Below are 119,947 nucleotides of genomic sequence, written 5' to 3'. Positions count from 1 at the left end.
ATCATTGAATGCAAATTGCCACCGCGAAAGAGAGCGACAGCATGAAGCCCAAAGACACTGAGAAGAACCGTTTCCATTCCTCATCCTGATGTTGGCACAATGGAGTCCAACCCACATATATTCTTTTTTCTGGCTCTGAATGCTCAACTTTGTCTTAAAACCAATATAGATTTTTATTCATCGCTGTTGATTGATGGCTTTTGCACCTTTGTGAGAAAAGTCAGTTTTTAAATGGCGCTATCATCGATTTACCTAGAAGGGAACTTCTGATGCATTCCTGCCAAAGAGAGCAAAGTGCAAATATTCTCTTCACATTCCTCCACGTTAGAGCAAATAGACAGAAAAGGTGGTAGGGTGGTAGGGTGAGAGGTGATGGAGTTGTGAGAAACGGAGATGAGTCAACAGTTCATGACAGAGCAGCTGCGAAACTGGGGTGTGGTTTTTTTTTTGGGGGGGGGGGGTTCTCAGTTGAATAAGATCCGCCTTCATGCACCGGCGCTGATGAAATCAAAGCTCTTGTGCTAATCCTGTCCAGAGGTGATGTTTGAGGCTAGGACGGAATCACATTTACGTTTCTATCCTGGCCGGTATTCCCAGCTTCCAGACACGTGAACCAGATGACTGTTTGTTTCTTATCTTTCCTATAGTCAGAAAAAAATTACTTTCTGAGGCCTGAGAGCTGTTTGGATGGATTTGAGCATCGCCCATGAAGTGTACCTGTTTGCCTCTGTGAGACACGAAATGACACAACCGGGTTTATTATTGATTTATAACAGGCTGTGACTCAGCTTTAAAGGTCAAGTCAGGAAACGCAATCCCTTTCCCTGGGGACTGGATAAATCTTGGCCCATCAATCTGTGAGGGAACTGGCATTTTTTCTGATTGGACCAACTTCCTGTTGGATTGTCAAGAACTCCCAATTTAATGCTATTCATCACGTCAGCTGCGCCATTCAGAATAATCTCACATGGAAGCTTAATTGTAGCTGTGTATGTGAAAGGTTTATTGTTTCCTAAAGCTTCTGGGTGTGTGAAAGATCCTTGAATATCAGTGTCTTGTGATGCAATCTATATGCCAGTGGTGTATCACTGGTCTAAATTTGGAATGGGGTGTTTAAGACTCATTTAACCTGAAAGCTGATCAACTTCTCAGCGGCTGGCATCCTCCTTATCTGCACTCTATAATACCAACGTGGACAAACCCTGTTGAAGCAATCGAGGATTAAGTGTCTCGCCGAAGGGCACTTTAACAAAAACTTTCTGTGCGAACAGAGAGCTCTGACTCACACCTATTTTATTGCTTCAATCCCCTAAAAACAACAAACAAACCTGTTTCTTCAGCTGCTCGGTGTCATGCGTTGGGAGTTTTCTTTCTGCCCTCGTGGCAAATGAAATCAACCCTAATTTTTTAAGCTCTGTTTTTGTCTCGATGCGGGAAATGAATTCGCGCCAGCTACTTCGTCGCCCTGTTAGCCGTTGGTTTGCGCGGCCGTAGGTCAATGGAGATAAATGGGTAGAGACGATGCTTAGATGATTTAATGAAGATTGACAGCGGCTCAAATGGATCAGAGAAAGACAAGAAGCTCAACAAAACAACAAAAACATGTAATTGCAAATGCTAAAGCAAAGTGTCGTCAGCGTAGCGGGTGCGGTCGTGCAACGATGCAAAAAAGATGCAAACAAATCATATTAAAGGCAAGTTGCCAAAATTGAGTATGCCACTGCTTGCGTTGCATGCTGTACATATTTATGCTCATGTCAATAATTAAAATCTTGTAAATCACGTGTTGTGATGTCAATAGCTCCGCCCTCCAAGTCGTTATTATTCCACTTGGTGAATCGCAGCAGTTTCAGCTCAGATTTTGAGTCAGATTTCCTTCAGGACCCCAGCCCGACTGTTGGATGGATGGATGTCTAGCTGCTGTTGGGATTCCCAGCCTTCCCTCTCTCATCTGTCGTCCCATGTTTACGCGAACCGACCTGGGCTTTCAGCGTTAACTCCATGCTTTTTTTCAGGTTGAAGCAGGTTCCCCCCATTGACCTGGATGCCAGCCAGTCATTCACTCTCAAGCCATTATGTCAATGTCTATTGGCTACAGCTCAGAGATCTTATCCCAAATGACAGATAGTTTTTGTGTGGGGAGGGGGGGGGGCAGCTAAAGGTTCATCATCTGTGACTTATTGATTGTAGGTGTGTGTGTGCTGTGTGTAGGTTAGCTTTGTGATAGACACATACACAATAAGTGCTGTAGCTACAACAGCTTAACACTGATGTTTCTTGGTTTAGTCCTGCTGCAAACAAATGCAACCAAGAAGTGACTGACGGGAGAGTTGAAAGAGAAAGGAAATATCTGTCATTCTGATTTACACAGAGAGTGGAACAGAACAATTTGACATAGGAACACGGCAGGTTGTAGCAGGCTGAGCTGCTTTGTCTTTCAATATTTCCTTCCCTGACATCTTTATGCTCTGGTGCATCTCAAACATGTGCTCAGAGCTGCTGAGTTTTCACTGTGAGTCTGTCGGTGTGTGTGTGTGTGTGTGCGCAAGCGAGGTGTAAAGGCTGGCGAACGGGGAATGAGTTAAACTACGGTAAGGATTAAAGGATTAAAATGTTCTACTCTGAAGTGTGAGGACTGCATTAAAGGCAGGAACTTCAAATGAGGGAAAAAAAACTGAAGAGGAGGAGGGTAAATTGGTTAAATCCTGTGGTTGAATCAAATGTTTGACCCGCCTCATGTTAAGAGCTTCATAGTCCAGTGTTTGGAGGAAACTCTACAGGTCAATTTATGCTGTTGACTCTGATAGTTTTTTGTTTTTTTTTGCAAACGAGAATAATTACCCAACAGGCATGTTCCACATCATTGTGTTCTGCATGCAAACTGATTAAAAGCAGATTCTAATGAAATATCTGATTGCATCTCCACGGGATGATATAAATCTCCCACTAGATCTGAAGACAGGTACAGCATGAAAAGTAAAAGCCAGTATTCAACATGATAATCCTCTCTGTGTCTGTGTGTGTGTGTGTTAACTCCTATAATATCTGTCTCCCCGAGGGTAAACTGTCAGCTATGTGCCAATCTCTTAACACATTAATCCTAACGACACTTAATTTGCCAAAGCTGGATTAACACTTTACTCACTTTACAATAAGTGTTCATGTGTGGGTGTGGGTGTGCCGTTAGTTTGACCTGGAAGTCCTCAAATGACAAACAAAGTGTAAATAAAGGTTGCTCATGTGGGTAGATTAACATGATAACAGATTTTTATTTTATCTTTATCAGGTGTTGTTAACCACCTGAACCAAAACCCACAAACCTGAAGGTTCAGTTTGCTTTTGTTAGTGTAAAAATTAAAAAGTAAAAATTACATCTGGTCAAACAAATTTTTGGATCCAACTTTATCGAGATAAAAGGAATAAATCAATTGAACCAGTGTCCTCATCCCTGGGGTCACTTGTAGATGTTGGACACGCCTGTATGTTGAAGCGAGTGTCGTCAGCATGGGTGTTACAATCCTGCCGTAAGAACCTTTAATGCCGGGACAAAGCGCTCTGTAGGTGGGATCTGGCTGCAGGTGCTGGCTGACATTCAGCCAAGAGAGCACAGAGTCTGGCTCGTACTTGTCTTCCCATACACGCTCAATAGGGTTGAGGTCGTGACCCTGCACGCTAGTAGTGATCTACCTCACCAAACTGGGTACATATTTCTCTTTGGGTCCGGATTGGTTGAAACATAAAAGGAAATTCCACAATTATAACAAAATTCTGTTACATTTAATCTTCCTTTTGTTAGCCGTTAACTAGTTTTATTTTGCAGACTGAAATTCATATTCAGAATTTAAAAAAAACAACATTTTTTATTACAGATTAAACCTCCCAGAAAAAAAGAATATTTTTTAATGAGTTTCACCATTGCAGCCACAAGGATTATGTGATGATGAATGCATAAATTCATCAAAAATAGCTAATTAAGAGCAAAATATATATGATAATGAGATTCTATGACATTTTACTACTTAATGTGGAGGCTGAAGGGCGGAAATACATTCTTGTGTGCGTCCTGATACTTTTGGCAAAAGATAAAGTTTCAGGTTTGAGCCTCAACTTCCTACCAATTTCCTTTTCGTATCTAATAATATTTTCTGTGACAAAGAGGTATGGTGCATTATGTACAGAATCCACCAGCAGCACTCCCGCTCCTCTGCTACATCCAATTTAAAAGTAATCAGAGCATTAAAAACATTTGCTGCTTGTACTTCACCCACAATTGGATTTCCTCTCAGCCGCTGAGGTGTCAGTCAGACATCAGGGCAGCAGCTGACCTTTTCTGGTCAGCCTTTGTGCTCCTGTTGGGGATGATGTAAGACATGAAGACTGCAGGGCGTCTGACAGCTCATGGGTCACGTCCGCCGACGCTGCCAAACCCCATCCAGAGGACGGTTCTGAATTCACCAGCCGCTGACCTCACTGCAGGGAAACTAGCATCTTTGTCCTTGTTTGTGTGTGTCAGGTGTTGTTTCAGAAATGCTCATTTCTTTCATTTGCATTACATGTATTTACTTGCAGAAGAAAAAATCCTTGAGCTTCAGATGCGTCTGCGGATAAAGAATTGACTGATGTTGCAACGCTGCGGGCCAGTCGAATGCTGCGCGGTAGGAAACAGTTCAGTCAGCAGCCCTTAACTTTGAAACTCCCTGGTTGACCATGTGCAGCTTACAGGATGACTAACATCATTTAAATAACTTTTCAAAACACTTTTATTATGGTTCCCTGCTGAAAAATATATTCTTCTGGTTTGCATGCATACTTATAATTTATTCTCTTATTTATTCCAGCATATTTCACCTTCTGTACTTGTAATACCCTGGTTTTATCACCTACATGTTTAGTTAGTTAATTAGTTACTTTGTTAGTTAGTTAGTTTGGTAGTTAGTTCGGTAATTTGGTTGTTTGTTTGGTTGTTATTTTGGGAGGTAATTATACAATTTTGGGACAGATTCAGACAACAGAACAAATCCTCAACTTTCTATCTCTGCCTTAATAACTCCAAAACAGCTCATTTTTAATACCATTTTTAATTGGTTCTCTATAATTCAACGGATTTTCTTGAAACAAGGTGGAAGAGCAGAAAAAATGGGAGCTGGGAATTTTGGAGAAGATGAAGATTTTTTTATTCACTCTAGCAGAAACATCAGTGCAGCCATCTGTTGTTGGAATTTAGATTAGAGTTTAATTTGACTAAAAATGATAGTCGAGCCTTGAATGGCAGTCGAGCCTTGAATTCTATTTTATCCAAATAGATATAACGGATTTCATTTAAAATAGAACAAAACAGACCCGTGACTTTACTTTTTCTACAACAACACAACATGCTGTATTGTCAAGCTAATTTAATGCAGTTTACATAAAGCAACCTCAAGCTTTCATTTTCATTAATTTTATAGCACACAGTTTTGGCTGAAGACACGTTGTTGGCATTGCCGTGTGACATTTTGACATTTTAACCATTAAATCATACTGGGGTATTTGCTGATATTGACTTCAGTGAACAGAGCCAGCTCTATAAGACTAATAAATGTAGGAATGACGTTAATTTCACCCTATGCAGTCTGTCTTTGCATGGTTGCAGATTTTTAATAGAATCAAACAACATTATCTTGATGGGGCATCCCTGGAGGATGGTTCGCCTGCGCTTCTCCGTCCGACCTGCAGGCGCCGCTGTTTAGCAGCCGCTCCCTGACCAACGCAAGACAAACGCGTTCACACAAAGAGAGAAAAAGAGGCTTCAACACTGGAAACACTCCCGCAAACACACTTTTCACGCCCTCAAAGCCTGGAAAAAGCGATTTGGCGGATGGTTGTTCTGCTGTTTGAATTCTGGTTTAAAGTAACGGATCTTGCTCTTTTGTTACCGGCTTTAAACCGGATAATTTCCATAATCATGACCTGCATCTGCACCGGCTTTGACTGAATGACACCTGCTCTCTCTCTTTCTCTCTCTCTTTCTCTCTCTTTTGTGTCTGACATCTCTGCAGTTCGTTCGCAGCACGAAGCCCTGAGGAAGAGGAGGAGGAGGAGGAGGAGGAGGAGGTGGAGAGGGGTGTACCTGACACCTACAGCCGATCGCAGCAGCTCTCTTCTCCCGCAGACAGTCACCGACCGGTGCCTTCTCCTGCTGCGCGGTTCTCCTGTTTATACCGAGAGGAGAGGATCAGAGCTCCTTCTGACAGACTGAAAACTAAAAAGAACACACACAAAAAAAAAAAGGGATCTTCTTAGAACTTCTTTTCCATTCAAGACATCTTCAGGATTTTTCTGACTTGACTGTGAGAAATAAGGGACTCGACGAGATGCGTCTCCCGGTGCTGCTCTCTGCGCTGGTGTGTCTGTCTGCGGCGGCGGGCCTGGTGGCCGGGGCGGACCGGAGCTGCGCTGACCTGCGGCAGTTCTACACCGGGAAAGGATTCACGTTAGCCGGGGTACCTCAAGCAGAAATCTCCGGTAAGTTCAAGAGGAAAATTAAGAGCAATAAAAAAAATTAAAAAAAACTAAAAAAACAAACTCACACTTCCTTGCACTTTAAAATCAGTTTTCATTATTTATTTTTGAATAAAAAATAACTGTTAAGCTTTGATTGTTGTGTTAAAGCTTTCTACAGATGAAAAAACAAATCCTCTATACCCTCAGAAGGCCTATTTAAGGATTGTCTCTATTGTTTCTAAATATTGCAATAGTCCTTTCAGATGAGATTAAATGTGACTAAACCACATGGAGCAAGTTATAAGTTCTAATAACTTGAATTGTTCTGAAAGCCGGTCGTGGTTAATCGGATGCTTCTATCTTAATGTGCAATTATTCATCCTCTCACACTGATCACCCATCCTAACTGGAATGTTTCTAGATCCATGCACTCCCCCATTACAGACCTTTCTGGGACATTTCCATTGTCTGCACATGGTAGAATTGCAGGTGGTTGTTGGCAGAGCTATTACGGTCGATTCGGGACATTAGCTGAGGTTTGCACTGCAGGTGTGAATGTCTTTTATTCTAAACTACAGATGGGAATATAGATTTACTTTCTGGTCCTAGCTGCTGAAACTCTAAATTGTGTAGCAGCAGTGTTCTAATATGTTATGTGTTGTTTTTTTTTTAATTGTCTGCTCCACTGTGGAGTGCAGATGGGATGGGTTTGTGTGTCTGTGTGATGCTGAAATGGCCTGTTTTGTCATTTGCATCAACTACTACGTAATGAGTAGCCTGGGGCAATATCCAATATCAAGTAGAGCTCAACTCACTTCACAAGCTGCTGTAATGAAATGGAGTTGAATAAGACAGGAAAGGCAGATTAGTATTATTATTATTTTTTTGTATTCTGTTCTTTTTGTTTCTGCTGGTACTTTCTCCTGTCGGTCAACCAAACCACCCAACCATTAATGCAGTAATCATGCAGATAATCAATCACTCAATTACACGGCCTGTCAACCGATCAATCAGCTCAAGTCTCGGACTGTTGAGCAGTAACCAGGCATAAAAAGTCATCTCATATTTGGTGATTCCCATTCTTCAACCCAGTGCTGGGTTAAAGTGCCTCAGCCTTGAGGAAAGTGTTGAAGCAGGAAAGCTGGAAGAATTTTGTTTTGAATGTTCACCTTTAAGCTCGTCACCTGTCTCTCCTGCGTTTTCACCTGGAAGTCTAAAAAGCGAGATGAAAAGGGAGGTGAGAGCCAGACGTGCGAATCTGAAGACCATCTCGTGGAGTGTCTGCAGAAATAGTCTGGTGTGGTTAGGAGAGTTATTAATACTGGGTATGTGTCTGTTTGTGTGGGTGCGTGACTGAGACGGGAGACAAACAGGCGTGCAAAGAAGCAGGCAGAGAAAGTGGACGGGAAACACGGTGGCAGGTTGACAGACAACGTCAAGTGAGTCACTCAAGGTTTCTGTCAGCGCTTCACGGACAACTGAGGAAGAAGCCAGGCGCGTCAGCGTCCCTCCCATTCCATTAAAAACTCATCTTTTATTGACAGATGAAAAACACAATGCCTCAGTCGCTCGGACCTTGATCTGCTCTAGTTATTTGAGCAAGACTGCTTCCTTCCCAGAATCCATTAAAACTGACAACCACATATAAGAGAAAGATGGTGAGCGGCGGCCGAATTCCCCACAACAGTGGGTTCTTCAATCTGTCTACCAAGGTTGGTAAATTTAGCCTCTTTCACTGAGGGGGAGAAACACATTGCACTGGAACCCTTTGTCAGAATTCATCTGGAGCGAGTTTGTAGTGCCAAAAACAAAAGTTTGGTGCTCGTTTTCATCGTGTCTGCACCTGGAAAAGAGGAAATTGTTGTCTTTTCTGCACCTTTATGGTCTGTTTACCTCAGTTTCTTCATTTCCAGTCTTTTTCTGGAGGAGAACAAAAGCTTGATCATCCCCCTGTTCATCACATGGACATTCAACCATTCACACTCATGTTTATGCCTACGGGCAAAGCAGAGTCTCCTATTCATCTGACTACCATGACTTTGGACTATTAGAGGAAACTGGAGCACATACTGGGAACCTTAGAAGATACTGGGAGAGCATGCAAGAAGCACAAAGACAAGCCCGAGGTCTGGATTCAAACCCTTAACCTTCCACTATGCGTTGATCCTCACCCATTGGATCCATCTCCCTTCAAAACAAGGAGGACTTCACGTCATTATAAAGTTCCCGTCTAATATTTCTGACTGCTATTTTTGCTGGTGCTGCAAGCAGATGGCTAATGCTCAGAGCCTGAGCAGCCATATGTGTTTTTGATCTCCTGTTTCTGGTTTCTTTCAGTTCCTGGTTTGTCTTCTGGTTGTTAGCATTAGCTGATTCTAGCCGCTGCGTATTTCTTGCCCCTGATAGTCCATTTCTAGCTCAGATCCATCTCCTAGATGTTCAAAAAAAAAATCAAAAAATCAAAATCCAGTCCTTGTAGGCTAATGCTGTGATTAACTCATTGATTCTAAAACGGGTTTGTAGCCCATACTGTCAAAAGCTGGATCCATCAGTTAGAAGTGCATTTCTAACTGATCTCAGTGCTGCAATAAAGGCGAGTTAAACACCTGTATGTGAAAAACAGGTGTCACTACTGATCCAGCAGAACAAAGAATAAATCATTGTCACTTTGGTGATCGGGAAACACATATTGATGTGGTGACAGACTTTGACACATTACTGTATCCCTCTCCATCGAACGCAGTCTATCGCAGTCTATTCGCTCTCGTTGTACCCAGCTTTCACTCCTTCTGCTTTGTCTTCTTCATCTTCGCCACCTCCTCCGCCACCAGCGTTCTCTGTCTTTTTTTGCAGGATTGAGTTTCCACAGATTGTTCCACAGATTGGCCGTTCCACCGTTACCTGGGGATAGTGACAGCGGGAAACAAATCCCATTTCTGATTTGATTGTTCAACGGCAGACGCGCTTCCTTTAGTTGAAAAATCCTTCCAGATAGCAGGCAGAATAAAATGAACGAGAAAGAGCTTTATTGGGAATAAATATAAAGGTGTTTGATTTAATTTTGGTTTGGTTGTAAAACCGTGATACATTTAAGCAAAAGCAAAGGTTTCCATATTAGTACAATGAAAGTTAACCTGGGTGGAACATTGTGTGCAGGAACTTTGTACCAGTATTACTGCATTACAACAACTGAAAAGCATTTCTCTTCTCTTCTTTCCAAAACAACAAGGTCAGCGCTTTCCTTTCATTTTTAATGGAATGCACCTTGGAACATTTGCATGCACATTCCAAGGAGGGTATGATCTGAAAATACCCCAAACCAGCCTCTGCGCCTGGTGAATATTAGCTCCACATGCCAAACCGGACACGAAATGTTATTGCAGGTATCAACGAGGGTGTGACAATTTGTAAACTGATATGATAAATATCAAAATTTCAAAGTAAATCATGTCTAATCTGACAGGTAGGAGCTTTCAGCTCCCGCTCGGCTCCTATTCTTCTTTCTCTCGCTCGCACTGATTGTCCTGCAGGTTTAAGTCCATGTGAATGGAAGTTGTCTTTCCTGCCGCTTTGTGCCTGGGAGTGTTTTTAACACGCACATTGTGCCCTATCCACGGTCTTTAGTTCCTGCAGTGTGTATATGTGCGTGTGTGTGTGTGCATGTGTGTGTGAGAGTGTTTAAAAGTCAGTGAAAGCTAACACCTCCAGCTAAAATGCTTAGTTTCATTCACACATGCATTGTCCGTGCAGAGCAGCACACACCCATGTCATCAAATGACACACAGAAACAGAGACGCTATCGTGCACGCTTCACAGTCTGTGTTAGGAAGTATAGGGTTTGGATGCCTCTGTGTGTGTTTGTGTTGTGTAGCCTACATGTTGAGTATTTATGCTGTTTCCTTTTAAAAAGGAACATGCAGGGAGGGTGTAGGTGAACGACACCCGGATACGATACGCTGCGTTTTAGGTCAGATTACCTGCAGATTAAGGGTCATCACAGGTTTGGTTACAAGAGTCAGTTATTCTTAAGTCAAGGGAGCCTCCATTTAGACAATGTCAGTGTCATGTCATCAGAGGCACAGTAGCTCCAAATTGATAAAAATCTGCAGTGTTGGTTGAGCGCAACTGAAAAGAATGTAAGTCAAAACCAAAGCAAAAAAAAAAAAAGAAGACACAAATTAATGACACTTCCATTAAACCTCAATGGGATGAGAGAGCAAATGTATCACCAACTTTGTTGATCATCGACTTTTTTGATGATAAATTTGCCATTTATCATCAAAAAAAGAAGACATCTCATTCCAGATTTTTACAAAACTACAGCTTTAATATGTTCCGGTTTGGAATTGAAGGCCCTGGTGAAAACCCTGCGAGACCATGACTATCTGCGTTTCAAGCTGGGTGGGGGCGGCGGCGGCGGGGGGGGGGTCTTTCACATTACCTGTGAGAATACTGCCATGCAACAAATCAGAAAATAGAAATGTATGTGTGGACTGAAGCCAACATCAATATTTTACAATTTACCTGCTGCACATGTGGTGACGTTGGCTCATATCTGCCTTCGGTGTCTGATAAACCCTCGGTGTGTGAGCTTTTACACGTGTGAGGGAGGAAATTGATACTGTCCATCATCTGTCACGTATCACATGCTCACTGAGGCGCTCACGGCTGGACACGGCCAAGCGTGATGCCGAACATCCACCGACGCCGAGTCTCTCCTCCCTGGTTTACCTCTGCATTGTTTCATTTCGAGCAGAGCAGGTTTTGTGTCTTTGTGTCTGCGTCTGGGGTTTTTTTTTTTTTTGGCGAGCAGGAACTGTTAAAAGCAGAGCTGTGAATCTTTCATGACGTTTGATGCAGTGACATGAGAAACAGAGAGGCAGAGATAAAAGTGTGGAGTTGCAAAGGGGAGAGGATGTGAGGAAAGCAGACCAGAAGGAAGGAGGGAGGAGGCATTCTTTCTTGTCATCTCCCTTCAATCCTCTGTCCGTGGATGTTGCTAAAAATGATGTGGTTGCTGATTCTGGCTGCTGTACTTCATATTTGATCGTGATGCTTTTTGTGAAGTGTTTTAAAATGTGGGGTTGGGCAGTGACTTACAGTTATAGCTGTCAAGCTTTGGGTTTAGCGGCAGCAATACGCTGCATATGAAATGTGGATGGAGTCTGTCCTTTTTATCCTTACCTAAGCCCAAAACTACAAAACCCTAAAGCATGGGGAGTGTCTAGAAGGTATTTATCTGCTGCAAATATTAGCTTGTTTGGGTCACAAGCTGAGCATTAATTCCAAGGTCATTGGAGCATATCATCAGCTAATGTTAGTTCTGTCAGAAGAGACCAGTGGATGAAATGGAAATGATTTTTTTAATTACGTTTTTATTGGTCTGTCACAAATCTTTGGCGTCTGCATCCTGCAAGGAAATTGAGATCAAAGAGTGTCTGTCCTGAGTGGCGGCATGATACACCCCTCCCCTTTTTGGAGACACTGGCGGCGGCGGTGGTGGTGGTGGTGGTGGTGGCCGATGATGACGACTGGTAATGAAGGTGCGTCGATGTGTTACTGGATAAATGGCTGATTAGAACAACCCCAGAATGAGAAGCAGGAAATTAAGATGAAATGTGCTTGAGAGGTTTGAATAGCAGAACGGCAAAAAGAAATAAACTCTGGCTAAAGTAGGCAAAGGTTTTAGTCTTTATGACTGAACTTTTGCCAGAGCTTTATTTTATGGGGTGACAAGTCGAGTTAAAAAAAAAAAAAGGCACAGCTAGCACTTTTAATGTCTAAAGTTTTATTGTATGGTCCTGGATGCTATCAGAGTTTTAACTGTGAACAACCACTCTTTATTGGATTTGGGGACAAATGCATTCATTCCTCATCCTAAAAAGCCTTTTCTGGTAGCCTCAAATGTTAAAAGTAAAACCATGCTGTTGGAAGGAATAGAAAAGCTAACATCAAGCAGCTAAATGAAATTAACAAACAACCTGATTGTTTTCTTGTCATGTTCATTGTATTCACACACACTGTCATGTAGAGTACTATTTTTCATTTCTGTTTTGTATAAAGTTAATTGACTTTTTGATGAAAGCAAGGATCTTGAGAATAAAAGGAACATCTTTTCAAGTGTTGGCAGCGTGGATGAGTTGTTGAAGTGCTGCCGTCACCCTGGTAAACTGAATATGTGTCAAGGATGAAAAGCTTCAAACTCGTTTTTTGACAGCAATTTGTCTTAACAAGAAGCCTTTTCTTTTTTCTTTCTTCTTTTGTCGCCAAACTGGCAATTTGCATTCCACATACATGAATCTGCACCATCATGAACAGCTACAGATATGAAACATGGGCAACATGTAGTATAATCAAGTGAAACTGATGCAAGGTTAAGAGACTTATTACGATCATGAAAAATGCAGGTGGTAGGTGAGAGAAGAAAGAGAACCGAGGAGCAAAAGTGCAAACCGGTTTGAAGGCTTAACCTCAATCTTTGCACCTACAATCAATACGGTACAAACCAGTGTCGTCTCTCAATAACCTCTTTCTTTCCCTCTGATTTCCATCATCTCTGCCCCCTTTCTCTATTTCACACCTCTTCATTTCCTGTGCTGTTTACTTCCTTTGTTTTATCACACACTATTTTTACTTCCCTCCTCCTTGCAGGTTTTTTTCTGTCTTTTTTTTCCATCTTTATCCCCATCTCTGGGAAATCACGGAGCATCCATCTGTTTTCCAAATGAAAAGAAGAGCTGCTTGTGTGATGTGGTGGACTGTGGCAGTGGTTCGCTTGCTTTATGAGTCAGTGCTCCTCATACATATGCTCCTTTGGGCCCTGTGCACCGTTTGTGTATGCATGTGCTATGTCTGGATTGAAGGGATGAAGATTTATTGGTAGACCAGAGATTTACATGCTGAAATGAAGCGGTGCAGGGCTGGATGTATGATCTGATCAAATTCTCCGGTCACAGAGATGAATTACACGACTTGTTTGTTCAGTTAGATAATTACCGGATAAAATGATCGTTCTTTTAGTGGGAAATTACCAAACGATGTTGACATGTAATAATTCATTCCAGCTCAAACTGTGATTTGTTTTGCGCTATTTCTTCATTTAAGATGTTACGACGCTGCAGTGCTTTGGTTTTGGACAGTTCATTTGAATAATGTAAGTTATCATGGATTTGGGAGATTACAATTTATTCACTTCCTAACATTCTCTAAAGTTAATATGAATTAATGAGAAAAAAATATGCAGAAATGAATGCCCCTGATTATAAATATTACATTGCAGCACATTTGTTCATTGCTTTTTATTTAATGTTCAGCAAAGGCTTGAATCAAAGATGTATTAGAAATTCCCTACCACATTTTAATTTATGCATGCATTTCTCAAAATTATATCAATGGTGATGTGAGTATGCTGAAGTCATATATAACAACATCACATATAGATGTTTGGTATCTTCCCATTGCAGCCGTAAGCCATCCCTCGTGGTTCAGCTGAATTACATTTGTAATAACTTCCTCTTACATCGAAAAGACATGACAGGAATGGACGAGAAGTGTCGGCTTTGTGCTTTTCTGCACAGATCTCACAGCTCTGAGTGGTAACTGTTATCAGTTGCAGTTTGTAATTCAAGTAAAGGAGGTGCGTGCATTTTCTTAAGACAGGCAGATCGCAGTAAACACATAGAGGTATTGATTGGTAATTAATTAAAAAGGTCAGTCTTTACAGCAAAATGTGATTCAGGTGAACAGTTTTTGAAAGCAGCAGGTTTCAGGTTTTCAAAGGGCTTTATAAACAATTTGGATTTATTATAGTGTCACAAAGAAATGATTATATATTGTATTATCTATATAATGGCTGCTAATCCAGCTGTAGTCTATACAGCATCCCCGAGTCCTGAATTACATTCAGTTTTCATTCAGAACTGGATGAAAAATGATAACAAAAGCAATAACATCGTCTTTTAAAATGAACTCCATGTTGAAGCATCAGCTTTTCAACAATAGAGACAGAACATTAGCCCGTAACCTTCATGAACGAAGGATTAGTTGCTGTTGAAAGCAGAAAGCGCTCAGGCAGAGCACATACCTGCAACAAAGCCACTGTCTCAGCGGGTGTGTCACCATGACGACACGACGTAACCCTGATCGTCCTCCTGCCAAATTAAGTATCACCACCTGAGTCAATGACCCTGAAAACCTCCTCCAAGCGTCTGTAAGCAGCTATTAATCATCCAAACGTAATTATTTTTATTATTGTTATAATAATTATTAATGGCAGATCTGGATTTATTCATCAGCATTTATCATACTTTGACTCACTAAATGATCCTGATTATTTTCTGGATCTGGATCCATTTCCGTAGTGGTTGTCGTACTGACCTACATCACGTGTCAAACTCAAGGCCCGGGGGCCAAATGTGGCCCTCGACATCATTTTACGTGGCCCGCAAGAGCATAAAAGGTTAGAGTGTCTAAAAATAAATGGGGTCAAGTGTGCTTTGACCAAAAACTACATTTCCCACAATCCAGTAATTCAGCCCATTTTAACTGACAAAAACATTGTGAGCAAAGTTAATGTTCTAACTTGTGTTTGATGTTATTTGTCTTCATTCACTTGGAAAGTTTGATCCCTGATTGATGGAGTTCCGTGGGTTTTATAACAAGCAAACATATTTTTTTCTGTGCAACTGAAATGTTTGTAACTTGAATAAGAAATAAATTATTGAACATTAAGGATTAGTTACATTTAGTTACATCTATTAGTTACATCTGGCCCTAATATTTGAGGATACTTACATGTGTGAAGGTCGGATCTCGCTGAGGGAGACCGCAAAAGAAAAAGAGCGCGATCACGAGGCGAGATCGGTGAGGAGGCGTCGCTTTCACCTCGATCCAAGTGTCACGGAAAGAACACGCTGGTGATGTGGTGAGGTATAACACCTTCACACTCGCTCACTACATCTTGATGCTCCCGTGGGATATCATGAGAGGTGTTGTTCATTGCCTGAGACTAACTGCATCACAAGCATTGCGTGTTCATCCGCTTCTATAGGCTCAAAGAGGCTTCTATGAGCTTCTCCACGTTCCACGCAAACAGGCTTTGTCTTACTTGTTATCATTTTAACCTCCTGAGTGTCAGCACATTTCAGGTTGTTTTATTTTCTTATTTTATGGCATCTCTGCTTTATTAGATAGTTTGCCACCGGGAGCGGGAGAGGATTTTATTTGATAGAGGTGGCGAACTGCATAAAAACCGATATTCGGCTCATAAAATTTGAAGGCCCAGCATGCATCACATCCTCACGACACACCAGGGTATCCATACGACTTTTTCAAAATGTTCCACAATTTGTGCAGCGGTTCCTGCGCACTACTTATAGGTCATTGCCCAAAGGCACCATGGGAGACATAATAATGACTTTTCTTGGAATAGGCCTCCAAGCTATGAAATTTAAATAAGTGCTTTCCATTTTCCTTATCTTTATTTGAATTTGGTCAGACAATGTCACGACTAAAGGTTTTACAGCAGTCGAGTGAATTTATATTCTTTCTTCACTTTTTACACAACAGTGGTGACATTTTACCAGAAGAAGCTGAAGTAGGCAAATTTGGGAAACTGAGTTCTTTGTTGTCCCAAACTGACAGAGAGCAGTTCAGTCCAATTTGTCAAATTTCGGGTAACTGAAAACCTGAAAAGAAATTTACTGGATTGCTGTGTTGTTGTTGTTTTACTTGACCTTGTGGCCATTTTTTTTTTTTTTTAAATTGAGGAATGGACATTTTTTCCTGGTTGCGCCGATGGAAGACAACTCATTTTGAATTCCACCCACAAAGTCAGAGGTGAGCGCACCAACCAGCACCGCCCATCTGATCTGCTGGGTGGGGTGGGGGGGTGTACATGTGTTGGTGCAGAAGTCCCAAACCAGACGGCTGCTCTTCCTGCATCTCCGATGAGGAACTTGTTGCCACATTCATTTAGCTTCTCCAATGATTATTTGACCTGGAACTGAACTGAATATTTGACCTGGAAACCGCCGACCTCAGGCTGTGACCTAATGCCCCCCCCATCCAAAGGATTGGACGTTCCCTGCTGAGAAAGAGCATTGATGGAGAATCTGTGCCTCATATTCCCACCCTTCAAACCCCACCACCACCACACACACACACACACACACACACACACACACACACACACACACACACACACACACACACACACACACACACACACACACACACACACACACACACACACACACACACACACACACAAACACAAACACTCACACTCACACACACACACGAACAGTCACCTACATTCATTTCCACCTCTTGTTTTGCCCCTTCCTCATCCTCACACCAGCAACTCTTTGCTGTTGGATTAAGGGTTAATGTCTAATCCCATGCTAACCCTAGCCTGTTAATCTACACACTAGCTCCTCTCAGTTCACAGCTGATGCACTACCCTCATTTTTTACTGAAACCCCCCCCCACGTTTTTACTGATATTCTCTAATTTGTGTCTTCTGGTTTAACCTTTACTCCAATTCGGCGAGTCGAGGCTCCTGATTGTCCATCAGGAAACTTAAATCTCGTTTTGTTTCGGCAACACGGTCTCCTGTTTACAGTCAGCCGTAATCAGGGCTAATCCCGACAGTCAGATATAGCCGTCGTGACCTTTGCCTTCACCAGAATTATCCACATACTTGCACAAATGTGCACAGTCAGACTGGGACCGGCCTCAACGTGGCACACCATGTGGCACGTGTTTCCAGACTGAGTGTAAGGGAGTAAAAGTAGTATTTAGTTTAAAAGCCTTTAATTGCTCCCAGAAATGACATAGAATTAAGGAATTATACTGCAAAGTCGGTGCCATGAGTGTGTACACACACACACACTCACATATTCAGGCTGGCTGGGCAGCAGACAGGGCTGGACCGGGGGGCGGTGGGGTATTTTTGGTCCGGTAATAGTATGAAATAAGGAAATGTTCGCCTAAATGACTGGTTGGCCCACGTCTCCTTCTCTCAATGGACACTTTATCTCAGTTCCCACACTTCATCAGCATTGTGCATATTGAGACCAGTAACTATGGTATTTCATAAGCTGTTATTATTGCTGATACGTCATATAAAGAATAAGATAAATTTGAGGCAGTACTTAATACCAATACTAAGTGTCACATGGTGCCTTTTGATTGGTTCTGTTGCTATTGGCATCCCCTATTACCAGTGAGGTCAGGAAGTGAAGACGGACAGGAATGGATCCAAAATGTTTTGAAGTTGTGCATTCAGCTATTTAGAGATTTTAATCCCTTTTGTTTGTTTGTTTGTTTTTCTGTTTCCATGGTTACTAATTGGACTTAAGATCATTTTGGTGCTAGATTTAATTGCTTGAACGTAAATCGAAAAACCATTTTGGTGGGATTTTTTTCTCACAAAACTTTTTACACACAACGGCCAAGTAGTGAAGTTGTACTATCGAGGAACTTTTGTCAGTACTTTTGGTTTTGGATCATTAATTTTTTAAGGTGGAGGAGAGCGTCTTAGAAGTAAACAGCAAAAATACTTAAAGCGTCATTGATTTGCGTGTTGGAAAAATTTTGATGACCTGTCATAGAATCCCAGCGTAAATCGTTTTTGTGTCATTCAGGTTTGCGATCAATCGTTAATACCCCAGCAAAAAAAGAATAGCGTGACTTAAAATCACCAAACTCCAAATGAAAGAGCCAAACATTGATTAGACACTTAGAAGTAGATTATCTTCGCTCTATTGTCACTCTATTTCTCTCCTAGTTTCTGTCGATCTTTTCCCTTCTCTGCTTCTCCCGCCTCTCCCTGATCTTTCATCTTCATTTTATGACTTTCTCATCCCTTCATCCCTTTCCTGTTTCAATGTTACAGCTTTGACGCTGACCCTGCCACCACCCCCTACCTTCACTTTTCAGTTGATAGTAAAAAGGTAAAAGTGTACGCTACTTTAGGAGGAAGGCCATGTGGAAAGCTAAATCACATGCAGGTGCCCTTAAATGGCGAAAAGCATGTTAGACGGTAACACACACTCTCACAGACATGCATGCACACGGACACACAACCGGTCCCTCATTTAGCTTGCAGTAATTTGCCACAGTAAGTGACAGGATTATTGTAAGACGCTCATTAAGAAAGGGAAGCAGCGAATAAACGTCTGACTGAAGGGAATAAATTCAAACCGCTGCGCCACTTTTACTGCTCAGCAACGGGGCCGCTTTGATGTGGTGTGTGATGGCAGACTCGGGGCATGTCAGAGTGGTGCTTACTTCCTCTGTAACACTGATTTTTCATTTTATTTAGAAAGCGGCCACTGCGTAAGGCAATGAAATGCGCGATACGGACGTCAGCGCTGCGTGTCTGTCCTATAAAACATCAAGGGGCAGAGGTCAGATCAGCGGCTGCGAGGCAGACTCACAAAACAGTGGAAGGTCACTTCCTGCAAACAGACTTTTATCTCTGCAGGAGAGGAAGGAAGAAACAAGAAAGAGAATGTACACGGGAAAGATGAAGAAAGTGATGGAGATGAGAGTGGATTGAGAATGAAATGAATGTGTAAAGGTTGTTTTCTAGTTCTACGCCATAATGCATACAGAAATACCTAAATAAAATAATCCAAAGGTTTATTGGCAAAATATATTTTTTATAAGTTGTTGATTCAAAAATCACATTAAAAGACTGTATTTTAAACCCCTCCAGCACCAATCATAAGGAGAGAACACATTTGCGAAGATCTTTTTCTGTTAAGGTCTAAATTTAAGTGCTGTAAAGGCTCCACACCCAAACTCCAAGGCGTTCACCACTGCTGATCCAAAAGCTCAATAAGATTTGGCTCCTGTACCTCAGAAGCAAGTTAAAAAAAAAGAAGACTGAGAAGCTTTTGAGATGCTGTTCTCTGGAGCGATGAAAGAAAACTGTCTTTGGATCAGCGTTGTATCTGGAGGAGGAAGAATGAAACTGGTGCTGAAAAGAACACCCTACCTTCAGCGGAGCGGCGATGCTCTGGTTCCGCTTTGCTACCTCAGCCACAGAGAAACCTGCGGCGTGTGGAGAGGAAGATGGTTTGAGGTAACAGGAAGTACAAGAGGAAAATGTCTCATGTATTGTCGAGGAGGATGAGGCTTGAGCATCACTGGATGTTCCAAAATGACAGTGATCTCAAGCACGAGTCAACCCAGCTTGATTTCGGGAGTGTTCGATCATTCTAGAGTGATAGGATCTCATGCAAAATCTCCAGAGGGATGTGCAGAGGATAGTTGAAGCACATGAACCCAAGAATTTTCCAAAACTGTAGAGCTTTGTCTACTTGGACTGGGCTGATATTCGTCAGGAACGCTGTCGGAATCTTGGATACCAAAGTTCTAATAACATTATTAGATCTACACTAACTCAATAACCATTTGTGTACAACTTTGTGACTGATTCCTGAGTAGGGACTTCATTCTAAAAAAATCAAGATGGACAACAGATACAAATAAACAAATAAAAACACATATCTTCCAAATCGCTTGGTCCAAAATGAAAATTTGCTTCAACTTAATTCAGAAAAGCTTGGCTTTTTGTGCCCTGATGCACTTATTTTTGGCAATGTCGTCAGTTTCCACCGCACTGCAATAAAACTTAGAGAACTGTAATTATCTTTTAAGAAGCTGGGAAGTGATCATTAAGTGTAAGAGCTGTAGAGGCTTTGCGATTTAATTGTTTCGCCCTTCTAAACGGACAACAGCGATGTTCCGACCAAACAGGAGAGCTGTTTGTCAAACTCCGGTTTACCTTTGTCAGCAGGTAAAGTTGAGAAATCATTCAGCATCTTGAAGTTAGTCATTTGAGAGACTGTTATGCTTTAGTGTGTGCTGATTCAGCGCCGGCGTACACACTGCCCACCTCTGAGAAAGATTAGTCTGCAAGGCTGGTGCAGGTCCAATATGTGATGGAGCTTCTATTCTTGCCGGGAGTGCAATTGGACTTACACGTCTCATTTAACCAGCGAGACGCCTCAACAAGCTCAGATATTGGAAACATCAATTGGGTTTCCGGAGGAGATGAAAATTCATCTTGTATGTTTTCATGGTACAGAAATTATCTTTAATTATTTTAAGACTAAAATAAGTTCAGACAAACCATCAATTAACCAGATCAGGAAGTCTACCCTGTTCAGATATTTAGTGATGATTTATGTTGTGATTTCAAGGCCTGGCTGTTTCATTATCTGAGATGCTAATGTTGTTTGGTATTTACGCTGCAGCGATCGGAGTTTTGGAACCAACAACACCATGCTACTGCTGCTGATTCTGCTACAGTGTGTGTGTGTGTGTGTGTGTGTGTGTGTGTGTGTGTGTGTGTGTGTGTGTGTGTGTGTGTGTGTGTGTGTGAACTTGATTCCAGTGATGAGTGTGTGGTGTGTGTTGACAAGATAAGACAGTGTGTGCAATTTCCTTTAAATGTAGCCCACAGCCTCAGGCAATTTCGAATGTGTGTGCATGTGTGTGCGTGTGTGTGTGTGTGTGTGTGTGTGTGTGTGTGTGTGTGTGTGTGTTTATGTTTTGAAATACAGTGACCTGATCTTCTTAATTGTATGTCTGGTGACCCCAATTCACCCAAGAAAGGCCAAGTGTGTGTTTGTGTGTGGTATATTTATCACTTTGTTTCAATGCTTATACTTGTTTTATCTGTAGAAACTTTTACTGTATTCATCAAGATAATCGCTATAATTTAAAATGTGCAATACGATACTGCTGCACCAAATAGATGGTGCAGAGTGCTTTTTGATATCGAGCTGCCCGAGGCTCACCTGTGCAGTAATATGCTGTTCAATCAGCTCCTTGTTGAGTCACACCATAGTCCATGCTGAGAATGGAAAGAGCATGGCCTCCTTTACAATATTTGATGTCTGGAACATTGTGTTGTGTCATAAAACTGCCTTTTATTGTGACTTTCCCAGTGTACACCTGCGCAATAATTGTGCTCTTCAATCATCTTCTCGATTATGCTGTATCAGTCTGGTGGGGGGGTTGTCTATAACAAGGGTAAAAGTCTTGGATCTTTTGTTTCATCTCATGAAAAGTGGGAAGAAAATCAAAAATTGAAACATGTGTTTAGTATAGAGGGAATGTTTCAGGCCCGAGAACGGATCCCTGCGCAACAGATAGGATAAACTTTCCAGAAGGAATACATATTTAGGTATGAAACCAGACTGAGGAGGCCTCAAAACTGAATATTCCATCCATCCAGGAATAAATATTGTAAAAATCAGCACAATAACTTAGGAGATAAACAAAAGTTTTCCCATGAACGTTAAGGACACATGTCCCCAGAGGGAAAATACCAATCATACGAGAAAAAAGAAATAAATATCAAACACCTAAGTGTTCCTGTAGCTGACGTGCCAGCGCAGAGCGCAGCACCATATCACTGGAAAAATAGCAGTCGACAGAAAGTAATTAGTAGCGTCAGACAATTACTGTCAAGTGTTTCTGTATCAAAGCCCTATCTTTCATTAAATCTGGGTGTTGCAACAACGTTGGATTTGGATTGATCAATGCACACTTGTCTTAACGGGAGGTTAACTCGAGTTGAGCGACCTGTGACTAAACATAGTTTTAGACATTAGGTGGTGTCTGTCTTCAATGTCTTGCTGTCCGATGCCTGAAACCTGTTCAGCTCGCTGGCACATGTGCCACCGTGGGCTCGTGCGTGTTGAGACAGGCTCAGGTATGTTGAGGCTGCCGCTAGGAATGCAGGGAAAAAAAAAAAAGGAAGGAAGATGGGATCGGGAGGGCGTGGCAGCAAGAGGAAAGTGCGAGCTAAATGCATTGGATGGGGAAAGAAAATGGATGGCTTAGTAATGTTGTCTTGATGTGGTCGCCATGGTGACGAGCGCAGGCTGTTATGCATCTGCAGGCAAAAGCAAAACCGAAGTTTCAAATGAAACGGATTTGCTAATGATTAAGTGGAAAACACCCGGCAGGTTTTATAAAGCAGGAAAGCTGCGGGAATCTCCGCACATATAGAATACCCAACCATCAAATAAATGAGTCCTTATGAATATTACATCAAACAGTTGCACATAATCAATATGAAGGTAAATGAACAACTCCTCACACAGCGCAGTCGAGGTTAGGAAGGTTAGAATTTAAATCGAATTAGCCTCCAGTATATCATGACTCAGGAGTTTAAACAAACCATATTGAGGCTGTGGGACTGACAGGAGGAGGTGAATATCAGTGAGCAAGAGTTTGGCGTGGTTGAAATGTTCTTTATATCCAGAGAGACGTGTTGCATTAACTTCTTCTCGTGGAAAATAAGCATTGCACCACTTCCTAGTGGGAGTTCTTCTTTACATTAATATAAACTACTCCTGCGCGTATATTAAAGTTGGGTTATGGGTAGTTCTGTTCAACAAACTCTTACTAAAATCTTGTCTTGATCATTTTTCTTTCTGGATTTTGACTGAGAGAGCAGTAGTTTCTCTGGTCGTTGCTTCTTTCGGGATAAAAATGAATCAAGGTTGTGTCTTTTCTATGTACGTGCAAATGGAAGGAAAGCTTCTGTTACTGATCAGAAGTCTTCAAAATAAAACATCCAATTTGGTGAATAGTTACTGACATTTATGACTGCAACAAGAAGAGGTTAGTCTTAAGTATCCTTTAACCTTTGGGGTTCAGAATGGAGAAATGCGTTTGGAAGGTCGCATGTGATAAAAAATGAAAGTCTGAAGGAGAGGTAGCACCGACTGTTTGTTAAACCAAGGACTGACAAAAAGTCCTATAAAGCCAATTTATATTCTAGCCGGCTCTGTTTTTATTGCAGTTGGTCACAGTTCCTGCCTGTCTGTCTGTTACCCTCCATCTGCTTCATGTAACTGTCTTTTGGCGTCTTGTTTTTCACATCTGAATGAAGCCCCAGGCACCAGGAATGCATTATGTCAATGAGGGTCCCCACAAGTGAAGAACAAACGTGTGTGTGTGTGTGTGTGTGTGTGTGTGTAGGTGAGTGTCCCTACAGATGCTAAAGCTTGTGGGTAAAAACCACGTGAGCTAGAAAATCACCTATAGCAAGTGTTTTATTTGTCTCCTCTCTCTCTCCTCACCCTTGAGCAAGGCACTTCTGGCCTTTTCCGCCACTGTAATACATCCGTCTGCAGGCCAACCATTAGCATGTTTGCAAGCTTGCCTTTTGCACATGTTATTGCCACTGCAGTGATCACATCTGCATTTTCAAGTAAATTAAGCTTTAATAGCAGGATGCCAGCTGCTTCCATTACCCAGCAGTGGAGGAATGCAGTAAAGCATATGTGTCTGTGGTAAACACCCCACGTCGTCTGGGATGGCTAGCAAACTGAAGAAATCCTCACTAGATTATACGGATTGTTCTCAAACCTATCAGGGTTGTTGGGGGGGGGGCAATAGAATTGTATGTATATATTATAATTGGTGTTATCTTGTGTTAACAACAAAAGCAATAATGCAGTAGTTCTCTGAAAATGAGACTGACAGAGTTGTGGGAGTGTGAAAAATGACAACACAAGTGCGAGAACAAAATTACAAGTAAAGTTTGTCCAACTTTAAGCAATCAGACACAAAAATAATGCTTCTTTTGTACTGAAAATGAATAAATCTGCTTCAGACAGCGTTCACGTACGCCACATGTTCTTTACGTTAGAATCGGTGCGTCCACAAGATGGCAGTGATGAGTCAAAGGCTTCCATAGTGAAAGTAGTGACGGTAGAGGAGTTGCGTTGAAGCGAGAACATACCTGGTAACTGAAAAATAGCAAAAGCAGAGGCAGATATACTCCACAGCGTTCTGGAGACCTTCTGGAGCATTTGTCTGAATTAGGACTACTTCCCTTCATCCATATTTGCTTTCAGAATATGTGCACAAATGAAGACAAAATGAATACAAAGTATACAGAGAAGAATGCGTCCCTATCTGTGTTGGACTTAAACATTGAGAATAATTAACAAAAAACTAAACAACAAAAAAATAAACAACAACTAAATAAACTTGATCTGATAATCACTGAAGGATGCCTTGTCTCCAAATTTGGATTCCCATTTCCCATGTTGAACATTGTACTTGCAATGAAAGCGGCGAGCGCACATGCACGTCCACACACACGTGCGCGTGTGCACGTGCACACACACACACACACACACACACACACACACACACACACACACACACACACACACACACACACACACACATACACACACACACACACACACAGACCCAGAGACTACCAAACAGCAATGAAAGATTCATGCTGCAGTGATGAAGGCGTCTCCTCTTCTGCTCCACTTATCCTCATGGATAAAATCCACCCTCAACAACCACACACACACGCACGCACGCACACACACACACACACACACACACACACACACACGCACACACACACACACACTCACGCACGCACGCACGCACGCACACACACACACACACACAGGACTTGTTAAGAAGAAGGAGAGCAGTGATGCACATAGCTATGGGGTACTTACTCACCCTTAACCCTCTCAGACATGGACACACACACACACACACACACACACACACACACACTCACACACACACAGAGTCAGTGAGTGAGTGATATGGTAGACTGGTTTCTTCACATCGAAGAGTTTGCGCTAATATGTTTACTGTATATATATGTGTGTGTGTGTGTGTGTGTGTGTGTGTGTGTGTGTGTGTGTGTGTGTGTGTGTGTGTGTGTGTGTGTGTGTGTGTGTGTGTGTGTGTGTGTGTGTTTCAAAGCTATATTTATTTTTACTCTCTCCCATGGGAATATCTTCTTAGAAATAGAACCGTGATGGAAAAGTACCAGAGTCTCACTGCATAATTAGTAATCTAGTAAAAGTGAAGACAATTAAAGGAGCTCTCTCTCTGTCTCTGTCTTATTTACTGTATAGGTTTTCATCCCATCCTGTCTCTAGGATACCTAGTAGGAAGTTGAAGCTGAGTCACTATAAAATCTTTCCCAGAACAGGAAAACACTGAATCACATGTTTCCGCAGCATACTGTTACGTTTAAATTTTTAATTTTTGGTTCAACGACCACAAATGGCAGCCATGAAAATTGTCCGGAAAGCTTTAAAAATATGCTTTGAGTGATTTTAAGGCATCCCAAGCCAAAAAAAAAAAAAAGAGACACAAAGGTGAAAATGAATTCTCCAGAGGCTGATATCTAAAACAATTTGACTTGTGTCACAACCACCATGAGGCTTCCATAAAGCGGTTTGATAAAGTCCATATCAGGACACATTCTGGAGACTAGTATCTGAACTCTTCCTAAAAAGGTCGCTGCTTGGCTTCTTTGGGGGAATTCTTCCACTTGTACGTCTTGCAGGCTGAGCAGCACTTTGAGTGTAAAGCTAATGTATTCTGTCTAACACTTTAGGTTGTGTGCTGATATTAATCACAAAGTATGAGGCAGATTGGAAGATAAATACAATATGTATATATGCAGTCTACATATTACTCAAATCAGAATCATATTTTTATTTGTGCTTCTTATCTGGATCAATATTTCCTTCATTTCCACAAGTAATTAAACAGGTGTTGTTTTTCTTAAAATTGTAACTCATCTGTTTTTCAATACTGAAAATCATCTACATTAAAGTATATCTGACATTTCATGGATCCATAGATAAAAGGGAATTCAATGTTGTCTTTCTTGTTTGTTTAAACCACTTCCCTTTCTCTTTTATTTTTCTTTTATAACAACAACCAGATGTAATAAACAGGGGTTGTTTATTCTTGGTAAAATCATGCTCTCTTTTAGTTAAATTATATAACACAAATGTACAAATGAAATGAATTAACTCCTTGTTTTTGCTGCTTTATTCAGGTGAACATTTGAGGATGTGTTCTCAGGGCCCGACCTGCTGCACCAGCACAATGGAGGAGAACCTGGCCACCCTGAGCTCCCGGGAGACGGAGGGCCTGATCAGAGAAGCTGGCAGGTCGCTGCAGGCAGCCTTCAACACTCTCCACAAGCGCTTTGACAGTAAGTAGAGTGTGTATGTGTGTGTGCGTGTGTATTTGTAGTAGGGACACTCATTACAGGCTGAGTTCAATACCAAACGCTTCATGGGGAACCCAGAGGAGTTGCTTTTTATTTGTGAATTTGTGTTGGCTACTTGTTCTGACCGTGCTCAGTGCTTCATCATGCAGCTTCAATACTTCATCAGGCTTGTTTGTGTGTGTGTGTGTGTGTGTGTGTGTGTGTGTGTGTGTGTGTGTGTGTGTGTGTGTGTGTGTGTGTGTGTGTGTGTGTGTGTGTGTGTGTGTGTGTGTGTGTGTGTGTGTGTGTGTGTGTGTGTGTGTGTGACAGGACGTGTTTGTCTCCTGTGCATCAAGGGGACCCCTGACAGGGTGTTATAATGAGAGTGGAGTCAGCCAGACACAATGAAATGTGATAAGCTGATCCCCTGATCTTAAAGGGGCACACGCACACGCGTGCACACACGCACACACACGCAAACACACACACACACACATGCACACACACACACAAACAGAGGGGTGTCCCCCGGGGGCAGCGGCTGGTTCAGCTAATGAGCAGTTGACCCACTGAGGAGCTGAGCCTGCAAATCATTGCACATCAGAGAAAGAGTGGGATGAATGGGCGAAAAGTAGAAAGACTGTGAAGTGACACCGCTAACAATAAGGCAGGAGGACCAAATAAAGAAAGGGAGAAATGTACTAGGTGGGAAATTGAGAATCCAAGTCAAGTATAAGAAGGAGGAGGAAGACGAAGACTCCTCAGAGGAGGAGGAGGAGGAGGAGGAGGTGAGGCGTTCGTTTTAACGTAGCAGGCCACCTCAGTAGCGGTAACGTGGCCGCCCATCTGGATGTGGTTAGAAGTGGTGCCTTTGAAGCTGCAGGGAAAAGCCCAATCCGACTGCAGAGACAGCTACTGTACCGACTCCCCGATTCCTCCTGTTTGAGCTCCTCCATCTGTCGGCAAAACAACCGCGTGAAGAAAGCTTTGCCAATGTTAAACATATGGAAATGAATCCACGTTGAGCTAATCAACCAGATTGTAAGAGAAAAACAAGGACAACGTTAAGCAAATTATTTTTTGTCACGTGACACCACATATGGGTTTAATGAGTGACTACATATTAAAACTTTAATAATCAATTCAGTTATTTATCTTTTTTTTTTGATAATAGGAGCTCTATTGGTTGGATTCCATTCATCTTTTCTCATTTAAGTTGTCTTGAGGTAAACTCAGTTCATCTGTGGTTGCTTTTTTTCCTCTATCTTCCCCCCCATCCTCTGGGGGTCCTGACACGTCGCTTTCACAGCCGGCTGTCAGCTGAAGCCGGCCTGTCGGTTGGGTGAACTATATTTGCTCCAATCACCAAATGTGAGGGGATATATATATATATATATATATATATATATATATATATATATATATAAACAACATTTTCCCCACATCTGAACTGAACTGAAGACCAACTGTAATTGTCTGAGTGTTGAGAGTGATGTGAAAACGATGCATTGTATATCATCAACTTTAGGACTTCTAATCTCCATCTCCTGCCTCTCCTTTACCTTCAGCCTATTTCACAGAGCTGCACGGTCAATCGGAGCGTTTCCTCCAGGAGGCGCTGTCTCCTCTGGGCCCTCTGTACTCCCAGAACACCCGTCTGTTCGGAGGGCTCTACAACGACCTGCGGCAGTACTACCGCGGATCAGCTCTTAACCTGGATGAGACCCTGTCAGAGTTCTGGTCCCGCCTCCTGGAGCGCACCTTTAAAACCTCCACCACCACGGACGTGAGTGAAAACACGCACGGAGGTAGAAAAGTCATTTTGAATAATGAAACCAGAGCACCGACTGAATGACAAGAAGCAAGGTCATATTGGAGATGTCTGATAAAACTCCAATTACAGCATGGAAATAGAACAGTTATTTTAGCTGTGCACAACGTGACGTCTCACGAAGGCAGAAACCAGCCAGAAAACAGTTTGAAAAGCAGCCTTCTTCCTCTAAAAGTGTCACCTGTCACATCCGACACGCAGGCCAACCTGTCAGAGGACTACCTGGAATGTGTTGCTAAGCAACAGGAGACGCTGAGGCCGTTCGGAGACATCCCGCGGGACATGAAGACGAAGGTCATCCGTGCTTTTGTCACCGCAAGGTCGTTTATCCAAGGGCTGATTATCAGCGGAGAGGTGGTCAGGAAGGTCTCACAGGTAGGTGTGTGTGTGTGTGTGTGTGTGTCAGGAAAGATAATATGATGAATGTCTACACCACACCCTGGCTGTCAGAAAAAAATGTGTCCTCCTTTAAATCAAAGAACACAAAGATGCTTCAAACCGAGTTCCAGACTGGAGCATCAGAACAAAGCTCTCATCCGAGGGATGACGACACAGTTGTCAAATTATGGGTGCGATTATCTTCTTTCATCTTTTGCAGTTGCAACACTCACACATGATGTGACTGTGTGATTAGTCCCTGTAATTATTTTCAAAGGCCTCGCGTTGACGTTTGACCACCTCAAATGTCGCGACATCAAACGAAAGAAGTTTTTTTTTTGTTTTACACCCGTCATCCTCCGTTCGTGCCGTATAGTCGAATACGCTTGATTTACTGAGTTGAAGTCGTTCCAAAAATGTAGTTCGAAAGAACGTACAAAGGATTTTTCCTTTTTCAACCGAGCTAATCGATACTTCAAAATATATCTCCCTACGCCGACAATCAAACATATTTTTTGAAAAATAATCCAAGACCTCAGATGATCTCACTTACATCATGTTTACATCAATTGTCTTCGAAGTATTTTCATTTTGAGCCCAGATTTTAAAAATCTGGACAAATACGGCAAATATTGAGCATTGAATATTGTATGGTATATTGAATATTGGGTATTTTTGCTGTTCCTGTTGCAATACCGCCCCCTACTGTAGAGACTTGTTTTTTGTTTTTTTTATTGGTTGCCCTTTGGGTGAATTCTCTTTAATAAAGGAGAGGGTAAGACCTCAACAGCCACATTACAAACAAAACATTGATCTATGACACCCTTGCCTTTCCTACAGCACCGCAGTCAAGGGTGAAATTAAAAAAGAAACAGCATCGTACATCATTGAATTCTCAAATATCATGAAATCAATAAGTTCCTAACTGGCCCGCTGAACTTCTCCCAGATTTCTCTCAGTCCGGAGTGCACAAAGGCCCTGATGAAACTGGTTTACTGCCCCCACTGCCGAGGCCTGGCTGCAGTCAAACCCTGCTCCAGCTACTGTTCCAACGTCATGAAGGGCTGCCTGGCCAACCAGGCCGACCTGGACCCGGAGTGGCAGAACCTCATAGGTGAGATTCAGACTGGATCGGAAGAATTTTGTAGGATAGAACAAGGAATACAATTTGGTCTGCATGCAAAGCATCCTTAAAAACAATCTAATACATTCTCTTTTTTTATGGTTCCACTTTGATTTCCTGTGTGACTTATGGTGTGAACACATTCATCACCTCTGCAACATCATCCAAATACATACAGATATATCTATAATGCATGCAAAGCATAGTGCCTACAAATAGATCAGTCGATTTAAATCAGCATTGTTGTTGTTGTTTTTTAAAAAAAATAGAAGACAGATCAAATAATCTATATTTTCAGTGCTAGAGCAACAAATGAGCAACGTTTATTCAGCGTTCTGGTTGGATGACCTGAGGCATCGGTCAGTGATGTAAGGGGTCAGCAAAGAGGCTTGTAATCAATGCAGCAAGGCTAAAAATGAGGGAAATATGTGCTCTACAATTATTCCCAGTAAAATTCCTAACTGCTGCGTTTTGGAGCAGCTGAAGTCAATTCAGAGACATAATCCCTGGATCTTAACTGGGGGAGTGAGCATACCTTATTATTTCCATTTGGGGCACATTTCTATCAGTTTGATTCTGCGGTTCTTGACGTATTTCTCCGATCTTTCACTCTGTCGTCCATCCAGACACGATGATCCAGGTGGCCTCCAGCTTCAGCATGGAGCCCAGTCTGGACGTGGTGCTCTCCTCCATCCCTGCTCGGATCTACGAGGCCGTTAACTCCCTACGGGAAAACATGGACACCTTCTCAGCAAAAGTACGATGCCTCACTCAGTCCAGTCTTTTACTAACCGTGTGTGTCAGCTGGACGGGTGTCTGCGGTCTTTAATCCTGGAGAAGTGCTGACAGTGTGAAGCTCCACAATGAATTAAAGTGTTAATGGATTCAAGCTCCGACCACTTTTACCAGTTCTACTGATGCATCTTTCTCATAAAGCATAGCAGCATAAAATGTCAATGTCCCATTAATGCACAAGAAGTGTCTGCAGGCAACCAGGAGCTCAAACGCCAAACTACAGCGACACCTAGTGGACGTAATCAGTTCAAACTAATCTGATTCAGACTGATCATTAGGGTGATTCCAGAGTTGTGCATGCTTCTTCTTGTGGTGTGTGCATTTTTTGACTTGTTAGTTTTGTGTTTTCGTGTGTGTGTGTGTGTGTGTGTGTGTGTGTGTGTGTGTGTGTGTATGTGTGTGTGTGTGTGTGTGTTTGTGAAGGTGTACCAGACATGCGGTTCTCCAGGCGAACCAGGAACAGGAAGTCCTGACCTCCACGAGCAGAGGAAGCGGAGCGGTTCTCTGACTGCGTTAGAGTACAAACCCTCCCCGACTGCTGGACTTAGACTGGAGATGCAGGTGTGTGTGCATTATTATGGGATGGAATTGCTAACAAGAAGTTGAACATAGAGACTGATTTCTTTTAATTGCCTCTGTCTTCAGGTGTCGGATCTGTCCAGTAAGCTGAGGGAGATGCGGCAGTACTGGGTCCAACTTCCTGTGGCGCTCTGCAGCAAACTGGCTGCTGGTGGATCAAGTCAGGAGAAATGCTGGAACGGTATCACCAAAGCCAGGTGAGGAAGAAGCATCACCTGTTACTGACACACATGAATCAAGCACAAACTAAAATCCACACTGCCTGTTCTCCAGACATGGAAAATTTTGCCCGGATTGTGTCCACATGCAGTTTAACTTCATTTTATTTCGCCATAAAATTATCATTTATCTTTGTTTTGCATCAAACAAGATCTTCTCTCCTTTCTCACAGAAATATAGGAGTGTTTTGACTTGTTTGTTCAGTTACATTTAAAATGATTTTAGATTTTTCTGATCTGAACACATGTTGATCACTATTCTCCACCCTCCAGTAGAAAACTGGAATGTACACTGTTGTATAAAAAACTTGACAAAAATGTGTTCCGCCCCATTTTTAACCAAGTATTATGAAAACAAGATGCATCACGAAAGGAACCTTTTTAGAATTTGTGTAGAGCGGAGAATAAAGCAAGCAGAGGAGGCGGCACGGTTCCCTTAAAGTTGCTATGATACAGGCCAGTTCTCTCCCACTGAGGGCCATTCACGTCTTTGTGTCATCACAAAAGAAGTAACAAGCTATTTCCTCTCAGGCAAAGTGAAAACAGCAGCATGTGGAAACATTTTATGAGGTCTGAACTGACATACAGTAATTTTTAGAGGTATGCAATGACTAGCAATTTGTGACTCATCGCGCGCACACACACACCCACATATACACACCCACAAAATACAGATTTAGAAAATATGAAATACATGTGTGTTTATGAGGCAGTTTATTAACACTGCGACTCAACAGCGACACCTTGTGGATTTCTTGAGCAGTGAACGGATTAAATGAGTTCAAATTTAACATTCTTAGCAGCTTTGTGAAATAATGTCCCACCACATATTCCACTCCATTCATCATCTATCCTCTTTCCTCCCATCAGGTACCTCCCAGAGGTGATGGGCGACGGCTTGGCCAATCAGATCAACAACCCGGAAGTGGAGCTCGACATCACGAAGCCAGACATGACCATCCGGCAACAGATCATGCAACTAAAAATCATGAGCAACAGGCTGAAAAATGCGCTGGAGGGCAACGACGTGGACTTCCAGGATGCAAGTGGGTTCCTTTTCTCATATTTGCACTATTGCATGTATTAAGTGTCCAAGAAACAATGGAGGCTCCCAACGGGCGCCTCATAAACCTTCATTAAAAGTTTGATTTTATTCCTGAAGGTCAAATGTTTCCACACACTGAATTAAATTGAAGGTCACATCATTTATGAGACAAAAAAAAAAAAAATCATTAAGCTACAAACAATTTCCCATCATCTCCCCAGGTGATGACATCAGCGGCTCTGGAAGCGGGATGTGCGTGGGCGGCCAGTGTTCCCGGAACAGACCCGGATTATACGCCTACTCGCCAGACAAAGGAGTCGGGGATGGAGCCGCGGCTCAAACCGGCTTCTGCAGCCTCCTGCTCCTGCCTCCTTTCGCCCTGGTGCTCCTCCAGCGATGATGGAGCGCCGCTGCCTCCATTGAGACTCTTTAAGGACCACAGGACAAAAAAGTGGTTTGGAGTAGGAGAAGAGTGGAACTTTGCCAAAAACAAAGAGATAGACATTTGGAGGAATGAATGGACATTTTCTTCACCTGAAAGGAACAAAAACTGACGGTGAAAATATTCTTTATTTAGCTTTGCTCGGTTTTTTTTGTTATTTGTCCGAGATTTACTTGTTGAGCAGGTTTCAAAGGATTTTTGGATGAAGAGATAAGGAAGACGAAGAAGACAATGAAGAAGATGATTGATGATGATTTATTGATACTTTATCAGGTCCATTTAGCTCCAGTTTCCAGGTGGCAGAGCTCAAGGAAAAAATATTTATCGCCCCATGTGTGGTGCATTCAACAACTCAAGGTCATGACCCTTAACAGTGTGTTAGCTGTAAATGTTTGTGTACATTAGCTTCAAGACTGGCGCCATATTGAGCCGTGAATGTACAGTATAATACTATATTGGCAATGATTCCCCCCATAATCTGTGATGTAGTCGTCCAGATGTTTTGGTGTCTGTCGGTATAAACAGATTTGTTCGGTAGGATTTGTTTGAAATGATGCAGATAAATTACCCGAACTTGTGAAACACACAAGATGTTGTGATGGCAGGATTTTACCTCTTTTTTTTTCTTTTCTTTTTTTTAGTGTTATTACCTAGGTAACAAAAACTCGTCACATTTTTTAAACAAAGCTGCAATGAACACGCCGGGGAGGATTCCTGCGGCTGAAGGTGACTCCTTGAACGCACTCGCAACGGATTGAAATGAAGTCAAACCAAAGCACTTATTTCACTGTACACACTTTTTTGTATTTTTTTTTACATTTTAGCTGAATTTTGCTTTGAGTTGAAAATTAGCTGCAAAAAAAAAACTATCACCAGGTTTTTGTAATTGCATAATGTTAACAGTTTTTGTACATACAGTACAGGTTATATGCAGAATATTGACGAGTATGCATTTGCCCGGTGATGTGTTCATTACTCCGCATGCCCTCCTTTCAACCCACACTACTGTACTGCTGCAAATGGGACTTTGGCACACACACACACACACACTGACACATACACACACACACAGCTGCTGACACACACACAGCTGATTTTTTTTTACAGTTTCATTCATTAAACTGTTTGATTGTAACAGAGGTTCAGTTCCAACAGTTACACTTTCATTTGATTATTACCGGTTAAAATGTGATGCAGATGGAGGGGGGGGGGGGTTATCCTCATGAATTTAGTGAACACCTCTACCAACACAGGCTCGATTTCACTTGTGGGACAGCAAAATGCTCTGCTGGATGGATTGATGTGAAATTTGAACCCCTACAGTGACTCCTTAACTTTCCATCTGCACCGGCATCAGGTCAAACTTGAATTAGTTTTAAAACAGCAATGCTAAGTTCTATGCTAATTATCAAATTGGCTATTTAACATGTAACATTTGCTGCTAAAATGCTGAATGCCTCTAATGTTGCACCTGCTCACCATTATTCAGTGTATTATTGCCACTGGAGGCATTTTAATATGCTGCCATTAGCATTTAGCTCAAAGCACCCCCCTGCTCAAACACGGCCTTGCATATCCTCCAGCATGCCTTTTAATGCTTTTCATTGAGGTGCAATACTAAATCAGAATCCGAGTCACCTGCTGCAACCTCTCTTATGTGTCTGCATAGCAACACCTGCAGAAATACCATCAAGTAGCGCTTGGCTAACTGTTAAACGGTCCTAACGTGATGCTGTTGTCCAACAGGATTGGCTTCTTTCTCTCTCACATCAGCTTCTGGAATTTAAAAAAAAAAAGAAGAAAAAAAGCCACACCCTTACCAGCTGCACTGTGTCTATGAATAAACATGCCGCCCTTTGGTGCAAGCGTTGACAAGCCTCATGTGGCCCTGCTGGAGAATAATGGGGCCACATGTTGGGGTGACAATCCTGCACCAGTCGGGGGACTTGGGAGTTAATGAATGATTTATTTTCCTGACACATGCAACAGAAGGAATCAGAGCAGCAGGGCCATTCACAGGTATAAAGACTTCACAGCAAGTTTGGCTTTTATAAAGGACAGAAAAGTCTCAAATGTTTGATTGTTTAGGGAATCTCCGAAATGACCGTGTTTCTACTTCTTTCTTTCTCTCTCTCTTTCTATCCGTCCTTCCTAAAATGTATCCTGTCCTGTGATTGTGAATGATGTGTAAAATTTGCACAAGTCTCGAGTCTAGACTTGATTGATCGATGCTCAGGCCTCTTACACGTTTGAGGAGTCCGGTGAAAATCAAACGGTTCTGCTCATGTGGGAGTCAGTCGGTATGCAATCGATCTTTGGGTCTTCATCTCCACCTCTATTGTGTCTGCCTCTCAACCTCTGCACACACACACACACTCACACACACACACACACACACACACACACACACACACACACACACACACACACACACTCACACACACACACACACTCACACACACGTCTTTTAAGATGCCGTTGATGTGTACTGGATTCGGTTGCCGCTGAATAAAGGTGATTGTTGTAGTGGTAGACGATCCAGTGTCATAAAATCTCTTGAGGTGAAATGCCACGTTTGCGGATTGAGAATCGACTGTCTGGGCTGCAAAATTCGGAGTCACGGCTCTGGCGTGCGCTGGGGTTTAGCAGCTTTTTCCCTTTTCCCAGACAGTATGAGAGACAGGAAGCTGCAGGAGATGAACGAGAGGAGCGATAGAACAGGAGCTTCAAAAATGAATTGATCCAACGCCACCGGGGGGGCTAGAATGTATCTGAGTTTTACTGTGCAGTTTTCAGCTTTCAAGTGACGGCTTTTAGGTTTTTCCTGCAGCTCTTGCTGCAGCCTGGGAACTTTTTGGTCATTCCTGCACCTTTATTGCTCCATAATGAAGCCACAAAAGATGCACCAATTAGACTTACTGCTATAAATTAATCAGAAATTTCTGATCATGACCAGCTGTAAAGGAAAGAACTTCATCACCTCCTGCAGCTGTAACTCCTGCTCGTCCACAAGCATCACCTCCTGCTGCTCCCATCTAACTGTTCTAGCAGCTTCTCCTCCTGATGCATTACTGTTCTGCAGCAACATCCCTTGATGCACCTCCACATCCTGCTCCTCCTGTTGCTCCTTTTAAGGATTTCATTTACTCCTCAGTCACACAAATTCATTCACTCACCCTCCTTGTCATCAGTCACGCCTGTTTCTGTCACCTCCTGCCGGACAGGAGGTGACAGACAATTCCTTGAAAAGCTGCACTTCTTGTTGCTTCAAGCTCATCATCCCCAAACGTCCCCTCCCCCTTTACCAATCCCCTCTAAGGATCATCTCTGATGGAAGCATCAAATTTAGCTGTTCTTCAAAATTTTAAAATCCTGCCCTGAATTCGATTTATGTTCCACCTGCGGCTCTTGCTTACACTTTAACGTATGGTCCTTCAACAAAGCTTAATTTTTTGACATGTTTTTGAACTACCGCATCGTTTTCTCTATACTTATCTCTGTATTTTCTCTATATTTACCTTTCTCTATATTTACCTGCTTCAACGCATCATTTTCTCTATATTTACAACCCCTTATAAACATAAAACCAATATCACAAACACTATTTTTATTAAGTTATTTATGAACTAAAAAAACAAGCAAAAACTAAAACTAGAAATTATTATATTAATATTCAATTATTTTATAAATAACAGTTTTTAGTTGTTATACCACACCATGGCCGTTAGATGTCACTGTCTCGCCATGCAGTGACCATGCCGGGGCGGGGAGGACCGGCCTTTGGGCAATCAGCATGGGTCAGGTGGAAATAAACGGGTGATTGGTTTACAATCCGCTATACCTCCTCCTGATTGGACGGAAATGTGTGTTTGAGAGAGGGAAGAAGGTGAGAGGAGAGAGAGAGGGAGGGGGTAGAGAGAGATAGAGAAGGAGGGCGATCCAGCAGTGGTGCGCTCCAGTCCCCGCTGACTCCGACTCCAACGCGCGCACTGGGGGCTGAGATGTGACCAACAACCGGAGGAATACAGCGTGTTTCTGTGGGATTTTCTTTCTGACAGTCTCGTCATGAGGACGGACGACGGACGTGGAGTCATGCCGGCCACTTGGGTCGCGGTGCTCCTCTGGGCGATCACTCCGGTGTGCGCAGTGGAAGGTAGGTGCGCATGAAGGGGGGACAGTTCACAGTGCTCAGATGATGCAGGGTGAAGGCTTGAATAATTAATGCACTAACAGTGGTAAAAGCAAGGCTGTCCTGTCACCTCACCCCATGTAAGGAGTCAGTATCTTTATTTTCCTGCATTGTTGGAGGTTTTTTTTGTGTCTATATGTATTTAAAAGGGCCATATTGTGTTTTTAGGGGATAGTTAATGATTTAAGAAGTTCTCCTACTCACCCACTGGGTGTGTTTGGGGTTTCATTAAAGGGTTTATTTTCTATGTGCAATGAGGACACCTGTCTCAGCAGAGGTTAAAGACACCGTCCATGTGTCCACATATGAAAAGTCACCTTCGTGGGGGTGTGTGTTGCTGCTAATCCGTGTTTTATGCAGACATCCAAACTGCTTTCATTAGACTGGGATCTGGGATGTTCAGATAATACAACACAACAACCACACGAAACACAAAAATATGCATATATATATAAAAAAATGGGGCAATCGAGGCAACCAGTTGAACCCAACCCACAGGCAAATCATTAGGGCACATTCACTGAAGAAAATTGAGAAATACCACAGTCATTTTGGACATTTAAAACCTTATTAAGTCACATTTGCATGAAATAGTTGCGTTTGCATGCAGTCTGTGATCAATCCTGGACTGGAGCTCATTTTCTTTGCATTCAACAAGCTGTATGTCATCGATGACAGCAGGACGGATGGAGAAAAAAACCCTCTGGGATAAGAAACAAATAATGAATAATGAAGTCAGTTTTATTCCAGTAACATTTAGGATTATATTTGTGTAACATTGGACTTCATTAATGTATTATCAGGCATTAAACATGTCTGATGTGCTTCCATACTGTTTCCTCTCACGCTGCCGCTCACCTGGAGCATAATCACAGCTCACAGGTGCTCCTTGTAGCTGCTGCCGCCTCCCCCGCCTTTCCTCCATCTGCCCCTCCCCAACACCTCTTGCTCCTCCTGCTGTCTCCCTGAAAGCTTCACCCCCCCCCATCCCCCTCCTTCCCCGGGCATCGCCCGCCTCTTTTGTTGCACCTCTCCTTATAACCCCCCCCTAAAGCATGCTTCTGCCTTTGATTCTCTCTCCAAACATCACCTCCTGTTTCCCTGGCTCCAATTCACCAAGTATGACCTCCTGCTATACTTCTCCTAATTAATAGTCGATTGATGCTCCTGCTGCTCCATGCACAGACTCAGCAACTGCTTTTCCACCAGCATCACCTCCTGCTGCTCCCTTTCTCAGCGTTGTATAGCTGCTGCTCCTTCCCGAGCATTAGAGCTCTCCGAGCATCACTTGGCGCCGTTGTGCTGCTGTTTCTCCTTCCTTGGCATCACTTCGTGCTCCTCCTGTTGCTCCTCTCCTCACTAGATCCACCCATCTTCAGTCCTCCTCCTCAATCAGAGCATCCTGCTCCTTTATAAACCTTGCTGCCTATACTATCCCTCCTTTCCGAACATATTCCCTCCCAAAGAATCGATCGTTGTCCTTTCACAAATGTACCTCCTGCTGCTCCGGTGAATTCACATGTTCATTCCAAACCATAGCTCATTGTGGCTCCTGCTCATTATCTGCTGGTATCTCCAAGCATCATGACCTCCTTCTCCCCATTCTCCTCCTAATGCATCCCCAACTGTTTGTGCCTTACCCCCCCCCTCCAAAAAGAAGAAGAAATCACTTCTCCTTCTACCACTTAGTGCCTCCCTTCCACTCCGACATCCTTATCTGGCAACCATGCTCCAATCCTTTGAGCAACTCCAGCTTCACTCTTCATGTCCTCCAAACCTCTCTTTTTCTTCTCCTCCTCCTCCTCCTAAACAAGCCTGTCCTGCTCCTCTAACAGCATCCTCCATCATCTTCCACTCCCATGTCCTCCACCGCTTCTCCTCCTCCTGCTCCTGTCCCTCATAGATTAGTGTACCGCTGCGTTTTAATGGCGCGCGTAATGACGGTCTCCATAGTGAGGCTCCCCCATTATGAGACATGTAAATGCGTTGAAGTGAGTGTCTTTTCCGATGAAATGCTATGTGTGTGTGTGTGTGTGTGTGTGTGTGTGTGTGTGTGTGTGTGTGTGTGTGTGTGTGTGTGTGTGTGTGGTGTGGGAGAGCAAGGTAGGTTGTTAAGATAGTGAATAGAGACAAATAGGTAGAGTGTGGGTGGTGGGTTGTTTTGTGGTCATGGTGGCCTTTCATGGTAAGTAGGCACCTAATGAGCTGATCGGGGTCTGCCGGTGTAAAATACACCCACTTACAACACAGTCACTGCTTTTAGCACCGCTCTGTGTACAATTTTACACTCGATAAACTTTTTTTTTTTTAAAGATCTCACCAGATTTTTGCACTTGGTTAATGTTGTTGGCTGACTTTCAGAGAGTTATTGTTTTGCTGTGTTCGTTCAGTTTGGCGGTTTAGTCCTGGTTGCTATCGGCAGACGTTGGTTGCAAGTTTATTATCTATTTATTTAAATGCTCATTACTCCAGAAAGAGATGGAGCAGTAGAACCACTAAAAAGTCCCTCCATTTTTGGATATTTTCTTGTGCTTTTTGTTAGCTGTTAGCTGCTAATTGCCAGTCTATTGATCAGCTATTTCCTTTTTCATACTACAAGCTAAAGATCTTGCATTGCCTTTTTACAAACCATTATAGGTTGATCTTGAAGTAGAGAGATATTGCATTCCATATATTCCAAAGATATACTTTGGAAAGGCACTTTAAATTTTTCTTGTGTTCACGGAATGTTGAAAATCTACAGAATATTTTCTTTATCGATTGTTCAGATAGTTTATGTATGTTCAGACATGTTTATGTGATTACACAGAACATACAGGTCCATTAAGATTTACAAGAATGCAAGTTGTGTGTTCGGAGTTTTTTTTTTTTTTGTCTGTCAAATTTTATTTAAATGAAGACAATCTTTTTTTTTAACCAGTGTCGCCCTCTTCTGGCTGCTTGTGTTTCCCTCAAAAGTGTTGGGTTCAACTGGACGACCCTGTATGACGTTTGTGCTTTGCTAGATGTGAATTTGATCTTGGTCATATGAGATGTTTTCCAAAGTAGTAGCAACTTTGTGAAAGTATAAAGTCGGGCAGTGATTTCCCGATCTTGAATGGAAGTGAGGTTTCAGAAATGCGGGCCAGAGGTTGCTTTTATGAACACCGGTATAAGGTAAACATCAATCTGGTTATATTGGGTTTCTTTTACCTCTGTGGATGTTTCTGTACGAATACAATGACCTTTACGTTCCCCCAGGATTTACTTCTTTCCACGGATGCCCAGAATGCAGCAGAGTAATCCACGGTTTGACCCTGTAATTTTGAAAGTCAATGCAAACCCTGACCCAGCGGATATTGGTGGGGATAAGTGCTAGATATCCCGCAAACAAGCCTTGGGAGGGCTGGCAAAGTCATCTGTGTCTGAACCAAATGCCTCGTCAGCAGCAGGCTTTGTCACTGAAATAGCTGATTTGCGTCAGTGTTAAGTGTCGAGGGGTCGAGGAGTTAATTTCTTTCGACTTTTTCATGCGAGAGCTCCGTAAGAGCCTATTTAGGAGTCGTAAATTTGTGTGGCACTGTTTTTCTTCTCTACTGCAGAGATAGACTACATGTATATGTGATTACACAGCACATACAGGAATGGAGCGTATCTAAGTCTGCACATGAACGATTACCTTTTTCCCCCTGGAGCCTGCATGAGTGTCGCGTCCCATCTGTCACCTTGTGAGAACGCCAAAGGTTAAATATTAGTGTTTGATGCTGTAATTACTGACTTCATTCACGATGAGTGCATGTTTGTGGGTACACGCGTGCAGCAAGTGATGAACAAATGATCTACTGCTGCACATTTCCTGGGAGCATGATATGCAGATGACACGCCGCTCTGCTGCCACGCATGCACACACACATATTGCAACCTGCACCATATTCCATCGGCTCATGTTTTAAAGATGCGGCTTCTGTATTCATGTGGTGACAGGTTATCAATGTGACAGACAGATAGTTGAACTGGGGAGAAGTAGAAGCTTGGGAGGAGATCCTTTTGCACCAGCCATTCGGTTTCTGTTCTGCTTTTCTTATCTTTCTTTATGGCCTCCCCTCGCTATTAAATATTTGTTTCCGGACAGCATTTAAATTGTTTCGGAATAAATTAGGTTTCTTTCTTTCGTCAGGTACTTGGAACCTGTGGGAATATTTACCTCAGAGTCTGGGCCGGTGCTTTATTTCCTACGGCAAACTTGGCATCAAGACTCAATTTCATATCAGGCAGTCTGGTATTAGACACTATGCTTCTCTATACCCATGGGCAATCAGACTTCAATATCACAGTTTTGTATGGTTCGAGAAGTAATTTCTAACAAAACATGGTCAATGATTACTGGGATGTGAATAAAAAAGTTCTCCAAGTGTGAAAAAAATATCCATAACTAGGAATCTTCACACCCCGGCTGTGATTTTATTCACACTATTCAACATTAATTTTTTTTAAGGTATGTTTGAGGCAAAACCTGTTTGTTAACTGGGTGAGTCACATCTGATATTGAGAAATATCATATATATATATCTTATTTTTTTACTTGCCTCCACCAAGGAGGTCATATTCCGACAGGTGTTGGTTTGTCTTTTAACAGACTCAAACGTCATGAACAGATTTTAATCAAACTGTGGGACAGGATGGAGCCTGAGGAACAATCCATCTGTATTAGTGATGATCTGGATCGTGATCTGGATCAAGAAACCAAAATGACACAGTGAAAACCCTCAAAAGATCTATATCACAAACTAAAATCTGATGTGGATTCAAGGAATGTTCCACATCTGAATCCAGAATGCTTAAATTTACAGAGCTTATGGAAAGTCCACCACCGTGACATCACTAATAATGATAATTAGTGAAGCGAAAGTCAAATTATAGCTGAAAACTACTGATTCTTTCGGGTGTCAAATTCGACCTATTAAATGTAGATTCTGTGGGGAACCAATTTATCAAAAATAATTCTTCTCAATTCATTCATTCATCATCTTGAAGACATAATCATCTCATCTTCAGCTGCTTATTCAAAATATAGTTAGAGAATTATGCTGAAGCCTATCTCGGCTGGCTACGGGCAAGAGGCAGGGTACACCCTGGATGAGTCGCCAGCTCATCGCAGACAAGCAAACATTCACTCTCACACTCACACCTATGGACAATAGAGCTGAAGAATCTTGAGAGAACCCACGCAGAAACGGGGAGAACATACAAACTCCTTACAGAAAGACCCCATTTGAAATTGAACCTAGAACCTTCTTGCTGTGAGGAAACAGCGCCACCGTGTGGCCCTACACTTCTGAACTCCATGCACGTAGATCCACACAATTCTTGAGATACAGCACCGACCGTAACACACTTTAGGTAAAACTACCTTTGAAATTCAATAGGGTGTTTGGACACATGTCTGATATTATTTCTAAGCGATACAGAACAGCATAAAATATAATATTCGAAGAGTTTTTTTTCTCCACCAAGGCCAAACAGTTTTACCCTTATCCATTTAGCTTCCATGAATCGTTGCTATTCTAATAGTTGAGGCGTTCTACAATGTTACGCCGGTAATCAAACATCAAACCGGTGACTGAAACATCCCATTCTTTACTGCACTAATGTATATTCTGTCATTGTGTATGCAGGGAACATACTCGTATTTACACATGTCCATCTGATATCAGTTGAAAACAGCCCTGAGTGGGTTAGGAAAGTCAAGGGGAAGGTAATTATAATCTGATGCATTGTTTGTTCTTTTGTAAGCACAAACATTACATGTTTGTGATGCTATTCATAATTATTGCATATACTGTATGTATAATTATCTTCTTTCATCCTGGGCTCCATCATGCTCTTCCTCTCTCTTCTCCTCTTTCCTTTAACTCCATTCTTTTCTCCGTTCACTTACTGAACGCGGTGGGACTTGTGTTGTTGTGTATGTGTGTGTGTGATGACAGACAGAGGTCATAGCATCGGGTTAAAAGCGGGCAGGAGGCTGACAGTCTTACAGTTCTGAAGGACTGGAGCTGCCCTCTCTTGCTGGTTTACCATTTCAAACAGCGGCCTGAGACTGCGGGCCAATCACCAGCTGTCCTTCAGGATCCAAAACCGCCCATCTCCTCCACGGCCACCTTTGCTAACAAATTTAAATGCATGAATTGATTTTACTGCAGGGAGATGCAGAAGTCTTGCACCATCCCCAAAAAACCTCTTCAGATTATTTGCATACCCATCTAAATAGATTACATTTCCCCCCGATATGAAACGGTAACCGATGCTGTTGGAGAACAGAGGAATGGTGGCATAAAAGGAATGAAAGAATCCTTTGTTTTTCCACCTTAAATTCTCCCCCTCTTTTCACTGGGGTCCATTATACTGTCACTTCAACTAATTTGCAGCTCAAAGAGTCACATCAATACGCCGCTATGTTAGACAGATGTCAGTGGCGCGCTCTTTGAGTCGCTCTTGCCTTCTCCTTCTTAACATGCAAGGTAAGCAGCAGAATCAATTACCCTTTCTTTCCGGCGGAGACTAAATAATTTCTCCACGCTCTAGCTGTAGCCCCCCGTCAATAAAAAAACAACACCTTAGTTTATCTGACCTCGGGCTCCTGAATTCTTTTACCTACAGAGAGGGAAAAAAAACAGCAGCGAGAGATTTTTAAATATACAGCCATTGTTTTCATGTTCAGGCGTAACGGGATCAGAGGCCAGATCGCTCTTCAGAAATGCAGTGTTACGTTTGTGTGACGCCAATGTGGGATCCAGTAGACGTATTAAATACTTTTTAAAAAAATTTTTTATAAGAAGTGTGGAATTATATCCATTTGTGTTCTTGATTCAGCGTAAATTCTAATGTTCGGACTATCTATCCATCTCCTTTCTCTGCAGTAACTTCTGAGAAAGAGGAAGCTGCGTAAGATGGACTTTTGCTTTCCTAGTTTGTGTTTGATGGGGGTCTGATGACAAATGTTTTTTTTAGTGTCCGGTGGACAGAATGGTCGTCTCGCCCTTGTTGTGCTGAGACGCGGCGGTTGCCCTGATGAATGGCGCTTCAGTTTGGACGAAGAATCAACTGAGGATGACAGAAAACAGTCGGTGGCGAACTGCACAGCCTTGTAGTCGAACCAATGAAGGGAGCGATCCGATATGTCATTCAGATCTGTAGTTGGACAACCTTTCCTTTCATGACAGGACTTCAGATGGAGGATTTTTACAATTAAGAAGGCTTTTTTTTTTTTTTTTCAAATCTTCTGTTACCATGGAGATGAGGACATATAATGGCAGGTGGCTTGCCTGCTGTTAGGTGTCATTCTCCTTGAATTCCGATTTAACATCTCTACTTCCTTTGCAGTATGTCACAGGAAACTCTTCTTTTTCGTTTTGCGCACACACACACACACACACACACGCACACACACACACACACACACACACACACACACACACACACACACACACACACACACACACACACACACACACACACACCTAGCCCAGATGCAACCTGTAAGAAACTTCAGTATGTAAGTATGTCATGTATGTTCTTGTATTCAGGGCACATATAGAGGACATAGGTATCTAGATTAACTTATGTATACCACTGATTGCTGATGCATGTTTTTTTTTCCCCAATGCCTTCTGGCTTTTTCTACCCCTTCTATTTGATCAGCATCTGAAAACACTCCGTTTGGACAGCCGTCTTACGAACTGACTGACCACGATTTGACATGAGGTGATGTGCGGAGGAAGAAGAATCATTTACGCTGCCAAATTAATTGATAATAACAAAAATGGGAGCAATTATTGTGCAGTTGAGTAAAATACGAGTGGTAAGCAATAAAATCCCATTCGCAGTTAAAGTAGAGCCTTTCGACACATCCACGCCTGCCTACATTTGTTCTGTTCTGTCCACCCTGGATGCTTTATGCTGCAGCTCTGAGCAGTAGACCTTTACAGCTCAGCATATGATTGAACATAATGGCCCATTATTTATTTGCTGGTTGAGAGTGGGCCCTCTGCCAGCCTCTTCAGGGTTCCTGCCGTGGGCATATGGTCTCACAGATAGCCATGCGGGATATTAAGGGCTGTGTCACTGTTGTTTGCGAAAGAAAATTGGGGAAAGGATGTAATGGTTGAGACATGCATTAGTGAATTTTGTTTCACCTTGAAACGGCTGCGAGGAAAAGTGTCTCATCGGGACGTTCAGTCTTCATCACAACAATATAATCCATCTTTGGAAGAATGATGCAGGGATTATGTGTAAACAAATTAGGACCGCAATAACTGTTTTCCTTGTCAGACATGTCTGAGTTGCCTGTTTTGTTTAAGAAACGAATTATAGATTCACAGGCAGTAATCGCTCCTCGCGCTCTGAGCGTCATATTTAAACGATGGGGGGAGGGGGAGGGGGGGTGACATCAATTTGGTTTGTCTAATTTCGACAACTCAAGCCTGCTGTTAGCTTCAGATAAACTTCGACATATATTTCTGCACAGTTTTAGGGCTGAAAAGTAGGAAGAGTACTTTTAATTTGAACCCAGAAACCATCTTGGTGGTAACAGCACCACCCACAGCAACCCCCTACCCTCCAAAAATCTTTTTTTTACATTTTTAAAAATAATTTATACATCAATTAAAACATTGTCATCATGAATATTATGTTCCACTTCATCAGTTCATCGTCAATTGGGTTCATTAGACCTTTCAGAAGCATTTTCCTTCTTGGGTCCTCTGTCTGCACATCCTGCCTCTCTGTGTCAGTTTTCATCGACATTTACACCCAGCTTCATCCACACCATCCTTGTACATTCACAAGCTTCATCTCTGTCGACCTCTGAGTCGCTCCACTGGAGGCATTCACCTGAGGAACACAAGAAAATCGACCACAGGAAGGCGAAAGATCATCATCCTGGTCTAGAATGTGACTCCGCGTGTCGGCTTTTTGTCTGCTTAAATGTTACGTGCTTGAACTGCGCCCGCAGTGGTTGCATTCTCCTCAGTAATGCAATAAAATAAGGGGTGGGGGTGGGGTGGGGTGGCAAAGCAGAGCTAAAACTGGGGCAGGACAGACAGTCAGGTGGGTGAGCCACAGGGGCGATGCCGGTTACCACGCGTGAGGGCGGTTTTGATAGCCGATCTCCAGACAGATAGAGGAGCAAAAGAGGGTCTGAAGGAGAATGGTAAATTAAAGGAAGCAAAAGATATGAAGAGAAAGACAATGAAGCCAGTGGTTAGGCTTCTGGTGCTTGATACATGAAGCGGGAAGCCAATAAGTGTCAGGTTCCCCCCAATGGGGAGCCGTTTTAACAAGCTTTTACTATTTGAATAGCTGTTAGCAGGCTTGTGATCTAGTCTGGCACTTCCTTACTGCCGCGGAATGGCAATGATGAAGCTGTATGGAGGCATACACAAGTAGGTAAAATATTTCCACCTTTCAACAGCCTGTGTGAGGCTTCCGCCTTAAGGTATTGACTCATCCGCAAAAAAAAAAAGCCTCTTATTCTTTAAGACACTGACTTTTTCTAAAAGGACTGCATGGAGATGGGGACCCCCAGGGGCGGAATCCGACACCCTGCTGGTCATGAGCCAGAATCAATAATCCAAACATAGAATCTGCTTTGAGCTACTTGTTCACCTGGACGCTTCACAGTTTCTTCATCCCATATTGACAGATTTTCGGTCCTACCACGAACTCTCTGTGAAACTTTAAGCCCATCGAACTTTTCGGTTTCTTCGGTGTGCCCAAGAAACCGAGCGAAAGCAACAATGCACATTCCTTCACTTCATTATTCTTTTTTATTTTTATTTTTTTTTATTTTTAGACATGACATGCACACAGTAGAAACTGGAAAGGCTGTCGGAGAGTGCAAACCCCCGTCAAGGCTGAGATTCTGTTCTTATAGGATATGTCGACCTGCAAGTGCAACTGCTACGAGCATGAATGTATTTCAGGAGCTATTTTAGAAATACAGTCAGACCTGGTTGGAAAGGATCTCTCCAGGAAATGTGGTCATCTTGGACAGGTGGGGGTTTTTTTTATGCAAAGGAAGCAGACCGACACATGACAGGTGGTACGATCGGTCGTGCGCTTATTGAAAGGTCGTGGTTTTGACGCTGAAGCGTCCTTGAGCCGTCTTTACGAGCGTCGTGCGAAAGGTTTCAGCCCACCGGGGATTGGATATTAAAAACCAGGTTGTGTAAAGCTGCAGCTTCAACAACATCCCACCTCCAACGAATTCCACCAACCGAGATATAGCTGCCAGAGGCTAATGTGTCAAAAAATCCAAAATTTCAAGTAACTGTCAGGTAGAAGCCAAGAATAAAATTACAGTTCAGAGATTTGATGTGGATGCTGCAGCGGTTTCCATGTCCTCATAAACAAGATATAAAGACAGAAAGATAGGAAACAGGCGTTTAAATATCGTCCTGACCTGGGCGGTGACACAGATGAATTATTTAATGACAGAAATATTTTCTCTCCATGGTCAGCTGTAGCTCCGGTTATGAGAGTCCAATATTCCTAACTGAAGCTACACTGCTCCTCTGAGTAAAGTGGGTCTATTGATGGGAGGGGAGGACGCCACAGACAAAGGCTAACAATCAGTTGGGGAGCCATCTTATTTCGTGATGTTACTATAATATAAATATAATTAACACTGACAAACTTGTGCCTCAGAAGATGCAGGAAAAAAAAAAAAAAGCAGTGAAGGGGAGCAGAGGTCAAGGAGAGGAGTAGTAGGAGGAAGAAGAGGAGATTCACAGGGGAAAAGTGGAGTTTGAAGAGAAGGGGAAGAGACTCTGCACATCTCTATGACAGCGGGTCAAACCGTGTGCGCCGGAGCAAAGCCATGTGGTTGACAAGACATTAAGCCTTGACTTTGACGACCCTCGGCGCACACACCCGAAGGAATAAAACTTTCCGCCGACGCAATCAGATCGTCTTCGCGGCGCAAGATGATGAGAGCCTTACAAGTCAGGTAGATAAAACGAGCGAATGAAAAAGCAGAGATGAAAAGATAAACTCTGAGTCACCTGTGAAGCTTCTCGGTTGCAGATTCCTCGTGCCTTTTCATTGACTTCAGGCGAACTCAACCACCTCTGCGATGCTGCAACGTATCTCTCACATTGTTGAAATTGTTTAGGCATGCTTGGTTTACCCTACCTTGCATGCAAAATTTACATAATCATCCTCACTGACTCAGAAAATAGCAGCGGATGGCAGGTCACAGCAGAGTAAACCCCTCGGGAACTCGGTCACTGGAGTTGCACTCCGCTATGCGTTCTCATCTCTTCCTAGATTCAAACCTGATGGGTTTCTGAACAGAGGAATATAGTTTTACTGTGTCTGTTTTCATTCTTGCACTTGATTTTGCATCATTCGGCAACATTAGCATTGAATTCAGCGGTAGGAGAGCTGAAATTGTTCTTGTAAAACTACTTCGTATGTCAATCAGAAAGGCCCGTTTCCTTGTGTCTGTCAGTTAGAAACGTCTGAAACAACATCTGTTTGAAACCAAGAAGTCAAAAGACTTTTTTTTTTTAACCAAAAAACTGCAAATCAGTAATTTTGAAAGTTATTTAATCTAACAGATTAAGAAAAAAGAAGAATCTGACTGTTTTTGGTCTTGGGTCTCAAAGGAAAGTTCCTATCTGATGGGGGCCCTGGTACAAATTCTTATCAAATGATGGATCGTGGTCTAATTTCTTTCAGTTTAGTTGCTGTCGAAGTTAAATGACTGCCCTCGATCTTCACAGATTAGGTACAACAGCTCTTTACAAAGAGGACTGTGTCTGTTCTTCTAGATGTGCTGCAGAAAAGGAATTTAAATGTACCGTATGTTAGAGACCAAAGTCATTTCCATTCAATCCAAGTGAAGTCAGCTATCAAGGAAGCCATCCTCTCAACAATCAGACATCTTTTGATTCCCTATTGAAGCAGCTTGAGTTTCTAAGGTGATGTTCTTTGATTTTTTTTTTCTTCAAACAGCTTAAAGCATACATGAAATGTATGTGCTGATTTCATCTTATATCCTCTGTTCGAACAAAGCCATTTATTTCAGAAAGAGATGCCTGCAGGATTACATCGAATGATTATTTCACAGGTAGATGAATTCTCACTTCACAGAGAGCCATTTGGCTTCTAAAATATTGAAATAATACCCTTAAATGATTAATGGATAGCATTATTTTGTTACTTCTGGCTCTCAAAACTATTCATCTAACCTAGGTGCAGAATCAGAAAATCCAGGTACCATTTTTCCTGCAGGTAAGCATGCAGTGCTACGCTGACACGACTGAGCTCCCTACTGCGCTAGCATGTGTCTCTTAGCCACGATGCACATCCTGACTTGAGCATAAGGTAACTCCCTGAGCTTGTGGATGTCTTCCAGGCTGGAGCATCTGTCGACAGATTGACCCGCTGATAGATGGAGGCTGTCGATGGGGAGATGCAGCGGAGGCTGGGTGGCATGTGGTCAGCTGATATCTCTCCCTCTCTTCTTCTCCTCTCCGTTCATTTCTGTTGTCCTCCATCAGTCTCCGGGCAGAGACACATGCTGGCATGCGATAAACAGATCTGTGACTAATGGTTGGCTTTAATAGAATACAAATGCAATGATTAAATAAGCTCCTTCTCAAAATAATGCCTTAAGCTGGACTTTTTAATTATCTGTATTATTTCAGCGGATGATGTAACGATGGAACTGGTACATTTGGCTCCACATGATTTGGCTCCATGAAGCATTGATTGGCTTCTCTGGAACCATGGAGCACATGGATTCTTTTTATATTTAGCATATATTTATAAGCATATCTCCATATTATATCTGCATCAAATTAATTTAATAACTGGATCTCATTCAGGAAACATCTAACTGTCTGTTTCCTCAGATAAAATGTATGCTGTAATTGCGGGGTTGGAGGATAACGTAGGCTTATTGCCACATATTGGAGTTTCTTGTATGTCTCCACATGACCTTCTCATTGTAAACCTAAGAATATTGAATCCATACAGTAGGTGTATTCTTTGTGAAAAGAATAAGCTTGTTATTGTTGAGATACACTCGGACACACACAACACACACGGGGACCCATTTCCTCTCAGCTGAGTTCCATTCAGCGACTGAGTACTTTTCCATTAAGCTTTTTTTTCTTTTCTTTTTTTCCCCCATTATTTTCTGATCGCAAGTCACATCTAGAATGATTTCGACTCCCCTTACTTTGATGGACTCCTGTGAGTTGCTGTCATGCCAAAAAGCACAAAAAAAAAAAAAAAAAAGGAAATATATTTACTTAAGATTGATTTGATGGAACATGTGGGCGCGTTCATGTCGGGGCTGGGAGATTAAATGTTGGCATTTGCTGCTGTTAATGCTTCGACGTGCAGATCTCAGCCCCGCCTCGTCTGATTCCGTCTCCCACTCGTCTTTGATTCCTGACTGGCGGCTGTGAGGCGAACGCGGCGGAAACATTGGAAATCTCTTGATGCACTGAAAGGCTTTGCTGCACACTTTCTTGAGTGACTTTTATTTAGTATTGAATTGAAAAAGAAGTACGGTATTAAATCTTGAAGTTACCAGTTTCACATTTTATTTGACCCTTAAAGCGTTCAACGCCACTGGACAGCAGCAGAGAGAGGAGGCCATTTATCACCATTACAGTACAACGTGCAGATAAACATCAAATAATTAACTTCAGCGAGGGATACAGCAGTCTATGATTTTTGTTCTTCGTCGATGATACTTCCTGACAATACTGAGCCGCCTATCAATCTTAATCGCAGCTGATTCTGCTTCCAAAGTCCTCATAACTCATAATGTTGGATCCGGAATACAATACAAAGCAGGGTAGTCAGGCAGATCAGGCAGACAAATCAGACAAAGGGGACAGGCAAGCAGGAAGAATCCAGGAAACAAACAAAAATCACAAGGTAAATCAAGAACAAGAATGCTGAAGAATAGCACCAGTTGAGCAGCAGATCGTACGTTGGGTGGAGAAATTGGGAGACGGGCTGCAGGTGTCTGAAGCAGCAGAGGTGACAGGAATGAACCGATTGAGTTGGAGTGAATTCAGTAAACTGAGAACAGAAGGGAAAACTGGAACTGGAGCCGAAGAAAAGATGCTGCAGCTTTGGTAAATAAAGCAGTAATTTATCATTCAAATAAATTATACCTTCAACAGATATAATTTTTGTCAATCTTTTCACAGATTTGGGAAATTTTCTCATTTCTGCTACTTTTTCCTAACACTCACTGAGTAATGTTGTGCAATTTACTTCAATATGTTTATTGAACAACTTTTTTTTTTTTTTTAAATTGCTTAGTTATTATAGTAATGCAAAAATTACATATTCGTATCTTACACCACATGTGTCAAACTTAAGGCCCGGGGGCCAAATGTGGCCCTTCACATCATTTTGTGTGGCCCGCAAAAGCACCAGTTATAACAGAGTTATTTAGCATTGAGGAGTAGTTACATTTATTTTACATTACATTGAGTTACATTTAGTTACATTTATGAGTTACATCTGGCCCTTTGATTACAGCCATTATGCTGATGTGGCCCTCGGTGAAAATGAGTTTGACACCCCTGTCTCTCACCATAATTCCGGTGACTCATAAATAATAATAAATAAATAACAGCTTCATACCAAGGAAAGAAATAAACCCACTGAAAATAGGCCATTGATTACTTTTCCTTTCTAATGGATGAGTTCTTTTCATTTTTATGCCTCTGTGGTTGGGATGGCGGCCTGAGGCGTGAGGTTGTAAGACGTGCATCCATCCATCCATCCATCCATTCAGTTAATGTGACCTTATAAAATTTCTTCTTTTTTTTTTTTTTAATTTTTGGGCATTAGTCAAGAATTCATAAACTTTACGACACAAATTTATAAAATAATAAAATAATAAAGTGATGAGATTGTATATCCAAAAGGTCAAGGCCACCGTCATTCCACAGAGGAAGAAAAAAAATCGGGTTATTTTTCAAGGTATTAATATTCCACACATCTGGAGGTTAACGGTTCGATTCCCTGCAGTCTGAATGTTGAAGTGTCCTGATCTTTGATGAGACTCTGATCTGACTCCTGATCAGATCAGATTTCTACTTATATGTCACAAATGGGTCGGAAACGATGAGACGATTTGCCTCATCAGATTCCACTGAGAAGATGTTAAACTGTCTTTTTTTTAATTACATTTTTTTTCTGGGAGTAGCAGATTAGCAATCGGGTGATGACTCCAGAATGTGAGCATTTCTACCATCTCAGAATCAATGAAACGATCCGCTATTTGTCAGCCCAACATCTGTTTCCTCACCTGGTTTGAACTGAGTCTTCAGACACACTGACGTGTAAAACCAGCTCTGAGTCAGACAAAACCAAGTGCTGTTACTCTCTACGTATTAAAGCGCATGGAGACACCAAACATCCAACCATCTACAGACAGTCATTGTCCATTTTTTAAAATAAAAAGACTCGACTGGCTTCCCATCCCGTTCTCCTCATCCTCCCCAGTCATCAGATAACCTTTTATCGGGGCCTACAGAAGCTACATCATCCCCGCCCATGCTCACTTGTGCAGGCCCCTTTGAATTACCCCCCCACTCCCCATACACACACACACACACACACACACACACACACACGTTAAAGCTCTGGACGAACGATGCACCATCGCTCTTCTTAAAACAGAGCGTGCCACTTAGAGGTTTGTTCTCCTCGTTCTTGTCACGGATGCACAAAGGATTTTTGCCTCGCTGACAGACTGGATGCTTCACACAGTGCTGGTGTCTTTGAGCAAGCTTGTGCATGTATGTGTGTGTGTGTGCGTGTGTGTGTGTGTATGTGTCTTTTTTGTGTTGGTGGCAGTTTCATGTTAAGTTTTCTCCCAGACTGAGAGAAAGAGACAGGCTTGTACCAAAAATAAGAAGCCGGTACGTTCTGGTATTTTTGTTGTTCTGCTCCTTTTCTCTATAGGACAATAAGTTATTTATTTATTTTGCAATGACTAGCACATCCTGCTGTCTAAAGACCTCAACAAGCAGCGGCTATATTTATATGGTGACAAGCACATCTTTTGTGTTTCAAGCACAAACTTGGCCTTCGTGTTCAAAGGCTATGTATTTTCTTGACAGGCTTTTCTGTGTTGTGTTGAATTATCTATCTGAAATGCGCCTCACAGACAAGTCTTCCAACAACATCAGGATTTCTGATTATTCCTTTATCAGCACTGGAGAAATCCGATCAGCCACGGGGACGTGGAAGTGTGTTAAACTTTTCATCAAGCGGAATCGTGACGCCACAGATTTTCTGGGTCGAGGCCGTCGGCGGCAAGACGACGAGACAGCCAAGACGGAGGAGAGTCAGAGTCGGGAGTCAGAGGGCGAGGCAGAAACAGAAAAATCTGAGATTGAAATCGTGCGCTCGCGTTTCGGTCGGAACGTTTTGTTCGCCGAGAAAAAACTGTGACGCGAGCTTCATGTGTGACAGCTTTTTGTTCCTTTTAACCCAGCGGTTCCCGCCACTCCCTTGGCAGGCGCTCTCGACGCCGATGACGATGAAGAGGAGTCAACGATGAGAAAAACAACCTGATTTCTCAAAGCGTCTGATCCTACACATCTTTGTGAGCACACTTGGCCTGAAAACATCTTTGATGGGTGTGTGTGTGTGCTGATCATGAAGGGAAATTAGAGGAAAATATAAATAAATAAACCAGCATCAATCGTAAATGTATTATTTTAAGGACCACAAAGCAAAGAAATCCCCTGATTTGAGCGGCACGATAGTAGGAATAAAGATAATAACAGCAACAGCAGCACAGCGGAGTGGGCCGTGGTAATTGCTCGGTGGATTGCTGCCACTTGAGGGGAGCAACACAGCTGCTTATTTACACATGTAGAAGATGCTGAGCAGCATTAGCGTTCTTTATGTGCCATTGGTTCTGGTTACTGGACTGTAAGTACGACATTCAGGTGGCTCTGGGCTCGGCTCGGCCCTCGTTGGCTCCTGAGGGAAACGTGTGGCTCTTTTAGCCAGTCTGGGAACCTGAACAGCACTGGTGGAAAACATCTGTCTGCTTAGGCTGGAGAAAAAAAAAAGAAAGAAAGAGACCAAATCGGTAAAGCCATTGGATGCATAACCCCCCCACTCCAATCGAATGAGCCAAAAGACGCTCAGATGTTCCACAGAGCTGAGTCGGGGCCAAGGAGGTTATGTTTTTCACCCGTGTTCGTTTGTTTGTGGGTTTGTCGGTGGGATTATGCAAAAAAAAAAGCCGCTGAATGGATTCCATGGAACTCGTGGTGGTGATGGTGGGGGGGATGGGTTTGTCACCAGGAGCCCGTTTTCACACTCGTTTCATATCTGTTGTTGTTGTTGTGTTGAAATGAAACGCTGGATGCAGTTTTAATTCGGTTACGTTCATTCCAATTAAATACATCCGCTTGGCTTTCCTAGAATTAAAAGTTTTTACGATTTCAATGCAGAAGAATAACTTTGAGGTACAGTACACCATTATTTAATGACATTATTCACTGCTTGATATTCATCTAATTATCTTTATTTATAACTTTCAGGTTTCCGTATTCTGCGTGCTGTATCTGTGTCTGTGCACGGATGAATTACTTCTCTCAGCCAAAGGATTAAAATAAGAGAGGAGACAGCAGCTGAAACCAAATGCACTCTAAGAGACATAACGGCTAATTTAACAGCAGAGCAAAACATGAACGCCACTAAGAGCCATCCAGGAAACTAAACTTTGGGCTACTGGAACATTTTTTTTTTTTTCATTGAGGTTGTCTGGACACAAATCCTTAGACACCGTTGTGGAAAAAAAAAAAGCGTCAACTAAGAGAAAAGAAAAAGAACTGCAATAAGGAAGTGTTGAGATTCATCAATAAATACAGGTTTTACTCACATAAAGGTGTAGAAGGAAGTATTGACCAAAGAATGATTTTTTTAATAAGACTCAACAGTTGAATTACCGGAGGAGTTCAAATGGATTTTTTTCTGATTTATTTTAGTCTTATCTCAAAACGGGCTCGTATGGTGGCACACAACCGAAGCCCGTGCGAAATGTGAAGGGAAATAAGTAGAGATTAGCGGTTAATACACTGGGACCAAGAGAATCATGCTAATTAGTTTTTTCTATTTTACTGCACAGGGGAGGATAAGTGATGGATGAAAATCCAACTAGTCTTAAATCTACTAGAGACTGATGAACTGACGTCTGACTGCAGGAGCCATGGATTAGACTTAACAGACTAGTAAGAACCTCAAATTTAAGACTCCACACAACTCTGAAGGAACCAGCCGTCCATCCGTCCGTCCATCCGCATGTCTTGGCTCCTCCTGGGGGGTGTCTCAGGTTCATTCCTGGGCCAGTCTACCTTGGGATCTCCATCCAGCTTGACGGTGCCCAGAAGACCTCCATAGAGAGGCAGATCTTATCCAGATTTGTTTCAACATTAAGGAGCTCTCTCTGGATATCAGACCTCCTCCTCATCCTCTCTTTCAGACTGAACCTAGCCTTCTAATAGGAGAAGATCGCCCCCGCCCCATCTCTCTCCCTCCGTTTCTTTGGTTTAATCAAATAAACAATAAAAACCTCTCAAAGTAAACTCCTTCTTAAATCTAACACATGATAGTGTCGTGCAACTGAGGCGGAATTGCAATTGTCTTCACACCATCCGCGACTCGTTGTGTAAATCTACCGTTGTTGCATAGTTATGTCTTTTTTTTTTTTTTTTTTTGCTGATACGACATGTTTTTGAACTGCTGAGGCGGCTCTTTTGAGACAACAGGGTCAGCCCATTAGCTGGCGCCTCAGATTGATGTCGAATGTTTAAATTATCAGGTGAGACAAAGCAAAGTTTGGCTTTAACAGATAAGAGCAGTTTTTCGGAGATATTAAAGCGTATTACGGAGCCTTCCTGAGCTCCTGTGGGTTTAATAAAAGGAGCTGAAGCTTGATAAGATATATTTGCTTTCATTCAATCTTTGGCTGTTTGTTTAGCTGATCCGCCTTGTGTTTAATTCTATTGACATAGTGTTCGCCAGGGTTATATGTGCGGTGAGTCAGTATCGCCTGTGTGTGTTTGATTTGTGCACATCTGCATCTCAGTTTGCATGCACGTGCCTCGGTCGCTCTTCTGCGATCCTGTCCTTCCACTTTGACGCCTGATTGGTCAACAACTGTCTCTGCAGGCGGTGTGACATCTTTCACCCTGGGAGGCCTTCGAGCATACGTGTGTGTGTATATGTGTGTTGATGTGTTTGCATGTCATTTTAGTGTGGCTTTCTGTCTATAAACCTGAAGCACACACACACAAACACACACACACACACACAATGTCCTGAGGCATATAAATCACGCTATTTGTGCCTCTGAGCTGTGATTCTGGTTAGCATGCACCAGGCTAATTAGGAGAAGATGAACCAACCACACTTGCCGTTTGACCACCTGTACTTATACATCACACGCACACACACACACGCACACACACACACACACACACACACACACACACACACACACACACACACACACAGGGAGAAAAGAGGAGGAGGCAGCAAAACAACAAAATTGCGCCTAATTCAGCATCTGTGATAGAAATACTTTTATTTCTCCCTAGTTGGCCACAACAAAGATTTAACAGCCTCTTTGACAGCTACAATATCGCCCAGATTTACCTGCTGTTTTCTCTGCCATAAAGTGGCTTTGGTTTCATCCGGCGGTGCGGTTGTTGTGTGTTGGTTGGTGAAGGTGCACCACTGTGGGGGAGGTGGGCGCACTGCGATCACAACCTCCAATATGTCAAAAGTAATTAGGCTGATCGGAATGTATACCCCATTGTGCGCAGAGAGGTGTGTGGCGTACGCCATTAATTAGCCGGTTAAGCAGATGCAGTCTAATAAGCATGGATGCGTCTCTGCAACAGAGGGTTCAGGTTATGCTGTTACGATTTGAATATTTTGTGATTTTTTTTTTTTTTTTTTACGTCTGAGGGAATAGTTTGCAAATGAGCAAAGATGCAAAGATTACAGACGCAATTATTTAATAGTTACGAAAGAACATTTTTATTGTTGCTTTATCACAAAAATAGTGGATTCAAATGCAGAGATCTTAAATTAAATCCAGTTCATATTTTCTCCCAGTGTTTGGGTTCCGTGCGGGTTCTCCAGCTCCCACAGTCTCAAAAAATAATGCTATATCAACTAATTAGTGACTTTATATTAACAAAAGGTGTGAATGTAAACCAGATGATAAGCTGGCGACCTGTCCAGGGTGTATCCTCTGCATCTCATACAGCTAGCTGGGATAGGCATCATCCCCCCGTTGACCCTTTAAAAGACGAGCCTTCATAGAAAATACATGGATGGATCAATAAGTTCTGGACTTTCCCAAACATGTATAGTTGGAAAACGTCCTTTGAATTGTTTTGATAAGCGTTTTCTGTCTTTTTGTGCTGGATACTTTTAGTTTTGACGTAAATGAAAGCATCACAACAGACAATTTTTATCACCAGAGAAGTGCTTTTCTGTTACAATAAACAAGGTTCAACAAAAACAATCATCAGGTGAGGGAAAGATTAAAGAAATATTACATTTATGGCAGAATTTCATCTTTTTATCTTGTAATTACAATATTTATATAAGCCGAGAAGTTACATACTAGAAAAGCTTATGCCATATTGCTCTCTGCTTTAATTCAACCTATGAGCTGAAATGATGACATATGAATGTATTGAATCATAAATACTCATAAATTGCCTGAAAACACGCCTGTAACTCCCTGTTTGAAACAGAAATACGGTGCCATGGCAGAGCAGGAGAGTGCATAGCCATTGTTCTATTCCTTAAATAAGCCCTGCATCAAATCCCTTCTTGCGAGGCTTTGCTGGAAGGTAGGGCTTGCAAGATTACATGAGCTATACCAACATCTCTTCTGTCAACATTGTGGATTTCTCTCTATTTTACCATTTTTCTTTTTAAGCCTCATTTTTGCAGCTGCACTTCAAAGACGTCTGAACAGGAGGAAAAGAAAAAAAATGCAGAAGGCAAAAATAACCTGGATCTATATTCCGCTGTGCATCGGTTTATGAAAATCGTTGTTGACAACATGTCACTAAACGCACTGAGGCTACAAATTAGATTGTAACTGTTGTCACCATTTGAGTAAGCTTTGCTTCAAGATTTTGAGAGTCGATTACATCTTTGCATGACAAGCATTTCATTTTTTATTTTATTTTTTTTCCCCCAAACGACCTTCAATCCCAAGGGGAGCTGAAAAACCGGGTTCTGCCATAATTAGACGAGCTCTGACAAAAAAGGAAGCACCCAAGGTAGAGGAGGGAGGTGTGTGGGGGGGGGATAAAAGACTGGGAGGTAGGATGACGGAGAGGATGAAGGTGGGGAGGGTGAGGAGGAGAGGATATAATGAGAGGCAGGGTGACAGAATGAAAGAGTGCAAGAGGAGGAAAGCATGTCAGGAATCACGGATGTGGGGGTTTGGTTGTTTGCTTGCGGCTGCAGCATCGTATGATGTCGTTGGATCTTCTCGCCTTGTTTTATTACAAAGGGTTCCTTGTTAGGGTCCATGGTGGCGGAGTGGCGACTGACCTCTGTCAGCTCCAGTGTCTTGGGTGTGCGTTCGCCGCTCCGTGTTAGTTCAAGTTCAAGAAAATTTTTTTTAAGCGTTCTACAAACCTGAAAACAAAAGTTTTAACCTTTAAACGTAGAATAAATGGGAGGTGATGCATTAGGTAACTATTTTATGTTGAATTTATTTCATCTGAACATATAGAGCACATGTGTCAAACTCAAGGCCCGGGGGCCAAATGTGGCCCTCCACATCATTTTTTTGTGGCCCCGCAAGAGCATCTAAAATAAATAGCTGTCTAAAAATAAATAGGTTAAAAGTGTGCTTTGTCCAAAAACTACATTTCCCACAATGCAGTAATTCAGCCCTTTTTATCATTGACAAAAAATGTTTTGAACAAAGTTAATGTCCTAACTTGTGTTTGATCTTATTTTTCTTTATTCTCTTGTAGAGTTTGATCCTTGATTGATGGGAGTTCTGTGGGGGTTAATAACCTGACAAATTAAAAAGATTTACATTATAACAGAGAAACAAACAAACACATATTTCTGTGTGACTGGAATATTTGTAACTGGAATAAGTAAATTCAGAATTCTTTAAACATTAAGGAGTAGTTATATTTATTTTACATTACATTGAGTTACATGTAGTTACATTTATAATTTATATCTGACCCTTTGAGGACAGCCGTTATGCTAATGTGCCCTCAATGAAAGTGAGTTTGACACCCCTGATATAGAGTGTGTAACAGTGTATAAAACCATGTGTAATAAAGCATATAGCTTAGCTTAGCACAATTTTAAAGATGTCTTCCATCTTCATCTCGCAGTCGAAGCCGCCAACCAGTTGCTCCTGGATATTGTTTGCTGTGTCTGCAGCTGATCTATAGAACAGTTTTACATTTAGATCGATCCAAGGTTGTTGGGTTTTTTTTGGGGGGGGGGGGGGGGGTTCACTCCACAAACACATGAAGCAGCCTCTGCGCTCATGAAAGAAAACATTGACACATAAATCAAACATGCATTTAAATGTTGTTTCGCATCCGCATATTTGCAGATTAAGTCGATGCATGCATCATAAAACACCAGGGTGGTCTGGAATTCAATTTTGTACATTTTGTGATGATTATAGACTTTATTGTGAGCAAAATTGACCAAATAACAATAAAAAACAACATTCCTGGAAACCTGATGCTGTTTCCACAGATGGTGCAACAGTCATGTAATCTGAGATGGATTCAAACTATGCAGGGGGAATGTGCTGCGAACATACGCCGTTATCTGCAGAGTAAATATGGGAAGAAAAAAAAAAAAAGTGGTCAGCAATGACATTGTTGTTACCTTCCTCTCTGCATGAGATCACTCACTGTTAATAATGCATTAGCAAAAAAACAGAGGCCTGGTTTGTTTGTTGCTACTTATCTCTTTAATCATATGGGGGTGGGAAGACGAGCGGAAAAGCTGTAAAGTGGGATTTTATGTATGAATGACACGCATCATTTCGCAGCGCTCAAGTCGGCGTCTGAGCTGACTTTTAATTAAACTCCAACTTGCCCTCTTCCTGCCGCTTCAGCCGTTTCTGCTTCTCTTTTTTTTTTTTGTCCGACAGAGACGGTGATGGATACGAGGACGGCGACGGCTGAGCTCGGTTGGATATCGTTTCCCGCCAATGGGGTAAGAACAACAGGAAAAGGTGAACTGTATGTGTGTGAATGCGCGCGTGTGTGTGTGTGTGTACCCTTGAGGACAGGGAGTTTGAGCACAGTTTGCGCTGCTCTATTAACAAGTCTGTCAAATTCTTAATTACAGTTGCAAGGTGACACCAATTAACTGGTATTGATGCAGAACAGAAGGAATTGTAATAGATGTGGAGGGTAGCAGGAAGTCCGCATTGCACAAATGAATCGAATAAGATGATTTAAAATAGAGGAGGATTCATTAGATTAAGGTCTCGCTTTTCTTAAACTCCTTGGGTTCTATAAGCGGTGGCTTTGGCTACTCGCCGGTCGCAGCGGTCTCCCGTGTGAGCATCTGAGCCGAGCTGCTCTAATTGTGATGAATGGTTGTCCCCTGTGCAGAAAAAAGAACAAGGTGGAGAGGAAAGAGAAAGAGGATGGAGGAAGGGAGGAAGAGAAGGAAAGACAAAATGCGAGGGAGGGAAGGAAAAAGTTTAATTTGTGTCAGGTCTCGGTAAACCCATTAATCATTTTAGCCTCTCATCTCCTCTGTTTTTCCCCCACCCCACCCACCACCACCACCCCATCTCCTTCCAGTGGGAGGAGGTGAGCGGGTACGACGAGAACCTCAACACCATCAGGACGTATCAGGTGTGCAACGTGTTTGAGCCCAGCCAGAACAACTGGCTCCTCACCACTTACATCGACCGGCGGGCGGCACAACGCATCTACGTGGAGATCCGCTTCACCGTCCGCGACTGCGCCTCCATCCCCAGCGTTCTAGGCTCCTGCAAAGAGACCTTCAACCTGTACTACCTGGAGACTGACAGGACCGGGTCGGAGAGCACCAAAGGGGTGGAGTACTGGGCGAACGCGCCTTTTCTTAAGGTAATCCAGAAATAGGGAGAGTGGGGAAGTAGATTCTGACTTAGTTTGAATTCCACCATAAAAAGAACAGCTGAAGGTGTTAATCTTCCTTCTGTCTGCCTACGTCTCTAAGGTGGACACCATTGCAGCAGACGAGAGCTTCTCCCAGGTCGACTTTGGGGGAAGGCTGATGAAGGTGAACACCGAGGTTCGTAGTTTCGGACCGCTGTCCAAAGGAAGAGGGTTCCACTTAGCTTTCCAGGACCTGGGTGCTTGTATGTCCCTACTGGCCGTCAGAGTATTCTACAAAAAGTGTCCCAGCATAGTGCAGAACTTTGCCTTCTTCCCAGAGGTATGGAACTGAACATTATGCTGCTCTTTTCACCCGCCTTTGTTGCAGCTGTTGTCCAACATTCTGATTCTGTGCAGACCCTGACTGGAGCAGAATCCACCTCATTAGTCATTGCAAGGGGAAACTGCATCCCCAACGCTGAGGAAGTAGACGTGCCCATAAAGCTTTACTGTAACGGAGATGGAGAATGGATGGTCCCCATCGGCAGCTGCAGCTGCAAGGCGGGTTATGAACCCGACAACGGCAACGTGTGTCGAGGTAAATCTGGCTACCAAGATACCAGGATAGAACCGGACAAATAAATAGAACCTTAGTTTTTATTCTATTACAATAAAGGTATGGAAAACATATTAATGCATGTACATGAATCCTTTCATTTTCCATTTACTGTATAATGAGAAATGTGAACTCACTAGGTTTTGAACTATGTTTTAAACTAACTAGTTTTTGAAATAACTAACTAGGTCTTAAACTTATTTGTTACTGAAATTACTGACCGATTACATCCTGCTTTACATGCTTTCAGTTGCTCCTTTGGGACTAATAACGTTTTTTGAATTAAATTTGAGCTGAATTGAAATGTGACATAATTCTGTCCTTGTTTGCTCTGGACGACTGTATTCCGGGTCAACGACGTAGAAAACTATGAGAAAAAGTAAATTCTGACTATTTCTGACAAATCAGATGCATATATACTGCACATTTTCTTGTCTATTCGACCCAAGAGTGCTGGTGGCAGTGTTCCACATGCTAATATTAGCAGACATAGATTCGGGTGAACGCAGCCCAGAAATAGTCCCTCTTCCCCAAGTGTTCCATATATCTCCACTTTTTTATGTCTGGCCTCCTTCCCCATTTCCTCACTGAAGTACTACCCATTATTTCTTAATCTCCCTGGAGCGTCTCCACCATTTTTACGTGTATATATGTGTGGGGGCATGTGAGCACGCATGTCAGATCTATATACATATGGTGCAATGATAAGCCGGGGCCTCTTCATCCCGTGCTAATTAGTTTATGGTGTTCCGGCCAGATTAGTCTTCTGAAAATTAGTCTTGGACTGCGAGCGTGTGCCTCCGAGAGATAGCGGGCTACCTGAGAGGAAGGATGGGAAAGAAGGGAGGAAAGACGGAAGAAAGAAAGACAGGAGGGCCCTCTGGAGAGGCCGACTGGCAGGAAACAAAAAATACAGAAGTAAAAGTGAAGGAAGGACAGTCCAAGGACAGAAAGGTAGAAGCTGTGACAGATAAGAGAGAAAAGAAAGCTCTGTCTCCTGTGAAATACATTCAATACAATGATTGAAATCGGACTCGGCTTTGGTGCCGGGTGTCCCTTTAGCACAGAGATGTTTTTACTTGCTTAATATTTGAATGGGTAAAAGGTAATCCTCATGGGAACCAGTATATAATGTTGTGGTGATCTTTATCTTTTATTTTTTTTGACATTCTATGTGACAAACTTAATATTCTGGTTGAGTTTAAGGGTGTGTTTTCTGTTGGTTTTTTTTTGGCCCTTTGGAATTCTCTAGTAGAAGATTCACAAACTGAGGAATCACAGGTCGTAGGAGACTCATGCGAGCTTTAAATAGAAATATATTAGAATACATTAATTATACGTGTTGTCAGCATAAATGAAGTCCCAGAGTGTGAAGTGTTTACAGCCATATCTTTGGGCGCACGACGATCATCAGTAAATCCTTCATTTTTAAATTGCCTTTAAGCCAACTTGTTTAATGCATTAGAGGGGGGAAACATTAGTACAGGTTGTTGTGGGGATGTTTCTGATGACGGCTCTATTATTGGTCACGCCTCAGGTGATTATTTGTGGGTATATATTGTGTCTTCCTCTTTATGAAACACAATGCATCATCCTCGCATTATATGTCAGGCTTTATAAGTGACATTTTCTTCGTTATTTATGAAACCGTTCCCTACGTTTCTAGTAAAGAAAGAAAAGTCCAAGACTCCAATTCTTTTAAGTGTTTCAGTCAGTAAAATGCAAAAACTCTGTGTATGTTGTAGTACTTCTTTCAAATGTGTTGCCGTTGCTTTTAAAGGAGTCTCTCCTTGTCCACGGGATTATTATTATAATGATTTTATAGCCTTTTTTATAGCCTCCCATCTGATTGAGCCTGAAGGGATGGTATTACCATCTATCCATTCCTTTTCTGGAAGTGCTTATCATGTCATGTGTATGGTCGCCGGGGGGGTTTGAGGCCATCCCAGCTGATGTCCCCACCCTTCCACCACCACCACCTCGGATGTGATGCCGGTTTCATCACAAGGACGACAAACAAGTCGTGGCACCTCTGGGAGTCACAGGTCTACATGCACAGAGAAGTCTTCAGCAGAGATGCGAGACGTTAACCTAAATTTTCTTCTAAATTAAGAAATCTTGCGTTCAGCGTTTCCGTCATGCGTCTTTCTGACAGGATTCAAACCAGAGACAGACTCCGTCGAGTTGACCTGACAGCTTTTGTGATGCCGCGCACCTACACGCACCTGCCACTCGTCTTTTAGTCAGAGCTTTAGTTCTTAAGCAGCGACTGGAGATGTCACGGAGCACAGAGCGTGTTCTGCCCATCTCCATCAAGTTGGCGTGTTTTTGGTGTACTCCTCTGCCAATCAGCTGATAACAACTTGGCAGGAAACTGTACTCACTATCAGAACAGATGGTTGTCTTCATGTACGTGTGTGTGTGTGTGTGTGTGTGTGTGTGTGTGTGTGTGTTTGTGTGTATCAGACTGCAGAGAGTCTATTTATTCAGCAAAAAAACAGCATCTTGTGCACAATCCGGTAAAACTGGATCATCACCAAAGCAGAGTGTGTGTGCATGTGTGTGTGTGTGTGTGTGTGTGTGTGTGATTGTCTGTAAATTAAACAAATATTCAAATAGACCCTTACTTCACGTTCAGCAGTCTGCAAATGTAAGCACTAGCGCTGAATACACACAAACTACCCCTGCTGTGAACCACAACATCAACAAGAGTTTCTGCAGGCCTTTTCTGCACATGCACATTCACACAAACACACACACACACACACACACACACATGCAGACTTTTAAATAATTGATCAGTGATCCTGTGAGCCAAATTTTCAAGTGACAATTGTCTTCCATATGGTCGCTGTGTGAGTCCACAGCTGGAGAAAGACACAGGAAGACGTAATTAATTGTTATGTCCATTCGTCCTTCCTTCCTTCCTTTCTTCCTTCGTTCCTTTCTTCCTTCCCACCTTCCTTACTTCCTTCCTTACCTATTTGTCACTCACTTTCCCTTCCTTTTAGCCATCCTTCCTACTATAAATCTTTTTTTAATATAAATTCCAACTATACTTTTTTTCTTTGTTACTCTTTTTTGTACTCTTACTTTTTGTTGTTGGTCCATGTGAGCGATGTGACGCTTCGTAACACTTTATCTCGATGGAACACTTGAGTACTAATAGACTATTTAACTCTCTACAAACAAACATACAAATGAATAATTATCTTTAAAAACCTTCACAAGAGAGAGATGGAGAGTACAGAGAAGAGTGAGACTTGTTGCCATGGTGACATACCTCATGAGTATGAGAAAGGTTGTTGAATAAATGAACTGACAAGCCAGATGTCTATCTGCATACACACCTACACGAACAAAGTGGCGATCCAGGACCACCTCAGATAAAGTCTGGCTCAGGATGATGTCACACCCAACCAGAACCCGGTTCAGGCAGTGTTGGTTTGGACCATCGAACATCTGAACCAAGACCACTGTCGAATTCGTCAGATGTGATTTTAGCAAAACCTCAAACATGACAGTAATAATTCAGTCTGTTAAAATGACCAGGATGCAATCAATTATAATAATAATCAATCTCCCAGTAATCCAATAATCATTGTGCTGGATGACATCATCCAGATGTTGTGCCCGTCCATCAGGAAGAGGATTACTGCTGTAATGAAAGTTGATCGTGGACACACAAGAACGCTGGCTTTTGCAGAATAGAAAGACGGGTTGAAAAGGTCATGTCACATAAACAACTAAACCTTTTTCACACAAGAATTTCAATCATCAAAAAAGAAACTGAAGACATTCTATAAACTGTAAAATAATCTCCTGTTTTTATGGAAATCTACCTGAGCTTTTAACTGTTTTACTTTTAATTTGTGGCCATCTTATTTTGTTAAGACTCCACTAATGAATCTATGCTTATTTGTTGTTACAGCATCTAAATCGACTCGGAGATAAAGTGAGCATTCATTACGGTGTCAGAGGGAAAACAAAGCGCTAACGATAAATCAAACTAGTAAAGAAACGATATTAAAAAAAAAACTCACTTTGTTATTCTTAGCCTTCCCATTCAGTCTAATTTCTCATTTCACACCTCTGTGTCTCCTGATTTGCTTTTTTATTTTTTTTTTAAACCATAATCATAATTCTGAAAGTGTTTATCTTGTGCTGGACTAGATGAGCTGTTCTTCTAGCATCTGATAACTAAATGTTAAAATGGTCACTATTAGTCACTAGAATTAAAGCTGTATTTCTTCTTTTGTCCGTCAAATTATTCTCAGTCATATAAAAAATTAAAAGCAAAAAAACAAAAAACACACCAGATTCATCATGAAAGAGGGAACGTAAATGTTGATGTTTGCTGTTGGACGTTCCAAGAGTGCAGTGGTGGTACAGGTTTAGGTTTTTGTGGAATTCTATTCACATTTCCTGAATAAATTGATCATTTATGCCTGAGTAGTTGGATTTGTTTGTGATATTGTACGTTCGTGAGGCTATGTTTGAAACAGGGGTCGTTCTGCTGTAGTTCTCCAAATTTAAGCCTGCATTGGGGGCATTAAACTGAATGGAATGGGACCTAATGAACACTGTCAATGAGCAAAAAAAAAAAAAAGAAAAAAAAGGAGGACGAAAGCACAAACAAAAGCATCTGACTGACAGCGACTCAAACCCCTCATCAATAGCGTTCTGTTCTCCCAAGCTGGCTGCAGCGTACGATGAATAACAAGCACATCACGTATGTTCAACACAAGCTGTCCCTGAAAGAAAAAAAACAAAAGGTTGAATAAAGGACCACAATATCTTTAAGTGTTCATATTCCGCTTGTATTCGAAGTCACAAAGGATGAATCCATTAGTACATGTGGGTAGAACCGTGTCTGACCCAGATGAAGGAACTAGAAAAATAAAACAAGTGTGTTTGCAGAAATTCACGTGCTAATATGTGGCTATCCTCAGAAGATAGGATGCTGTGCTTTGCCAGACTTATACTCCTAAACCTGGCACAAACATGTGTTGTCATGGCTAGGAAGCAAAGATGTTTCTATGACACCCCCCCCCCATCTCTGTTTTTCTCCACAGCTTGCCCTCAGGGCACCTTTAAATCTTTCCAGGGGGCCGGATTATGTCAGCAATGTCCGCTCAACAGTCGCTCCACCATCGAGGCCGCCACCCTCTGTGTTTGCCGGAACGGTTATTACCGTGGCGACATGGACAAACCGGAGGACGGGTGTACCAGTAAGTCACCATGACGTTACACACACACACACTCAAATCACGCGGCTGCTTACGATCCCAGAATGCTTCAGGGTGACCCAGACGGGGTTTGCAAAGGCGGACTTTTGCACTACACTTACTAATAGCTGAGGAATTACAGCAGATCAGCGGCGGACGCTGGTGACAATCCAATATTTCCTCATCGAATTAAAGGCCAATATCTGCTTTGATTTATTATTCCAGCCTCAATTTCGTGTACCTCATTCAGAGTACGCTGCCGTGCTCCCATCCTTGTTTGGGGATTTGGGGATCAGTAAGTAATAACACTGCCACATTCCTCTGACTTTCCATTGAAGTGAATATGTATTTAGTGTGTTGAAGAGCCGTATTGCTATGCAAGACGAGACACAGTTTGAAAAACGCTGCCTCTCAGTTCCACAGAGAGATGGTGAAAGTAGGTTGAGACATGAATCATTTGGACTGTCTGTGCAGCAAGTCTCAAACTGTGAAACCGTGTGTGTGTGTGTGTGTGTACTAGCGGCCTGAATACTTCATGTTTTTTTGGGTGTGCCAAGAAAGACCAGTTTCAGGACCAGGTCTTTTTTCAAAATTTTTAAGGTTTTTGTATTCATGAATGAGCTTTTGAAATGAAACACATAAGAGGGAAAAAAAAGCCTGTTTTTCCTCTTATGTGTTTTTAACCTCCGTCTATTTATGTTGTCCTTATGTTGATGATATGATGCTATATTGTGCTAATTGTTCCACACTTCCAGGAACAAGGATTTTTTATTTATTAGTTCCTAGCCAAATGGTGTTGGCACAAAGTCAAACGGACTGATTGGATAGCATTACTGATCAATGTTCCTGATTATCACCATGATCCCATGTGGATTTAGACTTTTTCTCATATCTTCATTTATCTTTTATAACTGTCAGAAATAGAGCTGTCACAGTATTTATATAAATTACATGAATGCTGTGCTTGAATGATCCGTAATAGAAATATTTTTGAAATATCTGTGGACAATTTTAAAGCATATGTAATAATTAATTATCCATTAAATTCATTTATAACTTTATTTATGGTGTGTTTAGTCTCCAAATATGAATGGAGGGAGTGAAAATGCAGCTAGATGCAAGGATGAAGATAAAATCCTCAAGACAAGTCCGGAAGCAGATTCCAAAGGTGTTTTAGGATATTATGCTTGTCTTTTAAACATTTTTGTTGGTATGAAGTACCAAACTAGAATCTTTATTTGCTTCATTAGATTGTGTACTAAAGTTTTGTTCAAATAATGAAGACTGACGTAAGCCACGTGGCTGCCCCCTTGAGAAGAAAAGAGATGAAGTTGTACAGAATAGAAATAGATCAATTTGATTGTAAGCTACACAGAAGGAAACAGTTGAACTCACTGACCTTTGTTTAAGGTCTTCCTGGTTGACTTTTAGTGAGACTTTATGTCACCGACGGTTGGTATGTTTGTTTATATTGTTAATGCATTTGTTAGAATTGCCTTTGCATGCTTTTTCGGTTCACTTTTATTGTCTTATAAACACAGCGTGCCCAATGAAGAAGAGATTGGATTGCTTTCATTGGCCCACCCTGCATGGGGTCTGAAACCCCATCCTGTTCCAGAGTTTGATTGATATTTCCCTCAGCTGGACCTCGTAAATCCACCTTAATGGTCAAATGCACCAAAACCTCATTTGAAGTAAACCAAACAACAGTTTAGGTGTGAAAGCTTGGATCTATTAATGATCCATTTAATGGATCAAGAGACTCGGTGGATTTAAAAACGCACCACTACATTTAGATGCTTGGGTGGCTTGTGTCGAAAATGATGCCAATATTTTGCTCCGTTTAAATTTTTCATGATTATTTTTAATTTATTTCAGCAACAGAAGCCAAGAGACATAAGAAAATTAAACACGGAGAACAAAAGAAAAACCTTTGCGCCCGTTCTTTGGAACAGTCTGGGTCGTGTTTTTCTACGTCCTCAGGATGTCAGTTTCTCCACAATAGTTCTGTCTTGAACAAGTTCCTTGAAGACATGGATCTTTTCTTAAAAAAGATATTTTTTAGGACTCATAACTATAGATTTCCTCAACCAAACTTCCTGTGTTGAGATTTCTTATAAACTCTACCCTACATAAAATATCAATTACGAATCGGTTTTAGATTGGACACAAGTCTGATCAATTTAGTTTGGGTTGAACGTATTCTGACAACAGAGAAAGCACCTGAAAAGCCTCACCAACCAACTCTCAAACTGATGCTGACAGAAAATAAAATCTACTTCCCCCAGTGAAAATGTGTCAGGTGTCAACCTCCTCTGCCTACACGGCTTCGTGAATTACCTCTACACCTTCAATTCGAGAGCGAAACCAAAATGGAGATGTGACTTTTTTTTTTTTTTTTTTCAGGAGTAGAGCGAAGCCGCTGAAAAAAGCGTAGGACGGGAGTTCACTGCGGGAACGGTGGTCACTGTTTTTTTTTGGGTTTTTTCATTTGTATAATCACATTTGCATGTAAAATCAGATAGGTGAGATGGAAGAGCGAGTGTACGATGAGAGGATATTCTGCTGACAGGAAATCGCTCCCTCGGAAGGCCTCGCAGGTACGGGGGAGTTGTCTGTGCGCGATGTGTGTGTGTGTCTGGGTCAGACTGTCACTTATAAAACAGACGTACATTGTGATTGCAGAACAAGAAACCATTTGTTCTGAAACGGCTGTTAATGTTGCGGCAAAATGGTCAATTTAAAGCCAATATTTTTCTCTTTATTCCCTTTTTTTTTCATTTGATGAAGTGATTTTTTGTTTGTTTCTTTGTTTGTTCTAGTCAGATCAAAAGCAGAATGGAGTTAATATCTGTGTCTACACGCTGTTCATACATGTGTGTATGACTATGATGGTTCTAATTTTTTTTTTTTTTTGGATGCGTCGTCTCTCCCAGTAGATTTCCAACCCCCTACTGACTGTTAGCGCTTTGATTCCACAGCGTCTGTTTGACAAATAACTCACAAGCTTGTACTCTACAGGGCCGTCTCAAACGCTCTGGTTCGCTGTGATTTAATATCAGCCAAGGTTGAATTTCTGTGCCGCGCTGTTGTGTCATGAGTCGATGTAAAAATGTCTCGATACTGTGTTATAGTATATAATCTAAGCCGACGCATGATTTTTTTTTAGCAATAAATTTATTGTTTGATTCATAAAATGTGTGGAAAATTGAGGAGGGTGTTTGTCACACTACCAAAAGCTTCCCTTTAACCCTTAAATGCTCTTCTTGTTTGAAAAACAGTTAATAAATAGAATATACCAATAAAAGAAGGTCTGTTTTCATCACTTATTTCCTATTGGCTATTTCCTGTTGCATCTTTTATTTCCAATCATAGCTTATTGCATAAGCGCTGCTATGCTAAACAGCTTGCTTTACATTAAAATGCCAGATATGCTTTGATAATAAGACGTTTAGCCATATGTAAGCCGTTAGAAGGAACTGCTAGATTTAAAAAAACAAAACAAAACTGTTTTCCCAAGTGTTAACCATAATGGATTTTGATTGCATCCAGGCGTGGAGGAATGATTTGTTTGACGGAGATATTTATCTGATTGATGTCGTCGGTGTTTCATCTCCTGCTAGGCGTCCCTTCGGCTCCTCGTCACTTGGTCTCCGTCGTCAACCAGACGTCAGTTCTCCTGGAATGGCACTCGCCTCGCGACATCGGGCACCGCGGAGACCTGTCATACAACGTCCTGTGCCGGCGTTGCCACAGCAGCGAGCGTCGGGCGTGTCAGTCGTGCGAGGACAGCGTGGCCTTTCTTCCAGGGAAGCGAGGGCTGACGGAGACGAGAGTGGAGATCAGCAAGCTGCGAGCTCACACGTCCTACACCTTTGAGATACAGGTTTGTCCGTTGAGCAGATGGCTGCCCCGTACTCCTCTTTTGATTTCGTGATTCTACCATCACACAGTCGTCACTGGAATCCGGTTAAACTGCTGTGGATTCAGGACAGTTGTAACTAACGTTAACTGACTTTCTGATGTAACTGTGGCAAGAAGCCTTGAACTCTTGGAACATTTCCGAGGACCTCATGCTGATTGCCCGGCGGCGGAACGGCAGAGGTGTTGGATGCCTCAGGCTAGTTTACAGGGATAGGAATATATCAGGAAGGATAGTCAGGAGAACAATCAGATCGGTGGAACAGTTCAGCAGGACAAGGTGAGAGGTTGGTGTTGAGAGTGGCTGCTCATCAGGTCAGTGTTGGAACTGATGCTTCCTCCATTGGCCGGGCTGGTTGACCCGGAGGCGTAGGCAGGGGTGTTGATAAACCAGGATGGCTCTCAGTGGCTCGGAGAAGCTGAGGCTCCATCGAAGACATGCAGGCTAGAGGGTTTCCGTGAATCCATGACCAATCGACTGGATTGCACGCTGGAGGCTCCCAGGAAGGAATACAGCCTGGATGCTGCAGGCAAGAATCCTGCAGAGGCTTGCAGAGGCAGTGTTAGCACGCAAGCAGCCAAGAGTGATGGATCAAGTCACACGGCTAGCGACAGAGCTGTGACCTTGGACTCACCACTTTCATTTTGCAGTAACTTAGAAAGCATAGAAATGCATTGAATCGCCTCTTCTGCTTTATCCAATATGTCATCAGGGTCTTTATTGAGTTCATACTTTCACTACTCAGCGATTGCACTATTGTGCTTGAATGAACATTTTATTTAAAGAGGTTTAAAGGCACAGACTTGAAGGTAAGCCTTCTGACAGTCTCTGGATAAATAGGTGGCGCAAACTCAAAAGCAAAAAAAAAAAAAAAAAAAGGAAGGCAAAAATAGGTGTTGGTTGAAGTGACACAAAAAGTAAGAAATCAAACTGGTTTGAAAAGGGGTTCAAGTTTTCGACATTTTTCCGGTTCAGTGGATCAATGTTTCACAGGAAAGCAGCATTCCTTTGGAGATGGACTCCGAACATACAAGCAGTCTTTTGTGGGTTTTAGGTATAAGTTACCAAAATACTGAGTCTACAGTGGAACTATTGAACTGATTTGTTTGTCTGTACAGTTATTTAAAAAAAAAAAAATGTGAACGGATTTTGCAGAACTATTGTGTCTGGGTGGATCTTAGTCAGGAAGAGCTGGTCTGCATACATTTACAGCTTTAGTGGTGGTTTGGGTTGACAGTCTTTGAATGATGGCGAGGTCATAAAGTTCACGAGCATATTAAAGTATATAAACTACATAAAATTAGAGCTTGGAGTGAGCCATTAAGCGAGCATTTCTAATTACCGGGCCATAAATGACGGTTATGACTATGAAGACATTGTTTCGACCATCAATGTGATTAACGGAGCCCATGACAAACAATATGTGACAGCTAATTAAGTGGTCTTTAAAAATGCACGGGGATGCTGTTGGTGGTCTTTGTGTTGAGTGAGATGAGAGCGACGGTGAGGCAAACATCGGCGGCGCACATGGAAATGAGAACCGTCTCATTGTTGCTGATAACGGACCCGTTTGTTAATTCTCTCCCTCGAGCAGCAAATTTCCAATCACGCCCCTCTCAGCTTTTAGATTTCTCAATTTGCCTACGACCGTTCCATAAAGAACGGCGGTCACCAGGCAACAATTTGTTTTGAGAGCCGCTCATTTGTTGTAAATCGTACTCTTTTAATACTTGATGTGGATTCCTCTGAACTCCTGTTCCCCCTATTGGAGCCCCCTCAACCAGGACTTTAAACTCTAAATGGGACCAAACTTTTCCTGTAAATCTCAGGTAAATCATTCAGTTCAATCAATTTTGAAGACATACTCATACCAGGGTGTCATTTGCTGGGATTAGACTATTCTATCGTTGTTTATTATAACAGCAGGACATTGGATTGTAGCTCTTAAGCTCCAGCATCATTACTTCCTGCAGATGTTCATATAGAGATATATGAGCAAACATCCTAAGCCCCCCCCCCTCTAATAGAGGCTCATGGGTGGATGCTGTGATGACGGCGGGGCTGACAGAACAGAGAGCGTGTGGGCGGTGGGCAGTGAAGGCATTGACAAGCAGAAGGAGAAATGGGACGCATTTCCAGGCTAAATATTCTGCACAAACTGGGCGTGTTTGGTGACAACGGGGGACGATGAGGCGTGTCGTTACATCAGCATGTTGAAATCAACAACCACCTGCCAGAAACCAGGAGCCGCTTTTTTTGTCTCCTGCTGTCCTGAAATCAAAAGTTTTACAAGTTAATCAGAATCCGGAGTGTCGGATTTGCCATCTTGAACATTTTTGTGCAACAACAGAACAAAATGTCTGGGAGGTGGAGCAGCTGACCGACACTCTTTGTGCTCTGCAGGCGGTCAACGGAGTGTCCAATAAGAGTCCTTATCCCGCCCAGCAACTGTCAATCAACATTACGACCAATCAGGCTGGTGAGTAGGGAGTGTGTGTGTGTGTTTGTGTGAGCATCTGTGTGTGTGTGTGTGTGTGTGCAAGCATACCCTGGGGCACAGTGGATTATGCCGGCTAGGGGGATAAAGGAAATTGAGCTACAGCTTTTTAATTCATAAAACATGTTATAAGCTTGTCATCTCTCCCCTCGTCTCCCTTTTTCTCTCCCCCCCCCTTCTCTGTCTTTCTTGCACATCCATAGCTTTTCGTCCTTTTTTCCACCCCCATGCCAGACTCTCCTTCAGTTCTCTCTTTATCCCCTCTCCTCTGTCCTCCCCCCTTTCTCTCTCTCTCTCTCTCCCTCCCTGTAATTCTCAGAGACTATAAAGTGAGTGGAGTTAAGGCTCCATCAATACTTTATGGAGACAGACACAAGTGATATTTCCACCGCTCCCCAAATTTAGATTTAAAAGGTGCTTCGCTCTGATGGAAAACACATCATTTACCTCATCTACAGAATCTCAGGCCCATTCCTTATCCAGACGTGAGCCGCTGTCACCCCTGCTGCTTTTTATCACCCAAAATCTTTTAGGACTCAGCAAATAAAATAAAAGATTTTTAGGTTGACGTCATCAAAGGGGGGGGGGGGGTTTAAATTATGCAATAGATTTTACAATTTTTCACCAGGATATGAATCACAACATATAGGAAACCCAGTAAAACCCCTGTTGTGGCGATATTAAAAAAAAAAAAAAAATTCTCAGGCTGTCAAGGCAACACATGACTGCAGAAGATACATGTGGCCCATGAGGCATTGCAGCATTTACTGAGAATTACGGCCCGTCCCGTGATATTCCTGTTGAGTCCACTGCGTGGGATTCATACATCCTCTCCTCTCAATATAACTTACATCAATTTGACACTATTTAAAGTTGCAATATCAATCTTCCCTTCCTCTCTCACACTGTACACTTTCATCTGGTACAAATATGATAAAAGCATCTCATAAAAACACCCCTGAGGCAAAACTATGGAATAGATTACAGCCAATACCTTCTAGGTTGTGAAATTATGGGTAGAAATGCATCATAGACATTACTCTTGTTTCTCCATCAGTGACAAGTGCAGTAATTTGTTTTCATGAGGATGGATGAGAAAACATTTTTTTTCTTCTCCTGGGTGTAAATAATCCTCAGTAATATGTCATTACTTTACATGCTAGATTTCCATATTTATAGAGTTTAAGCTCGCTTGCGAATCTTCCGGCTGCTTAATTGATTGTCCGTGTGTGTGTGTGTGTGTGTGTGTGTATGTGTTTTTTAACAGCTCCTTCAGCGGTTCCCATAATGCATCAAGTGAGCTCAACAAGCCGCAGTTTCTCGTTGTCATGGCCACCTCCCGAACAGCCGAACGGAATTATCCTCGACTACGAGATAAGATACTACGACAAGGTAGAGTGCGATGATGAATGTCTGCGAGTGTTTGTGCTGTCTGGCAGTTTGACCACAGCGGCGGATAAAATAAGTGAATCAACATCAACTTGATATAAATCACTGATTACAAGTCGAAGACTATTCTTCCTGTGTTTATGACACATTCAGTTGTACCATCTTTACATGCGTGGATGCGGGGCAGATGAACCAATCAGAGGACACAAAAAAATAAGTTATCATCCTCCTTGCCATAGTTTCTCAAAGCGCCGTTAAAAATAGAAGAATAAAGTTTTGTGCAGAGCTTAAATATATACTGCATAGCATTATTTTGAAAATCACTGCTGAAAGCTATTTTTACTGGAGTTATGGCCCGTGGTTTGAATTTCTACCCTCAGCATGTAATATTGTTAATGAGAAAAGAGCTCAAAAGCTGTAGAAGATTAAACAACTAAATTTGAAGTCATTTATCATCTGTTGCTGTAGATACGATTTTTGGGGAATATTCTCATTTGGAACGAACACCGTTATGTTTGTATTTTCTCCCTTACGGCACCGGTTCTACTCGACTCGGCTTTCGTATCGGATACTTTTCTGGAGATCGCTTTTTCATTACTGATGAAGTGTAGCTGGTTGCCATAGCGATTCCACTCTAAACTGCCTTGGCGTAGTCTTCGATGTGACACACGGCTCTCATCCACAATCCACAAGTTACAACTAAAGTAACTTGGTCGTTGGAGCATGGCGTCCGTTAAACTGTGATGCACGCTTTCCCTCACGGAAAAAAACAAAAAAAATGGAAAGCAGATGTGAGTAAAGTAGAATCCTGTTATGTAGAATTAGTAAAGGAATTAATTCTGGACCGATTCTAGAAAAATAAAATGAATTCGGCACATAGCTCTGCAGTAGAACCAAAGTCTTAAGTGAACTTGAGATGAGAAGGATGTTTTACCAACTGGCTGAGTCTCCAGTCATGATGTGAGTGTCTGCACAGGAAGTGAGCTCCTATTATCTTAAACATCATTGCTGAATCATTTAACAGGACAAAACGTTAACAAGAGTGATGCTAAATGAGACTTCGGATCGTCTGAGGACATATCGATTTCATGAATGCATCGACCCCCCTCCCCCCCCTAAAAAAATCCACCTGTCACCATTCAATGCTTCGATTGCATTTCAGTTCTTTTGCCAAACAACTGAAATTACCGAGTAATAAATAAAGCGGTGTGCGCTGCTGCACCCATGACAGATGCACAATGTGTCCATCCACCATTATGTTATACAAAATAATAACCTATCAATGTCTATAATTCTTAATATTAATCATCACCTGGCACTTAGCATAAGCGCTAATGGTTGATTAAAAAAACATTATTATCCTTTCAGCTGGTGCTGCTCAAACATGCGACATGATGAATAATTAAAACTAGGCAGGAATGTGTCAACGTGTTTCTTAGATTTATAATTTTTCTAATTGATGCATTTTCTCTTTCATTTGTGCTCAATGTCCGTTAAAAAAGTTTGCTTCATGCATCATCCTTTGTGCAATATTAATTTCTAATAAGTCTGGATTGATCTCGGAGCCGTGATACATATTTCATGGGTCTTGTTGTCGAACTAACAGAGTCTTACAGTGATGGAAGAGCCTCTATTTATTCCAGCACACATCAAATAATAATCGTAGTCGTGCTGCAAAACGAGCAGCCATTCATTAACAAGTGGCCACAGTGGGATCTTGTCAAATGCAAGACGCCGTTACTTCAAATGAAGCTTTATTGATTAATTGAATCTCAAAATGCTGCTTATAATTCTTCGATGAGCGAGTGATAAATGAACCCCGACAATATGGATCTGTGGGCTCCGGCGGATCCAACTAAATCAACGGTGTAATCGGTCAAGTCCGCTCTCAAATGAACTCATCACTTTGATAGATAGAAAAGGAAAAGAATAGAAAAGAAGATTTATGAACTCAAAGTTAGTCGAGGTCAAATATTTACCAATGCAGTTAATAGTTGAGCCAATAAATTTGACGATGCACCGCAGAAGAAGAAAATACATATTTTATAGCAATATAATTGTATAATTAGACATTTTTCCAATGATAAGACGCATTTCTGCAGCTTGGATGGAGTTTTTGTCTGTTAAACTCCATATTGATGGTTGTACGCATACCATAATCCTTTGGGAGGAATCCTACAGTGGTTCTGGGTTGCAGCTGCTAGAACTGGCTGTATTGTTGGTTCAGTGAGTTTGTTTCCTGGGTTTGTTGAGCCCTTGGTTGATGTGAGTCTCTCTGTGGACTTCAGTGTGTACCTTTATGTAGGAAGGACAGTCAGTCCTCCTTTACAGATCGACCCTTCAGTTGGACCTGTGCCCCGCGGACCTCAGACGGGGTCGATATCTTTCTAAGCCAGGTGCAGTAAATTTTCTATTCTCTAGTTATTTCTAGCCGAGTGATAAACCTTCAATCCGTGGACAATCTCTCCAAAAGTCTTGTTTCCTAACAAGCGTCTTTATGGAAAATGACATAGGACAGAAGAAACATCCCATTTCTCCACCGCAGATTGTTGTCCCTGTTTTGCAGGAAAGAATATTGTGATGATGAAAATGCCCCTCAACAGCTTTTTTAAATTTTTTTATTCTGGGTTTGTCAACATCTTGAAAGAACTTGAAGGTCTTTTTTATTTTTTTTATGTACCTTGCTGAATCACTTAAACACAGGAAGACTAACACGCCGATTTATCTGCTGGTGGATGCTGTTGAAATCAGAACTCCGACTACTCTCCTGACTGAAGTAATCAAGCCTCCAGCTTTTCTACAGACGACAAGCTCCTAGTCGAAGACACAAAGCACTTTACGAAAAGAAGCCATTGATTAAACTAAGCTGCATAAAGGCTGTCAAACCCGGGGCGCCAATGAGGGCTTCTGATTCCACGGAGACACGTGCAGGACCTGATTGCTTTCCCATCAAACACTGTTGCTCCAGGAAAGAACAAACTCAGAAGGACACAAGCCGTGACTGCGTATCTTTGTCGTCTTTGTAACACAGTGAGTGGGAATTACAATGCATTTGGAACCCGAGAGTTGAATTAAAGGCATATCTATCACCCAAAGCAAAAATATATTTTCCAAACCCGGGCCAACAGCTGCAAAAAAAACAACCAAAAACCAAACACTGCAGATAAATTAAAACCAAAGAACAAAGCACCTACAAGGGATTGTGGGAGATACACCAGAAAAGAAAGCCATGCCTGCTCATCCAGTTCCACTTTAGATTGTCTGCCATCTTCCAATCCTTTCAACAAATCTGGAGAATGTGCTTTTCTTACGCATTTTTGGGCTTTGAGCTTGTTTCTACACTCGTGTCGTGGTCTTAATACACGCTGTCAGAGAGCCGCTGCTTCTGCAGCTCAGTTAAACTGATATACAAGCAGAACTACAAACTTTAAATTCTCAGGATTCGTGTCAACTTTTTTTCTTATCTCTGCTTTTTGATGAAAAACACTGACGCACAATCATTGACTCCGTGACACCGAGGAGCCGGCTTACAGATTCCAATTTCCCAGCACAACATGCTGCGGTATATGGCTATAATATTTTCTGTGCTGCATACAGGATGGAAAAGAGAGAAAGTGTGTTTGTGTTTTATTGTTATTGCTTCTCTTGGTTCATTGTGTGCGATGTGCTAATATCTACGTCGTATAACTAAGCTAGGCTCTGGCATAACTGTTCATCACAATATAGCTTATCATAATATTACAGCTTTTTTTTAAATGAATGTTTATTTCCTGTTATTTTCATGGGATGATTTTTTTTACATGTTATCAGCCATATATTCTAAAATGCTATACAAACTTTGAATCCAGATGCCTAGTGTCATAAACAGTAGGTTATAGCTGTCAACTTTACAGATTTTTCCCCAATGAAATATAATTAATAGAGATCTTTTTAGTGTAATTCTATCGCATTATTGGAACGGCGTCACGCCATAATCTGGTACCTGAAACAATCTGATGTGGATCATTTTCATCATATTGTTGTTATATGAAGTGTCTGAAGTCTATATTAAGTTTTCTCCTCCTGCTCTCCTGTCTTAGAAGCATGAAAAAAAGCAAAAAGCAAAAGCATTTTGACATTTTACTGCAGCAAAGCCTCCAAGGAAGGACTTGATGGAGCCTCTCGGAAGAGAAAAGTCTTCAAACCTTAAAAAGAAGTCCGTCTCCTTTTTTTTTATTTTTTTTATTGAACCTCATAGGACTCTTAGGAAGGAGTTTAGGAAGGTGGGCTGTACAAACTGTCTCACTTTGTTACTAGGAAAAAAAGATTTTATATCTTTTTCCTCCCAACAGCTAAAAAAAAAACAGTTCCTTTCAACAATGTCTGTCTTTGCACAATGTCAACTATAGAGGTTGCACAACAGAAATTTCCCATTTGCTTTCTCTATTTTGGAAGATACTGAAAAATAAGCCAACCTTGCAGGAATAATCGAACTTTACGCAATAAAAAACAGGATGCCAGGTTGCAAAAAAGAAATACAGTATATGAGAAAATGAATAGAAGTTTGGTGCACTGGCGTCATAATCACCTCTCAAGTCACATTACGTATGGGCAGCTGTTACTTGAATACCTTTAAAGGTTAATATCCTATTCATGCTACAAAAAGGAAATGGCAGAACGCAAATTCCTGCAACAATAAAAAATATAACTCAAAAGACACGTTTGCCGCATGGCGGCTCGGGTTACTTCCTACGCTTTTGGTAAAACTAAAGTTTCAGGGAAAGATGGAAACTAGCAGAAAGTTGAGATTTAGCCTCTCAGAGAGCAATTAGAGTAGAAAGAAGCACACACAATGAGATGTACTTCAGCTGCAGTGTTAAGCTCACAGATAAAATCCTTACTTTGTCAAAATCAGGGCAGCGACTTTTACTGTAAGTCGGCCTTATTCGCTACCGCATTGCTTTGACACCATTTAACACGGAAGCCAATTAAAATGGCGAATCAAAGCCTTGACAGTTAGTTCTTTCATTGTTTGGTCTTCATTGGCTCGCATCATAAGGATGGAGGAAAACAATATCTTTCAATGTACACAAGTCAACTGCATAAAGAGACTAATTTTAGCTTGTGACTGTAAGGAGTCCTCGGGGAGCAGTTTGAGAAGCCTTGATGGGGAGCAGAAAGGTTTTTTCCTTTTTCTGATACTGACTCATTTCTCCACCTTCATTCCTTCTACATCCTCCTCCATCCATTCCCCACCCCACCCTCCCCCTCGTAGCCACTATAGATAACGAGGTTTTAATGTAGTAATTTTGATATGGCGCAGGGAGCCAGGATTTTTTTTACCCACTACTTATCTCTGGCTACCAGACATTTCTAGATAGGCTGCCCCCTAACCTTTTCCCTGAGGCAAGAGAACACACACACACACATACACACACACACACACAAATCCAAACTCCTCTCCTCATCACAAAACCCCTTTTTCTAAGGCCACTTCCAAATATAACTTCCCCATATTTCTCTCCTAGCTTCCAACACCAAACTGTGCAGCTGTGTTGTGTTCCACTTATGACTAAAAAAAGAGTGTCTGGTCATAATAAAGTAAAAACCTTTTCACATACAGGAAATTAGAGCCTAATGATATCAAATGCAGTGTAAAGAGGTACAGGATTAACAATAATAAATGACACAAGATATGACATAATGGATAGACCCACAGGCAGCACCAAAGGGGGGGGGTTGGGGAGGTATTTGTGATTAGGGACTCTAAGTGTAATGCGTTCATCTTTAACCCTCCTCTTATTCCCAAATCATCCCAAGCTTTTCTTCCTCCCCACTTAAGCCCCCTTCCTCCTCCTCGACACCCCCTTCCTCTGTTCCCATCTCTTTCATGCTCATGGAACAATGCTCTCTCTCTCTCTCTCTCTCTCTCTCCCCCCCCCACCTTCTTTTCTCGCCATCACCACAAAATAACCATCATCCCCTGCGGACAATTTGGACTTTACCACAGTTAAATTCTTTTTTTTGTTGTTGAAAGAAATAGGCAAGAGGGGGCACAAATGGAGGGCACAGAAAGATAGAGGTTAAAGGTTGTAGGCTCGGGTTTATGAGAGACGACGATAGGTCTGATGGCTAATTCACCTCGGCAAGACGACCGGGCTGGACGTGTCTCCGGAGGACGTGTCTCTGTGGGAAGCAGCTAATTAACTGCATCATCAGTTCATTATATTTTAGAATGTGTAGTAAAGACTGGGTCAAATTGGTTGGCAAAGAGCAAGAAGTCAAAGAGAAAGGTGGGAAGTTTTGATTCAGATATGAAGACAGACTCAAGGACTAACGGCTGCAATTTCACTGGGACATATCGAGTGCCTTTATTTCGATATCGTTTTATTTTTATGAGCTGAAGATTTGAATTATGCCCCTTTTTTCTGCCTTCTGTCACCACCTCAGTAAAATGGAAGATAATGAAATTCCGTTTGTGCCGTACAAAACGCTAGAAAATGACACTCATAAGAAGTAATTGCAACGTGTCGTTCCAAAAAAGTCCGCAGAACTTCTTCTAGTTTTCATTTTGACAAGTTGTTCGGTAGACAGTAAGCTTCAATCAGCTCACACCACCATGAACGGATATAAAATCCACTTTTTTCTGTAATATATTTTGTAAAATTGTCTTTTTTAAACTCTGATTAGAAAAAGGACATTTCTGAAATTGATGGAATGTGATTTAACACTCCTAAAATACAGGTTTTAGTAATTATTTTAATAATAGTATAATCATTTTCTGCTCATCTCATACTGGGCATAAAAATCTGATTTTTAAGTTTGTGTGTCAGGGTTTAGTAGAAAAAAGGCCTTTCTGACTCTTCTGCCCCCGTCCCAATGCAACAAATACAAATAAAATGTGCAAGGTTGTTCTTGCTTTGTGCTAACCTTGTTTCATAGTTCATGAGTGAGGTCTGTGGACTATTTTTAGTAACTGGGGCAATATTTTTGGAAGTGCATTTTTTAATCCTTTCTCTGTGCCTTCATTACCAGACGCTAATTCCATTTACCTGTATTGTGTTTAGTTGGATGCCATTGCCTCAAATTTATTCCCATGATTAGATAATAAAACACAATAGAAAAAAAATGACGTTTCAGGAAATTTTAGGGTAAATTTAATCTTGTAATTGCTTGAAGACTGGAAATTAAATAGTGTGGAGCTCAAAAATTGTGTTTTATCAGTGTCAAAGAATAGAAAAAAATGCACAATCTGATCGAACCTGGCACAAAGTTTCCAGATTATTTTTAATCTGCATCATCCTGCCATTGCTGTAGTAGCACAGTGTGATACTGGTAAATGTCGCGGTTTGGAATGGAAGACTTCCTCTTGTCTTAGCAGAAGGCTGAAGCTGAGTTCCAAATTTAGTCTGGTGTAGTCTGTGCGTGATGAAGTTTTATTGTCTGTCTTGGGTTGCTGTGAAATATTAATTTCTCTCTCCTCCTCCTGCTCAGTCCCAGACGTCGTTGAACAGTTCGGTCATCCAGAGCGAAACGCCCAACGTTGTTCTGGAGGGACTGAGGCCGGGGACCGGCTACTTGGTCCAGGTGAGGGCCCGCACTGTGGCCGGATACGGGGCCTTCAGCAGGGACATGCTCTTCCAGACGCTCACCGATGGTAAGTGAGTGTGTGGCTGGCCCGAGTGTGTGAAAGTGTTTGCTGCTGGAGATTACATAGCGAAGAGGAAAGAAAGTACACGACTGAATTTGAGAGGTTGAGCACGAATGAAAATCTGGCTGTGAAGTAATTAAATCCTGTCCTACGTTGAGTGTGTGTGTGTGTGTGTGTGTGTGTGTGTGTGTGTGTGTGTGTGCGTGTGCGTGTGTGTGTGTCTGCGTGTGTGTGAGTGTGTGGGCTTGAATCTGTGCGTGGGTGTGAATTATGTGCGCTCGCAGTCATGAGCCGTAAAATGAGCCTTGCAAATTTTTTTTATTTTTTTTTATGCGTGTTTGAAGGAAACCGTCTCAGTTTCTCGGCGGTGGTGTGTGTGTGTGTGAGGGAATCTCACAAATGTCACAAGGGTTTGCGTTTATGTGTGTGTGTGTGTTTTATCTGCAGATGAGTATAAGTCAGAGCTGGGACAGCAGCTCTCCCTGATTTCAGGCTCTTTAGTAGGGGGGGTGTGCATCGTCTCACTGGTCGCCATCGCCATCATCTGCACCAGGTAACACACAGATACACAAGTAGACACAGTCTAACTGTCAGTGTGTTGTAAATATCCAGTGAAATCATAATCCTCTAAACGTGAAAAAGTTCGGGTTTGCTCTTACGAAGATCAGTCTACGTATTAAATCGTTTGCTTCGTCCTCAGGTGAAAGAACAGGAAACAGAACGTCACACAACAAAACCAAATCCAACCCACATGAATGATTTCCTGACAGATTTTTTCCCTCCAGACTTTATTTTTTTTAATTTTTTTGGACTATTTCTTTCAATGCAAACTAAAGCAAAAACACCCAATTAGCATTTTTAACTTTTTCAACTTCCTTTCAACATTTCTGTCTCTCTCTCTTCCACATCTCTCCTGCTGTAGAAAGAGGCAGCTGAAGGAGAGCGTCTACGGCGACAAGCTGCAGCAGTACAATGCAGGAGGAGGTGCGACCAGTACTTTAAATTAGCGCTCTGCTATAACAGACGCCAGCCTTCAAAAATAGTTTATATATAAAACTTCTAATTTTGCCCTCAGAGGTGACCCTGAGGCCTGACATGTTCAGCGGTCCCACCCCAACTGTGACCTTTCCCACACTGTCCGAAGGTCACAGCTCGCCGGGGGTCAAGATCTACATTGACCCCTTCACCTACGAGGACCCCAACGAAGCCGTCCGGGAGTTCGCCAAGGAAATCGACCCCTCCTGCGTTAAAATAGAGGAAGTCATCGGATCAGGTAGAGCTTTTTACACTGCCTCTCGAGCTGTGTCTTTAAGGTGTTGAGTATTACATCAGTGTGTGTCACATATTTGCTCTACTCTAATTCTTTTTATGAAAGAGTTTTTATGGAGGAAGAAGATTAAAGTCACAATCCTTGTTCATTTTAACTATACTGCTTCAAAAGTGGACATGAAATAAGTAAATCTTGGCTTCTTTTAATGAGTCTGCGTGACGACTGTCGTATGAAAGATCAGACTTTCTAAATTAATCAATTACTTCAACCGTGCCACACTTTTGTGTCAATGAGAAAGATCTGGAAACTGCTTTATTTTCTTCCTTTGAAGTGAGGAAATGTTTTATTCATGATGAAAACCTTCACCAGAATAAATTAAAACTGTCTCTGCGCCGCTCTATTTGGCTATCTGAGCTCTCGCTTGTAAAAATGCTGTGTGATGTTTGGCAAATAGAAAAAAGTTGGATGTTGGAAGTCCCAAAAGCGTCCCATAAAAGAGTTTTAACGTTTCAGCCATCGGACTGGAACTGAAAAATAAGGATCACTGTCATGAGAGAGAACGGAACACTACATGTAAAGTTTACTAAACCCTCCGTTTCAAGTTATGAACAGTTTCACAAATGCAGTTTTGATCCGTTGTAGAAGTATCATCATCATCATCATCATCATCATCATCATCATCCAACTCAGCCATCAGTTACTTCATAAAACCCTGTCACCGTAATATTTCAGCCTGGAAGTAGTGATTAGGCTGTGTCAGCTATGCAGTCAACTTTTACATCTTAAATTTATTAATTCTGAATTGTTTGTATGTGTGTACTATTATTAAATGAACATTAAACAGGTCTTGCTCCATTACATCATTCTTCTTGCAGAGCATTTTGCCAAACTTTAGCTCAGAGGCCTCTTTTGCAGTCTTTTCTGTTGTGATCACATGATGTTTTATTCTGAAAGGGTGTGTATCCACTCTGTTCAAATCAAAATAACACAACTAAATCTCCTGAATGCTGATTCTGTTTTACAGAATGTGATCTCCATGCGTTGTATTGTACACGTCTGATTCTTCACCGATTATTGATCTTTGTCTTCTATCTTAAACCCATAACTGATTGAGAAATGTTTGTCCTCCACCGCATAGCCTTGAGTTTTCCTATTTTTCCACGGACCAAAACCAATCAAATCCAAATGGCCGCGGAGCTCTGGGTGATAAAGGTCATGAACCGGACTCCCTTCGCCGCCAAGAGTGTGTGCTTTGGGCTCTGCTCTGCTGAGCCACTCTGAGAGGCTTTCCGTAATCCCTCCGTTCCTTGCTTTATTTTCCTCAGGGGAAGGTTTTTTCACTTCGGCCAGAGGTGACAGAGGGGGGATAAAAAAGGCGGAGGTGGGTGGGAAAAACATGAGCTGGGGTGATTGAGATGTGGCCTGACTTTGAGTCCTTAAACGGTTGAATCTCTTCCCCTCTTCTGTGGAAGAAAGTTCAAATTCATCCACAACTCTTTCTTCCCTTTCCTTCCGTCTGACTTTCTCATTTTGTTTTTTCTTTCTGTCTTTTCTTTGATACTCGCTCTCCGTCTTCACTTTCTCTCTGTGATTTTTGCCCCTCAGGAATTTTTTTTGGAGTTTGTTTGCATATTGAGAAATGCTGAAATAAAGAGCCAAAGGGATAAAACCAGAACAACAGATTGGATGGAAGATAAAAGACGAAAGCACCCTAAGGAGATAGTAAAAATATCCCACCTCCATCTCTCTTCCTCTCCCCCCTCTGTGATAACACCTCTTTTTCTCTCCCCTTATTTCTATCGCCCACACTGTAAAAAAAAAAAAAGTCATTCATGAAAAGCTCTTCATTCGCCTGAAGACAAGTCCTGACACATTTTAATCTACAAGAGAACGGGCCAATAGTATCAGCCACTTATCTTACTTACAGTATGTGTAAATATACAATTTGAAATTATAGGAGAAAAAAAATAAAGTTTTATTTATCTTCTCCATCTTCTCTATGGCTGACTTTATTTAAAAAAAAAAAAAAAAAGGGTAGTGACATCTCTCCTCTCTTTGCTAAAGTCGCCGTTTTCATCTCTTTCATCCACCCATACTCTCTTTCCTCCTCACCCTTATTACCACTACTGTCTCATTTCCATCTTTCACTCTTTCACTTCTACAACCGCCCCCAATCCACCTTCCTACCCCCCACCCCATCATCATCTAGTTGTGCTGGTTTACAGTGGTGACAGCAGATAGTTTTTAATGAGCAGTGAGATGTGGAGCAGAGATCACAGTGAGACAGGACGTCGCAGCCTGTCATCCAATTCCCATCACTCATCCATTATTCACACACTGATTTTTTTATCTCAGGCATAAGGCCTTTTATTTTGAACTGATATTCAATTTTCATATCCCCAAGCAGGGTATGGCTGCATTTATTTTGACAAAAGACGTATGTGTCTCCTGCACTGTAAGGGAATTTTTTTTTTGCACATCAGGTTGAAACCAGTTCATGGTCTGTACATGAAAACCGACAAAGCGGATTCAGGGAAGATACGTGGACAACCACGTGAACTAGTGCTGACTTTTTCATACAACCCACATTCCAAAGAAGTTGGGAACTTTTAGATAATTTTTGGGAAAAGTTGTGGAATGTTTTCTGGTTCCTAAAGAACTTTAGTGGAAACAGTTTCATCATATCGCGATTGGATATCAAAAAAGTCTTCCATCCATAAGGTGGGCAGAGGTTCATGACTGCTAAAATCTTTGAAGCCAGATTGTCCCTCACTTTAAGAACATTTCCTAAAGTGCAAGCGTAAGGACTTGAAGGGAATTCATCACTTAATAATGTCATCAAAAGGTTCAGAGAATGTGGAGAAATCTCTGCACTAATAGGCAAAGATGAAAACCAGCGTAATGTTGGTGACCTTTGATCCCTTACACCCCTCTTCATTAAAAGCTAAATCGCTGTGTTGAATGAAGTGAAATGGATTTGTAGGTAAAGCTTGAAGAAGTTTTGCCTCTCATCCCTGAGGACGAAGAGGAAGAAGCCTCTTCTTCATCTTCAGGCTGTTCCTTCAAGCCCAGTTGACTTTATTCAACACATCGATCAACCAGGACCTGGACGGGTGGGAATCTGTCCCCCTTTTTAAAAAATCGTCGCTGCTAATGAAGCAGCAAATTAAACGATGCAAATATCAGACAGTAGCGGCTGAATTCGGAGTTGAAACTGTCCTAACATTTACGCCCCACTAATGTTCTCCGAAGGTGACAACAAATCGAAAGGTTTGAACTAATCGCTTCAGCTCCCGTTTGCCTTCGAGACGAAACCGTTTCTTTCACTTTTCATGCAAACAAGAAGCGCAAACGCTACGAATGTCCTCCAGGAGAGTCTGTCTGAAAACGGGGCCGCTATCCTCACATTTAATGACATCACCTCCACCTTCTTAATGGTGATGTGCTTTTTCAGTCTGGCCTTCTGTTTGGCAGCTCTAAACTGTAGAATGACTGTTAAGTATTCCGGTGGAGCTTTTTAAAGTCTCACAAAACGGCGGCCGGTGTCAGCATCAAGAAACGGTACGTAACCACACATCTACCCAACAAGCAAATAAGTTTGCTTTCTATGTGAAGACCCCTGGTGCTATATTGTTTCTCTGTTTGTTTGTCAGGTTATTATTATCAACCTATTAAACCCACAGAATTCCATCAATCGAGGGTGCGTAAAATGATGTGGTGGGGCCACATTTGGCCCTCGGGCCTTGACTTTGACACATGTGCTATAGATCAATAAAGACATTGCTACAACCGATCAAGCAAATTAAACTTCAGGCAAGAATGAAACCTGAAATGTTTATATTCATGAGGTCACCGGTCCGCCTTTCTTTAAACCCAAGACGTGAAAGTTGCAGAGCCAAGAACCTCATCGCTGCTCAAAGGCCTTCAGCATCAGAATGAGGAGGAAGAGGGCAACTCCCACCCCTGAGGGTATTTATGTGTTTTTACACGCCCTGTTCCACCTCACTACTGCCCAGCTTAGAAAAATTTGCTCTTGTCTGATTGATGGAGGAGTTTTTGCTAATCAGCAGTAGCCAAATGCTATAAACTGCAGCCAGTTTGTTTCGGAGGTGACCCATTTTATCACATGAAATGCAATTAAAATGCATTCTTTTAGTAGCCCATTTCATTTACAATAATGTATTTATTGGCTCTGAATTCACAGGAGGATTAAGTGCAAACCATCACCACCACCACCCCCCACTCTGCAGGATGAGTCACCTGCTGTTTCACTGAATACCTGCAAATACAGAAGAAACAGAATGCTTTCATTTAATTTGATGTTTTCGTCTTCTGCAGGTGAGTTTGGGGAAGTTTACAAAGGTCGTCTGAAGCCTGTCGGGAAGAAAGAAATCCCCGTGGCCATCAAGACGCTGAAGGTCGGATATTCTGAGAGGCAGAGGAGGGACTTCCTGGCCGAGGCATCCATCATGGGTCAGTTTGACCAACCGAACATCATCAGACTCGAGGGCGTGGTCACCAAGAGCCGGCCGACTATGATCATAACAGAGTTCATGGAGAATGGAGCGCTGGATTCGTTTCTCCGGGTAAGTAAAGTCGTTAGCGATCGAATATCAAAGTCGAACCACCTCAACTGACGAGATGTCAGTTGAGGTGGTTTGGACTTTTTGTTAGAATAATCCCTGGACACCTCCTCAGGGAAGTGTCCCCAGCTTGTCTCACTAGAAGGTAGACATTGAAATACCCCCAAAAGGGTAAAAACCCTCCATGAACCAGCAAGATGACCACAGGAAGAAAAACAATACATGAAGCGGACATCCCATCGAGAAAATATCTTTTCAGCGTCTTAAAGGTCCATTTACACTTTAATTCTGGACGTCTCAGCTGCGCCACATGGTCATCCTCCACATCAGCCGATTGAACCTGAGTGCGGCTGAAGGAGCCCAGAGCGATTTGTCGACTTACGAAACGGCACGACCTCCTGCTCTTTGCCCTCTACCCCGTCTACCCCGTCTACCCCTGCGCTCTCTTCCTCCTCGTCCCGTCAGTCCGTCCGTCTCTTTGATCGCGTCTCCTTCTGATGCAGCTCGAAAGACACAAAGAGACTCTTTGATGTTGGGTTCTCACAGCGTGACCCCGTTTTGACTCAGAAATCATCCGCTGACTCATAGACACACACACACACACACACACACACACACACACACACACACACATACACACAAACACATTTATCGATCTCATTGGCGTTGCAGTCCTTGCGTGACCGTCTTGCAGGCGCTAGACCCGGAGAATCGATGTGTATTTGCGTGTGCGTGTACCTAGAAGAAGGTTTTTGCCTGCAGAGGATTAGGCTTTGGGGGAGCTTCAAAGGTTCAGTTTGATGCACAAAGTGAATTAAAAGACACACACTTTCACCTTGAACTGTCAGCCAGGATGTCAGTGCTGTTTACAAGATGTAGAAACTGTCTGGCCCAAAGGTGAACGACTGCAAGAGCAAAAAAAGACAGACAAGAAGCAGATCTGAAAATAAAGCAATGAAGTTGTGTCTACTGAATGTTCATGTTCGGTCCATGAGTGTTTTTTGTTTCTGATGTCTGAAGGGCAGAAACATGAGAATTTTTACACCAAAACTAGATTATAGGAGGGTATAATCTGCTGTCAGAGGTATTTTCTGGATGGATGAAGCTGCCTCTGTTGGCATTTATCATCTCAAATACAGCATTGCTGCATTTTGTTAATGCTGCACATGACGGTGGATGATATGATAGCACCTGAAAAGTGAAACCAAATCATCTCCATTGGTTAGATAAACCCCACCACTTCCTTTACAGAAAAATTTAGGACATTTTGGTTTCTTTTTTGAATACTGGGAGGATTTCGAGAGGCCTGTCCATTAATGTGGTCAATGCTTGACTGAAAGTGTGTCTGGAGTGATTGTGCGTCATGTAGCCTCAAGGAAGAGTTCAAACTGCACAACTAACGACCAATCAGTGCTTGAAATAGGCGTGGATGTTGGGGTGTTGCTTTAGAAAAAAATTGCACCTTCAGTTCTATTGTTGGAAATGTGTGTTTGAGGGTTTTTAAGAAACACTTTAGCGCTAATCAGACGGAATTTCTATGCGTCTATCCGATCACTGAGAACATTACACACACTCTTTGTATCTTATTACTGTCATCTGGTTTGAAAAAGGTTCTTTTTCTTCTGCTATCATGGTCTTTTTTAAAAAAAATTTTTTTATATTACTGACATATCATCGCTACCGCTCCACTTTGTTGCAGGTAAGTGAAAAAGCGTGATAAGAGAAAATAAACATTTCTGTCATGGTTTGTGGTTTTGCAGCAAAATGATGGGCAGTTCCCCGTAATCCAGCTGGTTGGTATGCTGAGGGGCATCGCGTCTGGAATGAGGTATATACACACACACATACGCACGCTATAGAATTCCATCAATTTTATCATGAAGATTAATGAGTAGATCGTATCAGTGCCTCGCCGTGACAACACACAAACTTTTTCATGTGCACAAACATTAAATCCCAGTACTGTTTTTTTTTTTTAACCACATTTTAACACATCTGCTCTCATTCCCATTAACTTTTTTTTTTTCTTTATAGTAGTCCAGGAAGCCGGCCTTGGATCCCACACGCACACACACTCACGAGATAAATCTTGTTGATGTTACAGATACTTGGCGGAAATGAGTTATGTTCACCGGGACCTGGCCGCTCGGAACATCCTGGTAAACAGTAACTTGGTGTGTAAGGTGTCTGACTTTGGCCTCTCAAGATATCTGGAGGAGGACACTTCTGACCCCACCTACACCAGCTCACTGGTGAGGACTCACACACCAACACATGCAATAGCAACTAAATGTTAAATAATAAAAAAAAAAAAAAAATCTTATAATACCTGCTGGGTGCTAAAGTAAAGTTTCTTCATTTCCCTGATTTTTAAAAAAAACAACATTTTTAGTAGTCTGTCCATGAAGATCCAGCTCTTATTAAAGTTGTTCAGGTCCTCATGATTGTTCCTGCTTCCAACACATCATCTCCCAGAACAAAATGTTCACTTGCTGCCTAATGCATCCCACCCACTGACAGGTGCCATTGTACCAACATAATGGCACCAGCGTTATATCTGATTGGTTTAAATTTAACGGGGGTTGTTGAAGATAAAGACGTTTCTTTTATAAGAGACACGGAAAATGGGACCTCCTTTGTCGAATCCAGTTAGCCAGTTTACTAAAAATATTATGAATGGATTTTGATTATGTTTTTTTTCTTTTTAAATTTATTTTGGAGAGGTCCATTAGATTTTGGTGGTGATCCAGTTGAAGACTGAGGTCCCTCGGTGGTGGCTTGCACTCCACTGATGCTGGGTAGTTTCCTTTTTGTACCGTGCATCAAAAAACATTTTCATATTCTCATGCCAATGCTGGAACTATATTTTATGCAGCCGTAGCCACGGGTGATGGGGTCACAATTGGGTATGAAAGGGGTTTCCTCAAAAGGCTTGGGCTAAGAAATCTGTCTGCAAATGATTGCATCATGTTTTTATTAATGTGTGGAACAGACTTTTCCACCGTTGGTGGGACAATAAGGTTTATCCCACAGATGATGCTGGAGAAAAACTTTGCATCGGGCATTTATAAGGAAAGACTCGTCGGATTCGACTCGTTACTCATCGCTCTAAAGTGAAGACTCATTTCATGGGCATCGGGATTTCTCAGGCTCAACTGTAAAGCCGAATGCTAAGGCAGACATTTAAAACATGCGGGCGGATATCGCGCATGCTGAGTAGCATTAATCTCAACACACACACACACACACACACACACACACACGATGTTACAGGCTCATGGGAGGAAACCAAATGCTCACAAGCTTGTGATGAGCGTTCTCAGTGTAAATAAGCAACCTGTGACATTCAGAAACAATTAGGAGGAGGGTTTACACAGAGATGAGGTGACTCCCCCAGGTAGGGAGACATTAGGGAAGAGACATTGGGGAAACACCCCCTCAGCACAGCGCAGCCTTTTGGCTTGCCATGAAGAAATTAAAGTGTTGTTTTATACAATTTCTGATTATTATTTTTACCGCGCATTGACATTATAATATATAAATAATAACAAATGTAATCATTGAATACCTCTTGTAGATTTCACAGCTCAGTACCGTTATCGTGAAACCTTGACACGATCACTGCGTTCTCCCCCATCTAGGATGTCTGCTCCTTTATCTATCTACTCCTTCTTTCCTTTGGGAGATGAGGATACATGAGTGTGGAATTGATGTATTTTATTATACAACTCTGTATCAAACAACTGTTTTGCCATCATTTATATACAATAGAGATAAAATATATATATATATATATATGTATATATTCAAATGAAGCAATTTCCGTGATGTTGTCTTTCCTATTCCCCACAGGATTGTGATGAGCGTTACATTAGCATGTACTGCTGATTAGGAGACGCCGTGTGACAAAAAAGCACAAACAACTTAAAAACGTCTCCTTCTTTGCCTTCAGGGCGGTAAAATCCCGGTGCGGTGGACGGCTCCGGAGGCCATCGCCTACAGGAAGTTTACTTCAGCTTCCGATGTTTGGAGTTACGGGATCGTCACCTGGGAGGTGATGTCATACGGAGAGAGGCCTTACTGGGACATGAGCAACCAAGACGTGAGTCACTGCATGCTACTGTGTGTACGGATTGAGGGAGGGGGGCTGGTTGTTTGTTTCCTTTGCCGTCTCTCGCAGCGGGGTGTCGCTGGAAAACAGACGGAAAATGAGGACATCAATTTAAGTGTCACGGAATTTTTTTATTTTTTTTTTGTTCTCGAAAACATCCTGGAACAAAAGCCATCAGAATTTTTGTTGCACCTGATGTTTTCTTTTGGTTGTTTTTTAATTTTTTTTTTGACAACTTTATCCCAATTACCTTCACAGTGTGATTTCCTGTAGAATTTCCATCCTTATTCTCATCTTTGTGCTGGCGTCACATTTTTTGCAGAAGTGGATGATTCTGTTCTTTTGTTCTTGTGTCATACAAAGAGCTCTCTCTCTCTCTCTTTCTAATCCCTGCGTTTGGCTGATTAACCCTGAAGGGAAATCATATACAGTCTATGAAAAGGGAAATTAAGATCAGACATCTTTATTTTTAGATTTCAATTCTGCAATGCGAAGAAAAGAATATAGCCACTTTTGGCACTAAGACCCACTTCATATCACAGAGGCTTTAAATCCCTTAAAATATAAGAGTGCCCTAGAAACAGCAGAGCCAGGAAGTTTCACAAGCCTCCACTTTTATCACCACTTCAAACTTTAAATGAATTTTTCTGTTGCGAAACAACAAAAAACAAACAAAAACACACAAAAAAATCATCTAAAACATTTCTGATTGGTTTCAGTTTTGTTTATCATCTGGAAAAAATCTCCCCTGAAACTCCTTTTTAATCACATTGATTTGATGCAGATCTCATTAACACAAACTGCATTTGATGATTTTTTTTTTTTTTTTCCCCCCTGCATTGACAGCATCCCACTGACGAATAGAGAACCTGGTGGCAAGCCCCCACCCCTCCACCCTTCAAAATCTAAGTTGGAGAAACATTTTCAACAACAACAACCCCGAAAAAAAAAAAAAAAATTCCACCGTTTTTGTCAGCGGTGGAACTTTTCTCGACGAACATCTGCATTACCTTAACTGTCTCTGTCTCCTTCTTTCACACCTCACATGCCTCCTTCCTCCCCCCACCCATGGTTTCTCTCGTCACCCCCCCCCCATCCCTCGCAGACTCACCACTCATGCCATTATGGGTGCTTCTTAGTAATAGATGCATTGCATGCAGCAGTAATGACTGTCGGTATGATGCTCACAACAGTTTTGCAGAGGGAGTATAATGATGAGGAAAGTGTGTGTTTCCACTATAGCTAACGAGGGTCTGCGGGGGCATTAGGTATGCATGAACCTCACACCCTCAACATGCACACGCCAGACACACACACACACACATGCTCACACACCTTAACCGCACACGCGTGTACGAAGTCACACACACACACACGTGCACGCAGGATTTCAAAGAACATGGAACTGTGAAATTGTCAGCGGAGCCACCACAGGTGCCGTGTTCGACATGAATTAAACATGAAATAGACCTGTGATGTTTTACCACACTTGCTATTTTGATTGGCAGTAGTGCTTAGAGACAATTTATGTGGCACAAACGCCCGAGAAGTGTGTCGGGGTCAAGTGGAGTTCACCCGGCGTGCATGCATGCAGAGGAATCCTGTGGTAAAAAAAAAACAAAAAAAACCCCACGACATTCTCTCAGTGTAGCGTCGGGTAGTCTTACACGTACTCAGACACGGGTTTGGAAGTGTTAAAAAATAATTTGAAGTGTTAATTTAAGGAATTTTTATGACACCTGCTTTAGGGGGAAGGACTAATCTGCCGTTAACACACCAAGGAGGAAAGAAATCACAAGCAGGACAGGTTGGTTGGAAATGATGTTCACTGGGTCAAGATTTAAAGCTAGGAGACGCAGAGGAGTTGTGTGGGGGGAGGAGAGGAGGAGGGGGTGGGGGGGGCAAAGCTGGCGATGTGAAAGTCAAGCAGAAGTCGCAAAATAAGGAAGACGTGGACTGCTGGCAGAGAGAAAATCTGGCAGAGCGCTGAGGCTGCAGGGCAGGTAGAATCAGGAGATAATGAGGGGATGAGGAGCAGGTGTTCAGGTGGATGTGGAGGTCGGGGGGTGCTGGTGGTGGTGGTGGGGGGGGGGGTGATGGGAACACTCTGGGGACAAGTGGAGGAACGGCAGGGTGAAGTGACCTGCAGATGAAAAGAAATGATCGGAGGATTCAAATGGGTTGACTTTAATTTACAAATTTAATATAATTCAAATAACAATAATTTGAAGGAAAAAAAATTATGAGTAACATTTATGGTTCTGCAATGCATTTGCGTACAAAACATGGATGAATGGATGGACGTTCTATTTGTATCAATTGAATTCATTTAGAGGAATAGTTTAGCAGCCGTTCAGCTTAGCTTAGCACAGAACTTGGGCTTCCTACCTCTCTAGCTGATGAATGACACCCTGGTATGTGTTCATCATGAAAAGAAAAAATAAAGAAATAAAAAATCTGTGGGAGGCATTCGTGGGATTTGTGTGCTGGACTCTTTCCTGGCGTAGGTTCTTGGTACGGTTTCCTGGAGTTTTCCACTATTTGCTTGGCGAGCTTGTGTGACAATTTGTCTTTATGCTGAAGCTAAGCAAACCGGCTGCTGGCGGCACCTAAATATTTACTGATCGATCTTCCCATCCAACTCTTGAAATAAAGCAGATAACATGACTTTATTTGATTTTTTTTTCTCTCTTATTCCTTGTTATTCCTGCTATTTAAATCAAACGATGAAGATGCTGGCAGACAGAAGAGTCCTGATTCTAGAAAAGATCTGCTCAGATAAGGTGCTTCAAATTTAAAGAAATCCCTTATTTCATATCCATAACAGATTTTTTTTTTTCAATCGTATGTTGTTATTATTAGCTGCAGTTTCATTAAAGCTCAAAAGTCGGAGTGAAAAGACGTTGCCACAACAATATAAAGGTTTTACAAATTCAGAGCATGTTCTATCCACTTGTTTGAGCCACCAGGTTACACAACGGTGTGACTTTTAAACATTACGAGCATAATAATTACAGTTGGGCAGACATTTGAGGAATTATTCTGACATTTCTGGGACAGGGGGCAGAATAATTTGTGATAATGATCACTGCACACGGTTTTCCCTTTCTTTGATTTGTTCTTTTCTTTTTTTTTTTGCAGGAAAGTCTTCTAGTTACTGTTTGAAATAAATTTTATATTCTGTGATGTTCGGGATAATTACATTCTGCACTCAAAGGTGTGTTGGCGCTTTTAGCACAGCCTCCCTGCAATACCAAAATTTTCTCTGACAAACTTTGAAACACCCTTATCGTTTTCAGCACCTCCACTGATTTAATGAAATCAGAAGCTCCTCTTGTAAAACTATCCCACCTTGACATCAGAGACTGCAGCAGGCGTCTCTGCTTCTTATTGATGAATATCTGGATATACACAGCGACTCCGCTCTGCGCCAGGATGAAGTTCTCAAATAGAAATTGAATCCTCTTAACTAATCCAAGTTTTTTTTTCTTTTTTTCTTTTTTTTCTTCCAGCGGCTTAAATAAAGCGGGAAGGAGGAGAAATCTTTCCTTAAAATACACCTGTTTTATCAGGCAGAATCACAAAGGAGTTGCGACAGAGAGCTGCACTGTTTCACAATCACAACGTGGAAAAAAACTCACAAATAAAAACTTAAAAGCAAAATATAAAACAACAGCAGGGAGAGGGAATTGGATTCAGTTTTGCATCTTTTTTTGTTTTTTTTCTTATTTGATACCCTGAGCATCACAGACCAGCCATGCTGAGTGCAATTTACAGATGTCATATCCCAATAATTTGTTCCTTCAGAGTATTTTTTACCCTTTGCTATTTATCTCTCCCCTTCAAGTTTCAAAGCACAGAAAAAACATTTAAAGTTCCTCTTTTAATGTTTGATATATGTCAAATAAATTTCTATTTTCCCCCTGCCATAAAAACAATTAATTTATGCAAAAACACAATATTATGCAATCAAATTTGAGTTAATGGCCACTTACTAACCTCTTATATTGTATAAAACCATACTTGACATCATTAACTTGTGGTTTTGAGCAACTAGCGGAACAATATCAGGGTGGCTCCAGTGGGTGTTTGTATATCAGAATACATTAAGAATACATTATGTATTTTCGCCTCCATCGCAGCCTCTGCATTCTGAACAATGTGGGTGATGGAAGTAGAGGTGAACGTTATTTTCCTACTTCGAACGTACCCCGGAGATTCTGTGCTTATAAACTTAAAATCACCTTTCAACTATTTAATCTTTTAAACATTTGAATGTCAAAATCATCTTTTGTTTAGGTATTCTGTTAAACATCATAGAGGTTTATGATATTATGCTATTACTCTCATCCAAATGTGTCTTTAGAAATAAAGACTATGATGCAGTACTTCATTTAGCCACATGGGGCAGCAGAGAATTACACATCCATTAAGATAGATGGACTAAAACAGCAGGATTCCACAAAAACTACTCAAAAACTTGGTAGGAGCGCTGGACTAATGAGATCCAGATAAAGAGACAAACCACCCGTTTCAATTTTTATGTTTATGACTCATAAGCTAAAAAAATTGGTGGACTGGTTGGGAAAGAAGCAGGGAAGAACAAATTTAATTTCAGAGTGGATTCTATTTTTTAGAATCATAATATAGCATAGCAGGGTTTTTCATCATTTTTAAAAAAATCAATTTTGTATGAAATCTTAGCTCTTGGAAGAGTTAGGACCGTGGGCTTTTTTTTATATACTCGATGTGCTATTTTCCAATTATTCATAATTTTTCCCTCTTCTGTTCAACACCTATTGTAATTTATCACTCTAGATATCTGACTGCTCCATTGTGTTCAACAGCTTCACTGCTGCATCTGAAAACGACACTGGAACAGTACATTTGTCAGGAATACACATAGAACCAAGACTGTAACGCTGCAGTAACCCTCTGCAGAGATGCTAAATTTATTTTCTGATATCAGCTAAAAAATTCTTGACAGTGCCATTCAAAAACCTTTGACCCTTTATTGACTATTAATAGCACAAATATCAACTTGATACTCATGTCACTCACTATTTTGCTCATTTTCTTGCCTGCTTTCCGCAACTTGACGCATCCCAGGTGATTAACGCCATAGAGCAGGATTTCCGGCTGCCGGCTCCGATGGACTGCCCAGTGGTGCTGCACCAGCTGATGTTGGACTGCTGGCAGAAAGACAGGAACGCGAGGCCAAAGTTCCCTGACATTGTCAGCATGTTGGACAAAATGATACGCAACCCGGCATCTCTCAAAGCCGGCATCAACAACATCACCTCTGGGTGAGGAGAGCTACAAAAACCATTTGCATACACAAACAGTACAACGGCCCCTTTTTTTTTTTGGTCACTTCTCTTTTCGTCCATTTGTACCCATCCTCCACAGACCTTCTCCCCATCCCTTGTTAGACCGTGGAGCTCCAGACCTGAGCAGAGTGAGCTCCGTGGAAGACTGGCTGGCGGCGTTGAAGATGACCCAGTACCGAGACTCCTTCCTGGGCTCGGGATTCACTTCCCTGCCGCTCGTTACACAAATCACAGCCGAGTACGTCCACCCGTCAAAACCGCTTCTCTCCGTTAGCCCCCCCACCCACCCCCACCCCCTGCCTACGTCTCGCCACTCACCTGCCAAGTCTGTCTTGTTAGTTGGACAACCGGCAGGGCAGCTGGTTGGCTGACTGCTGCTCCATGTGTTCCCTCTGAACAATCTCCCAGGCGTTCGTACTTCCGTCCTTTCTTCCTCTGTTTACCGAGCTATAAAACTCCACGAGTACCATCACGGAACACTCGTGTTACTGAAATAAATTTGATAAACTGGAGTAGCTGTAAACAATTTCACCAAATAATAAGAAGACACTCTCCTCGGAGTTGTGCTAAGCCTGCATTTCCCCCAACAAACTCGAATACATTTAAGTGAAATATGATGGAAGTGGGATTTTTTAATCAACACGTCTCACCCTTAATCAAACCAGTCAATAACAGCCCTTTTCAATATTTATGCTGTACTAATTTACAGCACTGAAAACTTTCCGTTCCAATTCAAGCACCCACTGTAATCCAGATATGATTTATCGGTGACAAAATCAATCTCTTCCTGTGTTTCCCAGAGATCTCCAGAAGATTGGAGTGTCTCTCGCCGGACACCAGAAGAAGATCCTGACCAGCGTCGAGTCAATGAGGCACAGCGTTGACGACCAGTCTCCCACTGAATCTGTGTGACCACACATGGCGGTGCAAAGTGAAACGGTGTCAAACATTTGACAGGTGTACAGTTTGAATGACCATGCTGCCATATTTGGACTTTTATTTTGCCGTAACGCACTTCAGTTTGATGGTTTGTGTCTGCGGGACAACCGCTCCCTCCTTCGGTTATCAGACTTGTTGGAGGGCAAACAAGGGAGTCATGATTTGAGAGTGAAAATAATTTGTGTCAGGCCTTTTCTGTCTGACTATTGAGCGTATAATCACTGATGACCATTCCTCCTCTACCCGAATCTGCCTGCAACTTCAATTTTGATCCCTTTGAGTCTTTTTTTACCCCCAGCTCTACCATTGGATTTAAAGGATGATTGTTTTTCAGTAAGGATATCACAAAAGGATGCTACTGTGAAGAGTGAACTGACTGGACGTCCACTTATGGAAGCTGGAAGTGGCAGAAAGTCTTTCAAAACAGTGTCTCTGGAGACCTTGGTGGGATTCGTGCTCTCTAGATTTGTTGAGACTACACCACTGTGTTGGGGAACATTCGAATCCAGACAGGACCCAACAGATTAACAGGACTTTGTGACTTTATCTTCACATTGAAGAGTCTGTACATATATCGATATGGGACATTTATAACCCATTTGTTCATTTGCTTTCACTTTTACCAACAGTATTGAGCAATTAGTTGTTACTGGAATATTTATGAGCTTTGTATGGTTCTCTTCCTCTGCCTGACTCGCCACTGGAACAAACTTTGAAAGTGCTTCTGACTGCATACAAAAAAGATTTGCGACAAATGTTCGTTTTTTTTTTTGTACCATGGAGCCATGAAAAGATAAACTCCCCCATGCAGAGAGCCAGTAATGCCTGGACCCCAAATAATATTTCATTCTGGGGGAGGGAGTCATAACGGATGATGTTTTTCAGTCAGTAAAGAACCATTTCAGATCAGAAACGAAATAATAAATATTAAATGGTTCAACGAATCCGTGAAGCATGGGAGTGACTGCATCCTTGAAAGTCTAGAAGGAGAATAAAAAGTGCTTCAGAGACTGTTGGTATTGAGTCATTACAAGCTGTGGAGATGAACCTGTTGTGACGCACAGCAGTAGTTAAACATCTCAGAAGACAGGAAAGGTAATCTCATCCAATGATCTTTTGTTTGGCTGCAAATCCTAAAGCTGTGTGTGTGTGTGTGTGTGTGTGTGTGTGTGTGTGTGTGTGTGTCAGGCATCAATACGACGCATGACAAACCAGAAATCCAATGTGAAGCGCGAAGCAAATTTAATTTCTGTCATAACTGTATGGCCGCCGTCCAGATTGTAATCATTTCTCCGCGGCAAAGGTTTTTATTCGCCTGCTGCCAGGTGTGGCATTGTTATCGGAGCTTGACTTTGACGGTCGCATTTTTTTTTTTTTTGCAATTGACGGAGCAGATCAACGCTGTTGTGTCAGCGTGCAGATAATATGATAAGAGATGACCTATCTGCATACCTTGGACATCAACCTTTTAGGTACCGGGATTTACATAATAGTCATTTACGAGCAACAAAGACATGAGACATTTCAGAAAGAAAAAAAAAAAAGAATCCGACAATGAAGGAGGCAAAGTGCTTGGAGAGGAAGGGAGGAATCGTTGGCGTATTCATCCTGGTCGAGCGCTTAAACGTAATGTTCGACTTACGAGTCTCCACAATGATATCACGAAGGCCCGATCTGACTCTGGGGCATACTGGTGGAAAACTCCGGGAGATCGCTTTAATCTCAGCGCTGAGCAGATTACCAGCTGTAAAACAACAGCAGGCTCAATCCACCGTTAGCCCCCAAACCTCCAGTCATGCTTTTGCACCCACGTTCAGAGGATTATTCTGTAGCACTGATCCGATGTCGTGATTTCAGAGGTGGTTCGCCGTGAGCCGTGCTCACCATTACAGAAGCGAAAAATGTTTGGTTGCTTGCATTCAGGCGTCACGTAGGAGAGCAATGCTTTTGTGTTTTCTCATTTTTATGAAAGGTCTCATGGTGAAAAACACAAATCACAAAGCTTCCAATAACATTAGCTCTTTCCCAAAGCCGCAATACAATACTGTCTCACTAAATCAGGGTTTGGAGCGCAGATGGAGGAAATTGTTGGTTCTGGAAGGACGCTTAGCAATTTATTCTTTAATTTTAAGAATTTATATTTCAATTATGTCATTTCCCGTTCACACAAAAACGTTGTGGAGTTATGGAGTTTTCTTCTAGACAAAGTTGTACCCACCACAACTCATTGTGTATATCCTTGAGGTCTAACAAACACATACACTTTATCTTATGTAATTTTGCATTGCAGCATTTTTTTGTGGTGCATCATTGCCACCAGTGGAATTCTTCCGTGATCTACCGTCTGTTCCAAATGCAATAAGATGGTTTGTGATTTAAGGAAAGTCAGTTTTATTTATGCAGCGCACAACAAAAATCACAACCAATTTCAAGGCACTTTCCAAGAAGAGCCGGTCTAGACTGAAGCTTCATTTGAGAAATAAAAGAAAGTGGTTTGCAGTAGCTGTGAGCAAAAACCGGCTTTTTTAACAGGCAAAAACCTTGATCAGAAACTGATTCAATAATAGACGGCGTTCTTTTTTAAAAAAAAAAACTTTATTTCAGAATGCTGTTAATATTAGTGAAAAAAAACCAACAAAATTCCAGACTGTTCCCCATTTTCAAAAACCACAGTTAGAACAAAGTGTCCCCGACTGATTGGGCCCTGTGATGGTGGATTTTTGAAAAACAGGTTTTATTCCACCTATTTACTTCCTGGATGCAGTCTGGTGAGATCAGATAGTATGGATAGATATTTCTTCCACCCAAGACACTTAAGGTGACTAAGTGTAAGTGATGTCATTATTTATGGGAAACGAAAATTATTCAGAGTGCGTAAACACACTCTGAATAGCTCCTCCAACCTCGCTTCTCTCGAAGTTTGGATTTTAAGGACATCAGGTGGACGAGTGTCTTTTGAAACAAATCTGTTTGTGTTGTTTATTTGTTCAGATGTTAATTTTTGTGTTGCATGATAGTTCACACCGTTGTGTTTGAATGTCCTGCTCTGTAACAGGTCGACATTTTCCATACATACAGTATATTTAAGCATCAGGGCCTGCCTGTGTTCGGACTCTCTGCCCTCTCTTGAAAAAACACAGTATTTTTTGCTGCAATGCATTCTGGTCTGTTGGGACACCCGGCAATGAACACAAAGAATTTCTTTCTTGTCGATCATTGAAAGCCATTTCAGTAGAAATGACATCTGCAGACTAAACTTACGTTTTGATTTTAAAGGATTGCGAACACATTTCCTTCAGATGCTTACAGAAAACTCCATTCAGACTCCACGGTAACTGTGCTGGAAATATATCGACAAACTATTACATAATTTCTTACCAATTAAGCATTAAAATGGGAAAAATCTACCAACGAAATAGACCAAGGAATGCTTGGCGTTCCATTAGAAGCTCCTCCGAGTGTTTTAGGATGGACTTATCGTTTCATTGCAGCTATTTTCTGGGAGCTGGACAGGCTCGGGTGTTTTTCTCCTCTCCTGTTGCTTCGGTGTAATAGATACTGTAGGTGAAGCTGGAGATGAGAGGGAGCCAGTTATGAAGAGAGGAAAAAAATAGTGAAAGGAATAGGTAATAGAAGGGGCAACGGGAGAGAGGAAGGATAATAGAAGAAGAGAGAAAAAGGAGGGGTGGAGGTACAAGAGGCAAAGCTGGACTCGCGTCTGAATAAAAATGAGGCTGGGTGTTAAAAGATTGCTTTTTTTTTTTTCTCTTTTTGTCTCTCTCACTCCTTTCTCCATCAGGCTGTTCTCTTTCTTCTCACAACGCCGACGACCTCTGTATGAATCACTCTGCTTCCAGTCACGGTTTAAAGGCAGGCGACTCGAACACACTTTTAATTCCTAGATGTGCTTTTTTTTTTTTAATTTCGCATCTCATAGAGGTGTTTTGGCAAATATCGCTTTTATATTAAAAAAAAAAAAATACTGTATTGTGCTGTTGTGGGATTTCAGGGGAGCATTTATCCAGATACTGTGAAAGAAAATGTCTTCTCCACCCAAAGATAAAGGGGTTGTTCTCTCATTTTAACCAGTAACCCTTGTTCCATGTATCACTCTCTGGGCAGAAATAGTCTTCTCCTTTTTGATTTTTTAATTCTAATTTATTTTCTTTTATACTGCTTGCCACAGTCTTCAGTGTGTACGTAATGTGAATGGTTTCTCTTGAAAAAAAAAAATCAGTAATCAGCTGTAGTCAGCCTCTCTTTGTTTACCTACAATACTGTTATTGGTGTTACCGCCCATATAGTCGGAGCATCCCACTGTAATGTATTATAATACTGTAATATAACGTGTGTATGCACACTGTGAATCAATGTGTGTGTGAGTGTAATATAATGTGTGTGTGGTGTTCAGTGTGCAGTAAAATGTTTGTACATTGTGCGTGCGTGAGTTTGTAGCCGTTACCTTTCTGAGTCTCACATTTACAATGCACTGTTTGTCAATAAAGATGGCAAATCATTGAAACTGATCGGTATTGGTAATCAGTCAACATGTTCAACCAAATGTTCGTCAGTGAAAATGTTTCATTTTTATATCTCGTTTTTATCTCGTATTTGGAGCCAAAATATAGCCTGACATGTCATAAAAACACCAGAAAAAGAAAAAAGTTTTCAACAAGCTAACCAGTTACTGATATCAATTTATCAATAAAATGAACGAGAGCACTTCCTTGAATGCTAATCTGGACAGTTTCAAAATGATTTCATTTCAGTTTCAAAATGAGGCTTCTGTTAGCTTTAAAACAGGATTCAAAACAATGGATTTTATGTCTAAATAAATTAATCGAGACTTGATTAACTCCAACAGATGATTTTATCAGAAGAAAAGTATTTCCTGTATTCTGGTGACGTTTTCTAACAGGTGATTATCATTTTTTTGTACTAGCGGGAGGGAAAAAATTGTGAGAAACTTAAAATTTACTCCATGGTACATATCTTAAGGTGTTAAAATGTAAAAGAGCAAAAATGCATTGAAATTCAGCAGCTCAGAAGCAGGCAAATTTATTGCCTTTTTTAAACTTCAGGATCTCTTCATGCATGTAATTACAATTTATATTGAGTAAATATCCTTAAAGTTCTATGATAAATGACAAAAGTGCCCACAATGTATTCTCCAATAAAGTAGATACTGTGGTTGACACACTGATCTTCCCATCAATATTACAATGCAGATTCAACACGGTAACATAAAGCTGGCCGCCAATAAATCAAACTAATGATTGTAAAAAGGAGACGGGACCAGTAATGATCACTGCCTCAGCCAACACTTGAGTACTTTGCTATGTATCTGGCTTTTATAAAAGTAAATGAAGTCCTTTTTTTGTCTGATACAACAGCAGATCACTAGTGATGATAATAATAAGAATAGCGAATGTTTAATATTCTTCGGTTAATATTCTCTAAAGCTTACCTGATATATTTGATGATAGATCCTTTAGTTCACAGAAGACAACTATATTTTGAAAACTAATAAAAGAAGATAATAAATCTCTTCAATGATTTCCTCTTTCATACCTGCAGACTAAATTAATCCTTCCTACTGGGGAGTCGTTTTTTGGTAAATGTACTAAAAAACTCATTTTTGTGACAAAACTCTTTTTTGATAAATGCTAAGTTAACAACTTGAGTGGACGACTGAGTCGTAAGTTCTCAGACGATTCAAAGGCATTTAATGCAGCTGAGCTGACAAAATTTTTTTTACACCTGTAAAAATTCCAGGAGGTGTCTTAAACCGAATCACATTGGAAAATAGATCCACTAATAAAAGGAACCCATTACCTGACAGCCGGTGGAGTCCGCTCCAGCGTATTATTCAGAGCGGTTAGAGCCCTATCAATGCATTTGAAGCACATTAGCCACTTAGAAAGTATTACAAATCGCTAATTAGGACCATGAATACAAGTTACAAGTGTGATGGATTTAAAACCATTAAGTGTAGCTAAGTGACAGAGAATGAAATTTGATTACAATCGAGTTTTTCCAGCATGGGAACAGATATAAATACACTGTCCATTTGACTCCTGAGGCTAATGGGCTTCTAAATGAACTGGAACTCTAAATCACCCCCAACATGATCTTTTACCTATTTTATGTGATTAAAAAAGGTAAAAGGTTTCTTATTCTTACTTGTATTCACTGGTCTTTGGAGACGTTTCTGCAAATGAATACAAAACAAGGAGTTTTCCTTTTATATCAAAAAGAAAAAAAACTAATAAAATAAAAAACCCCACGATGCCTTTATTAGTGGATAAAACGGTCATGATTGTCTCTGTAAAAAGCTTGAGAATATCAAAATATGGTATGATTTAGATTTTCCTCACTGTAAACCTTCTTTTCATCCAAAAATTGTGAAGAATTAGTCACATTTTTTCACTTAGTGACATGTTTTCTCACCATGGACATGTAATTTGTAATAAATACTAATAAAACAAACCCCAAAAATTATCACAACTAACTTTTTTTTTTTTCATACCAGACCTCATAAATGACTTTAAAGACCTATTTTTTTCCACCTCAAATGTAAGATTGTGGATCTGTGGAGATATTCTCCATGGAAAATCTCATCTATTATTAGTTTGGTAGTTGCTCTATTTTTCTGGTGAGGTCAGCCTTTAAGGCAGAGGAGTAAATGACCAAAAAAATGCATTGTGGAGGTTCAACAATTCCCATCCGTACCCATCTGGGTCAGGCGTGACGGTAGAACCATCTCCCTTCTTACCTAAGGTAATGCTTCCCATTCTTCACATCCAACTATCTCTATGTCTCATCATCACCAGAGTATAGAACTCGTATCTTACGAACGATATCGTTCGTATCAATCCTCCGCTCCAACGTTTAATGGAGTTCGTTTGGAGGAGATCTAAACCTGGCCGTCTGTGTTTAAACACCAAAGCGGGCGTGGTGGCATGACTTCATCACCCGTGGAAGACGCGAGGAACAGGAGGTTAAGAGAGAGACGATAGAAAAATGACTCCTTATGACAGCATGTGTGTGAAGCAGAGCAAGTCATCTTCACAAAGCCTCACCGCCTCTCCTCCCCCAACAGCCTCCTGGATAAATAATTGACTCTTACTTTTCCAATGCCGACCTGCCGGAGTGCAGCGTTCTGTTCTCCTGATGTTGTTTATTGAGATAAGACATTACAATTCTTTCTTTTTCTCTCTGACTCTGTTATTTTCTTCTTCTTTCATTCGCTTATATATCTTTACGTCGCATATGCAGGAAACCCCAAATTGCGAGGGTTTTTTTGTCAGGGATGAATTGGTTATCTATTATTGAACAGTAGTCAGAAGCTGCTATCTCTATCTGCTCGGCTGCTGAAATAAATATGACACAGCGGTGGAGGGTTTTGAACAGATTTGAACAGAGACCTCTTGTGCTTGGTGAATTCTGAGATACACATTTACCTAGCAGGCAAAAGCGAAACAAAGGCAAGCTCCTGGTAAAAATGGAAATAAAAGACGTGTGTTAGGATTTTTTTTTTTTTTTGGCCTCTTTAGATTCAGATGCGGCAGCATTTTCACTTGAAAATCTTGTCCTATATCTCCACTTTGTCCAGGTTTTCCTTTTATTTTAGATGCTGCTCTTCACTCGTCCACCCACCTTGGATGATTTTCCTACTTCCACTCCCATGGTTAGCCTCAAACTCACTCTGCTGTCCCTTATTAATTAAAACCATCTTAATTAAAGCAGTATGCATACTCTCCGGTGAACACTTCCATTTTTCCCTGATAATCTGAGTTGCCTCATTGCTGTACTTTTTCTGCTTTCTCCTCCTTTTCTTTATTTTTGACCACTTCATCTTCGACTTGCTCAGCTCCTCATTCACCAGGGCTACAGATTTAAATGCGAAATATTTTTGGTGGCATCAGATCTTTCCAAACACAACCTTGCTCTCAATGGGAACGCCGAGGTTTGAGCGCCAAGTCTAACGGAGCTGCTAGCAGGTAAAAAGCAAGGCGGGATTGCTATCATGCGGAGGGGCCATCTGTAATTGGTACTGAGATGGGATTGGGAAAAGATTAATTGTGGTACTTTGGCAATTTCCAAGCTCGGAGTGTTGAATGTCACCTCTCTGGGCATTTGGAGTTGGAGCTGGCGTCTGAAGTTGAGCAGCAGTCAATGCAAAGATGCGTCGTCTGATTAGCTTGGTGCAGCGCTGGCTCAGAGGCAAACCTCCAGTGTCGATTTCAAATATATGTGCGGTAAACTAAAGCTGATTTTTTTTTTTTTTTTTTTTTTTTTTTTTACCCCTACAAAATCTGTTTGGAGGTCTCTGGGAGCATCGCATTTGCAGGAGAAGGTGGCCTGAAGTGTTTTGAAGCTGATGAATTACTTTGAATGATGCCGCCTGAATAATTGTCTGAATAAGTCTCGGAAAAATCTGAGACTTGGGGGTTGGAAAAGAGTTTAAAACTTTATTTTGTTGTGCTACTAACCCAACGTCCCTCTGATTGACAGGTTTCAGGCCCTTTGTGAGAAATTAAATAGTCGAGTAGAGAATGATTTGCAGTCCTGGTTCTGTTTTCTTTCCATATAACACTAAAATGTAACAACAGAATAGATTTGTTTTCATTATTGAAAACAAGTTGTCTTTGAAAAATAAGACAAATCGTTTAAGTCTGACCTGAAGTATCCTTGGTGTGAGGTCAAGATCCATGACCTTTAACAACTACATGTTATTCCATCTGTCGTTTTTATTTGTACTGAATGCCAAACGAGTGCAGCAATTTTAACATCAACCACAATTACGATTTGGGTCTCTCTCACAGTTTGATTGCAGCCTTGCAATTAGTGTAATGTAATGTTTTGTGGTGTTGGAAACCAAAGTTAAGATGCATCATCGCGGCAGAGTTTGCTGTGCGAAGGAGAAGCGACGCTAAAGCAGTCGAGGAAATTCCAGAAATGACAGCAGCAGTGCTGTAAACAAGAACGTCTCCAGAACCCAGCAGGGAGTAAAAACCGAGTGTATAAAAAAAGCTTTATGGTATTCCTGCCTTCCTGAACTGTGACTGTGAATCACCTCTGACCTCGTCATGTCACAGCTTCATGGTGAGACCTTCAGTGACAGCAGACTCATATAACATCTACTGACTTGCACGTACAGGGAGGTTTGGGCTGATATTTTATGCTGTTAATTTTTATTTTTTTCACATCAGAGCTTTTTGTCCAGGAGCATAAAGTAATTTTTCATCAAGGAATAAAATGAGTTGAAAACCATTAGACCTGAAAATGGGTTTCGTGCCACAGAAATACACAATTCTTTTTTTTTAAAAAAGAAGGTATTTTCTTGCATTTTCAATGACTTCTTGCATTACTAAAGCAGATGAAATAAAAATCCTTTCTTTGAGACCAAGCCTGGCTTTCACAACGTTCTCTCGCTCTGATCCAGCCCTGACGGAGATTCATGGGCAAGGTAAATAACTTTGTCTCCCACTTAGGTCAATGCCACGCAAAAGACACGCCAGCTTATTTTGAGTTATTGTGTCTTATCGTTGAGAGATTTATGTAAAATGAAAACGCTTTTGTGCGTCTAAACCTGAGATGTCCTTGACTGTGATAAAAGAGTGCTCTAAGTTGAGAGGCTAACAGGTAGCATCATGTATTCAACGTAACGGCGGCTTTAAATCAGGCGTGAATAGTTGTACATCATCTTTGCACATTCTGCATTTCCACATTCCTCTTCCCTCTCGGTCTCCTTCTTCCTCCCACTTTTCCCTCCTTCCACCTTCCTCCCTCGCTCACTTCCTGCCCACCATTGTTCTTTTCAGCCCCGAAGCTTCTGAAGTTTAAATTTAGCCGGTGATTCTTCTGGGCGGGAAGGGAGGGAAGAGAGGGTGAGGAATCAATAGTCGTGTTGCATTCTAAAGACAGCCTCAGTGTTTACAGGAAGTACTTTGGTCTAATCTTCTTGTTTATGCTGTGTGACTCCTGCTGGAATGATTTTTAATGTGACACGATGAAAACAAACATCTGCTTTAAGACTAGCCATTAACGATCCAGGTAAGGCGACGCGCCCGAGGTTCAAATGTCAGCGAGCTGATACCGGATCAGCAGAACCCTGCGTCTAGACATGGACCCAAAAACCTGGTCTTCTCCTCGCTATCTCTAGCGCCCCTCGAATTCTACCCTTTACTGCTCTTGTTACCCATTGACGGAGTGAAATTACCTCCAAATTGAGGTGGAATTAGTCAATATACTGTAAACAAAAATTCACTCCATTGCAACCAATCTCTCCTATCTGAAAAGATTCTTCCATTGCACTAAAAATGCATTTTATTATTCCTGGGAATTCAGTTGTGATTTGTGCTTGAACATTTCAATAAATAACATGTCCGTACAGTGTATGTTGTATGTTACAGTATATTTGTAGCATGATGTAAAACATTACAATGACTTCATCTTGTAAAGGCTGAGTTTATTTACTCATATCTACTTTTTTTAATTTTTATTTGTAATGCTACACCCAAACTGGTGTTGGAATTTGAAACCTGCTAGAAACACAAATGACACCAAGGCGAGAGAGACAAAGTAAAGAGTGTCACACTTTGAAGGGTAAAAAAGGTATAATGAAGCAACCTCTGCTGTTAATTTATGTCATTTCTTAGTTTGAATGTTGCTAAAATACAAAGTGACCCAGAAATGTTGAGGGATTCGTTGTGGTTAACCTGTGGAAGTGTTTTACTCACGTGACTTCACACCAATCTGATTCATTGAGGATCATTGTCGCAAAAAAAACAAAAAAAAAGATACATCCCATAACAGGGATGTATGTCTCAACCTCACATGACACACCACACACACACACACACACACACACACACACACACACACACACACACAAAAGACACACCAACACAATTTCTAAGGATAGGGCTGCACCTACATGATGATTCGATGATTTCACCATAAGAAGGAGAGCGAGGGGAAAAAGAGAGAGGAAAAAAAAAAAACAGGGATAGGATGGGGAGAAACTCAATTTAGTATCGCCATAGCAACGGGGGAACTGTGGAGAAATCTGGTTCTCTCTTTTAATCTCTTTTTAAATGATCTTTGAAAATATGTGATAGCTCTTTGACGATCTCTCTCTCTGCCTCTGAGTAACAGAATGAATATTACCCGTCTGCACTGGCCTCGTCTTCATCGATGCATAACGTCATGTTTCAGAATAGCTTCAGCCTTCTCGTCGGGCCTCTGCCTCCTTGGGTACCAGAGGATACTTCTGCTCTTGTCAAAGTCCTTCGCAGGGTGAATTACATGCCTAAATGGTGATACGCTGTTATTTCCAGTTAACACGTGTCAAGTATTCTATTTGTGATGTCGGGTCTCTGCATGAAACGGTTGAAAAAAGCTTCGCATTTTTTGCTGAAATGAGCGTTATTTAAACTTCTCGTGGGGAAGCATTTGTGCAACATCAGGAAAGAGTTCACTAAAAAAAAACCTAAAATAAGACCAACATGACCGACGCACGATTTAGGAAAGTGATTAAAAATGAAAGAGAAGCATATTAAAGTAGCTCGTTCTGCATATTTCTCTCCCTGGGCCTCGGTTGCAGGACGTTTGCATCATCTTGGAGTTTTAGTGATGAGCTCACACTGACTCACATGCAAAGGGCTCAGGAGGTCTCCTTTAATCGTGATCTGCTTGAAGTTTCCAATTGATTACCTGCTTAACGCCTCATCAGAGGCGTCAAACAGTCTGAGTCACCAAACAAGTTTTCACAGACTTTCTTTCACTAAATTTCTATTGCGTTTGACTTTTTTTTTTTTTTTTCAAACCAACAAAACCCTTTGGAATTTGGGAGCATATTCCTCGGTTGGTGGTTCTGAGACTCTCTTTTAAAATATTCTTTCTCTTTGGAACAAATAGTCTCTTTTAATGCCTCCAATGTGTCTAGACTGTATGCAGAGCCCAGTGTTGTGCAGCCCTTATAAAGTTCGCGGCCTTGTTAATATTTCGCATAGTTGGAAGTTTAAGATGTCTGATTCTGTCCCAAAAGGAAAGCCTTCTCGTTCTTTAGCCTCCAGAACTCCATAGAATCTCCATACTAACCAGACCAGCGCAGGACTCGACTGGAAACTCGACGCTAACGTTGCAAATGACATCACTTCACCATAATTAAGTCCAGATTAAATTACGATTACGTCTTTTTTTCATGCAAGGATGATGTCATCGTGATTTTTCAATATGTTGTCCAGAGTTTTTTTTTATCATTCAAAGGGTGTTGGAGCAGCGTTTTCATTGTCGTCTGCTTCCAGGTGGCGTTTCTCAGCCCAAACCAAAACCCACATCTTTGCCAAACCTGGCGGCTCCACGCGAGACAGAGATGGATAAAATTTGATCCGGTGTTGCCAGAAACACAAACGAGCGCTCCAAAATTCAGCAGTAAACTGGTCTAATCTGGCTAAGCGGGACGTTTACCATCAATGAAAGCTACATCTAACACGTGTTGTGCCACGGGGTCAGTTTCGACTAGAGATGCTCTGGATGGCTTGATGACACAAACTAGGTGGAGATTAATGCTCTTTCAGCACACACACAACTAATGGTTTCGAGTTTCACACAAAGGCAGATGGTATAGGAGTGAAAGACAGATGGAAAATCACTTTCTAGCTGTTTATCCTCTTTGGTAAATTAGAGGAGAAAATATTTGTCTAAAAAAGGAAACTTCTTAGCCGAGAGGCAGCCTTGCTTCCCGTTTAAAATATGGAAAGTGTATTATTTTGAGGGAAAAATAGACTTTATTATCATAAGTTTCCACACAATGAAGGTCTCCTCACCTCTGCAGAGCAGGAGAGTGGGAGTGGGGGGAATAAAACAATGCACTCAGAAAACCATCCAATGTTTATTATACACTTAATTTAGCTCTTTCAGCATCCTGCAATAAAGACTCTGGGGATAACATGGGATCGAAGACAGACCAAGGGTCAAAGGTCACATCAGACAGACAGCTCATCATGATAATCATCTCACTTAGATATTTTTTGGTATTTATCCAAGTCACACAAATGCCATTAATCATGAATATCAAAGTGAAAAATATAGAATTCTCGGCGCCTTTTTTGATTTTGTGCCCTTACATGGATTTGTATTAAGGACACTTTTACTAGATTAACATTTATAAGCAAAAAAATAAAATAAAATCAACCAGAAAGAATTGATATTTTCAGCTAATATTTTCTAATGTTTACCATTTTATGAATGACTTTTAGGTCAAGAACCTTTTCTTTTTTCTAATCTCACAATAACCTGTTGTTCTTGATTACACCGGATCAAAAATTCACCCACCAACTGAGGGCTCCGTCAGTTTGATTGTGTAGCTTTGATTAATACACTGCTGTTGTGAACACACACATTAACCACTGCAGAAATAATCAGCCGTCATCATAAATGTGGCAGAAATAGATGTGAATTTGTGGAGGATTTATGGCAGTCATTTACGGGGAGATTCACGGTTGCAGGGACTGGGGAGGAAACGCATGGCTGATGAAAAATAGTCTGTCAATACGTCTGCTCTGGGAAGAATCCCAGCCCGGGAATCTGATGGGATGAATGAAATATTACTTGAAGTGTGAAATATTCTCATGGTGAAATATTCTGCTCCGTCTGCCCTCATTATCCATCTCTCAACTTTGGTCTCTTTCTCTTTTGTCTCACTTTTCCACCTTACTCTCTTTTGACCGCTCTCTTCATCTCTCTGCCCTCTCTCTGTCTCCTTCTATGTCCCTCCATTCTGAGGGGAGTTAGCATAGCGCTGATCTCAGTTTTAACAGCGAAGGAAGGAACAGACATGGCTGGAATAAAGGGTGAGGAGAGGGTGAAAGGGCGTTACCTCTTGATGTGTGTGTTGTTGTTTTTTTTGTGCAACATTAGAATTCATGCAGATGATGAAGTTGAAATTTAAAAAAAAAAAAAGTGTGTGCAAAAGTCTCCACAATCCAAATCACAGCAACCCTCTGAAAATATTGTGAAACATGATGTGGAGCGCCATTTAAAAATCCTCACAACTCATCGACTCGTGGGTGTTTTTGAGCAGCGGCTCAGCACCAGCCCTTTCATAAACCTTAAGAGGGCTGCGACTGGAAGGGAATTGTGCTCATTTCATTGGAGTCAGATTGAAATTGAAGCACGGGCGCTGGGTTTTATTTCACTTAATTGACGTGGCAGAGAGTGCAAATTATTCCTCAGCACAAACAATGAAGCTAAAGGAACAGAAATACAAAAATTAGCATGATGAAAACATTTCGACAGGACAGGAGAGAGCGCCGTTGATAGCAAGCAGGTATATTTGCTCATGATTTGATAAATTCAAGGACAAATAATTAGAAATATTTCTACTGCATATCTGACATTCTTCAAATGCATCAAATTTTACTAATAAGAGCCATGTAAGGTCAAATAGATGCAGGCATTAATGTAAATTGGACTCTAGTGTCTCTGCGAGGCTCCTGCACATTAAATCATTCCAGAGACGGGACGAAGTACAGACAGTAGTTGTACTGTATCTGAGGATTAATCTGCCTGACAGTCGATGCACGGACTCTTCGGGGATATTATGATTGAAGGGCATCTGAGCTGAGCAGCAGGAAAAAAAATGGCATTATTGGAGTCCAGAGACTGGTGGTGGTGGCGGCCGATGACTCTGCAAGATCAATGCAGCTGAAGGCTCTTTTAAATGATACTAGGTGGTGTGTTGTGGTTCTGTGTCGTGTTGCTCTACAGTGATGGAGCGTGGCAGGAGGCGGGGCCAAACTCGTGGGCAGAGCCTCGTCGTCTCCACACCTGTACCTCATCTCTACACCTGTGCCTCATCTGGCTGATCAGCCAGAGGCTTATTTAGTCGGCTTCTCCCCTTGTTCTGTACCGAAAAAATTCTTTTGGTCATGTACTTTGCGTCTCGCCACGTTACTGATTTACGTCATCTGGGATTCAGGGTTAGCGGGTCAACCTCCACGATGGAGATGAGCTATCCTGTGGAGATGTTTAGACTCATTAATTAACCGCAATTTATCCGCGTAGACCGGTTCACGAACAAACAAGGTGCTCGCGATCAGATATTTCAGAGTGCTCGCCGTGATTCTGGTGCATCCGGCCACTTTTTAACATCTTGTGGATCTTTCCTGCAGATGTAATTGGGCTTGTCATGTGTTCGTCTCTCAGGATGAAACGCGTCTGACTCTCCAACACATGAGGCCCGTGTCTGGCAGCCCGGCGCGGAGTCACGCAGCACACGGAGTTAATTTAAAAGCTCGCTCCTGAACCAGATGAAACCGATTCCCTCGAGGAGGCGACACTTGATGCGTCTTTGTTGCAGAAATTTTATAGGGGGGAATTAGATTTTCCGTAGGTAACCTGAAAGCACAATAAAGTGGAATTTTCTTCTTCTTTTTTTTTTTTGAGAGACAAACACTTGTGTGTTTCATGCATGAATCCCTCCCAGCGCGCATTCGTCCACGTGCGTCCTCGTGCAGACGCGCACACACCCGTGCACGGTAACACAGACGGAATAATAAAAATACAAATGCACTCATGCTGGGATGAGAGCCTGAAAGTGGAAAATAATGACATCTACTGGGAGTCGAGCATCTCTCATTGCGACGCACACGTATACACAGGAAAACACACATGTGCACACAGAGGTTGATTAATTCCCTAATTCCCCTGCGAGCGTTATGTATATTGTATTGAAAAATGTTCTCTCAAGTCTTTTCAGCTCGACTTCATTCAGTCTGTTTGGCTCATGTGTAACTGTTGCTGCAGGATGTCTCTGTCACCTGCGGAAAACTGACGCGTTGCCACAACACAGGAAATATTTGGCGCAGGAATCCACTTCCAGTTGCGCCAATGCCCAATTTCCTGAGTCGTGCTTCTTCGACTACAAAAGGAATAAATCTGCCTAATGTTATTGCAGCTAACTCGCGTGTACTGGAGAGTAATTTGATAACATAAAGTTCCAGGTGTCTGGGTCTATTTTTTTAATTTTATTTGATGATTTGAGCTTTTATTACATCACCAAGTCTGCTCTCCTACTACCGCCGAAATACCAAACAAAATAATCCCAACTGCAGCGTAAAGATAAGGATTCACTGCACGCCAGGGGATAATCTCCTGATACTGTGTTGTGCAAAGCGGGGTGTGCAGTACAGCTAGTCTGTGGAAGGTATTTAAATGTCCCATTACCTGGCAAGATTGCAGCCTTAGTACTTTGGTATTTTCCAAATAATTGCACCTGTGAGAGGCAGGGGTTACCAACAACAGTGCAGGAGTGGAAAGCTCCTCTCTGAGTGAGTCACAGCGAGGTTTGCAAGCAGACGCAGATCACAGTGTTGAGTTGGCTGGGTTTTATTTGTGCAGATTTTCATCAGGTCAAACAGAGGAGAAATGATCTGTTGTTGGGCAGGAATTAAATAGTTTAGAGATCAATGGATTATACCTTTGTTCTTTTGTTGGATGTCTTGCAATTAGAGTTTATTTAGCAATTTAGTAATGATGATGCAACAATGCACCTACCATTCACTGTTTTTTTCTGCAATATGAAATTAATGTTATCCTGTAGTTTACAAGATCAAATGTTTAATTTTTGCATTTTTTTTTTTAGTCCTTTCCAGATTAAAATGTCCAGGAAGCTCTAGTTTCATGAAAACTAGAGATAAAAACAAACACTTTTTTCCCCCAGAAATCATCTCTGCTCCATGCAGATGAATGTTGGCTCTTCCAGGTCGTGACCTTCAACACACACACAGCTTAGGCGCGCAGCTCCGATCCTCAATGGTCCATGATTCCCTGCTGTGAAATGGTAGATCCCTCTGGATCGGTACTGAGTTGCTGCAGCAGAGGGAGTTGAGGTCTCCTGAGATCTCATTCACAAGGGACGGAAAACTAACAGCGAGTCAAACACACTGTTTTGGTGCATCCTCATTCCGACACTTAGGTTATAGTCATGACCTCTGGACAGTGAAAGTAGGAAAGGATGGCCTGAAATGACCTCAGAGGAAGGTTGAGTAGCCCAGGTGAGGTTGTTCGGGCATCTGGTTAGGATGCCTCCTGGGTGTTTACCTTTGGAGGTTTTTTTGGACACATCAGACTGGGAGGAGACCCAAGGGTGGACCCAGAACTCACTGGAGAGATTGAATAGCCCATTTAGCCAGCAGGAGAAGGACGTTAACGCAGCAGGAAGAGACATCGGCAATACCCGGCTTAGGTTCCTGGATCTGGACAATCTGAGTTAACTGATATATAGGATTAAAAACATTGGAGTCACCCTATATTTCAACACCTTGTCTTTGCTCAATAAAAGATAAAAAAGTTTTTAAGTGAAACTATAAAGAAAGACTGTCTGAAATTATAACAACACCCACTTGAGATGAAGAATCATATTTAACAAATATACATCGGAGCAACTAATGAGAAGATGCCTTTCTCCACCTTTAAAGGCAATGAAATGGGGCCAAAGAATTGGTGGGATTTAACTGGTAATTTGATCCTAGGCTATATCTTCGCAAATTTTGTTTGTCATCTCTAAAGGAAATGAAAATCATTCCAGTTGCTTGTGAAGATTTAGTAAATGTGCATCATAGATACATGAATATTAAACAGAGCTGATCGCATCAATTAAAACCAAAGACAAAAAATGAACCAAACAATGAACACGTCAAAGGAAAAAAAAAAAAAAAAAAAGCCTCCATCACTTTCACTCCTTCTCCTCATCACTCCTGATCAGTCTATTAGTCAGCGTTCACCGTTCCATCAAGTTCTGATCTTGTTAGCGTCCCGCTGCAGAGCCTGTTTGGGTTTGTTTCGGTGCAGCGGGGGAACAGACTGTGCTCTGAGTCAGCAGACAGGAGTGGAACTGAATGTTAAAATGACTAAATGCTAAATGCCAGCACAGTAATGAGAAACTGTCTGAAGTTGTCAGAGGCAGCCCAGACCAAATGTTTCACTTTGATTAAGACACCTATCGCCTGCGTCCCGCCAAACAGAAAAAAACAGGCTGCGCTCCGTGAAGGTCAAGCTTTCAGAAAATGAGAGACGTTTGTTCATTTTGTCCGATGACGTCCCTGCAATTCTCAAAGCGCTTAATTGTGTTGAAGTTTGTGTCTGGGTGTGATAACTTTTACGAACTTTCAAATGCGTCACGGCGATGAGGACATGTTCCTTCGCTTCACGTGAAGCGTGAGCATGTGTGCTTGTTTGTCTTTCGTGTGGCCCTGCGATGAGCTGGCATCTTTACCCGGATGTACCCCACCTCAGCTGAAGACAAGAAGATTATGATCATCACGTCTACAAGAAAATGGATAGATGGAGTCTGGTCTGGAAATGCCATCCTATAGGACATTCAAATATTATTTTGGGCATCAATCAATCAAAAATCAATTGGATTTTTGGGACATTTTGTTGGGAATCTGCGGTTAGTTTGTGTTTGGTGTCACCGTATCACAGCAGAAAGGTCCAGATCAGGTTCCTTTCTGTGTGTCTTCTTCCCTGGTCTTCCCAGTTTTCCTGCTGGAGCTCCAGTTTCCTCCTCCAAGAAAATAAAAATGGGAGATTTGACTCGAAATTTTCCATGGATGAGGCTGTTAGTTTGAGGACATGGATGGATGTGTGGATGGATGGACTCTATCCCGTCACTGTGGTCTGTGATTGCTTATTGATTAGCTGGTTGCACAAAGACTCATGTTGTGGCGAAGGGCTTTATAAATAAATTCCCCTGAACTTGACCTAATTACATCTGTTCAGCTCCGCCTCGGTCATATTTTATTCGGTTTGATAGTATTGTACGATTTATTTCCAGTTTCATTCTGTTTGATGTCACTTTATTTATCATCTAACTTAATACCAGCAGCTCAGTCAAACTCTCTGATTTCCACGACGACCAGACAAATCCTTGATATTTCTCTTTCTTTCTTTTTTTTGTGGGTTTATCACCGGACGATCATCAGCCAGGCGGCGAGCGTCTATCCTCGTCGGCACGGCGCTCCTTTATCAAAGTTGGGGGAAGCTACTTTGATTTATCAGACAACATAGAGCCGGTAATGATGTTCTCAGCAGAGAGCTCCCTGGAGTGATTGTGAGGCCATGTTTGTTGGTGTTGCTCAGATTCATCAGTCTCACAACTGAATGGAGTGGACTCCTGCTGCCACCGTTCAGCATTCAAATTATCTTCCAGTCAATTAGGAACAAAGTTTGCAAGAAAAAAACTGAAACGGAAACTTTTTTTCTTCTTCTTCCAATGACCTAAATCTGTTGTTTCAAATAACCAACATTTAGTCAGCAAAGGGGAAATTCACCCCACTGCTCTGCAAGGAATTGGAGTTTACTTGGAGTAATTTTGGATTATGTTTATATATATATATATATATATATATATATATATATATATATATATATATATATATATATATATATATATATATATATATATATGAGCAAGCATGCGCACAAAATCCACCTCTCAAAATATATGCACATCGCCTGACTCACTGATGAGTGCAGAAAAACCTCATTAAGATCAAACGCTTGTTTCCCTTAATTACTCTGTCGCTGCAGCCCAATCCTGCCCTCACACACACACACACACACACACACATAGAGAAAGAGAGAGAGAGAGGAAAAACACTCAGAAACACCAATCCAAGAATAAAAATAACCCCAGTCTCCATAGTTTCCTGGTGTGCGTGTGTGTGTGTGTGTGTGTGTGTGTGTGTGTGTGTGTGTGTGTGTGTGTGTGATCAAAACTATACTAAATCATTGTAAAACAATATATTAAGTTACGTCTAAGTCAAGCTTGATGTGCTTGAAATGAGTCAAATCAGAATCAGAAACAAGGAATCTGATTGGTTTAACGCTGCTCACAACCTACAAGGTGTTCGGAATTTTGAATGTACAAAAACTGGAATACAGTGATCCCTTGTTGCTCGCGGTTAATGCGTTCCAGGAACCACACGCGAATAACGAACTCCACGATATAGCCACAAACTATTTATCTTATTATTTACGGTAATTTAAAGGTTTATGAACCCTCCCCATACTGATATTAAACCACCTTCTATCTGTGTTACCTTTTCCGAAAGTCTTACCAACTGTTTTAAGAACTTTTGTGTCTCACCCTGGAACATTACGTTTCCACCAAATTTCAGTTGGCATGCATTTCAGTGGTACGGATTGCACTTACTACTTTCAAAGCAATTGTTGTCGTTATTACGTTAGTTTTTACATAAAATCTCAAGGTTGTAAAATACAGTCAATTCCAAATACAATCAATTAAACAGTGATTTCAAACCTCAGGTAGTTGTGAAGCCAAAAAAACATCAGTTCCACCAGAGACATTTTTCTTAGATGGCTTCATCCCAGCGACAGTTTGAGGCCAAATATTTCACCTGGAAAAAAAAAAAACAAAGAAAGAAAAAGATTGACATCAAAGATATTTTTTATTTCCAAACCCTTCAATAATAAAAGGACCCGCTCAAATATTTCTTGTGACTTCTTGAAGGTCGTCTGACCATGATTGAACTTTTATTAGCTCCACCGAGAGAAGCTGGGACAGTAAAAAAAACACTACACGGGCATTGGCTGCTCAGTTTTATCCATTTAATGAAGAGATATATGATAATATTTCAGTCAGATTGTTCTGTTTTTTAAGTGGTGTTCATTCATCTGGTCTCTGTGGAGGCATCAGTAGATAGAAATGGTGCCAGAAACGTCCTTGTTTTTACAGATTTTTTTTTGTGAGCAGAAAAAAGAAAAAGGAACGTAGTGAAATCAAGGTTTATAGAGAACCAGTCTAAGTCCAGATGGTGTCACAATTCCAGGGCCATTACATCGTCCAATCAGCATCTACTGCATCAGGTTAAACTAAAATCTTCTTTATTACCATTTAAGTACATGTAAGTACTTATTCCCCTGGTGGTTATGTGATTTCATGGTTATTATTTTTCTCCTTTTTGTCCCCACAATTCACTATATAAAAAAAAAAAAAAACCACAGCAAAAAGTCGACATATGAACTCGCAGAATGTTACGAGGCATGACACCCACGCGTGTCCCTGGGGAGGGAAACAGTTTAGTCAAGTCTATCGGCGGCGTTGAACTTTTTAACATA

The 119,947-nt window shown here is 41.7% G+C and overlaps 2 protein-coding genes across 4 annotated transcripts; both read left to right on the top strand.

Moving 5' to 3' along the window:
• The first annotated feature begins 5,744 nt into the window (after positions 1-5,744).
• Positions 5,745-35,450, top strand: gpc1a (glypican 1a). 2 transcript variants are annotated; one of them, XM_068319439.1, is made up of 11 exons: positions 5,880-5,890; positions 6,039-6,504; positions 26,360-26,518; positions 28,084-28,301; positions 28,548-28,721; positions 29,673-29,838; positions 30,474-30,604; positions 31,066-31,203; positions 31,288-31,418; positions 32,310-32,485; positions 32,706-35,450. In XM_068319439.1, the coding sequence occupies exons 2-11, from the start codon at positions 6,354-6,356 to the stop codon at positions 32,882-32,884; spliced, it is 1,623 nt and encodes a 540-aa protein (XP_068175540.1). In that variant the 5' UTR covers positions 5,880-5,890; positions 6,039-6,353; the 3' UTR covers positions 32,885-35,450. The 2 variants fall into 2 exon arrangements, with proteins under 2 accessions (XP_068175539.1, XP_068175540.1); XM_068319438.1 differs by having other exon boundaries at positions 5,745-6,504.
• A 1,494-nt stretch (positions 35,451-36,944) lies between these two features.
• On the top strand, positions 36,945-99,804 carry LOC137598734 (ephrin type-B receptor 1-like). 2 transcript variants are annotated; one of them, XM_068319182.1, is made up of 20 exons: positions 36,945-37,079; positions 60,334-60,398; positions 60,998-61,288; positions 61,401-61,619; positions 61,697-61,877; positions 66,971-67,126; positions 70,747-71,009; positions 73,449-73,524; positions 74,810-74,934; positions 82,405-82,567; positions 83,009-83,114; positions 83,484-83,545; positions 83,637-83,834; positions 88,170-88,417; positions 90,175-90,242; positions 90,519-90,666; positions 92,367-92,516; positions 97,635-97,831; positions 97,935-98,093; positions 98,656-99,804. In XM_068319182.1, exons 1-20 carry the CDS (start codon positions 36,992-36,994, stop codon positions 98,765-98,767), a joined length of 3,075 nt encoding a protein of 1,024 aa, XP_068175283.1. In that variant the 5' UTR covers positions 36,945-36,991; the 3' UTR covers positions 98,768-99,804. The 2 variants fall into 2 exon arrangements, with proteins under 2 accessions (XP_068175283.1, XP_068175284.1); XM_068319183.1 differs by lacking the exons at positions 97,635-97,831; positions 97,935-98,093; positions 98,656-99,804 and adding an exon at positions 93,372-93,418.
• The last annotated feature ends 20,143 nt before the right edge of the window (positions 99,805-119,947 follow it).

This window comes from Antennarius striatus, chromosome 7 (genome assembly GCF_040054535.1).
Source record: "Antennarius striatus isolate MH-2024 chromosome 7, ASM4005453v1, whole genome shotgun sequence".
Lineage (NCBI taxonomy): Eukaryota > Metazoa > Chordata > Actinopteri > Lophiiformes > Antennariidae > Antennarius > Antennarius striatus.
Note: the sequence above shows the minus strand (reverse complement) of the source record. Positions and strands in the feature narration are given on the sequence as shown.

Bases quoted from the DNA above. Each gene is read 5' to 3' on its own strand.
- gpc1a (XM_068319438.1), top strand. From the start codon at position 6,354: ATGCGTCTCCCGGTGCTGCTCTCTGCGCTGGTGTGTCTGTCTGCGGCG. The intron at 28,302-28,547 runs GTGAGTGAAAAC...TCCGACACGCAG, and splicing joins AAACCTCCACCACCACGGAC to GCCAACCTGTCAGAGGACTA. The intron at 31,419-32,309 runs GTGAGGAAGAAG...TCCTCCCATCAG, and splicing joins AACGGTATCACCAAAGCCAG to GTACCTCCCAGAGGTGATGG.
- LOC137598734 (XM_068319182.1), top strand. From the start codon at position 36,992: ATGAGGACGGACGACGGACGTGGAGTCATGCCGGCCACTTGGGTCGCG. The intron at 74,935-82,404 runs GTAGAGTGCGAT...CCTCCTGCTCAG, and splicing joins AGATAAGATACTACGACAAG to TCCCAGACGTCGTTGAACAG. The intron at 92,517-97,634 runs GTGAGTCACTGC...GACGCATCCCAG, and splicing joins GGGACATGAGCAACCAAGAC to GTGATTAACGCCATAGAGCA.